This window comes from Ovis aries, chromosome 3 (assembly GCF_016772045.2).
Source record: "Ovis aries strain OAR_USU_Benz2616 breed Rambouillet chromosome 3, ARS-UI_Ramb_v3.0, whole genome shotgun sequence".
Classification (NCBI taxonomy): Eukaryota; Metazoa; Chordata; class Mammalia; order Artiodactyla; family Bovidae; genus Ovis; species Ovis aries.
Genome location: NC_056056.1, coordinates 64825386 through 64969564, shown reverse-complemented (window position 1 = coordinate 64969564; position 144179 = coordinate 64825386).

Here is a 144179-nt window from a genome sequence, read left to right as displayed (position 1 = left end):
AATTCAAGGCTACTGAATTAAGGGAGGTTGTTCCAACATTTCCTCCACTGTACATTATTTGTATTCAAGGTTTTTGAAATGACATTGTAATCTGATGATGCACCAGCCTATTATATTGTCTAGCAGGACAAATATCCTTGCGTTTTCTCTGTAGAACTAACACAATTTTTCCATGTCAGAGGTGCATAATATCCTGGCGGTCATAAGGAATGATGCTATTAATCCTCTTGGGCAATCTCCAGGTCTGATTATTAGGGAAATAAATTTGCATGCTGCATATGAGCTAGGTGAATCACCGAGAGCACAAATTATATTTCCTGACAGCAAGTTAGAGAATGGAGCCGTGTCGCTTTTTTATCTTTCCCCCCCTCTGAAAGCTATAGAATTTCAATTCATTACATGAGATTGGTTAGAATTCAAGTCTCTTTTTAAGTTGATATTAAGTTGAGTCTGTTATCTCTGCGAAGGCTGGTAGGTTTCCCCAGAGTATCCACCTAATCACTACTTAAAAAAATCGAAACGTATAGTTAGTGTCATGATTTAGGTACCACGGCTACTTTATTTATCAGCGCGGAGTGAGATAATTTCAATTTGAGCCTCCATAGCCCTCATGAATTTAACTGACTTGAAAGCTTTTCACACCAACTCCATTCTTCCCTCCCCTTTTGTTGCATATTCTAATAATAGTTATTCTGGGCACCTTCCTTGCTGCCATGCCAAACATTGCACCGGGCTCCTTCCTCTCTCATAGAGACCTGATTCCAGTCAAGCTTGTGCAAACAGCCTCCAGTTTCTCTCTCCACATTTGACTGCCTCCTCTTTGCCAGCAGTACTGCCAGGCATGTCTGCGTTCAATATCCATGATGAATGTATTTTTATTATTTCCAGGGGTTGGCATCTGAGAAACCTTTTTGCATTATTAAATTTGAACAGGGAGAATGATAGCAAATAAGAGCATAATAAATTGCTTTATGTCCTAATGTATTAATTAAGCAGACATTTATTATAATGGTTGTTTTATAGACCTATTGTAAAAATGTATGATTGTGTGGTGATACTCCTAGCTGGAGCCACATATGGTAACTTGGGTAGATGGCTTGTGATGTTTGTCAGGTTGGAAAGGGTTCATTGGGTCTAGTCTGCAAATTCACAAGGAGGCAGAGAACCCAGCTCAGACGTAAGCTTGGGGAGGATAGTTTTGCTATAGCTATGGTATATCAGGGCAACAATCTTTTTATTAATATTGCAGTTGTGTACAAATAAAAATATATGTACCCAGTGCAATAAATACCTTATATAGTACAGTTTCATGGTTTATAAGGTATATTTACAGATGAATGCACCACAAAAGAGATAGCAAGTTATAGAGAGTCCTTCAACTCAAAAATGTATATTATTACTATTGTTTGAAAGAGAAATAAGTGTATATTTCAGAATAGTAAGGATAATGCCAAATCCAAAAAGCAGACAATTTTGGAATATGTAAGAACTAAATATTTTGGATAATATACATTTATTCAGAGCAAACACAGAGCTGCACAGCTCAGGGGTTTGCATCTTGGCCTTTTGATTACTTGAGCCATGGGTAATTGTTATAAAAACAATTCTTTCTTTGTCTTTCTTCTTCACAATGGGATAAGTGATTCATTTAATATTTTGCCAGCTAAGTAAATGAATATATAAAATATTCAAGGAAGTTCTTCTATCACTTTCTTTCCCATGCAGTCAATATGGTTTCAGTGCAGTCATTCTCAAAACAGAAATACCTTTGAATCACAGGTGTGTTCTGCAGGCACATGGCTTGGGATTTTGCATAATCAGGAAATATTCTCTACATTTGAGAAAAGGAAGTAGCAGTTGGAGAGAATGCAGAGGAAGTCCATAAGGAAGGTTACTAGAGTCATCTCAGGGACTGTTACTTGTCCCTCATATGGAGGCCTCTTTTGTCTTTAAATACTAGCTCTTTTCAGCACTGTGGACTTTAATTCCTGCCAAATACCAGACACTGAGGCTGACTATAGAGGTGGTTTGTAACTAGCCCAGAAAAGGACATGAGTTTAGATGCTGAAGATGCCTAAAATCAGTTACTGCAATGAAGCAAACCAAATTAACCCTCAGTGCCATCCTCAGCGCCTATCTGCAAAGCAGGTATCAGAGTTACTAGGGAGAAGGAGAGATGGGGACGGGATGAAGCTGAAACATATTGGTCTCTGAGCACATACACGAGGCTTTCCAACCACGGGAAAGAGATAGAGGGGCCATGCAAGGTGCATCCATGGACCAATAAGCAAGCGGCATGAAATCCAGAAAAATGCTGCCTCCTTCTCTGTGATCTGAAAACTGTCATTCCATTCCTTGAGAATATATTAGTTTGTCAAGAACCTTTATGGTTAGAAGGTGATAAAATCTGAGTGATCTGAGTTTTCCACTCTGGTACCAGTTATTCAAATTATTATGTATACATTAGAGAAAAATAGATGCCATTCCAAATGGCAAGCATCCTGCTAGGCACCTTGTTTATGTCATTTACTGTGGTCTACACCATGTCACCCTACCCTTACATAGAGCCAAGGGGTGTGGCTTTATTTTACATTCGAGGACATTTCACATCAAGGGCACTGAGGTCTAAGCAGTTAAGTGAATGCCCATGCTTACAGCTAGGAGCTGAGAGAGTTGGTATTCAGATACAGTTTTGATGTCTAAAATTTCTTATTATTCTTGGGCCAATCTTTCTGCTAGAAAGAGGGAGACCGATAATGGTAGAGGTAGAGATACAAAGCGGAGAAGGCGATGGCACCCTGCTCCAGCACTCTTGCCTGGAGAAGCCCATGGACGGAGGAGCCTGGTGGGCTTCAGTCCATGGGGGTCGCGAAGAGTCAGACACGATTGAGCGACTTCACTTTCACTTTTCACTTTCATGCATTGGAAAAGGAAATAGCAACCCACTCTAGTGTTCTTGCCTGGAGAATCCCAGGGACGGAGAGCCTGGTGGGCTGCCATCTATGGGGTCACATAGAGTCGGACACGACTGAAGCGACTTAGCAGCAGCAGCCACATCAGAGATACAAAAAAGGACACACAGAGAGAAGCAAACAAAAGGGAGAGGTGTGAAGAAAAGAAAGAGATTGAGAGAAAGAAAGAGCCAAAGGAGAGAGAATTTGAGTCATAATGAAACAAGTGAGAAAGTAAATGTGATCTAAAATATTCCTCTATGTTTTCACAAAGAAAGAAAAAGTGAAGTTGCTCAGTCATGCATGCCCGACTCTTTGAGACTCCATGAACTCTAGCCTACCACGCTGCTCAGTCCATGGGATTTTCCAGGCAAGAGTACTGGAGTGGGTTGTCATTTCCTTCTCCAGGGGATCTTCCTGACCCAGGGATCGAACCTGGATCTCCCGTGTTGTAGGCAGATGCTTTACCATCTGAGGCATGTCACTCCAGATGTGAGACTGGGTGCAGTGACTTTACACCCCTAAGAATCACATGTAAACCATTTATTTGTTCTTGAGAATGAAAGGAAGGATCTTAAAGTTATGTAACTTCTGGTCATTACCTTTCTCAAAAGATTTCTCGTGGTAAACAGTCTGTAAAGTCTCCTGCTTCTGGATTATGCTGTCTGGACCAAGACAGACTTAGATGCAAATTAAATCTTGATCCTTTCCTCGCTGTTACGGCCTAGAAAAAGCCATTTAATCTCTATGAGTGTTTGATTATTGTTATTGTTATTGTTTCTATTAATATTATTATCCTTAATAGACTCCATTGTAAAAGTTCATGAAGCACGGTAAATACTCCCAGGTCTCTGGTCAAAATGCAAATGTGTATAGTCCAGACCATAAACCAGGCAGAATCCAATCCTCCCATGTCATTATCTACCCGGCATAAAAACAGTGCACTGATTGGCTGGGCCCGAGACACTGAGCATAAAACCAGAAGCCGCGAGTGGCCATGATTAGCCTCCTGTACCCTGACTGTGTGCAACTTGACAAGGCATTCCATTATAATTGCAATAATTTCCTCACCTTACATTTGTCCTGGCTTGCGCAGTGAACAAAAATTTTTACTTCAGTGCCTTCCTATGAGCCCCGTAGTTACTCCCAAGAGATAAATGATACTTTTATTGACATCTTCCTGATGTGGAAACTGAGTTTCAGAAATTTGGAATGATCTGCCAATGCCATCAATAACTAATAGATTAGGACTAAGAACTCAGGTTTTCAGCTTATCTTGGTACTCTTTCAGGGACTGAGATTTTGGATTTGGAATCTTAAGCTGAGATGTTTCAAAAAGAGAATGGAATATTTTCTACCGAATTATTCAGCCAGAGAACTTTCCAACTGGCTCAGGGGTAAAGAATCTGCCTGCAATGCAGGAGACATAGGAGACCTGGGTTTGATCCCTGGGTCAGGAAGATCCCTTGGCGGAGGAAATGACAATCCACTCCAGTATTCTTGCCTGAAGAATCCCATGGACAGAGGAGCCTGGAAGGCTATAGTCCAAAGGTTTGCAAATAGCTGGGCATTATGGAGAAACTGAACACATATACACATTTGGCCAGAGTAAGTAGCTGGAGAACACTATGCTTTATATAGGCTCTGAATCCACAACGTAAGCTGACTGATTTTTAATATTCTTAATTTTTAAAATGTTTAACCTTAAACTAAAAATTAATTAATTTAAATTTACAAATCTTTTTAAAATTTGCATGATTAAAACAACATTAATACCACTTACATTTATTACATAGGGTTTGAATTCCAACCATCGCACACTTGTCCTGAAAGCAAAGACTGGCTTCTCAGGATTTTGCCCAGGGCCCTGGCATCCACAGGGAGATGGCAGTCTACTGTTAGCTTCTGCACAGTGACCTATCCTGACAAAAGAGGAATTTCACACCGCCCAAGCAACTGACAAAACAGCTCACCTTTCAGGGAATACGTAATATTTTCTGATAAGCAGCTTATGCTAGTTTTCTTAGCAAATAGCCCGGAAGCATTTCTGTCTGTGGCATTTTGAGACATGATAAGTTGAAGGGAAGCCCTCTGACCATGCCAGAGTCAGGCAGGCCCTTTTTTGTTCAGGGGACAGGTCTTTGGAAAGATGTAAACATGTGGCAATTTGAAAATGATATAAAGTAATTGATCACAGAGACAGCCCAGAGCATGCATTGTTAACAGAAACACATGTCCCTGTTTATGGAGTTGTAAACAGAGGAGTGCGTGTTTATCGTATTTATTGTTGGAGGTGAAGGCCAAAGCCTGGGGCAAGATCAGGTCGAACTCTTGTCACTTTCACACATGGCCATGAATAAAAGCAATATTTTGTACACGTATTGTGCACATATAAAAATATATGTGCACATATTTTTGTAGCAGTATTTTCAATTGGATGTTCAAAGAACAACAAACAAAGGGCTACAGGGTCCCATTCCGGGTTTCAGAGGCTCATCATGGAAACTTAATGAAGGGACGATACTTGTGCCTTTCTGTGATGAGGAACTGAGGATCAGAAAAGCCTAGGTGCTTAGCTTTGCTTATGTCTAGGAGCTAATTAACAGTAAGACTTACGATGTGAACTGAATCCTGACTCCAAAGCAGGGTGTCCACCATGCCACTCTCCTTCCAGAACTGAAAACACAGGTGCATTTAGTAGAGCTGCTTCCCTGAGTGCTTGCTATTGTGAAAACCTAGGGTGATGCTATCAGACCACTCAAAGACAAGGGGTCAATGTCTCTAGTCCCTGATTATGCACCAAAGATAACTTAAGGGGATGCTTTATCTCCCCATGTGCCTGAGCACCAAGGGCTTGGTCAGGTTCTGGTAAAAGATGAAGATAGTCTTTGGGGAGATTTCCAAGTGGCTTTGCATTGCAAAGAACACTAGTGTGCCTACAGAGTTTGCTTTCATAAATTTGGTTGCAGGCTATTTTGAGGGAAAACGCATCCCATCTTCCCTTTCCCTTGCAGGTATTCAGTAGCTATTAGACCACATTTTTTTTTTTTTTAGTTTTTAGTTTCATTCGATTCAATTCACATGATAGTATACATGTTAGAATGTCATTCTCCCAAATCATCCCACCTCTCCTCCTGAGTCCAAAAGTCCGTTATACACATCTGTGTCTCTTTCCTGTCTTGCATACAGGGTCGTCATTGCCATCTTCCTAAATTCCATATATATGTGTTAGTATACTGTATTGGCTTACTTCACTCTGTATAATCGGCTCCAGTTTCATCCATCTCATCAGAACTGATTCAAATGAATTCTTTTTTACAGCTGAGTAATACTCCATTGTGTATATGTACCACAGCTTTCTTATCCATTCATCTGCTGATGGACATCTAGGTTGTTTCCATGTCCTGGCTATTATAAACAGTGCTGCGATGAACATTGGGGTACATGTGTCTCTTTCAATTCTGGTTTCCTCGGTGTGTATGCCCACATTTTAAAATGAATTGTGTGCACTGATGTTAAAGAAGGTTAGACTCTCTGAGCTGCCACCAGTGACATATGACTACAGTGACAGACAGTCAGCGGTATTCAAAATGAATTAATCAGAAAACACAGCTTACTTCAATGTGACGTTTAGAGGGAGGAAGAACAGCTACTTATTTACCAAAGAGATGTCACTGAACCATCTTTCTGTCTGGAGATAGCCTATGGCTACATAATCCTTTCAAACCAGCCCTGGAACGATATACTACACTTGTAGCCAGGTCTTTTAGGCTGGTTCCCTCTTGTTCTCCTCTCTCATTCCTCAAGCTGGCCTTGGTTATTTTATTTAGGGGAAGGTCACGAGATGAAGTGGGGGTTTTGGATAACTTCTACAGGGATATCAGGGGCACAGAGAGCCTTTGGAGATGGAAGCATTTCCTCTGATTGTTCTTAGAAGTGAACATACGTAATGTCTAGCACTCTTGAAGGAAGAAATATGGTAATAATGGAGATAGTGGTACCTTAATTTTATGAATATGTAATGCTAATTATGTTAACAGTTGAGAACTCTGAAAATTCTTCATCATTCATGTCAGACAATGGAAATATTATGCAGTCTAACTCGACATTATACAGTAATAATGTTATTTCACATGGGTTAGTAGACAAGCATGGGCCAATACTGTCTATCAAACAAAACTCTAGTGCCAGGTTGTATCTTGGTGATAAGTAGAAGAAGAGCCACTCAGAGTCTGTTTATATATTAATCAAGGCATCAGACTCAGGCCGCTCATGGAGTTATGTTCTTTACTAAAAATTATGACAATCTTCTGAATACCAGGCGTCTTAGTCAATTCGAGTTGCCATAACAAAATACCCTAGACTGGGTAGCTTAAACAACAGAAACTTATTTCTTCTAATTCTGGAATCTGGAAGCTAGAAGTCTCAGAACAGGCCGCCAGGAGGATCATGCTCTGGTGAGAACTCACTTCCTGGTTTGCAGACAGCCACACTCTTGTTAGGTCCTTACTTGGCAGAGAGAGGGTATGTGAGAGAGCAAGCAATCTGATGTCTCTTCTTATAAAGACACTGATCCCTTCATGAGGACTCTACTCCTGACATCATCTGAATCCATACTCATTTCTTTTAGCTGGATATTTCCTGCTCACACTGCCCCCAACTTCACCACTCCCCTGTTCATGAAATCTTTAAGCTTCAAGTTAATTGTATTATAATGAGTTCTTGGAGTTGGTTCTTTTTTTTTTTTTTCCCCTAAGAGTTTAGGAAATCATCTTACTATGACTCCTCAAACTGTATATTCCCTTCACACTTAGACAAGTGAGGTGGATAGTACGCAAGTGTGTCATAAAGACAAACCAGCTCCTTTGCACCCAGGTACTGCTTCAAAGGCGGCTTGGTTGTAAAGAATCTCTATGCCAAAGCAGAAGATGCAAAAGATGTGGGTTGGATACCTGGAGAAGGAAATGGCAACCCACTCCAGCATTCTTTCCTGGAACATCCCCTGGGACAGAGGAGCCTGGTGGGCTACGGTCCTTGGCATCACATAGAGTTGGGCACGACTGAGTGACTAAGCGTGCGCAGTTAGACTTGGTGAAGACTTGTGAAATGATTATAACACTTGTCCCAAAGACAAGGACTTTGCTTCTATAACATATCCAAAATAACATGCACATTTTCATGAAAATTCACAGGAAATTCCTCCTTTCTACCTACTACTTAACAGACTCATTTTTTTTTTTTAACATTCCACAATACTTATAGTTGTTAAAAAGTATTCAAGTCTCAGTGGCAGAAAGGTCTAGGGTTCCAATTCGAAATTAAACATATAGCAGCAACATCTTTTGCATAACTGGGAGCAGCATCAGTGATTTTCTTCATGGGACTGGGAATATTTCAGATGAGTTGTTGAACTAGAAATGCCTGCAGTTCTTAGGTGAGACATGTCTAGATGGAAATCAAAGGTGAAATTCTTTCTTCTTTTAAGAAGCAGTGAAAAACCTGAGGGGTTTATACCACTGAAGAAAGAGATTATTGAGTAATTACCAGCCAAAACTGACTTGTTAAGAGCTTGGTGAAACTTAGAGGCTGAGTCTACATAACAAAAAGTGAAGAGGATATTTGGTAATTATTATTTAATTTGAGCCATCTTTGCCAAGAGGTCCTTTTACTATTAATTAGTCTTCATTTAAACATAATTTCATAAGTGGACCCCCAAGTATCACCTCAGGAGGGAAACACAGTACCAATAATGTTACTGTATCATGAAATATCATAATGGGATCTCCGACATAGCACAAATAATTATCCATAACCAAACAAAGCAGTTCTTAACGTGCAGAATATCAGTCTTATATTTCTCTCTCCTTCACCCACTGCAGCCCCTCTCTCAAAAGAAAGATAGAAAAATTTCTAAGTCCTATATAGAAAAAGTAACTGAGTAAAGTGTTTCAATTAACATAGATTAATTTTGCTGTGTGACTTGAGCTTAGAAAATGCTGTTGAGGAAACTTCTCAAAGCTTTGTCAAGGAATTTCTTTTGCAGGTTTGTGGTACAAAGAACACCTGGTTTGGAGATGATACCAGATGGGAGCATAATGTATACTCACTTCCTCAGTTCTCTCTTCAGATTTTAATTCTGTTTGGTTCCACTTCAACTACCTGTAAGGTACACATGTAGGCGACACCTATGCTGATGCAGGCACTGTGTTTTCTAGGTAATGAACTTCTACTTTACAAGTAGGAACCAAATCTTAATGGATTTTATATTCCTGGTGCCCAGCAATAATGTTCAAGTGTAAATGTGTGTAGTTTGGGGAACACAGTGTAGACTAGGATTGGACATTAGTGTTAGTGTGATAGGACAGGATACATGATCATGTAGGGTCTTGAATACAGTCAAGAGTCTCAGACAATAATGAACCAGAAACCAGAGTGATCCTGTGAAAAGACTTTAATCCATATGATATCCATGCCACTATGCTGCGCAACTTGTACAGCTGGCAATTTTGTTTCTGAAGGGCGTAAGAGAGTAAATATTTTCTGCTTTGTAGTCTCTGCAGCCCTTGTAGCTAGGAAAGCAGCCACAGACAACATATAAGCAAAAGGACTAGTCTGGATGTAGCCAATGGGCCCTAGTTTGGTGACTTCTGATCTGGTTCAATGCCTGCTATTTTTCAAATCTTCTAACAAAAGAACATTTGGATGAAGTCTTTGGAATGGCAAGAGCAGTCCTTAATGAATAATGGCATTAGTATTTTTGATCACCCATACTATATATGTATCAACAAAAATAAATGACTCTGAATTCACTGCCTGTATTTGTAAATGCTCAAGTGGAATTATAGAGATATGGATTGAGAGATGAGTGAATCCTGCAACAATCCTACTGAAAATAATGTTCAGGCCAAAAAACGGAATGTCAGCGATCCAGTAATTTAAAGTCAAAATATCAAGAAACCAGTCAGTTCTTCTGAAGAGTTCTGCATCTACTTCAGGATGACAACTCAGCATCAAGACAAAGACAAAGTGAGCTCTTGGTCCATGCCAAGTTTCCGCAAACATGAAGACTTGGGTAACATGAGGTGCCTGCTCAGAGTCTAAGCTGAGCCTGCTGGCATCCTTGTTTGGCTACAAAAGAACCTAAACCCTGGACTGTATCCAGCCTCAGAAACAAGCCAATCACTGACAAGAATTTTTCGGAGTGCGGTTGTGGCCCTCAGAGTCAGTTGTAAACGAACATCTGGAACTTCCACCTTTTTCCAAATACCATTACAGGCTTTGTCACATTTGAAAAGACAATGATGATGATAATAAAGACCCAGCAGTTAATTGGCTGTGGCCCTTCAGGTGACAGTTCCTTTGCTTCCTCTCCTGCACTGGCACCCTGAGTATCCCTGCTGCCCAGGCGTGATCTTCCTCCCTGCAGGGGTTTTTGAGTGTTTGAATGGTGGATCACATACCTTTAAGGCTGTTATTTTCAAGTTTTAACAATGTTTTGCAACTCACTTCCTGTTTCTCAGCTGCCAACCTTGCCAAAAGCATTCCCTGTCAGGTACTAATTTGGGTGACGTGACGACCACTTGATCTAAATTTTTGGTGGGTAATTACTGAGTCAGAAGTGAGTAATTTTTTGATATCCAGTGGCAGTCAGAAAGGTGGGTATTTTACTACCCACTCATTAGAGATTCTCCAGTAGTGAAATGCTCTGAATTTTGATCTGTTTGCAGACAGAAGGAAAATCTGACTGCTCAAATGAAAAGTAACTTTCTGCTTATTTTGGCAGCAGTTATAGGATGTATTGAAGTTTTTTATTATAAACTCACTCCAGTGTTTCTTTGTACCTGCAATATTAATTTTGTATTGATCAGAGTTTCATAAAATGACTTTCTTCTTTTTATAAATTACAGAGATCTTACATTTAACTCAGAAAATTGTTGAAAATATCTAAATTATTATGGATTTAAGAAATACCAGAAGTCCTCTGGGGCAAATCCTAGTACTTGAGAATAAAGAGCATTGCTGGAAGTGCCAGTCTCTTTTATGTAATGCTTTGGATGGATACCTTTCAGGTTTGTGCAACTGTTTATTTTATTTTTCTATCAGAAGAAATAAACAATACAGATATTTTTGGTAAGAAATGAAACTGATCATTTAAGCTTGAAATACATTGAAGTACCCATTTATTGGAAGCAGTGAAGCTAAAATTTTTGTTTTGTTTAAAATTTTTGTTTCTACTTTTAGTGGAAGATATCAACACATTTCTTAACTACAAACAGAAAGTTGAACTAACTTTACAGATCTTTTTTCCTTTCGTAATATCCTACGATGAAATTGTAATTTTTTGCTATAGTTAGTTGAATGCATAATATAGAATCACTTTTTTATAATATAGTTTCATTTTATATATATATATATATATATATATATATAGTTTATAATATAGTTTCATTATTCAGGATTCTGTGCCTAAAGGGCAAGTTTAAAAGTGAAAAATTATTATTTAATTGATTCAATGAAATTATTTTTGAAAAATACTGACTTCAATAACTCTGTATTAGTTTCTGGTGGCTGCTGAAACAAATTAACACAATCTGAGTGGGTTAAAGTAATGTAAATTTGTTATATTATAGTTACAGATGCCAAAATCTGTGTTGCTGGACCTAAATCACTATGTCAGTATGGCTATGCTCCCTCTGGAGGCTCTAGGGGAAAATCTCTTCCCTAACTCTTTTCAACTTCTTGTGGTTGCCTGCATTCCTTGGCTTGTGGGTGCATCAATCCGATTTCTGCCTCCCCTGTCATACTGATGTGTGTGTGTGTGTGTGTGTGTGTGTGTGTGTGTTTAATCCCTTCTTACAAGTTTACATGTGACTGCCTCTAGGGTTCACCTGGATAATCCAGAGTAATCTCCCCATTTCATAAAGACCCTTAACTTAAACACATCTGCAAAGCCCACCCCTCCTTACTTGAAGGGTCTACAGCTAAAAATACCAGAGTGGAGTTTCATCATCACACTTTTGTCATACAGTTCTACAGGGCTTGGACTGCAAGTAGTAAAGAAAATGACTCATTTGAAAAACTTTAGTTACTCTCAGTAACTCATGTTATACTTGTACCTTTACCTATTTCTGAAGGGGTTCAAGATAATTAATCAATAAGCATAAGGAAATGTTAGAAGTGAAAATAGCAACTTATATTTTACCATAAACAAATATTTTTCTAAGTACTTTAAACATTGTAACAAAACCAAACCTCTCTGTGTTAGATGCTTGTATATCCATTATTAACATGAAAAAATCTGTTGTACAGAGAGATCAAATAAACACAGATGGAAGATGGCAAAGTAGAGATTCAAATCCAGGAAGTTGGTTTAGAACCCAAGGTTCTAACCCAATGCTACAGTCTACCTGCCAACCTTACTCTCTTCTATAGCTTCTATCCAAATCTTCCATTAGTTAGGATTTTCTCTCTACCCTGCTCCTACTTTTAAATCCATACTCATTTTTGAAGCACGCTTTACATTTCTCTTTCTTTAACAAGCTCTATTATTCTCAGCTGGAAATGAGTTTTATTTTTGCCTAATCCTCGCAAAGATTGTGCTTCAATTAGGATATAGATGATATTCTTTTATAGCATCACTATACAATAAGCATTTGTGATTGGTTAAAAACTGTACCCCTGCCCAGACATCCAAATCTTATTCCCTGGATAATCTGAGTTATCTGGTATGACAAAAAATAAAATAAACTAAATAGGCTTAACGTGACTAGATTCTCAGGGTTTCACTGAGCTCAGATCAAGGTTCAGTTCTCACCTGGAGTTATAGGTCCTCTTCCAAGCTTTCTGACTGTTGGGATAACTAGTTCCATTGAGTTTGTTAGACTGGGACCCACATTTTCATTTCCCTTGCTGGTCACTCTCAGCTCCTAGAGGCACTCTTTGTAGTCATGTACAGAAATGTCTCTGAATTAGGTAGTGAAAAATGATTTCACTCTGTTGAGGAGGCATCAGTCAGTTCAGTTCAGTAGCTCAGTCATGTCTGACTCTTTCTGACCCCATGAATCGCAGCACATGGCCTCCCTGTTCATCACCAACTCCCGGAGTTCACTCAGATTCACGTCCAGCGAGTCAGTGATGCCATCCAGCCATCTCACACTCGGTCGTCCCCTTCTCCTCCTGCCCCCAATCCCTCCCAGCATCAGAGTCTTTTCCAATGAGTCAACTCTTCTCATGAGGTGGCCAAAGTACTGGAGTTTCAGCTTTAGCATCATTCCTTCCAAAGAAATCCCAGGGCTGATCTCCTTCAGAATGGACTGGTTGGATCTCCTTGCAGTCCAAGGGACTCTCAAGAGTCTTCTCCAACACCACAGTTCAAAAGCATCAATTTTTAAATGCTCAGCCTTCTTCACAGTCCAACTCTCACATCCATACGTGACCACTGGAAAAACCATAGCCTTGACTAGACGGACCTTAGTTGGCAAAGTAATGTCTCTGCTTTTCAATATGCTATCTAGGTTGGTCATAACTTTTCTTCCAAAGAGTAAGTGTCTTTTAATTTCATGGATGCAGTCACCATCTGCAGTGATTTTGGAGCCCCCCAAAATAAAGTCTGACACTGTTTCCACTGTTTTCCCATCTATTTCCCATGAAGTGATGGGACTGGATGCCATGATCTTTGTTTTCTGAATGTTGAGCTTGAAGTCAACTTTTTCACTTTCCTCTTTCACTTTCATCAAGAGGCTTTTAGTTCCTCTTCACTTTCTGTCATAAGGGTGGTGTCATCTGCATATCTGAAGTTATTGATATTTCTGCCAGCAATCTTGATTCCAGCTTGTGTTTCTTCCAGTCCAGCGTTTCTCATGATGTACTCTGCATAGAAGTTAAATAAGCAGGGTGACAATATACAGCCTTGATGTACTCCTTTTCCTACTTGGAACCAGTCTGTTGTTCCATGTCCAGTTCTAACTGTTGTTTCCTGACCTGCATACAGATTTCTAAAGAGGCAGGTCAGATGGTCTGGTATTCCCATCTCTCAGAATTTTCCGCAGTTTATTGTGATCCACACAGTCAAAGGCTTTGGCATAGTCAATAAAGTAGAAGTAGATGTTTTTTCTGGAACTCTCTTGCTTTTTCCATGATCCAGCGTATGTTGGCAATTTGATCTCTGGTTCCTCTGCCTTTTCTAAAACCAGCTTGACCATCAGGGAGTTCTTGGTTCATGTATTCCTGAAGCCTGGCTTGGAGAATTTTGAGCAATACTTTACTAGTGTGTGAGATGAGTGCAATTGTGTGGTAATCTGAGCATTCTTCGGCATTGCCTTTCTTTGGGATTGGAATGAAAACTGGCCTTTTCTAGTCCTGTGGCCACTGCTGAGTTTTCCAAATTTGCTGGCATATTGAGTGCAGCACTTTCACAGCATCATCTTTCAGGATTTGAAATAGCTGTACTGGAATTCCATCACCTCCACTAGCTTTGTTCATAATGATGCTTTCTAAGGCCCACTTGACTTCACAGTCCAGGATGTCTGGCTCTAGGTGAGTGATCACACCATTGTGATTATCCGGGTCATAAAGAGCTTTTTTGTACAGTTCTTCTGTGTATTTTTGCCACCTCTTCTTAATATCTTCTGCTTCTGTTAGGTCCAGACCATTTCTGTCCTTTATCGAGCCCATTGTTGAATGAAATGTTCCCTTGGTATCTCTAATTTTCTTGAAGAGACCTCTAGTCTTTCTCATTCTGTTCTTTTTCTCTATTTCTTTGCATTGATCACTAAAGAAGGCTTTCTTATCTCTTATTGCTATTCTTTTGAACTCTGCATTCAGATGCTTATATCTTTCCTTTTCTCCTTTGCTTTTCACTTCTCTTCTTTTCACAGCTATTTGTAAGGCTTCCCCAGACAGCCATTTTGTGTTTTTGCATTTCTTTTCCATGGGGATGGTCTTGATCCCTGTCTCCTGTACAATGTCACGAACCTCATTCCATAGTTCATCAGGCACTCTATCTATCAGATCTAGACCCTTAAATCTATTTCTCACTTCCACTGTATAATCATAAGGGATTTGTTTTAGGTCATACCTGAATGGTCTAGCGGTTTTCCCTAGTTTCTTCAATTTAAGTCTGAATTTGGTAATAAGGAATTCATGATCTGAGCCACAGTCAGCTCCCGGTCTTGTTTTTGTTGACTGTATAGAGCTTCTCCATCTTTGGCTGCAAAGAATATAATCACTGATTTTGGTGTTGACCATCTGGTGATGTCCATGTGTAGAGTCTTCTCTTGTGGTGTTGGAAGAGGGTGTTTGCTATGACCAATGCATTTTCTTGGCAAAACTCTATTAGTCTTTGCCCTGCTTCATTCCGCATTCCAAGGCCAAATTTGCCTGTTACTCCAGGTGTTTCTTGACTTCCTACTTTTGCATTCCAGTCCACTATAATGAAAAGGACATCTTTTTTGGGTGTTAGTTCTGAAAGGTCTTATAGGTCTTCATAGAACCATTCAACTTCAGCTTCTTCAGCGTTACTGGTTGGGGCATAGATTTGGACTACTGTGATATTGAATGGTTTGCCTTGGAGATGAACAGAGGTCAGTCTGTCGTTTTTGAGATTGCATCCAAGTACTGCATTTTGGACTCTTTTGTTGACCATGATGGTACTCCATTTCTTCTGAGGGATTCCTGCCCGCAGTAGTAGATATAATGGTCATCTGAGTTAAATTCACCCATTCCAGTCAATTTTAGTTAGCTGATTCCTAGAATGTCGACGTTCACTCTTGCCATCTCTTGTTTGACCACTTCCAATCTGCCTTGATTCATGGACCTGACATTCCAGGTTCCTATGCAATATCGCTCTTTACAGCATCGAACCTTGCTTCTATCACCAGTCACATCCACAGCTGGGTATTGTTTTTGATTTGGCTCCATCCCTTCGTTCTTTCTAGAGTTATTTCTCCACTGATTTCCAGTAGCATATTGGGCACCTACTGACCTGGGGAGTTCCTCTTTCAGTATCCTATCATTTTGCCTTTTCATACTGTTCATGGTGTTCTCAAGGCAAGAATACGGAAGTGGTTTGCCATTCCCTTCTCCAGTGGACCACATTCTGTCAGACCTCTCCACCATGACCCGCCCATCTTGGGTTGGCCTGCAGGCATGGATTAGTTTCATTGAGTTAGACAAGGCTGTGGTCCTAGCTTGATTAGAATGACTAGTTTTCTGTGAGTATGGTTTCAGTGTGTCTGCCCTCTGATGCCCTCTTGCAACACCTACCATCTTACTTGGGTTTCTCTTACCTTGGGCTTGGGGTATCTCTCCACGGCTGCTCCAGCAAAGTGCAGCCACTGCTCCTTATCTTGGATGAGGGGTATCGTATGTATATTTTAAATCATGACCAGTGCTGCCAAACTGGTCTCCATAAATTTTATTTTTTCTATAACAATTTTAATTCCCAGCTGCAGTGTAGAGGAATCCCCATTTCCATATACCCTCACCAAGACTTGATACTGATCAAAGGCTTTATTTTTTGATTTCTATATGTGAATATGATATCTTGCTATGGTTTAGGAATTGTTCTTTGATAATACTAAAGCTTGAAGAGCTCTACAAATATTTGGACATGAAGTAACTGACAAGGTATTAGACTGCACATTCTTTGTAGTGTGAAAACATGTGGACTTCATATAAAGTGGTTTGATTTTGTGAATAGAATACTAACCTCTTCATTCTTTGTTTAGAACCTAAGAAGGACCCATTTCTCTTGATATTCTTTTTTTTATGTCTTTGGCTCTTCTTTGAAGTTACCAACATCTTGGAAATTCTTAACCAGGAGATAGAAAGAAAGAGAGCAGTAGAGAATGATAAATTAGAAAAATTAATACTAAAATACATCATACTGATCTCTGCCCCCAGATGAATCTGATACTATTAACTATCAGTTGTGGTCATGTGCATATACAAAGGGGCTTTGTAAGCATAGGAGCAAGCCCAGAACCATGGGTTAAAATTCATAGAATGAGAAGAACTCTCTCTTTTTAACATGCATCAGAACCAACATTGTCTGGTCCAGTATGAACACACCTTTTGCTCTCTTCTACTAGTAAAACTCTTTCAGTGAATATGAAATTAATGGGGAAAATATTGATTTTGGTTGTTAATTTACTTTCAAAAATTGAGCTCCTGCAATCTCGGTAGACTAAGTCTAAGACATATCTGTTTATCCATTTATTCCTATTAAAATGGCACTTCTAGAAAATATTATCTGGTATTAATCTGGTGAATAGTGTTATAAATGTCAGAGTTTATGTTTATTATACTTATTAAACTGGTCCTGATATCTCATAAAAATAAAATAAATGGCAGGGTTAGAAATTGAATACTTTGTATAATTCTTCAAATCTTTAATATTCTGTTTATTAAGTTTTTATTGAAATACAATACAAGGAGGACAGAGTGAGTGAGTGGAGTTGCAGAGCTACATAGCAACTGAGCTCCTGCAGTCCTAGGAGAAAAATTATCATGCCTCTGTTTCTTTTATGAAAATCTCTTGGATTTCCAGAGTCTCTTCATTCCTGGAAACTGGCTTTTCAGAGCTAGCAGAGAGAAGTCACCTTTGCCTTTAGAAAGTGCTTTTGTTCAAGGAAAGGGGCAGACTTAGAGAGTTTCCACTCAATCAGGCCTGATTGCATTTTACCATTGTCATCTTCACACAGGGAACTATCCAACCTCAGTAGTGGGAGCAGAAGGAGCAAGGAAACCAGCCACGATGGAGACTTAGAGACACATGTAGTCGGAGATACCCTCTTGGGGAATTCTTGGGGGAAATAGAGATAATGAATTTGTGCTGTTATTTCTTCACCTGATAATCATAGTGGTAAGCATAGGCTAAGCCTCTTGCCATGTATCATCTTGGAGACAATGAGTAGCTACACTGAAATTAGGATTAGGGCCAGAGGAGAAAACTCATGGAAGTTCTCATTCCATGAGAACTCATGTTGAATGGAAGTCCAGACTGTGCATGGGAAATAACAAAGCCGAAGCCTGCTGTTCAAACTTGGGAGTAACTTTCACTGTCAGAGAATCAAGCTCTTCTGTGAATCCCTTAACTTCTTTTTTTTAATTTAATTTAATTTTATTTTATTTTTTTTTGTTTTTTAAATTATTTTTATTTTATTTTATTTTATTTAAATTTTAAAATCTTTAATTCTTACATGCGTTCCCAAACATGAACCCCCCTCCCACCTCCCTCCCCACAACATCTCTCTGGGTCATCCCCATGCACCAGCCCCAAGCATGCTGCACCCTGCGTCAGACATAGACTGGCGATTCAATTCTTACATGATAGTATACATGTTAGAATGCCATTCTCCCAGATCATCCCACCCTCTCCCTCTCCCTCAGAGTCCAAAAGTCCGTTATACACATCTGTGTCTTTTTCCTGTCTTGCATACAGGGTCGTCATTGCCATCTTCCTAAATTCCATATATATGTGTTAGTATACTGTATTGGTGTTTTTCTTTCTGGCTTACTTCACTCTGTATAATTGGCTCCAATTTCATCCATCTCATCAGAACTGATTCAAATGAATTCTTTTAACGGCTGAGTAATACTCCATTGTGTATATGTACCACAGCTTTCTTATCCATTCATCTGCTGATGGACATCTAGGTTGTTTCCATGTCCTGGCTATTATAAACAGTGCTGCAATGAACATTGGGGTACATGTGTCTCTTTCAATTCTGTTTTCCTCGGTGTGTATGCCCAGCAGTGGGATTGCTGGGTCATAAGGTAGTTCTATTTGCAATTTTTAAGGAATCTCCACACTGTTCTCCATAGTGGCTGTACTAGTTTGCATTCCCACCAACAGTGTAGGAGGGTTCCCTTTTCTCCACACCCTCTCCAGCATTTATTGCTTGCAGATTTTTGGATCACAGCCATTCTGACTGGTGTGAAGTGGTACCTCATTGTGGTTTTGATTTGCATTTCTCTGATAATGAGTGATGTTGAGCATCTTTTCATGTGTTTGTTAGCCATCCGTATGTCTTCTTTGGAGAAATGTCTATTTAGTTCTTTGGCCCATTTTTTGATTGGGTCGTTCATTGTTCTGGAATTGAGCTGCAGAAGTTGCTTGTATATTTTTGAGATTAGTTGTTTGTCAGTTGCTTCATTTGCTATTATTTTCTCCCATTCAGAAGGCTGTCTTTTCACCTTGCTTATATTTCCCTTTGTTGTGCAGAAGCTTTTAATTTTAATTAGATCCCATTTGTTTATTTTTGCTTTTATTTCCAGAATTCTGGGAGGTGGATCATAGAGGATCCTGCTGTGATTTATGTCTGAGAGTGTTTTGCCTATGTTCTCCTCTAGGAGTTTTATAGTTTCTGATCTTACATTTAGATCTTTAATCCATTTTGAGTTTCCCTATCAAGCTACCAGCCACATTTTTCACAGAACTAGAACAAATAATTTCAAGATTTGTATGGAAATACAAAAAACCTCGAATAGCCAAAGCAATCTTGAGAAAGAAGAATGGAACTGGAGGAATCAACTTGCCTGACTTCAGGCTCTACTACAAAGCCACAGTCATCAAGACAGTATGGTACTGGCACAAAGACAGACATATAGATCAATGGAACAAAATAGAAAGCCCAGAGATAAACCCACACACATATGGACACCTTATCTTTGACAAAGGAGGCAAGAATATACAATGGAGTAAAGACAATCTCTTTAACAAGTGGTGCTGGGAAAACTGGTCAACCACTTGTAAAAGAATGAAACTAGATCACTTTCTAACACCGCACACAAGAATCCCTTAACTTCTTTGCATCTGCTTTCACAACTGGACAGTGAGACTATCAATGATTTTTAAAGAAAATTTCCTTGGCCAGACTTCTGTGGCGATACAGTGGGTAAGAATCCACCCGCCAATGCAGGGGGAACTGGTTCCATCCCCGGTCTGGGAAGATTCCACCTGCCATGAAGCGACTAAGCCGATGAGCCACAAATACTGATCTCGCATGCCTCAACTGCTGAAGCCCATGCTGCGTCCTGCAACTACTGAAGCCCAGGTACCTAGAGCCTGTGCTGCACAACAGGAGGAGCCACTGCAAGGAGAAGCCCACACGTGGCAAGGAGGAGTAGCCCCTGCTCCCCGCAACTAGAGAAAGCCTGCACAGGGCAACAGAGACTCGGCCAGCCAGAAACAAGTGAACAAATCTAGAAAACTCCCCTTGCCTGCTAACATAAAGAAACTAATTATGATGAGTCACTTTGAGACTTTTCCAAAGTAAACCAAGATATTATTAGGGCAATGCCAAAGTATTTTATATGCACCTCAAATCTGAATGGTCATATTTCATGTTCTGTCTCTAACCTATGTGTCAATTCTGACCTTGACACAGGAATGAAAAGAAGAGTATCTATAGGAGATCATTGCCTCTATAGGACAGATTGAGAAATTGTAGAAATACCTCTTGTGCCTATGACTGGGTATAGAGATCACAGAATCATGTCTACATAAGCAGTAATTGAAACATATAATTTTTTTTTTCTAAGAGAAAGAACACAGAGATGGAGCAGTTAAAGATGGATTGAGAGTCTGAGCAGTCTGCAAACATTTTTGTGCAAAGGGTTGGACAGTGAATATTTTAGGCTTGCCAACCATACACTCTCTGTAGCAAATATACTATTCTGTCTTTGTAGCAAAAAAACAACCATAGACAACACAGAAACAAAGGAGTGTGGTTGTGTTCTAATAAATTTTATTTGGCGAAACAGGTGACAAGCAGGACTTGGCTCGTGGGCACTGCTTTAATGACTGTTGCTCTAGAGCACAAGCCTTTTGAGGACAAGGGCTCTGTTCTCCTCACTGTGTGTCCCCAGTAATCCAGGTGACTGATACAAAGTAGAGGCATAATTAAATTTCATGGAATGAATAGTTTATTATTACTTCGTTCACTCATGCATATTCAATTTTGTGTACAGATTCTGCTTTGATACTTTTCATGTGGATCCCTAAAATGTACCAGGCACTGGGATACCCAACCTGACAGCTGGAACTATTTTCCTTCTTGGCTTGTCGTTTTCTAACTTCAACTTACATATTCTTTCCTAGTTGCTCCTGTGGAGTTGCTTATTTTGGCAATCAGGAATTGGTCAGAAGGGATCAAAAGTGGAATAAGCATAAGTGAGAAAATAAACCAAGGGCGTTTTATGGATTTGTATGTTTGATGAATTTATTTTACTGAAATCACCCTGTAAGTGAGACATGATTCCCTACAGCACATTCTCTATAATATAAAATCTTCAACATGCTCCTTGGAAAATAACATTCCTTTGTCAAAACAGCTTGGGAAACGTATATTCATGCTGTCCATTGGAGAGTTGATCACCAAACGCACCGGGTTCTATGGTAATGAATCAGAGGAGTCAGGGAATGTGTGTTTGACCTGCTCATGCAACAGCAAGCGTGATTTGGGGCCTGTTCCCTTAGAGCCTGGGGAAGATGTGAGAGCATGGCGCTGGGGCCAGACATAGCTGGATGTACTGAGGGACCGTGTTCCTCGACAGACATCTGCTGCTGTGTTGCTCTCCCTTTATATGGAGCAAGCCTGAGAACAGTCTTCAGTGACAAGCACTGGGCTCAGACATCTAGCAGTCTGAACTTGGACACCAGACATTTGGAGGATTGCTGGAAATTCTAGTTGCCTGGTGTCTGGAGACTTAAGGATTGATTTTGGAAACCTGTGTCTCGCTGCAATCCCTGCGGCTGGGAGGAGAAGGAGCTTCTGAACTTATAGGCGGAGTGGTGGCTGCCCCTGTAGAGAGAGTTGGAGCCACTGTCTCTGCGAGCTGATTTCTAAGTACCGCAGGTAAAGGCTGTTTTCCAGTTGTATTTGGCCATGGAGATCCACCCTGCCCCCTTTTGCTATCTGTGCATGTTATCTTGTTTTGCAAACCACCAATTAATAGCATATGGGACCGGTGCTTCATGCAGCATGCTTTGAAAACATTCTATTAACTGTTGTGATAGACTAACTTTTTAAATGGCTACAAATGTTCACAGCTCCCTGTATCCACACCCTTGGTGATGTGAGTCTGTGGTTTCTTCCAGTGAAAGGTGAGGTCTCTTTCCTCTACCTTTGAACTGGGTCTAATGCTGTGAATTGCTTTTGCTGATGGAATTCAGGGCAGGTGACGATACGCCAGCGATGAGGCTAAACCTCAAGAGGACTTGGACTGCCACCCATTCTCTCAGGCCCGTCAATGAACTTGGGCTAGCCTGGGTGCTGACGGGGCACCAGTCACCCCTGTTGTCCTCGTCAAAAAGCAGACAACTACCACACAAATGGTGAGGTTGTCCTAGACAGCCCTCAGCCGACCCCTAAATATATGAGAGATACCAGCTGCGACCAGCAGAACTGACCTCAACCCTCAGCTGGTAAGAGTTGAGGGTTGAGCTGCCCAGTTGAGACCAGAACTACCCAGCTGACCTGTAGATTTGTGGGCAATAATAAGTGCTTCATGTTTCAGGATGCTGAGTTTGGCGTCCTGGTAGCTCTGGTCTCTTTCTCTGACACTGTAATTGCCACTGACAGAGCTACTAATTTGTGGCTTTTTTATATTGCATTTCTCATTCATGAAATCAAGGCCAAGTAGTGACTTTATTGAAAGAGAAAATTGGATTGTATACATTAAAAAAAAAAAGATAATCAATGAAGGATATCCCACCAAGAATATATGTGTTAACAAAGGATGGTTGTAGATGTATTGTTTTCACTCAACAGGGACAACCTTGTATAGTCATAGCCCAATGATATAAAATTGGTCTGTGTGTGTGTGTGTGTGTGTGTGTGTGTGTGTGTGTGTGTGTGTGTAGGGGGAATCTCAGTGTTATAGAAGAACGTATACAGGGAACTCTTTTTCTTCCATACAACCTCCCCTACTGACTGAATCCACCAGGTATCAGATGAAATACACTGGCAATCATAGGATGTTTCTGAAGGTTTCTTCCCATCCTGAATTTTTTGGATAAACTGTTTTTGGTCTGGAAACAATAGTGAGTAATAGTGTGAATTTTTTTTTTTTTTTTTGCTCTTGACTTAAGCTTAGAAGGTGGAGGAAGAATCTTCTCAAACAGCCAGAAAGGTAAAAACAGTAAAATGACACAGAAATACTTCCCTCCCCCCGCTCCAAGTTTCTGTCCAAGGGGAAAATATCAAAGCACAGAGGTCTCTCTCCTCTCAGAAAAGCATTCATGGGTAAACAAATCAGTGCCATCTTCCCTCTGCCCTGAGAAGCTGTGAGCACAGCGTGGGGAGAAGGGATCCATCTTCCCGGGCAACAGAACAACTGCGAAGCTGCTCACAGAAATCAGGGGCTCATTGGACCAGTGGAATTCCCACACCACACACTTGAGGCACTTGACTAGTGCTGTTTGTTGGGATGCAGCCAGCTAATTGAATTTAAATTAATGATGTACATTTCTTTTAGTTTAAGTTGCTAAACTGTATTTTCATGTTTGATAGTCATTTGCTAAATCTTGGGAAAACATTGCATGTATAATAACATGCTTGAATCCCCTGTAGCATTTAAAAAAAAAAAAAAAACCTAACCAGTTACATATGATTTACTCATTTGAAACACATCTGTATTTTAAAGAAACGTTAATATCATCAGGAGAGGGACTAGGCTAATGATTTAAATTCTGATTCTGATGTCATTTAAGAAGACTATGCCAGAATCAGAAGATACACTTCTGTCTTTCTCAAAATGGGGAGACTTTGGCTCACTTTCAAAGAGAAAAATAAGAGATGTTGAGAAGTAATTTTTCATGAAATAATAATTATTTTAAAAAATTTAATAAGACAGAATTATTTTTGCTTTTCTTTAGCTCCCTGAACCCTAAACAGCAAAGGTAAAAAAATAATTTACTCCTAGCTAACTAATTTGAAAAACTAAATATGTAATCTTTTCAAGGCATAAATGACTTGATTCTTTGGACTCTGCTAATTTGGAAAAAATGCATAAGGTTGCAAAAAATTAATGAAGAGCATTTAAAGCAGACTTCTTCAATTTTTTCTCATTATCTGTATCTAAAGTAAGTTTATCACAAAATAAACATAGACAAGATGCTTTAGTTGGGTTTATATTGTCTATGAATATGCTCTTTCTTTACATATAATATTGCAGTGGAAATAACACTGAGACAAGAGTCAGAAGACATAGATTTTGAATCCATCTCAAGAACTCAGGAGTTAGGAAAACTCTAGTTCTTTACCATCTCTATTAGGTGGTTGCCTCATGTATTAAATGGTTATACTAATATTAGGATGAAATATATAATATTGACAGTATTTGGCTGCTTTTGACCAGTGAAAATGACGATTTTGTATGGTTAAAGCTATTACTATTCTGTCTTATATGGTTACAACATGAAATAATGTTTGCTAACATTTTGGAATGTGCCGGTCTCTCAGCTGTGTCCAGCTCTTTGCAACCCCATGGACTGTAGCCCTCCAGGCTCCTCTGTCCATGGGATTCTCCAAGCAAGAATACTGGAGTGGGTTGTCATGCCCTTCTCATTTCTCCTCTACATGGAATAATTTATTTTAACAGTTTGAAATACTATTAAAATATATGTAAATGCAAGATTTCTGTTGTCCTAAGAGGATGAGATGGCTGGATGGCATCACTGACTCAATAGATGTGAGTCTGAGTGAACTCCGGGAGTTGGTGATGGACAGGGAGGCCTGGTGTGCTGCGATTCATGGGGTCGCAAAGAGTCAGACACGACTGAGCGACTGAACTGAACTGAACTTCGGTGTGGATATGTGGAAACACAAGATAACCATTTGGTGCGTAATAATTTATGCAGAGCGACACACATTGATTTGCCCAGGATGCAAAAAGGACTGAAGGAACTGGGTGATATAAACCAACTTTCATGATTGCTCATTTCTTCTCCACTGAGATGTGAAAAATTTGGCCATTAGATTAAAAAAAAAAAAAGTATGAGCTAGAGACTGAATGAAAAGCACAGGAATAATTGCCTGTTCTATCTGCAAATCTTTCTTTACCTATCAGGGACACACTGATGACCAGACTTCTCTGTAGCCATCATCTGATGCATAGCATTCAAAACATTGTCCAAATGTGTCTTTCCTTCAAAGTATTTAAACACTAGATTCTGGCTTTAAAGCAAGCCCTCTTGGGTATTCGCAAGCAACCAAGTTGGAGCCTTATGTCATTCAATCCTCCTTGGGCACAAACATTTTGCCTCCGCTGCTCTTTATTGCACGGCATCTGCTTACAACCCCCATCCCACACCCTCCATCCACAGCCTGTCCTGATGAACAGAGCAGCTTCTCTTCACTGCTTAGCTGTGCTAGTCTCAGTCCAGTCACAGCTAGGTCTTTGAGTTAAGTTCCGGCAGAAGCAGTCAGCCCATCTGCAGAGAAAGGCTCGCGAAGGGGCACCATGAAATACATTTATGGGGTCCAGTTGTCTCAGGAAGAGTGAATGAATTATCTTCCTTTCTTACAATTGTGTTCTCTTGCGAGGCCTAATTTTCTGCCTAACCTAAGGTGCTGTGAACTACTGCACGATCCTCTCATTTTCACTTTAATTTGTCTGTATGGGTTTCTGCCACCTACAAACACGAACTCATGTTTAGGGTACATGCCTGTCCCAGGGACACCACTCTTGAACAGACTTTTGGCTTGTTTATGAGTTGCTAGACACAACCATTTGGATTTCTATCTTTCTATTTTATGTATGTTGCATGAACATACACAGGTTTTTTCTGCAACTTATTTATCAGATTTATAGTCAGTACCTTTTTTTTTCTGTAATCAAAATCAAATTCATGCCAACTTTTAAAAGAAAAAGAAAGGATTTACAATCATCACCATTATTCAAAGGACTGTGCCATTGCACTGGATAGTCTACTTCCAAAGAGGGCTTCCCAGAGCCCCTTAGTAACTGTAGCATTGTTGGAATATTTGCATGGCATCCTATGATGCCTATTTCTGAAGGAGAAGCTCTCAATGGACACAATAAAGAAAAACCCACATTTCTGAGGTGTACCTTGATACTACATGCTTTGTGATCAACATACTATCATATAATTGCAGATGGTATTAACACTTTTTCCACTGTGAACCCCATATCAGTTCTTTTTAATGATGGAGACTGAGAATTGTGACTCTCGGTAGCTTAAAATAAATCAACATAAACATAAAGCAAAAAAAAAAATAATAATAAAGAAAAGTTTTGCCTTCAGTCTAGCTGCTTCCTGATGGTATAAACAGACCAAGAGGCAGCAGTGGATGCTCTTGAATCTGTTTGGACAGAGACTCTTACAGACGTATTTTCTGTTAACTGTGGCATGGATGCCCTTTTGTATTTCATAAGCAAGGGAAGTCCTTATGTCGTAGTCTCATTGAAGGACAAAAGTGACACCGCACTCTAGGAGATATTTCTTGTTTAAACAAGTAACAAGAAGATTATTTGAAAGGTAACAGCCAGGTTATGTACCCCATAAAAGTAGGAATGATTTACAAATATTTAACAAGGAAAAAACTAATTATGCTGCTCCTGTCACGGAGAGGCCAGACTCAGAAATGGTATAATCAATATGGGAATGTTAGCTGTAATACAGTCTGTCAGCTTTTTAACCAACCAAAAAAAATAAAAAAATCAGAAAGTCTATAAACAAAGTTGAGCCCTCTCCTCCAGCCCAGGGAGTTTTATGTATCTGGTTGCATGCCTTTCACGTGTAAGATACCTGAACATCCAGAAGCTATTTCCAGGGCCATTTGGGAGGGCCTGTTTGGCCTGAGTTAAACTGGAATTCTCAGAAAACTGGGTGGCTTCACAGTGGGGTGCTGTGCAGAAAATGTTACATTTTTTCTCTGGGCCCTAGTTAGTATTTCTTAGAACCTCTGTCCTTTTCCACCAAATTAACAGAAATTTGACTTTACTATGGGCTCAGGAAGTTGTTTTCCTAGGAGGCGAGTATGTATGAAGACATTCCCGTTGTTGTATATTTTGCATGGTATCATAGAGCTATATAAATTTATGGATAAAGATGTATTAACGGTATTTCAGGGCCCAGGGAAATTGCCTGGTAGAGAAACTTCACTCTGAAATATTATACCAAAAGTCGTTCTCAAAATAGTGTGAATAAGGGAGGAATCACATAAAAGTCATGAGCGTGGCTGGAGAGTCGACTCTGTGAGTTCCGTTCCCAGCTCTGGCCGGCCACTTCGTAGTTATGACCTTGGCTAAGACTGATGCACTACAGATCTTTCACCTGAGAAACACAGCCAACAATGGGAGTCCTTTTATATGTTTATGGCAAAAAGGAAATAATACATGAAAAGCGCATAAAACATTCTCTGAAAAATTGAAAGCTGTGTCTGATGTTTTGTGACCTTACAGATTGTAGCCCACCAGGCTCCTTTCTCCATGGAATTCTCTAGGCGAGAATACTGGGGTGGGTAGCCATTTTCTCCTCCAGGGGATCTTCCTGAGCCAGGTATCGAAACCAAGTCTCCTGCATTGCAGGCAGATTCTTTATCATCTGAGCCACCAGGGAAGCCCCTTGCACATAGTAAATACTCAATAAATATTAGCTTACTAGTATCACACCAAAGTCTTTACCATTCGAAACTCAGGCCATCTTAGCTTTGCTAAATTCTGGTACAACCAGGCTTACAATCACATTAATGGCTCCAATTTTTCTGAAATTTGCTGAACCTTTGGGACTAAAGGACTCTGCAAGAGATACACACAAGTCCCTCTCGCCCAGCCTTCCATCAATACTTCCTGGCTTTCCTGGGCTGCTTCACACAGGCTCATGAATTGTCTTGTATTGATGTTGGCTTGACTTAAAGCCCCTGATGATAGTTCTTTGCTATTGCATCCAAGATTGATAAGAATTTTGAGGCCAGTGCCAGGGGCCCTGCCTCCCTCCTGCTGCATCCAAAGTTACCCACCTACTCCTCACTATTTGGGAGCCCCCTGGTGAAAATGTGTCTATCTTCTATTCCATGGCACATTTTATTACCAGTTCAGTGAAACAGTCAGTGTGGTAGCCCCTTTCCTTGCAGTTCCTTCAAAAAAACAATATTTCAACTTTTTCTTATAGCACCATCCATAAGGTACAGGTATGCATGGATAAGGTCAAAATAAGGACTAATACCTAACATAAATATGATCCTTTCCTCTCCATCTCAGGCTTTCTCCCAGGCAATGGTACAAAAGAGTACTTCCCCAGCCAATTTTCTCAGAAAATTGGTTCCTAGAGACATTGAACCATATCCCAATTCTGAAGAACTTGTCCAGGCACATCTGAATATCAGCTTAGGCTCAACAAAGCCTCCCTTCTATGTGAAGTTAATGGCATGAAAATTTTCCCTTTCCCAACAGAGCTTTACCCTGTAGTTTAAGGAACATGGTTTGACCTGCAGCAATATGACCCATGTGATGGCTATGAGAGCAAGGCTCTCCGTGCCACTTGTGCAGAGATGGCACTCCGCATAAAGTTCTCAGAGTTGGGCCACCCCTGATTTGTAGCTGTGTTTCAGTAGTTTGGGCTGGTTACCACATTTTACATCGTAGTAACTTTACTTTATTGCTACTGTCACAACAAAGCAAAGCAGCTATTATCTCATAACAAACAAAAGCTACATTTCTAAACCATTGCATCTAACCAAACTACAGCACTGTAACACCTAATTTACAGTTTATTCCAATTGCCTGGACATGAGGAGCATAAAATAAAAATAAAAAAATATACATATATATCCGATTTCATTGGCTCATCTGGGCCAAGTGCTTTGAAGTCTGGGAGGATGGCTATAAAAGAGCTGAGGTTCCGTGTGGCCCACAAGACCTCTATTTAGAGCTGGGCAGCTGAGTACACATTGGAGCTGACTTAAAACTGTCCACATGGTAGGTTGACATCACACTTGGGTTCTCACACCTCAGTCCAGCCAAGCTGGAAGCCTGTGCCTCGAGGTTTATGCAGAGCTGTATTTGCTGAGTTACAATCCTGTGTAAGGGATTCTTAAAGTTCCCTGGAAGGTGAAAGATTCTCATATATAATCCAATTGGTCAACCTGTCAAGGATTTGGAAGGATGATAGGAGAAAGCATAAGTGTAAAGGCAGAAAGACAAGGTAGGTTCCTTATGACCTTATAGAAGCATACTGTTTTATTTCCATTGAAGAGTGTGACTCTGGTTAATGTTATGAATGAACTACCCTAAAAAGGTGATCAAACCAGTCAATCCTAAGGGAAATCAACCCTGAATACTCATTGGAAGGACTGATGCTGAAGCTGAAGCTCCAGTAATTTGGTCATCTGATGCAAACTGCCAACTCATTGGAAAATCTCTGATGCTGGGAAAGACTAAGGGCAAAAAGAGAGGGCGTCCTCATGGGATGAGATGGTTGGATGGCATCACTTAATGCAATGGACATGAACTTGAGCAAACTTTGGGAGATGGTGAGGGCCAGGGAGGCCTGGCATGCTGCAGCCCATAGGGTCACAAAGAATAGGTTATGACTGGGTGACTGAACAACAGCACCCTAAAAATAAGCAAAAGAAAGCTTGATATCTTTTCTCCTCTCATAGATTCTTGTGCAAGGACATACAGATTTCAAAATGGCCTAACCACTCCTCTCTCATCTGACATGAATCTTCCCTTCAAGAGCCAATCTCTTTCAAAAGAAAATGTGTAAGGAGTTCCTGACAAGGGGCTGAATGTGGCTGTTGGTCTCTCCTCTCACCTTCAGTACATCAGCCTACATAGTGTCCATAGTCCATGTATCATAGGGTGGCGTTGCATCATCAATCTGTGTGAAAAGAATCTGGGAAATGGAATAGGTGCAGCATAATATAGTGGCAAGAGAATGGGAGAAACTTTTCTGGTGGTCATGGGTGTGATTTATTAAAGGCCAGGAAACTGGTAGAGACTCGTGAACTCTGAGAGTTCAGTTGGCTACCTTTTTGTATAACCGTTTAACTCTCCTTACCATTCCTCACTTTGCGTTCAGTGCTACCCGTATGTTGCATGCAGCTTAGACTGGTAGTTTCCCCAGGTTAACTGCCAGCAAGCGCAATTACGACCACAGGGGCAGTGCTTCAAGACAGGCCTCAGATTTCAGGCTTTTGAAGCCTTCTCTCTGGTCATCCCCTGACTGCCGTCCTCTGCACAAGGTGAAGGGCATTCCTGGTTACAGGGTGAGCCCAAGCAGAGACTCTGCCCTCACTTCCTGACCGTGCTGTACATTTCTCAAGGGCCAGCACAAAATTCCCAGGATTCCATATTCCTGTGGATGGACTGTGCTGCTGAAATGGCAGGTGTGATCTTCAGAAGTGGTCAATGGAAGCCAAGGGGTGGCTGTTCACAGGGAAGATATGTGAAAAACTTGGCTTTGGGTATGCAGGTGATGATATCCATATAACTGTGGTATGGAACAGTATGAAGCCCATATCTGAAATGAGGCTGTTTGTGAGAAGTGCAGGCTGTGGGGACTGAAAACCCGCTTTCTCTGCATCTTCAAGTTCCATTAAAGTACTCCAAGAAATCCAAAAGTTCTAATTTTAGATGCTGAATTTCCAGATTATTAAAAATCTATATTCACCAAGGTTGGAAAACAGAATATATCTTTCTAATGGTTGTTAGCTCGATATAATGTATTACTTAGACCTATGATATGTATGTTCTTGACCTCAGGTCTGATGGGGGCAGATCTGAGAAGCACTTTATGATCTGAAGGTCCTAAGCTCACCTCCTAGGGGTGGCCATGATGGCTCCCAACTTGAACACTGCAGCGCTCTATCACAGACAGTTGGCAGTTCAGTGGGTCTGAGACGTGGAAAGAGAAATGCCACAGAGTCAGGAAGTTAGACAGCAGCTTTGGAAGAAACTGGTTCTTTTCTCCTAAATTACTCTGATCTCTCAATAACTCAGGCTTAGCCCCACTGTCTTCCAGCTTAATCTATTCTCTCTGATCACATCATGCTAATTTCTCTTCTCTCCTTTGAAAGAATAACATGCCACTATTTGGTTTTGTTTGTCTCACCCCACCCTACCTCCTGGGTGTTGTACTGAATTCCTTTGTATTTTCGTAAAGTGTAATACCCCTCCACATTCTGTCCATCATTTTAAGGGTTAGAATGTTTTCTTTTCTGCAGCTTTCAGTAATGTCTGCATTTCTCAAACTTAAATGATTGCTTTGACTGTTTGCTCTCATTATCTCACCTGCTTTTCCCCACCACTCCTTTTCCTGTCTTCCTGCTCTATTTCCTCATTCATGTATGGCAGAGAGCAAGGCATATGGACATGTCAGAACCACTCGGTGTCATCAAAGTACACGGCGGGGGGCGGGGGGCGGGGGTGGCGGGGATGCCAGAGCCAGAGCATGGAGAAGTAGCTACAAGCTTTAAAGGGAGCTAGTGAGAAACCTACAAAAGCAAGTGAGCTGAGAGCATGAATGTCCACATCCCTGGCTTTAGGAGACTACAAGGCTACTCATGGAGGAAAAGGCAATGTTGTTTGCTGGCAAAGGGAATGAGTAAGAGGTGATATGGAGGTTATGACAAAAGAAAAGGTTAGGGAGTCCGTGAAAGAGAGTAAAGATGTGTGCTAAGTCACTTCGACTGTATCCGACTCTGTGACCCTGTGGACTATAGCCCACCAGGCTCCTCAGTCCAACCTTACAGCTGGGTTTCTGTGGAGATTCACTGAGTGGCAGAATCACTCTTCCTTTTCTGCATGTCTGTTCAGATGTTACGATGAAATGGAAGTGAATGATCATTTCAGGGACAATTCTTTCATTCCATACTTATTGAAAGACATCTTCCTACCCACCTGGTATGTCTACGAATAAGTAGAAGACAATCCCTTCTCTTGAGATGCTTATCAGGTTCCTGGGGCACCGACATTTGCAACATGAGGGCGGCATAAGCTGGAGCTAGCTGTCTTCTCAGAACAGGCAAAGGATAAATCTCAATTTCGTGTCTCACATAGGGCTTGTTGTCATCTGTCCCAAAGGGAGATGGAAGGATATCTCCTCTGCTCAGCCAGGCCAACACACATAAATGTAAGAGCAGTTTTCACTCTGCTGTGGCACCCTAGCCCAGCCACTGCCCTTCCATTTCCCCACCTCTCAGTCCTCTCTGCCTGGGCACTTCCTGAATGAGGATCTCCCGTTCTCTCTGCCAAGCCCAAACTCTTGGTGCTGTTTGTACAAGAGAGTGACAATGTTGTTCTTTCTTTGTTTTGTATAAAGCATTCCACCAATACAACAAGCTGTTTTTCTCCTATTCAACTTGGAAATCCTGATTTTTTTTTTTTTTGACCGAGCCATGAGCCATAGTATCCTTGCCTGGAGAATCCCATGGACAAAGGAGCCTGGTGGGCTACTGTCCATGGGGTCACAAAGAGTTGGACACGACTGAGTGACTAACACACACACACACACACACACACACACACACACACACACACACACACACACGAGCCATAAGCTGTATGTGGTCTGGGCATATTAAGTACTTTTTCTCTGGCTTTAGGAAAATCAAGTCGTAACAAAGTTAAGAACTCTCAAGTTAAGTGAGACCTTGCAGAATTTGTTTCCATCGCTATATCAAATTATTCTTTTGATGAAATATAGGTACTGCTCTGTATTTGGATCATATAATTTAGTCCCCATATAACAATGCAGGGTGGGTCAAGGTTGTTGTCTTTGAAAGGCTGCCTTGTAGGGAAAGCCTAGACTTTCGCAAGTTCAAAACCAGGTCTACTATTTCCAGTTGTATGACCTTAAGTTTATATTTTAACACTTTTCTAATTTTATTGAAATATAGAGGACACATAGCATTGTGTAAGTTTAAGGTACTCAGCTCAGTTCAGTCGCTCAGTCATGTCCGACTCTTTGCGACCCCATGAATTGCAGCACACCAGGCCTCCCTGTCCATCACCAACTCCCGGAGTTCACTCAGACTCATGTCCATCGAGTCAGTGATGCCATCCACTGTCGTCCCCTTCTCCTCCTGCCCCCAATCCCTCCCAGCATCAGAGTCTTTCCCAATGAGTCAACTCTTCTCATGAGGTGGCCAAAGTACTGGAGCTTCAGCTTTAGCATCATTCCTTCCAAAGAAATCCCAGGGCTGATCTCCTTCAGAATGGACTGGTTGGATCTCCTTGCAGTCCAAGGGACTCTCAAGAGCCTTCTCCAACACCACAGTTCAAAAGCATCAATTCTTTGGCACTCAGCCTTCTTCACAGTCCAACTCTCACATCCATACATGACCACAGGAAAAACCATAGCCTTCACTAGATGGACCTTAGTCGGCAAAGTAATGTCTCTGCTTTTGAATATACTATCTAGGTTGGTCATAACTTTCCTTCCAAGTAGTAAGCGTCTTTTAATTTCATGGCTGCAATCACCATCTGCAGTGATTTGGGAGCCCAAAAAAATAAAGTCTGACACTATTTCCACTGTTTCCCCATCTATTTCCCATGAAGTGATGGGACCGGATGCCTTGATCTTCGTTTTCTGAATGTTTAAGTTTAAGGTGTAGAAAGTGTTAATTTGATACATTTATATGCTGCGAAATCATAGCATTGGCTACAACCTCCGTCCTGTCACATAGTTACTATTTCTTGTTTGTGGTGAGAACATTTAAAATCTCCTCTCTTAGCAACATTCAAGTGTATGATGCACTATTATTAGCTACACTCACCATGCTCCACATTACATCCCAAATTTGTTCATCTGATTGTAACCAGAAGTTTGTACCCTTTGACCGACATGTTCCCATTTCCTCAACCCCCACCCCTAGCTTTGGTAACCAGCCTGTATTCTTTGTTGGTCTGAGTTTGTCATTTTTAGATTTTACATATAAATGAAACCATAAAATATTAAATTTTTTTTTTACAGTTCAGCGATTTTTCCCCCCTTAGATTTGTAAAACATTTTTTTCCTGTTGTACCCATACATGTAACTTTTCTTTTTCAAATTCTTTTCCCATTTATGCTGTTACATAAGATCACACAATATCTTTTGCTGCCTGATATTTCGCTTAGCCTAATGCCCTCAAAATTTATCTAAGTTGTCACAAATGGTAGGATTTTCTTCTTTCTCAGAGCTTAATAATATTCTTGTATGTGTGTGTGTGTGTGTGTGTGGTGTATGTATACCACATTGTCTTTTTCCATTCATTCATTGACAGACAGTTAGGTTGTTTCCCTGCCTTGGCTATTGTGAGTAATTACAGAATTTCAGCTTCCAAGGGCTCTGATGTAGGGTGGCATCAGGAAGCTGCTATTAGGACTGGAGGCTGGCCTGGGTTGTGCCTCCCAACTTGAAAAAATCCTCTATTAAGCTAATAGTGCCAGTGAGATGGGTTTGTCCCTTGTCTTACTACCGTACTCCCTACTTGGAGAGAGCTGGGCTGATTTACAGTGTGAAAATTATACAAGGAGTGTCAGGTTGGCATTTTTCCTGATTTACAGCATCCTTTGTAGATTGATCTGCCCCCATGACTACCTGGTCCTCCCTTTGTCTGGCCCTGCCTCCAAGGTAAACCCAAGCACTCACCATAGGCTGAAGTGGTCTCTCCCATCTTTGTGTCTTGGTCACTGACTCTGTTCAGTCTGAGACTGCCTCTTCTTGCTGTGAGCAGCCACAAGTTCCTCAAGTCTTAGGGCCTGCCATTGTAACTTGATTGTCAGCTACATGCCTTTCCCTATTTCTATTTCTCATGGTGCCTAGATAACTAAATATTTGTCAGTTTCATTTTTTGACATAATTTATTTTGGGTACTTTATGTACAAGCACCAGGACTTAAGTTTATGCCTGTGGAGTATTTTGCAATGTGCAAATACATTTTTACAGCACGACTAAAGAGAAACTAAGAATGCCCATATTAGCATAGAGCTGAAATTTAGCCTCAAGGCATGAATGGGTATAATGAAGGATGTTTGCAGTGGTTCTCTCTTTTCTGCTTTTGTTATTTTTTGAGGGAAATAAAGTCCCCATATTTGTTAAAATCAAATTAAGCTGCCTCAATTGCTCTTGTCTCCTGACCAGTTTGCCAGTTCCTGCTTGGCCACTGGCCCTGGGCATGCCGTCTCTGGGCTCGGTCACTCTACTGCCCATCCTGTCTTTTGGCCAGCTCTTATTGCTGGCACTCAGAGGGCAGCAAATTCCCAAAGTCTGGCCCACGGTGAGTGGCTGTAGCTCTCAGAAATTGGATGACAGAGTTGATTTCCTATAACTTTTCATCTTCATTATGCAAACAGATGCAGTTCTAACTGTAGGGTTGCAGCCCATTGGAATCTAGACTAACCTATCAATGTGACTTTCCTAAAAATTAAAATCGCATGGAGATAGGGGGTGGGGATATGCAGAAACACCTCTTGCCCTTTCTGGTTGTGGATAATGTCTGTGGCCAGGGTAACCCACGACCCATCCTCTGTTGGCTTTGCCAGCAGGTTGCAGCACTCTCTGATGGCCTGCCTATCCTTGGATCTGACACACCTTCCATCCATCCCATGCCCGGATGGCTCATCTGCAGCCTCTGCTAAACTAGTGCTACCTAGTCTATTGGCATGGGATACGCTGTCACAGTCCTACTGGATCTCCAGTCGAAGGCCTTCTAAATTCCTCCTGAAGAGGACAAGTCAACTCCTGGGTCTCTTCCACGCCACAGAGCATATGAGCCTGGCCCATGAAAGAGGAGCTGAAGGACTTCTCTCTGCATAACCAGGCTGGGAAGCCAAACTTAACCATCATACAGGTTCATTAGGGATTGGTAAGGTAGGGTTAGGATAGAAGGATGTGGGCGGAAGAGAACTACCAAGGGAAGGTCTGTTCTAGAGCCTCACTTGGAATCTGGACAGAATTCCCTTTTCCTTATGATAATTCCTACACTTTTCTAATATATCTGCCCTCTCCAAACTGCAGCCCCAAAGAAGCCATCAAGACTCATGACATGTAATGACTTTCCTTTCCTCCACATGTCATCTTTCTCTTTCTGCCATTCTCCAGGGGTAGAAGAGGTGGACTCCCTGACCCTGTTTTTGACCCTTTCTTTTCTCTCTGGATTCCTTAATTTAAACCATTAGGTCTGGTTCTTAAATACACCTTTCAATCTCACGTCTTGCTAAAGATGTCAAGAAGTCTCAATTTCATGCCTCGGGGCACTGCACCACAGGGCAGTCTAGAAGAAAAAATAATGTAAAGGAAATGCATTTTCAAGGGGAGAATTAAAATGCATAAATGTATCTACAAAGATACTATTTCAGACTGATTCTAGATCACTTAGCTTGTGCCGTGAGACTGATAGTACCCTGTTTTGGTCCAGACTGGCTCCAGAACGAGTTAGGGTGGAGCCTGCTCATGGAATGCATCCCCACAAAGGCTTGGTATGGTAAAAATGCCAGTATTCACCATCATTGTTTGAAAAAGGCTCAGGATAAGCATTTTGCCTAATTATCTCATTTCATTTTATTACCCCGTGAAGAGGGTTCAATCATTAACTCACATTTTAAAATGCTTTCATTCAGTTATTAATTTTTGGCTTTGCTGGGCCTTTCTTGGTGCCCGAGCTTTTCCCTTGTGGTGCCCGGGCTTCTCTTGTTGCGGATCACAGGCTCCAGGGCACGCAGGCTCCAGTAGTGTGGCTTGTGGACTAATGGTTGTGGCTCTCAGGCTCTGGAGCACAGGCTCAACTGTGGTGCACAGGCTTAGCTGCTCTGTGGCCTGTGGGACAGTCCCAGATCAGGGATCAAACCCACGTCTCCTGCATTGGCAGACAGATTCTTTACCACTGACCCATCAAGGAAGCCCCTTAATTCACATGTTAAAGAGAAGATTAAGTATTTTGTCCAGTCAGGGAAGTTAAGTGATAGAGCATAAACTCCAGTGCCTGTTCACTTAACTATTCCATTTTATTTCTTCTAGAGAATATAAGAAGAGCTCACAGAAAGAGTGGGGAAAGGAAAGAAAACTCATGAAACTGAGTGTGTATGGGCCAAGTCCTACTTAAAAAATCATTTTATAAGACCCTCAGAATCCTAGGAAAAAGGTTTATCTATTAGCCCTCTTTGTTGTTGTTATTATTTAGTTGCTAAGTCATGTCTCTTTGCGACCCCATGGACTGTAGCCTGCCAGGCTTCCCTGTCTATAGACTCTCCCAGGCAAGAATACTGGAGTAGGTGCCCTTTCCTTCTCCAGGAGATCTTCCCAACCCAGGCAGATTCTTTACCACTGAGCCACCTGGGAAATCCTACTAAACTGCTTTACAGACGAGAAAACTAAAGACCAGTGAAATTAAGAAACTTATTCAATATAATATGATTCAGTGATTCTGCTTCTATGTTGGTATCTAAGGGAATTGAAATTAGGATCTCATAGAGTTATCTGCAACCCATGTTCATTGCAGTATTACGCACAATACGGATATCTGGGTACATCTTACCTGATCAAGACTTTACCAAGTAGGAGTAACTAGTGCTATCCAATCACAAATAAAGGAGGAAACTTTGATGTGAAAAGCAATTCCAATGAAACTGAACTGTGATTTCTTTTCTTTTTATCCATGGTGACTACTGGTCTAAGTCTACCCCTGAATAGAAGTTGAATTGAGCTGAGTTGTTAAACAAAAGGCAATGTCTGAAAGTGCAAATACTCAAGACAACTCTAAGACAAAAGAAGTGAATCTCTGACAGGGAGGACTCATCTTGCATGGACTTCCATCTCTAGTATGTGAAATTTGCAGATTTCTCACAGTTTAGTGCTTGTTAGGCTCATTTACCAACCAGAGAATCCCTAATTAATGCTCTGTCTTCTTCAGTAAGCATGTACCCACCCACCTCCAAATCCAGCAACTCGGTTTTCCTGTGCATTTTGGCCAGACTCTTGGCTGGAAATGTGGGGATGAAGAATAGAAACTGTGAAGTCAGACAAGCTTGAGCTTGAATTCTGGCTTCATCCTTTACTGGATGTGAACCTTAGGCAAATTTCCTCCTCCTTCCTAGAAAATCTTCAGTCTCCTCATTTTAAAAATAGGAATCATATCAATGACCACGCAGAAATGCTGTATTGATTGAGATAAAACAATGTAGAATCTACCCCTTGGAAGAACTCAGTGAAAGGCGGCTTTGGTCAGGACTGTTCCAGCTTTGTCTTTCTCATTACAAAACTGGCAAAGAACAGCTATGTCCATTCCTTATGCCACTCTATTTTTTTTTTTTTTTTTAGTTTTTATTTTTAAATTTTAAAATCTTTAATTCTTACATGCATTCCCAAACATGAACCCCCTCCCACCTCCCTCCCCATAACATCTTTCTGGGTCATAGTTTTGAGGATAGCAGGTCTGCCTTTGATACCTTTTCGGAGGGTCATTTTCTTGGTACAGCTTGACATTGTCTGGTCTGATAGTTTGCTGACCTCTTTATCCCAGAAAACTCACCAAAATGTGACTAGAGATGGGTTTTCATGACCTGAGGATAGTTGCCAAGGCAGGAAGTCTACTTTGCACATGTTGACTACACTTAAGAGGTCCATGGTGTGTTTCAACTTTGCCTGCCCATTATGCTTGTCCATCTCACTTCTTTGAATAAAATCTCTTCTTTTAGCTATGAAATTGGTTTGACACAAGCCTCACCATTCACACAACTCCATCTCTTTGGCAGCTGTACTTGGTTCAAGACACAGTCGAATGACCCAAGCTGGACTGGTTGATAACCTGGGAGAAAAATGCTGTTGATTTTGCTGAAGTTATTAAGCTACTTCTTTTTAATGTGGTGCTGCCAGAAGCCATTTCTTTACAAAATGAAGGGAACGTTGCTGTTAGTATTAAGGGCTAGCAACACTTGAAGGCTGACTAGGTGCAAGCATTTTAAGAATGTTCTGAGAATTTAATTTGTATGATCTCAATCCTCAGAATGATGGTGAAATTGGAAGCCGCTTGAAATTGGAAGCCACTTGCTCCTTGGAGGAAAAGCTATGACAAACTTAGAGTATTAAAAATCAGAGATGTTACTTGCCAACCAAGATTCATGTAGTCAAAGCTATGGTTTTTCCAGTAGTCATGTAAGGATGTGAGAGTTGAACCATAAAGATGGCTGAATGCCAAAGAATTGATGCTTTTGAACTGTGACGATGGAGAAGACTCTTGAGAGTCCCTTGGACTGCAAGGAAGTCAAATCAGTCCATCCTAATGGAAATCAGCCCTGAATATTCTTTGGATGTACTGACGCTGAAGCTGAAGCTCTAATACTTTGGCCGCCTGATGCGAAGAGCCAACTCATTTGAAAAGACCCTGATGCTGGGAGAGATTGAAGACAGGGATGAAAGGGGATGACAGAGGACGAGATGGTTGGATGGCATCACCAACACAATGGACATGGGTTTGGGTGGACTCCGGGAGTTGGTGATGGACAGGGAAGCCTGGTGTACTGCAGTTCATGAGGTCGCAAAGAGTCAGATGCGACTGAGCGACTGAAATGAACTGAACAACAACAAATCATCAGAATATCCTTATTTTGTAGATAATGGTATAATCATCATTAGATCGATAAATAAATTCAAGTACAGAGACTGAAATAACTTGCTCAAGTTCACACAGCCAGAAAGTGACAGAATTTGAAACTATGCAGTATATGCTATTAATCTCTAAGCCAGTGGTTCTCAGCTGGTGACAGTGTTTTCCTCCGTAGGATCTTTACCAATGTCTGGAGATGTTTGTGGTTGTCGAACTCAAGCAGAAGGCAATACTGGTACCTATGGCACAGAGGCTGGAGAAGAAGCTGCCAAACATCTTACAATACACAGAACAGTGCCCTCCCCCGCTCCCCCCAATACCAAGGAAAGAATGAGCTGGCCCAAAATGTGAATAGTACCAAGTCTGAGGATCCCGATTTTAGATCATTCAGATGCCCAAGTCCCAGTGGACGGAAGAGAGAAATGCAGAAGCTGTGCCAGTGCTGGTCCCAGCTCACAATATGGAAAGTTCACCTCCGCACCCTGGTAGCTCACATAGTGAAGATTCCACCTGCAATCCGGGAGACGTGGGTTTGATCCCTGGGTAAGGAAGATCCCCTGGAAAAGGGAAAGGCTACCCAATCCAGTGTTCTTCCCTGGAGAATTTCATGGACAGATGAGCCTGGCAGGTTACAGTCCATGGGGTCGCAAGGAGTCAGACACAACTGAGTGACTTTGACTTGTTCATGTCAGCTCCTTCCAGCCACCTCACTAAAGGGGTCTTTTATGCTGAGTAAAGTTTGAGTGAGCTCTTCTTACAGCTTGCAGTCAGGAGACCCCTGACACATACATATACGGATCTCATTTTTAATTCTACTCCAGTCATATAAGTTTGCAAACACATGTGATTTCCATGTGTGCTGTTGACTGTCCACCTCAGACCGTCAGGACTATAGTGACTGTTTTCTCTCAATATATCAAGATGGTTAATTAGCACTTTTGGGAAAACGTGATAATAATGAACCATACCCTCCTGGGTTGGGAAGATCCCCTGGAGGAGGAAATGGCAACCCACTCCAGTATTCTTGCCTGGGCAATCCCATGGACAGAGAGGCCTGACAGACTGCAGTCCCTGGGGTCACAAAGAGTCGGACACGACTGAGCGACTACCACACACACACACAATGAACCATAAGCCATCACATATATCACATGAATCAGGGTGGAAAGGATCCTCAACAGTTTTTTTCTACCTTTAATTTAGAAATTATGATTCACTGAGAGATAGATTCTTAAACACTCAGGCTTAGAGGCAAATGTGTGCTCAATGCATCTGCTCCAAAAACCATCTTTACGTACTAATTTTACTTTCTTTTGTTTGCACTCATGTCGGAACTCTTTCTCATCCTATGTGCATAAGCATTCTAAGAAGACATCAATAATTTTGTGTCTTTTTGCCTGAAGATCAACAAACTAGTTTCTTACTTTAGTAAGAGTCAAATGACTACCAACCCCTAGAAACAACTAGAGAGCTGGGGGAAAAAGTCTACCTGTGACACTTAACACATCTACAAATACAGGAAATGTGGAATAGACCTGAGAAGTAGCCAAGAGGCTCCCATTTCTGTGTATTTCACAGCAACCATAATATATGGGAGGTTAGTATTTATTTAAATCTATCAGACTCATGGAATTCTGCTTTGTGATGGGCATGTCACTTGCTTATACAATGAGGTGCAAATTTTGACACTTAATAAATATCATAGGTAGATCCTTTTGTGATATGTTTGTTTCTTGGCTTTTTACCAAGTCTGTTCCTCCATATAGAGATGCCTTAAATTATTAAATAAATTCTTGAGTAAACCAAATTTTAAATAACTAATTCAATTACATTGAAATTTTTAGACGATCTTAATTATATTCTGTGGAAGCTGTTGCTTTAAAAAATTTTCAGTTGTCCACTAAAGCTAAAATGTATCTTTTTAAAACTATTAAGGATTTTAATCTGATTAAAATAAATCAGCTTTTAGGATCTCTGCTTTATAATGGAGTCAGTGAATAATTCTCAAATAGACTTCTTTCAGGGGGCTGCAGAGAAGACAAAAAGATAAAAATGACTTGACTTTACCCCAATGAGACTAATACAGTTGACATCAAGACATTAAAATCAGAAAGTACTCACCAATGTCAACCATTGGACATTTTCTCAGCATTATATTTTCTCTCTTTGTTTTATTTATACTTCAGTTACATGCAATAATTTTCCACTGTTAAAACAACTTTGAAAAACATGTTGTCGCCCATCTTCTTTAAACTTTACCAGTACAGACTGCATAATTCACTGTCTTATACTGTTTCATGTGAATATATCATTTTGTTCCAATTACATAAATTTGAGGGATTATCTTAAATTTAGCAAAATTCTTTCTATGCGTTCCATAAACATCTGCTGGATAAGTTGAGAGGCAACATGATAGAGTAGAAAAAGTATAGGTAGAGGGTTTAGTCATGTTTATTAGCAGTGTACACCGAAAAAAATAACTATCTGAGTTTCAGTTTCTCCCATCTTTAGTAAAATGCTAATGTTTCTGGCCATGGCAGATTAAGCGGTACCAGACTTACTAGGACTCCAAACAACTGGTAAACTGGGCAAAATACATGAAATAGCTGTTTTCAGATGTTGGATGACAGGCAGTGCCATGGAATTCCCATGGACTTTTCATGGAAATCTGGTCCCATGGTATTTTCCAGGCAAGAATACTCGAGGGGGTAGCCTTTCCCTTCTTCAGGGGATCATCTCAACCCAGGGATTGAACCCGGGTCTTCCCCATTGCAGGTGGATTCGTTACCAGCAGAGCCACAAGTGGAGCCTAATAATACTGAAGTGGGTAGCTTATCCTTTCTCCAGTGGATTTTCTGACCCAGGAATTGAACCAAGGTCTCCTGCATTGCAGGTGGATTTTTTTACCAACTGAGCTATCAGGGAAGCCCTGAAAAAGGAAACCAACAAGGTAAGCCATCCAGTCACCTTGGTTTTCAGTCCAGAGGCATGTAATGGGCCAAAGATGGAAACAGTCATATCACTGATATGAGGAGACAGGTCTTGGAATGCTGGTGGTTAGAATTTGTGATGCAGAGCAATATGAGGAACAATGCAAGAAAGAGCTATCAGGATCTGTTAGAGGTCTTTATGAATCTCTGGTTGAAAAAAGCAGAGGGAAACTTCATAAGGCTCAGCAAAGAAGAAACACTGAGATGCTGCAAGCTGAACAGCCCCCCAAGTTCACAGAGGCCTGGAAGACATTCATGTTTACACATACCTGATTGGAGAGAAAGGAAGCCAACAGAAGGAAAGAAAGTGATGATACCACTGAACATTGTAAATTCATTAAATATATTAATATTAAGACAATATTATAAAAAGCACTAAGCCAATAAAGCTGACAACTTAGATGAAATAAAAAAAGTGGTTTGAAAGACAAAAATTACCAAAACTAACACTAGAATAAATAGAAAATATAAATAGCTATATGTGTTCAACAAATTGAATTGATAATCTAAAATTACTCTCAAAATAAAAATTCCCAGACCACATAGCTTCAACTGGTGAATTCTATCAATCATTTAAGAAAAAGGCGACACCAATTTTACACAAACTCTTTGAGACATTAGAGGAGGAGCTAACATTTTCCAACACAGTTTGTGAAGCTGTTATTACCTGACACCAAAACAAGACAAAGACGTTGTGGGGAGAAAATGTATGGCTCAATAGCCCTCAAGAGTATAGATGCAAAACCAAACAAAATGCCAGCAAATAAAAGCCAGCACTTGTATATGAAATGTGTATACATACACGATGGCCAGGAAGGTTTTATTCCCAAAGTGCAAGACTACTTGAACATTCATGAATCAAGACAAAATCACCATACTGCCAGAATGAATGAGGTAATCTGTGTGTGTGTTTGTGATAATCATAATATGTATAAAAAAAGTTAACCAAATTCAACATCCATTTATGACACAGTCAGTAAACTAGCAATAGAAGGGAATTTCCTCAAACTGAGAAAGGGCACATTTCAGAAAACCTGCATGACTAAGGCTCATTTTCAAGCACTCAGACTTGGATGGACCCACTGACTTACCTCCCAAGATCACCTCCTATTGCTGGATATGTGCACTTACCCAACGTGGGCCCAATTTTTGTGTGAGCAATGACTTTTTGGTCTGCTCAGACTGGCTGTCAGTGAAACTTTGTAGAGTATATCTATGCCATGGATTGTTTTTAAAGTTTCGTGTATTCGTAGTCATTACTCTCACATTGATTTTTCATATTTTCCAATAATCCGTAATTTCTTTGAATGCATGTCACACAACTCCTCTACCTTAATCCCCAAACATTTTATTTATAGAGACTACACATTGAATAAATACTTTGTTGCTGATTATGATCCTATTGTAGCCAACAGCATCACGTAAGTTAGCATTTTTGATAATTGTGGGTAAATATTGCAACACTGTTATATCAACCCTTCCATGGGTTTAAAGTGGGTGCATGTATTCCTATCATGGATGTTTTGAAAAGGACAGCAGTTGAAGTACTTATGGTAAAACTCATCACTTTGATAGTGTGAATTTCAGTAATAGAAACGTCAACCCGTGATGTGTATCAAGGAACAAATATTTCCACTCAGAGATGTTTTCAAGAAAGAAACATGGGTAATTAAGTAATATACAAATTATTAATAATGTGAGCTTGATTCACATTAATGTCTTCTCAGTATTTTCTAAATGTTGCTAACTTTCAATAGTCTCCCCAAATATCTGAAAGCAATCAGTTAAACATGTCCTCTCTAGAAAACAAATACAAGAACAAGTTTCTATTTGGTTTTCATTTTCTTTAGTGTATTGTTGAAAAGTGATATTCTTATCCATTAGACAAAAGTAGCTGGAATTGTAACAGTTATATATAACACATCAACACCTGCTTGCTTCTTCTCATTAAAAATGTGCTATGTACTGAGATCTGGTTGCATTTGAAAGGGTGAAAATGCATATCAAAAGCAAATCAAAGATTTTGTAAAAGAGCAGTGGTGCAAACCTCTGAGAGTATCACATCTTGAGGACGATGTATTGAAACCTGTCCTTTCTTTGAATTTCCATGTGCTGTCTCTTTAACTGGTGAAGTCTCCCTCTCCTAACCTGATGGGATTTTAATGGATGTGATGGTGATAAGGTGTAGGGCTTTCATATATGTGACTTTCCAGTAGAAGGTGAATAATGACAGTATTCAACAAACACCTTCATGACTGCCACATCTTATTCCGCATCACTGCGGAATTTACTTAAAGGACGCTTGGACTGTGTTGGCATCTCAAATTTCTAAAAGACTCAAAACTTTTCTGAGGTTTTCAGGATAGTATAGCTAGAATAAATAAACCTGTTCCAAGAAGCATGAACTTGTTTTCATGATACAAGAGTTTCCGAAGAGTTTAAAAGTCTTGGCTGTCTTTCACATGACACAATGAGACCTGGATTAATGACCAGTGACATAGGTTACTCATGGTGCATTTTCATGCCTGATCTATGTTTCATCATATCAGGAAAAAATTTCATCAATATGAATTGCTTATACGTTGTTTTCTTCAACAGCTCTTTTCCAAACATGATGAAGGCATCTATGACTTGGTTATATTTAATATCATCCTTAGAAGGGTGTTCTTAACTTAGCTACTTATCCTCTCATATTTCTCAATAATGAAAATATTTATTTTTGCTAGTTTACTTCCTCCTGTTTATTAGGCACAAGAAGATAAACCAGCTAAAATTTGCTTCAGAAAGAGAAATGTAAAAAGGACACAAGAAAGATTTTGTATTTGAATAAATTACAGGCTAACTACTGTAACAAACAACCTCAAATCTGAGTGACTTAACACAACAAAGTTGGATTTTGGAAACATAAAAGTGAAAAAAAGTCTGCTTATTCATTCAGGAGCAAGGTTACTTCCACACTGTGGCTTTACCACCTTCTAGATCCTAGGAGACTTCTCTATTCACCTGGTACATAAGGAAAGAGGTAAGATAAGGATCAGAAGGGGAGTTTTCACAGGCTGGAAATTTGCCAGAGATCACTTGTAATGCTTTTGAACTGTGTTGCTGGAGAAGACTCTTGAGAGTCCCTTGGACAGCAAGGAGATCAAACCAGTCAATCCTAAAGGAAACCAACCCTGAATATTCATTGGAAAGACTGATGCTGAAGCTGAATCTCGAATACTTCGGCCAGCAGATGTAAAGAGCTGGCTCATTGGAAAAGACCCTGATGCTGGGAAAGATTGAAGGCAGGAGGAGAAGGGGGAAACAGGATGAGATGATTGGGTGGTATCGTCCATTTAGTAGACATGAGTTTGAGCAAACTCCAGGAGATAGTGAAGGACAGGGAAGCCTGGCCTGTTGCAGTCCATGGGGTCACAAATAGTCTGACAGGACTTAGCAACTGAACAACAAGTTATAACGATGGATCTAGTTTAACTGCAAGAGAAGCAGAGAAAAGCAGTCTAACTGTGTGATCAGAAGGGAGGGAGAAACTGTTTGCTGGACAATTGACAGTCAGTATTACAGGAACTGGCACGTTGGTTTCAGAAATATAACACTAATCTTAAGGACTCAGATAAAAATCCAAAGCTATGATTGGCACCTTTAAAATTATTTTTAGCTGTGCTGGGTCTTTGTTGCTGCATGTGGGCATTCTCTAGTTGCAGCGAGCAGGGACTCGTCTCTAGTTGTGGTGCACAGGCTCTCATGGCAGAAGCTTATCTTGTTGTGGAGCACACAGGCTCAGTAGTTGTGGTGAACAGGCTTAGTTGCCCCATGGCACGTGGAATCTTCCCGGACCTGTGTTACCTGCATAGGCAGGTGGATTCTCAACCACCAGACCACCAGGGAAGTCTTTCTGTGAAGAACTGTTTAGGATGTTTATGCATGAAACCACTTGGCCAGAGAGATGCCATGCGATTTTCTTCGATGAAAGAATCACAAGGTACAAAGGCATATCTTCACTCTCATCATCCACTGTCTCTTCGATTGGCCACTGATTGGCAGCCACCTTTGCAGAGTTCCTGAGCTCCCAGGCTTAAGGCAATATTAGTCTTGAGTGTGAAGTTATATATCTCTTAAGCCAAGATTCCCAGAGGCTTGTCATGTAATTAAAACATTTCCAAAATAACCATCATGTTATATTCATAGTAATAAGTAAGGCTGTACCAGAGGCTATAGAGATGTGGGGGAAAAATAGAGGTCATTCTCCTTTAAATAAAATGTGGCAGATTTCCTACTAAAAATGAATTTTTTTGAAATAATAGGTAAGCTCTCCTTGTTATTCATAAACATCTTATTTATGCATCTTCACTGTTGTGATAAATTAGCTGGGTTTGTTTTATATTTCCCTACAGTTTACTTTAAATAATCCTTCACAGTCGTTCACCACAAGACCACATAAGGTTCTTTTTTTAATACCCAGAATGCTGAAATAGCATTTTGAGCACAGACTGTAATGCATAACAAGTGTATTATTTCTTCTTAGGAATGCCATGCAAAAACTTGTTCTTCTCATATTGTCTGTTTTCGGTTTTATTCTTTAAAGTCGCTCTGTATTTTAAAAGGTAACAGTCTTTGGCCTTAACAACCACAAATTGCCCCAACTTTCCTTTCCCAAACTCCCCATCAGCCACAGTCTAGCATAACCAGACCCTGAATTTCACAGCCATACAGTATAGACCCTTTAAAAGAGAATGGAAATGAAGAACATGGTTCACACTTTCTTTTGTATGACCGTCTCCTTAGTTCTTTCACCACCTGAACTGAACCTATTCCACCTTCCTACTCATTCCACCCACCTGCCTCACCCAGGCCTTGAGTGCTGATGTCAGTGACAAAGTGTGACTTTTAAAATTCCAAAGTCAGAACACTGGTTTCCAAATTCAACATACCATCAACCATCCCAAATGCATCCTATCCACCACCAATATCACTACATATTTGCCCAGCTACAGACCGTTAGCATACATGATACACCTGTTAATGAAGACATATTTGACCTATTTGAAACTCACTTTAGGTGTATCTTGTGTTGCAGACCTGGTTGATATTGAGGAGCATGTCAAATATAAAACTGCTTACTCATCTTTTCAATGATAGATTGTGAAGTTGGAGAGAATTTTATGAAATTATTCATTCAAAAGCATTTTGAGTACCAATTCAGTGGATACAACGAGATGACGAGAATGAAGACCTGACTTGGTGAAGTTCATGGCCAAGTGGTAAGAGATGATCACATTAGAGCTAGAAATGGGGTGTGCTAAATCTAGGAGCATAGGTTCCTCCTTTCTCTGCTCTCCCCTCCAGCACTGATGGCCTTCCACTTTAAATTTTGAAAACTCTACTCAACCCATATTGCATATTTGAACATATTTATTCATTCCTTGCTCTTCCAGAATGAAACAGTACTTCCTTTGTACTAGCAGTAACCTTTCTGTGTTTTCTACATTATGAGTATTATCATGTTATATCGTAATCATTTGTTTACATATTTTTCTTTCCTATGTGAGTCCTTAAGCCTGGGGTCTTTTTTTTTTTCACTCAATTTTATCTCACTGGTATCTAGTATAGTACCTATAAAATAGCATATTTAAATATAAAGTTTTTTGAAGTGAATAAATTCTTTTAGGAAACACCAGGACATATTTATAGATGAAATTATCTTCAAGAAGGAAAGAGAAAGAAATATACCCAAGGCATAAGAACAGTGTGTTCAGAGGCACAAAGACATGGGAAACAGGATTGGGGCAGGGTTAGGGACAAGAACTCAATGTTTCAGTAATTCCGAAGCATGTGGTAGGGGATGGGAAGAAGCTGTGGGAGTATAGAAAATGAGATTGCTGAGGAAAACCAAGAAGATAATAAAGATTTTCATAAAGCAACATTCTGACAAAAATATAATTCAAAGCACTGGTCCCTAAATTTTTTAAGAGACAGTGAAAATAAACACATAGGTTATACTTCCCTAGTGGCTCAGTGGTGAAGAATCTGCCTCTCAATGCAGGAGATGTGGGTTTGATCCCTGGGTGGGGAAGATCTCCTGGGGGAGGAAATGGCAACCCACTCCAGCATTCTTGTTTAGAGAACCCCATGGACAGAGGAGCCTGGTGGTTACAGTCCATGGGGTCGCAGAGTTAGACATGACTTAGCAACTGCGCAACACACATGCATAGATGCTACTACTATTAATGTTCATCCAAGTAACAAAAAAAACAAAAACAGAACCTTGTTTGCTTTACTCTCGCCCCATTGATCCCTCAGAGTCATGGAAAGTCATGATGTCACCTTTGGTTTCAGGGTAAATCTAGCAAACTAGTTTAATATACTCCGATAAAGGAGAAGAGGTCAGACGGAAATCAAGATACCGGTTGCATCCAGGCAGTCACTCAGGATAGAATCCTTCAGTCAATAATTTTCAGAGCCTCCATCATCTTTGGCTTTAGATCTATTATATTGCTATGTTCCTATGATTCTTTTGGTTTCCCTTAGAGGAGGCTCCTTGGCTCAGGTGCCATGCATTTCCCTAGGGATGTTTTCACATTGCCTACTAGTCATCAGTTAATAAATATTTACTTGGTGTTAGGTTGTCATCATTTAATAAATATTTCCTAAAGATATGAGTACAGTGCATCTGAACTAGAAGAAAGGAGACAGATCACACATATTTAATCACTTTTTCAGAAGGTGTGCCTGGGTATGAAAGGAATGGCACTAAAATCAGAAACTTAAGAGTGCTTTCCATTTAAGCCTCACTTCCCTTCACCTCCTGCTGTGTATCTATTTTTTTTTATAACTTTATGTAAACTTTTCCTGAGACCAATAATTGTTTATCCCTGTTCTATGTCTTAGACTGAGATCTTTTATAAGCTAGAAATTTTCTCTGAGGCAAGAATAGTTTTGCAAAAATTAAACAGAATATCATTCCATTCAGGGGTTCCTGGGTATAGAAAATGTGGAATGTTCTTTGCTGAGACTTTTATGTTTTCTTCCAAAAGTTCCTTTCATTATAGAACTCATTATTTTAGAGGTTTTCAAGCAAATTCATTGCAGGTCATGAGACTGAGGAAAGAATACAAGCCAGGTTTCTCATTATGTTGTCTAAATTTTTGTAGAGAGAATTAGTCTCTATACATTACAGAACCACACGATAAATTCATGAATTCAATGAAAAATAATTCAAAACAACGAGTGTATTCATTCAGCAAATCTTTGAATGCCAACTTAATGTTGTAAATATACACATGGTTTGTATTAAATAAATATTTAGTGATTGTGGTTGAGAAATAGGGAAAGTGACAGAGACATTTAGTGGATTTTCCTATAAGAACAGAAAATAATAGATGGGAAAAGGAGAAAGGAAAATGGTTTTGTTTGTGCTGGACTTTGAGTGGTTCTGAATTATACGACTTTTATATGGAACCCTGAGAAAACCTTGAGAAAAAAGACTGACATAGTTAAGTAAAAGGGAGAAATGATCTTCATTCACCCAATTTAGGCTGAAATAAGTGGGAAGAGGGTTTAAATTATGAATTTTGCAGCAAAAAAACTGACTGAGGCAGTTTCTCAAAGCCCCAGAGAAATTATTATGGTTTTCATCTTCAGGTTGACACTGGTTTTGAATACCAGCCTTAGAGTTTCCTCTCTGTACTCCTGTCCCCCCCCTCTAGCCATCCAGTGTTGGAAACCTTTTCATTCCAGAGACCAATTGTGTGTGTCTGCCAAGGAGAAAGTTTTTCACTAGGTTCACTTCTCTATTTTCTTTCTGACGCAGAAAGTTGAAGCCAGAATTCTGGCCAATAGGAGGGCATTGACAAATCCCTACCCTGGCCAGCACGTGAAATATTTATACTCAGAGAGAGCTAGACTAAGTAGTCAATAGAGTATTTTGCAGCACAGAAGCCAAACAGTTTGCTAAAAGAGCAGAGCATGTTCAGAAAAGCTCCTCTTTATAGACCAAAAACCGAACAAACATTTCCATAGCAAAAGATTGCTTACCATGCCTTTGGCTGGCACAGGCCATAGGCCTTCTTAAGTCAGCTTGCTTGATTGGAGTGAAGGACACTTTTTTTTTTAAGTTATTTATTTACTTACTTATTTTTGCCATTATCAAAGACACCCATTTCTAGATGGAAGGGAGAGGTTTCAAATAGGCGAGAATTTCCTTCCTAGAGAATGAAGTCAGAAAGCCCTTGACCCAGATGGTGGCCTCGTGTGGGCGTTTGGAGCACAGCCTCTCGTTTCACCGCCTCGGCTTTATTTGGAATCTTGGAAAGAGGAGACAAGCTTTGATGCTGAAGATGCTCAAAGGAAAGCAAAGGACAAGAGGAAAAGCACAGCAAGCGCAGCACTGCTGACCCCGGACAAGGCTCTGCTGGTCTTCGTGGCCTGGTCTCGTCCATGGCCGCTCCATCAGCAGCGAGGGGGCAGAGAGGCCTGTCCTTTCACTTGAAAGCAGAGGGTGAGCCGAGCAGACGGTTCAGAGGGTCATTAGAAAGCATCAAAGGAGGCAGCCTCATGATGGTAATAAGACGGCTGTGAGGAAATAAAGTGGGCATTGATCTGCACTATCGAGTGTGACATTTTAACCGAAGCTAAAAGCCAAGAGCAAATCTAGCCCTCTTATTCATCTGCCTGCCTGTTTTAGTAAATTGTCTTCCCCCTCCCCCTAAACCACTGGCCTCAGAGGTCACTTCATATTAGCTGGCTTGTTAATACCGAGGCAATCAATACTTAATCAACAAGTAATGGGATTTTGCAGTCATCCTGTATGATCTTTCAATAAAGCCCCGAATCCATCTCGGCCCATTCCAAGCCTGACGAAAGGTGTGCGGTTGCTGCAGACCCTGGATTTGATGGTCTGATGCTCTTCGGCTGATCTGCATCTTATTAAGACACCAGGCAGCCACCGTCCTTCACCCCTTTGTTTCCTGATCCCCACTGAGCACAGCATGGCACAGAATCCGGGCATCTGAGATTTTATATGCATCAGTAAGAAAATTCAGATTTCTTTACTGCATAGGGTTCAGGACTCTTTGGTAGCATTATGCAGTTAAAAAACTGAATGCATGAAGGAGTCGATAGAGGAGAGAAGCAATAAACAGGGGAATTTTTTAAAAAGGAAAAATGGCTGATTTAATATGTGAAATTAGGCCAGGGAGCTGGAATCCCTACATGTCCCAATTATTGAACTCTGGGCTGCCCGAGTTCTTCTCAGAATGGACTCAATGAATGATGAGGGGAAGGGACACATGGGATGTCATTGGCTCTGGATAACCAAGGGGGTTCCAAAAGAGTCACCTGCATCTCAGTGTACAGAGAGAAATTGGTTTTGTGACGTGGGACTTAGTTTTAAATACTCCCTTGGTATCCTGATGAATAGAGCTCTGTCTCCCTGTAATACTGCAATAACTTTCTGTAGATATTTTAAAGGGTCTCACAATAAGAGAGCAGAAGCCTCCCAAAAAAGGCCTTGCTGCAGTCCTCACAGAAACCCTCAAAGCAGGTTTCCTTTGGTAAATTATCCACTTGCCATTGTCTCACCTTTAGACTTTTAGAAAGTGGATCTTGACAGTATACGACTCAGAGTCAATTCATGCTAATAAAGGTCAGTGAGTGTTGAATAAAACTAGAATGCTGATTTATTAATATAACTTTCAAGCAAACAACCTATCAGGCAAATGGGGCAGACACGCAGTCTCACCAGCATAGCCTCTCCTATCAGAAAAGAAGCTGCATTATTAGACAATTGATTGGCAATCACAGAATTAGATAAAAAGGAATTAGGAGATGATATAATGGCACCCACTCCAGTAAACTTGCTTAGAGAACTCCAAGCACAGAGGAGCTTGGCAGACTACGGTCCATAGGGTTTGCAAATAGTTGGACATGACTAAGTGACTACCACTTTCACATTCACTTTTCATAAACATTTAATACAACACTACACTGTGTTTTCGTAAACACTAATACCACACCTAGCACTGTGACACCTGCAAATACACCATCAGCTGTGCCTGCTCCTTGGCATTTATGATCAAACTTACCGTGACTGTGAATGCCCCACCCATTACGCATGTTACACATTATTTCATGACCTCCTAATAAATAGACATTATCAATATTTGCATTGGAGAGATTAATAGAATGAAACTTAGAAAGCGTTCAAATTGTCTGCCTAAGGTCATACAGGTCACACATAGGAGAGCAGAGACCTGAATTCATGCAAGCTACCCCTGGAACTGTGGTGAAAGCCACTAAGCCATATCGCCTTCACTCAAGTCTTCACCAGTTACAGGACTTTGAAAATGGCTCTTAAAATCTTTATGCCTTCTGTTCTCTAACCGTTAAAATGGGAATAATCCCCAGGCCTATCTTCTTGGATTGACAATTAAATGAATTATGCAATTAAAGCCCTTAGCCTAGAGTTTGGTTTACAGAGAGCATTTGCTAATATTGGTTATATTATGATGTCATTGTAGCATTATCATCCTGTGTTGGTTTGCTCTATTGTTTCCCCTCTTCCACTCTGCTTGCATGGACTCTGCCAACATTTCCCATTAGAACTCTTCTTTGTTTTCGGCAAAGGCTGATCACCCACTCCCCCACATGGTGCAGATTTCCTTCAGCTTTGTTTGTGACCTCAGTCACAAAATAGCACATTCTGGAGACACAGGAGTTATTGCATCCTTTTTGGTTAATATCTTATTTCCTGGAGGTAAAACCAATTTCCAGGTACTCTAATGGAAGCTGTGAGTAGCAGGGTGCTTAGCTAGAAATTTTATGGTTTTCCCTTTGTCTTGCTTGGAGCTGCTATGAGGGAGCACAACATCAAAAATCTATTTTCAGGAAAGTCACCAGATTTGCATTAAAAATAATTTTGAGAATCCTAGCAGCTAGGGTAAAAAGAGAAATTAAAATATACTGTTTTAATTAAAATATACTGTATACTGTTTATCTAACTCAATTTAACAGTTTTCAAGACAGAGGAAAATATTGCTTAATACTATACTTTTCTTTTAATAGTTCATTCCATTCAAAAAGTATTTTTCCTTTTAAAATTCAAAATTTACAGAAAGCTCCAAACTAAAAAGACAAAGTTTGAAGTAATATATCTCCTCCGTTAATCTTGACTTTAGCCATTTGTACTTTCCGTCATCCACTTGGTTAGACTGAACTTCTTTAAATATTGTGTTTATCAGGTCACACAACTACTAAATAACTTTCAATAGCTATCCAATCATTACTCCATGAAGCTCAAACCCTTTCTTTTTGTAGCCCACTGCTGTCCCACCCCTACTTTTCCAGCATGCTTTCTACAGCTCCCCTGAGCAAACTTTTGTATAGGTAAAAGTTGTGCTTACCTACTTTGGTACCTGTCTTCCAGGTGATACTAAGAAATGTCACTCTGCCCCTTACTAAACCATACCTAACTTTAAGGTCCTTCCTTCATGAAATGAGTCCTGAAACTTCAGTCATTTTGCTTGTACTCTTCTCTGAACCTCTTTAGCACTTACACTCTAGACTGCATAGTTGGCCTAATTATATTGTCTCATATTTTCTGCTGTTTCCTGCATACGCTTCTTGTCTCCCTTATTAGATCACAATTTTCTTTTGGAAGGTCCTAATCTCAGACTATCAAGTTTGTATGAAAGCATTAAGCGCAGGGTAGGATTTTACTATACACTTGCTGATTTAAAAGATTGTGCTTAGACAATTTGTTATTATGGTTATAATATGAAACCATCATTATTGTTATTATCATTATTAAGCACCATAATAATACACCTTTTATAACTAATATATGTACACGTGCATGCATGCTAAGTTGCTTCAGTCATGTCTGACTTTTTGCAACCCTATGGACTGTAGCCCGCCAAGCTCCACGGTCTATAGGATTCTCTAGGCAATAATAGTGGAGTGAGTTTCCATGCCCTCTTCCAGGGGATCTTCCTAACCCAGGGATAAAACCCACATCTCTTATGTCTCCTACATTGGCAGGTGGGTTCTTTACCTTTAGTTCCACCAAGGAAGCCCATAATACAAATGCATATATATATATATATATATAATCATAATGATTGATAAATTATTTACCAATCCACCTACCTACATACATTTTTTGTTCATTCTTCAAAAAGTGATCTAGGCTCGGCATTTTTACCTTCACTTTAGAGTTCAGAAATCTGAGTTTCTAAAAGCTTAAGCAATTTGACCAAGTTTGCAGAACTGAGAAATGGTGGACTTGGGATTTGAGAGCATATTTACCTGATTCGTATTGATGTGAATAACATCATATGAACCATTCATGAAAATGTTTTCTTTTAAAAATGTTTTTGATCTGTAAATTGCCTCCTGATCTCCAGCTTTGGAACTGACCAAAGGAACTTTCTTTGAATGACAGAAATTCTATCTTTACTCTCACTACACACAATGTTATTGCCCCAGTTGACTTGGGCTCTCTTCCCTCCAGCCAATAGCTTATTTCTTCACCTGAACGACTCTTTCTAAAACTCAAAAAGAATATGTTTCTCTTTCTATTTTCCAGTCTTTCTTTCACTTTATAGAACTGAATATTCAGGTCAAATCCTTAGAAAACTCTTCAGAAGAACAATTCTTGTGCTATCACTCACTCTGGCACCATGACTCACTCTTCTTTTGGGAAGCAGAAGGATCCACAGGATCACAGATAAGCGACTTTGAACCAGATCCCTGAAATTCCTGGAGGGACCTCTCAAAAAGGCGGCAGTTATTTCGGTTCTACTATTCTTGTTCAGAATTGCCGAATGTGTGTGTGTGTGTGTGTGTGTGTGTGTGTGTGTGTGTGTGTGTGTATCTTTTGGGAAAGAGATTCTGGTAAAGAGTTGTCTGGGTTCTATTGAAATATCTCTTAAAAAATTAATAAACCTTATTCTTAGAGCAGTTTTATGTTCATAGCAAAACTGAGAGGAGGGTACAGAGACTTCCCATGTACACCCCACCAGCACATATACACAGCCTCCCCTATTATTGGGACTTCCACGGCAGAGCTAGTGGTAAAGAACCTGCCTGGCAGTGCAGGAGATGCAGGAGATGTGAGTTCGATCCCTGGGTCAGAAAGATCTCCTGGTGGAGGGCATGGCAACCCACTCCAGTATTCTTGCCTGGAGAGTCCCACGGACAGGGGAGCCTGGCATAGGGTCGCAAAGAGTCAGACACGAGTGAAGTGATTTAGCACACCCCCATCATCAGTGTTTCACACCAAAGAAAGCAGCATCTCTGGGCTATATGTTCCTCATTCCAAAACATAACCCCACCCTCCAAGCCTACCTTGATCCACTGTCCACCTCTCTCCACTCTGCTCTGTGCAGGAAAATGAGACATATGAGCTGTTTCCCCATACTCCTTACCTTCTGGCTTACAGTTGCTTCTGGCTAGTGGAGAGCACCAGCAGATATAAAGGCAAAATGAGAGTGGAGTGGGTATTTTTCCCTCCAGCCCCCATTTTGCTGGGTCCCAATACCGGAGACACAGCTCCTGTTAGACAGCCTTCTCCCCAGCTATGGCCAGCCTCTCTGGGTTCCATCACCATTTCCTCCCCTTGACCATTCAGGCTTAGGAGTGGTAATTAATCCCAACCATTGCCAGCCCCAAAGCACTACACAAACCTTTAGATTATCCTTGCTTTTTAAATTTTCCCCTTATTAAACTCTCCTTAATTACCTTCATTTTAGTGAGCTTTCACTTACTTTATCTAATACTATGTATAATATCAAAATAATGAGAAGGAACAAATGTCTAAAGACTCTTAAAATCTAAATAAAACTTAAAATTTGGACAGCTTCCTGAATGAAAAAAAAAAAAGTTGTACTCTATTTTTGATTTACCTTCTAACTTGAGAGAACTCTTTTAAGTGAGCTCTAAGTAGGCTGTATGTTTATATTTTGGAAGGGGATGGTGGTAAACTTAGAAATTAGGATGAACATCATATGTGAAAATAAATGATGCTGTGAATGGCATACTTCTCAAGTGATTATGATAAAGTCCCAACTCTTAATTTGGATAAATTGCTAACAACCCAGCTTAGCACACCCATTTGCAGTAATCATTATTTTGCTGACTTGGCTCTATGTCTGGCTTGCATTTCAATAGTGAATGCAAAGCCTATAAGCATTTTAGGGCTTTCTTGCTAAACATCTCCCTTTTTCCAAGGAACCCAACCCAGAATCAGAATATCCCAATGCCTGCGTTCTGTTTCTAGTTGAACATTTAGGACTTTCAAAGTACGGTTTAACTCTTAAAGGCTATCAAGGGTCTCTTTAATCAGTTGCTGAAGCTGGCTATAAAACTCAAAAGACTTCATTCTGAAAGTAAAACCATTAGCCAACTGCCTTCTTGACATAATGAATCATATTCAGATGGAGCACTTAACCCCAGCCTGCACTCACTCCTTGCTTCGTCACCACGTGCACAAGGCGAGAATGTGAACAAGTGTGTGCATCAGATGAATCTAGTCGGTCATTACCTGAATGTCCTGAATGCTTTGCTAAGGATCAGGCAAATTAGCAAGCTGCATTATCATGATTTTTCCCCTCCATTAGCCACTCTTGTGAGTTAGGAAATTTCACCAGCCATCAGCCACTACGTAGGTCTGTTACTTACCAACCAGCTTCAGAGTTTTTGAACAAGTCTCTGAACCTCTCAGAGCTTCTGTTTCCTTATCTATAAAGTGAAATAAATGTTAAAATTATTTTCCTCACCAAAAACGGTCAAGCCAGACCCCTTCAAATGTTTGTGGGCTCCGTTTCTCCATTTTGATATTATTTCAGTACTTTTTGGATGAGGGTTTGGGGTTTACATGCAGGCTTCCTAGATGGCGCTAGAGATAAGGAACTCACCTACCAATGCAGGAGATGTAAAGACAGAGGTTCAGTCCCTGGGTGGGGAAGATCCCCTGGAGAAAGGTATGGCAACCCACTCCAGTCTTCTTGCCTGGAGAATCCCATGGACAGAGGAGCCTGGTGAACTACAGTCCATAAAGTAGCAGAGAGTCAGGCACACCTGAAACGACTTAGTGTGTACTCACACATATTTACATACCTGGACATCTTCCAGTGGTTGGAAGAAAAGAGTTACGTATTCCAAACATAGATACTCAGTTCCCAAAACACAACAATACCCACCTTTGCTCTCCAGAAACCAAACTCATCTGCTGGCTTAATATCAACTTGACCTTCCGAGTCCATATCCATGTTCCAGACCAGCTTTGACTTTATTTTCAGCTGAGTTGTCTATTTTTCTTTGATGTGACAGTTTATAAAACAAACTTGAAGGGACTCTGAAATTGGTCTGGGCAGTGTTGTTTTAGCAGGGGCCTTGAACTTCAATGGAAGAAGGCCAATCATACATTCTGCATGTATTTCACCAAAGATGACAGTCCGTAGCTAATGCCTCAGAGCCTGCATTCCAGAGACACCTTTTAACTGAGTGCAGCTCAGCTGGAGAGAAGGGCAAGGAGAGGGAAATAAACATCTGGCAAGGCCAAGAGTGTTATGAGTTGTATCCAATACCAGGCATGTCCTGATTAAATCTTTCATGCTTTCCCCAGCCAGACATAACCTAACTATCAGCTGTTCTCTTCAGTAGGGATAAATTCACCTTTATGGCAGGAAATATTAGCATGGGGTTATAGCGGCAAGTTTAAGAAGCTTCATGAAAAGTTTGTTTTTATCTGTTTATGTGATCCACCTCCCCTTTTCTCAGCCCTCCCTCTCCTCTTTTCCTTTCTCTCTCTCTTCCTCACTGTCTCAACCCATCACTGTCTTACAATGACAAGTAGATTTCATCCATAAGGATCAGGCTGAAAATATTTTCTCTCCTTCCAACTCCCAATGTCCACTCCAGACACAGGATGAAGGTAGTTGCAAGTTGGTTCCTTGATCTGGGAACTTCCAGCATTGGCCTGGACCCTGGCTGGACAAAAGACACTTCACTGTGTGTCTGCAACTTTGGCATTTTTTTTTTTTTTTTCTTCTGGAGACTTCTTAACTTTACTACTAGGTGAATAGGCTTCATGGTTGCTCTTTGTTTTGGGTGGATTGCTCATTTTTAATGTATGGTCTTCTTAAACCTATTAGAGCTTTTTTTCCCTTAAATTTTATTTTGTCAGATTATATTGCTATGACCTTCATTTTGGTGACTATTTACCCTGTTTGCCTTCTCTTTCTCCTCTCTGTCTTTAACTTTTCACTGTGACTGATTTGGAAGATCTCTGTCAAGTAACATATAGCTTCATCCATTTAACCCACTTGAAGAATCTGTCTCTCAATGTAGAATTTATGTACTTACTGTGTGTTTACACATAATGTTTGCTTTTAGTGTGATTACTGTATGTTTTGGGTTATTTATACCATCAAATATTGTCCTTGCTATTTATCATCCTTTTCTTATTCACTTCAATCTTCTTTCAAAGTAAAGAAGTTGTTTCCATTCCTCTCCAATCTTTATCATGTACTCTTTTATCCTATGATGATTTGGAATATATGCATTGCATTTCACTTAATGAGTGCCGTTAATTTTTAAACATACTTTCATGACTATAATTTTAAAAATACATCTACAGCAAGTCAATTTTTAAAATTCTTGCCCTAAATACTGAAATAATTTTAGCACAATTTAGCTACCCATTAAATATCCCCCTTGTCTTGGTTTCATTATCTAGAGTCATAATTTTACTTACATTAACCTAAAAATGAGAGTTTAAGAAAGTAATCAATATGTACGTGTGTATGTATTTAGTTCCTCAGTTGTGTCCAACTCTTTGCAACCCCATGGACTGTAGGCCACCAGGCTTCTCTGTCCATGGAATTCTCCAGGCAAAAATACTGCAGTGGGTTGCCATTCCCTTCTCTGGAGGATCTTCCCAACCCAGGGATAGAACCCAGGTCTCCTGCATTACAGGACTTATATTATCATGTTACTTCAATTAATCTTTGTACTTTTCACAGTTTATTTTCCCCCTAAAACCTTTCTTATATTTTATTTTATTTTAGATTTGATTTTATTTTTCCACAAGCATATGTTTAAATGCTCTTTTAATAAAGGCCTATGTGGGAAAAAGCATGTTACTTTTTGAACACCTAAAAATGCATTTATCTATTTTGTTTATTTTTGAATGATAGTATAGCTAAGCATAAAATTCTAGGGTTTAACAGCTAATTTCCGCGAATTGATTGAAAAATAAGAATTCACTGTATTCTGGCCTCAATGGTTGCTAATAAAAACCTACTGCCAAAAATCTGCCATCTCCTCTGGGTAACATGTCTTTCTTTCTGGGAAGTTTAAGATTTGCTTATTTACTTATTTATGCATTTAAAATAGAGGATATAGGTTGAAGCATGAAATCCTGACTCCATCTTGAATGCAAACATCTTTTTAAAAATAAGGTATTATTTTAAAATGCTAATTGTTAAAAATACAGATGAGCAGTTTTTTCTTAAAATTTTTTCTTACAAATGTTAATAAAGTGCTCCAGTTTTTAAGAGATAGCCATCTACATCACAATTTTGAATGAGTTCATAGAACCAACATCTAGGCTTTAGCTACAGATACTCACTGAAACTTCAGGGAAATAACACAAACATTTTCCAGCTTCACTCATTATATTCTGGGAAATTCTAAAGAGCATGAGGAAAGAATGATGCTATATTAATCTCATATTTTGAGGAAGTGGACAGTTGGAATATTGAGTAAATAATGAAGTGCTGGGAGCCAGCATGGGAGATCCCACCCATGACAAGGTCATGTGGAGGAGACCTGACTTTATTTTCAAAAGGAGCTTTTATACCATGATCTTGTCATGGGTGAGATCTCCCGTGCTGGCTCCTGACAATGAAGGACTGAATGTACAAATATATGAGTAAATGAATGGTTGGTCATATGAGCAAGAAGATTGTTACAAGTTGCTCCCTACCCTTCATCCACTCATCTCCCCATCATGTATTTGGAAGCAAGGTTGCTCTTAAGATCCTTAAGGCTTCCAATCATCAACATGTCCTAGCGTAGTGCCAAAGGATAAAACTAAAGTATTTGAAGCATCCTATTTTATAAAGAGTAGCTCTATTGCTGCCTCTCAGATTTCTCTCAGGTCCTGAAATCATTTAGAGGATTATCAAAATGCAGTGGCACCCCACTCCAGTACTCTTGCCTGGAAAATCCCAAGGACGGAGGAGCCTGGTGGGCTACAGTCCATGGGGTCGCTAAGAGTCGGACATGACTGAGCAACTTCACTTTCAGTTTTCACTTTGATGCATTGGAGAAGGAAATGGCAACTCACTTCAGTGTTCTTGCCTGGAGAATCCCAGGGACGGGGGAGCCTGGTGGGCTGCCGTCTATGGGGTTGCACGGAGTTGGACACGACTGAAGCGACTTGGGAGCAGCAGCAGCAGATTTTAAGAATAAGTAATTTTGTATTTTTTCTGGATAGAAGAGTGAGTCCTCTCACATATTTGTTTACACATATTAGAAAGGTGTGGGTGGGGTATGGGAGTGTTTGCACACACACATATGCACACATCAAGCATGTTATTCAGACTAACTTCAAGAATCTCTGCATGAAGTTCATGCATGGCTGAGGCACAGGAAATCTGTCCCTTGCTGGCAGTCAGTAATGGGCACCAGGGTCAATATTCCTGATGAGGGACTGGTATACCATGTTCTGAAGTTGTAACATGAAATGAGTTAAAATCTTGCTTAGGTTTATTAGATCTTCAATGGAAAAGACCTTCTTTCTTGACTAGAAAATACACCCTTATATCTAGCCATGCTATTTGTAACTAAAAAGACCAGGAAATAGATTATATATCATTTGAGACTCATCTTTCATACCAGAAAATAATTCTATGCTCATCATCCACTGATGGTTGGTCGGTAAAGGCCAACACACGTTTTGAAAATCATCGTTAAGATAAAACAGTCAAATTTAATTTCTATCTATTAGAAATGTCTAATAAGTAGTGATAAATCTTAAATTGAGAGAACTCTCAACAGAATATTTCACTGTGTCTCCTAGTCATGCAGGTAAAATGTTATCATTCTCTATTTCAACTATCATTATTTAATAACACTGTGTTTCAGGCATTGTGCTAGGCTCTGGAGCACAGAACACAAACCCGCCTTCCTTGCAACTTTAGGTTCAACATTTTACAGATGAGGAATCTGATACGCCTCATGTGTTGAAAAGAATCTTGCCCAAACACAGATAGCCGCTCTATGATGGAGAAAATGTTAGAACTGATGCTTCTTGCAAATAAGCAGCCTACAACCTCTTCATGCCTGTGTGCTCAGTCACTTCAGTCGTGTCCGACTCTTTGCAGCCCCATGGACTGCAGCCAGCCAGGCTCCTCTGTCCATGGGGTTCTCCAGACAAGAAGACTGGAGTGGGTGGCCATGCCCTCCTCCAGGGCATCTTCCTGATCCAGGATACGAATCTGTGTCTCCTGTATTGTAGGCAGATTCTTTAATGCTGAGCCACCAGGGAAGCTTCATAACTGCCTTATGTTGCTGCTGCTGCTGCTAAGTCGCTTCAGTCTTGTAGGACTCTGTGCGACCCCATAGACGGCAGCCCACAGGCTCCTCTGTCAAACAAAATAATATTCATATTAACTGACATTGGCATAAGAAAGTTTTTAAATGGAGCTTTAAGACATTAAAATAAAAGTAATCTAAATGTTCACCTTCAGTATCATTTATTGGAACAACAATAGTTTTTAACATTGAAATAGCCCTGCTTATGTCCCAGATATGTTCTTACTTCCTTATATTTATTAAATAACTTGCTTCTCATAGCAACCTGATGTAATAGGCTTATTAAACCCATTTTAAGGAGGAAAAAACCCTAAAGCACTAAGTTTATAAGTAATTTGTCCCAAATAAAAGATCTCATCATTGGCAGAAGGGTATCTAATATCCTGGCAATTAACGACTCTGCTGTCTAGATGCAAGAAGGTGATCACTGATGGTACAAAGTCAGAAAGTATTTTAAGATCATAAATGCAAAATAAAACTCTTCTTTGCTACATGCTCCCTGTTTTCAAGAATTGTTTGGGAAATCTGTTTTAAGTTCCTACTAATTAGAAGACCTTGTCTCTTGACTATATCTCCTGAAAAATGTTATATTTGAGTGTAGTAGTTCCCATTTCTCTTTGGAAATGGATACCTTTTTAAACATTTAATGTTCTTACATTCCATTTCTGTATTTAGTTATTCATACATTTCTTGTTGAACTTATAGATTTCTAAGTACTTTATAATACTACATAATCCTCCAGATCGTAACATTAGATTACCTCTGGATTAAAAGCATTTTAAAAACAGAGGCGTATTATTTGTTCTATATTTTAAAAATATCTGTGTCTTAGTATTTATTTACCCATATTATGTTTCTCTGAAATAAAATTAATAATTTTCACCTTGTTTTTCCATACTTTGTAATGATTCCACGAGGAAAGGGATGGGCTCATAAATCTATAATAAAATAGAAACATTTCACCAGGGAAATATTTTATTTCCTTTTTTATCTCCTATAGTCATATCTCTCATGAAAATGAACTTCACACTTCCACCTGCCTATCCCCTGCAACTCCTGTAACAAAGAAAGGGAAGGAGAGAAAGGAAAAAAGAAGGGAGGGTGAAAGGCAGGGAGTGAGGGAGAAAGGTAGGAAGAAAGATGGAAGGAAAGAGGAAAGGAAAGGTGAGAGGAAGAAGGAAGAAATTCTTTGGGAGATATGTAAGCTCTAGATTGTGCTTTTGGTCCTGAAATCTGAAATTTATAATAGCATATTCTCTCTGTGGTTGCAGTTTAAAAATAGAAACATATTTTCAATTTCTCAAAGAATGTAGATTCTTTCTGACAATTCAGTAACACAGGCATTTAGATCCTATATAACACAGTGCCCAGTACATAGTAAGAAGTCAATATTCTCTGGCTGGTTTGCTTGGTATACTACCATTGGCAATAAGCCATTATGCAGAAGAGCTAATATTTACTCTTAGCCTATGGATATCACTGCAGCATTAGCAGCATCAAGAATCTCGGTCTTCAGTCTCTAGTTATGCTTAAGGTTGGCTTTGAGACATTATCAGCTCATATATTCTATCTGAATAGTTAAACCATTGTGTATATAGAAAGAAACAGCTATATATCCTACTGCAACATGAAAGGTAACACTCAAATTTTTATTTAAAAATGATTAGCTTTATATACAAAATTTGGGAAATACATGTATCAAAAAGCAAGCATTTGTGCCTCGTTACGAAGAACTTAGTGGTAAATTTCTTTGGAAAATTGAGTATGATACAAAATTAAAAGTGTGTTCTTTAGGAAAAACACGAATGTAGGGAAGGCCACTGTGGACAGAGGCTACTAGTCATCCCTCAGTAAGCAGGCTCCCCTTTTCTTATCCTTAAAAGTTCAAATTTGTTTCCATCTGGTGTGGCCGAATAAACTTCTACTAGCTGACCTTCTCACAGATAACAACTGTAAACTACCGACAAAATAGACAATGACTCAAAGGCACTGGAGATTGAACAAAGCAGGTGGATGCTGAAGGGAGACGCATTACGAAAAGAGAATGGCAGGTTGATTTGCCAATTTTTATGGCTCTTAGAGTGAGGGCAAGCCACAGCTGCACTGAGTAAAGCACTTAAAACTCTAATAGGAAGCCTACAGGCTTTCTGCCATAAAGGGACAGAGGGAAGAGTTTGAGGCAAATGCAGTGACTGAAAAGTAGGAGTCCCTCTGAGAAAAGAGGGAGGCAAAGAGGATAAACTTCAATTTCTGTGCATAAACTCTGCCCAAACCTCTGGCTCTACTCTGAACCATGCATGGGCAGAATAGAATCCAGCAAAATATTAAAGAACTGAAGTTGGATTTGACCTATAACTCAAGAGACAACATTTTTGGTTTGAATCCCACCAACTTAATTGTCTCCAAAAGAAACAAAAAAATCGTCTCTCTGGAGGAATATAAGGGAGTCCAGTGTCTTCATAACAAAATCCTTCAATGTTCAGAAATATTTACAAATACTTCAAAATTCTTTGACATCCAAAGATCCAGGAAAATGACACCCCCTCTTAAGATAAAAGACAGTCCATGAAAACCAACCTTTTGATGGCCAGGGTGCTGGAACAGACAATAACAATTATGCATAATGAGTTAGAGAACAATACGCTTATAATTAATGAAAAGATAGAGTAGCTCAGCAGAGATATAAAAACTTAAAAAAGAACCATATAGAAGTTGTAGAGCTAAAAAACTATGGTATATAAAATAAAAATGTAACCCATGGGCTTAATAGAAGAATGGAGACAACCAAGGAGAGCTGAATGTGCAGACAGGTCAACAGAAATTATTGAACCTGAGAAACAAAGAGAATACAAAATTTAGGAAGTAACCAGACTCAGGGGCAGGTAATGTAATAACAAAAGGTCAAATATATATGCATTTGAGTCCTAGGAGGAAAGAATGGGCTAGAAAAACTATTTGTAGAAATAATGGGTGAAAAGTTCCAAAGTTGGGCAAAAGACAGAAACTTTCGAACTCAAAACCTTAGGGAATCCCAAACAGAATAAGTATGAAAAAAAAAAATAACTGTGCATGGGTACATCAAAATCAAACTATGGGAAACCAAAGATAAGTCATCTTGGACTGTGAACAAGGTTAACATCCTTAATATGGCAAAGTGGCACCAGCGTAAAGAATCTGCCTGCTACGAAGGAGACATAAGAGATGTGGATTTGATCCTTGGGTCAGAAAGATTCCCTGGAGGAGGAAATAGCAACCCAGTCCAGAATTCTTGCCTAGGAAATCCCATGGTCAGAGGAGACTGGCAGGCTACACTCCATGGGTTTGCAAAGAGCTGGACACAACTGTGAGCGTGTACACACACACCGCAAGGTGACAGCTGGAAAGGAACATGGAGTTTCTTCTATTTTTTTGTAAAAATACATCTTTTAATAAACATCAAGAAGTACAGTGCAGTTTTATTGAAGTTTTACACTGCAATTTACAACAAACATATTATCTATTATAGTGTATATTTATTTACAAGTAAAGTAAACTCAGGCGTTTTTCCCTCCCATGGTTGGATAAACCAAAACTGGAGCATTATACTACATTTAAGGTCTTCCAACTTAAGCACAGAGTACTATTCTGGCTTCCAGAATGGTACTTGCAATGGTATGTAAGATGACCTTATGGAATTCCAGCCTCAGAATCCTCTATGGGACAGAAATGGATTTATATCTTTTTAGCTTGAAAAAAATGAAACTTTAATCTGTTGCTTTTGATCTTCTGATCATGCAACTAAGCCTGTATCAACATCAATACAGTTTGTTTCTACCTTAAAACATCTTGGATCAGTGTCAGGGCATACAACACACAAGGCAGAAAGCAAAATATAAACTCAGAAGTCTGATAAAGGAGTAATTAGATTTTTTTAAAAAATTCAACTTTTAATAAGCTAAGAGTTTATTAGTGGAATCAAAGTGCTCTTTGGTTTGGTGTTTTTCACAAGCTTAATGTGAGCAATGCTTTGTTCATAGCTCAGAGAAGTTTTCAATCAATCTGCTTCAAAAAACAGAGAAAGAAATTCATAAACATTGTTCAAGAGGCCTACCAATATTTTCCATTTTCCTCCCATCCGGTATCGTTATACTTTAAAGCCAGTGCTCATTCACCATTTCTCACCTGTTCTCATCTAACTTCTTTTCAAGGTCTGGCTTGCCCTGCAATTTCCTTGGGCCTCTGTCTCTTTTGACTAGATAAGAAAGTCTCCATTATGTCAGCATGTACGGGATGAGGCTTGATTCTCTGCTCTGTGTTGGTGCAGAGCTGTCAGTCCCTCATAGGACAGTAAATAATCGCACGTTCTTCTGCATGTCTAAGTGGACTGTCCCCATCCTCACAAAGTTTTCAGCTCTGCTCCGAACTCTCTCTGGGGTTGAGATAGTTCCCATTTAATGATATTGCCCGGGGTGGGGTGGATCAGGTACCTCTTGTGTACGTTTTCAGTACATGTTTTTTTAGGAATATAAATGACCTAATATTTTTCTAAACATTCACAAAGACACCTTTATGTATCTGAATCTATAGTTTGTCTACACACCATCTAATTTATAGATGTATATATAGTTCTATTTCTATGTTAGACAAAGTGTTTAGAAAACAAACTATTCATTTAAAGCAGGACCTTAAAGTAGAACACTTCATTAAGCTGCTGCAGTTGGCTGACTATCTATTGGTGAATGTTTCTCCAGGTTTATCATTCTTGTTAGCTGCCTCTATTAAGGATGGCCCACCAGCTCTCACATGGCTCTCACACGGCTTCTTTGCCAGCAGCTTTCAATGCTCTAATGATCAATACTTTAGAGCTAAACGCCAGGCCAATTTGGTACCCGGGTTTTCCCACTAAACAGTGCTGCCCAACCAATACCTCCTGTGAACACGTGTGTGAGGAAGCAGACTTTTTCTCTCTGAGTCTATTTAGCACTTGATTCCAATTTAAATTAAACACAAACAAGAAGATGGAAGCCACCCGGCTTCCTTCATTTCCTTACTTGTATTGTGAGCAAGCAGGGATATTTGGGCACTTTGCAAGCTGTAGCATCTTCTCTCCTGTGTCACCTCTGTGATATCACTATGACCCAGTTTCTGTGGTCTCCTCAAACTCAGAGCTCTGGCTGACCTCAAGAGTCATCACATTTGTTTTAATGCACTCTACTTTTCAACCCATGCTTATTATTTTAGTCGAAAGTAGCACTACGTTTAAAAGATCAATCACTTTTTAAAAAGTGAATATCGAGTTAACTTAATGTATTTTGGACAAGAATAGGTCTTTATCCTTATATCCTTTATCCTTCCCTATATAGCACAGGCAATTCTACTCAATACTCTGTAATAGCCTATATGGGAAAACAATCTAAAAATGAGTGGATACATGTATATGCATAACTGATTCATTTTTCTGTACACCTGAAAGTAATACAATATTGCAAGTCAAATATATGCCAATAAAAAGTAAATAAAAAGAACGGGTCTTCATCAATAGGTGACTAATCTCATGAGATTTTTGTTCTGGAAATTTCTTAGGCCATTTCGTAGAACAAGCTTGTAACCTGGTTACTGAAGATGCATGACTGAAAATTAAAAGCAGAGGCTAAACTGCTAAAGAGAAATACAGAATATGCAAGAGTCTTCTGATAGGAGGCTCTGGTAAAATAAGAAGTCAAGGTACAAGGTACCTGGGTTGTTCCAAGTGTAGGGCAGAACCCAGTACAGAAGAATTTATCAGAAAAAAATGCTGTTCTAAAATCTAAGAGCAGAGCAAATAAGGTGGTATCAGGAAAGTACTTTAGCAGTAGCTAGGAGTGGCCATTTGGATCATGTAAGAAGAAAGGTTTACAGGGGCCATACACAACTTTGTTCCTAAGACTACGTCCACCACTGAGGAGTCACCACAGTTGGGGGTTTCAGATGACCAGTGCTTAGAAATATGATGATTACCTATCAGAACAAAGTCAGAGTTAATACAAGAGAGACTTGATGTCGAGTCCCAGAAAACAGAATGGATGCTTCTTGACAACTTCCTTCCTATAGCGTGGACTCGACCAAGCACTTGGTAATAGTGAGGCTACCATCTGAATCCAAGGTGCCGCCTGGAGGAACAAGATGTCTACAAACAAAGTTTGATGGATGTCTTCACAAAAATCTTGGTCAGAAAATTTCTGAAGGCCATTATGTATGCACAGTAGATAGGAAGGATGAAAATTTGTTCTCATTAGCCTTATGCGAAACTTGTGATGACTTTGCTTCTGATCTTTTCTTCAAATATTTATTGTAAAGAGAAGTAGTTACTAAGTTTTTACTACTCTATGCAATGAAGTGTTTTAAGAGCTGAGGATGATACAACTATATACAGCATTCTCCTCTAGTTAAAGGTATAAAATACATATGAAATAAAGACAATTAACCACATCACGTGCATGTCCAACTCTTTGTGACCCTATGGACTGTAGCTTGCCAGGCTCCTCTGACTTGGGATTATCCAGGAAAGAATACAGGGGTGGGTTGCTGTGCCCTCCTTCAGGGGAATCTTCCCGACCCAGGGATTGAAGCTGCATCTCCTGCATTACAGGTGGATCCATTACCCCTGAGCCACCGGGGAAGCCTATTAACCACACTGTGAGGTTTAAAAGTAAGTTTCAAATAAGATATCCAGATGAGTCCTATTAGAATTTCAAAGAAAAAAGCTTTTTTGAGCCCAGGTGGACATGGGCAGAGATGGCTTAAGAAGTAACTTGTGTCTCAAAGGAGCAGCAGGAACTTTGAAGTTGAAGAAGATTAGGAGAGATGTTTCCTTAAAGGCAAGGGATGCAATTGTTTACTGTTACAGGTTGAATTGTTCCCCACCCCCAATAAAATTCATTCATTTAAGTCCTAACTCCCAATTCCTCAGAATGTGACTTTATTTGGAAATAAAGTTGTGAGAGGGGCAATTGGTTTAGATGAAGTCATATTGGAGTAGAATGGACACCTAATCCAATATGGCTGATGCCATATTATAAAATGGGCAGTTTGCCTACAGACATACACCCATAGAAAACATACCATGTAAAAATTGGAACCAGGCTGTTACAAGACAAGGATGCAAGGAGAGAGTCCTGCAACAGATCCTTTCCCAGTGCTTTCGAAGAGAGCCTGGCCCTGCCAACATCTTCTCAGATGTTTAGGCTCCAGAATTGTGAGACAATAAACTTATGTTGTTTATGCCACTCAGTGTGTGGACAGCAGCCATAGGAAACTGATACAATGATCAGAATCACAGAGGAAAGAAGGTACAGAGTGGATTCTGGGAAACGCTAAGTCAACAGACACTACTTTTAAAGAGATGGGACTACCAGGCCACCTTCCTTGTCTCCTGAGAGTATGCCAAGGATGTATATTGTCCCCCTGCTTATTTAACTTCTATGCAGAGTACATCATGTAACATGCCAGGCTGGGTGAATCAAAAGCTGGAATCAAGATTTCCAGGAGAAATATCAATAACCTCAGATATACAGATAATACCACTCAAATGGCACACAGTGAAAAGGAACTAAAGAGCCTCTTGATGAGGATGAAAGAAGTGAAAAAATTGGCTTAAAACTGAATATTCAAAAAGCTAAGATCATGGCATATGGTTCCATCACTTCATGGCGCATAAAAGGGGAAAATGTAGAAGCAGTGACATTTTATTTTCTTGGGCTCCAAAATCAATGCAGATGATGACTGCAGCCATGAAACTGAAAGATGCTTGCTCCTTGGAAGGAAAGCTATTACAAACCTAGACAGAGTACTAAAACGGAGAGACATTACTTTGCCAACAAAGGTCCATATAGTCAAAGCTATGGTTTTTCCAGTAGCCATGTATGGATGTGAGAGTTGGACCACATAAAAGGCTGAGTGCAAAAGAATTGATGCTTTTAAATTATGATGCTGGAGAAGATGCTTGACAGTCTCTTGGACTGCAAGGAGATCAAACCAGTCAATCCTAAAAGTAGTTAATGCTGAATATTCATTGGAAGGACTGATGCTTAAGCTGAAGCTCCAATACTTTAGCTACCTGATGTGAAGAGCTGACTCACTGGAAAAGACCCTGATGCTGGGAAAGACTGAAGGCAACAGGAGAAGGGACAGCAGAGGATGAGCTGGTTAGATAGCATCAGTGACTCAATGGACAAGAATTTGAGCGAACTGTGGGAGATAGTGGAGGACAGAGTAGCCTGGCATGCTGCAGTCCATGGGGTCATAAAGAACTGGACACGACTTAGAGACTGAACAATAACAACATAGATACTACTAACATCTAACATTTTCAGAATGCTTATCCTTGCTTCACGTGCACTTTCCATTTGCTCTTCACACCCACTCTATAAGGTAAGCTCTACTATCATCCTGTTTTATGGATAGGAGACAAAATTTTAGACTGGTTAAGGATTGTCAAAGGCCACATGGCCAGAAAAACAGAGGGCTTACTAAGGGAGATGTTTAAAGAGATGAGGAGCTGAAGTGGGACAGAGTGTTATGCATCTCTCAATCTTTGTCATTGATACATTTCTCTGTACCAGACACAAATCACAGACTAGCAAAAATACCTGCTGAGGTAAATACAGCAAGCATGTTTTATATGTAGAAAAGACCAATAAAATGGTGCTAAAATTCTCTCATCTTAGCAATGAGAACTAACATCCACAAGAAATTACAAAATTTGTACCAGGGCAAATCAATAGTGTGGAGTTATCACTAGGGACCATGCCTGTGACCCTCAGCCTGGTATCTCTTCATGCCATCACTTACCTGTATAAACAGTGGTGACCAAGGAGGCCTCTGAGCCATGTGCCCAGTTTCCTCTGGCTTTCCTTTTAAGGGAGATCAGCAGAGTTACCACTGGCTAGAACTGTCCCCTCCACCCCAGCAGGTCCAGATAGGAGATTTGCAATCAGTGGTGCCCTACTGTGGATTTTATACCCACTCTGTGTTTGGACAGAAAGAAAAATGATGCTTCTCTGAATTGACACATCATTCTTTCCCAAGCATGCAAAGTGTTCTTGCCAGCCCCTCTTGGTAAATATTTACCTCAAATCATCACAGGCCTGAAACATCAGCTATCCAGAGAAAACAGGATGGTGATTTTGGACATTTGGAATCTGGAACCTGTGGTGAATAGAAATACAACCTTGTATGCTGTCAGAGGCTCTGGCCTGCCAAGGGAAAATGTACTTTATACAGCCACAAGCTTGACCTCTGAGAGCCTTAAAAGGCCTCACATACTCAAAGGTGCATTACTGGCCCTTACACTAATTCATCATGATAGCTAAAGTGGTCTGTGTAAACCACAGGAGATCTGAGTCCCCTGGGCATCCAGGAGTCAGCATTAATTGCTTCAAGTTTAGCATAGGGAATCATAAGTGAACCTATGGTAAAGACTATTTGCATATTGCTTGCAATAAAGCTTAGAAATGGTTCCAGATGTCCAGCTAAAACCTTCTCCCCAAAAGTTTATCCCAGTCTGGGAGCCAGCCCAGGCCAATCTAATAGAAGTTCTACTCAGCCTCTCTCTTCCGAGTTTTGAGTCAGAGTTTGCAGGTTGCAATGAAAATCCTCAAGGCAGATTTTTATTCTGAGCAGGCTGAATATAATTTATTAATTCACTTTTGAAATAACAATTGCAGTTGGAGGGATCAGCTGAAAGCCTTAATTACATTAGAAAATATGCCTCACTGTCGTCTGCCCCCACCCAGGGTACAGAACACATAATTATCATAATTTTCAAATTGTATCATTATTATTTGAAAAATCTGACGGACAGCAGACTCTATCGACTTAGCTACTTTGAAGCAGTGGCTGAGACACATTTGAACCTTCGAATAAGATGATTCCCTCACTTGCTTATTAAGGCCCTGAAATGGTTGAGCATCTACCGACTGTTTCCAGTCTCAGATGCTGTTTGTCCAACAGAACTGGCTTCCCAGCCCCTCTCCCCTTTGTGCCAAGAGGGAAATGCTCAGGTGTGCTGTTGCCAGAGTGATTAGGCCAGCCGGGAAGTCTCCTTGGACGGGAGGTTGGAAAGCCTCTGGGATCATGGCCTCTCATCCTTGTTAAATGACTGTGAGTGCGTGTGTGTCTGTGTGCATGCTGCCACATGCACACCTGCCTAGAGGGAAGATGTTTGTTTTCATTTTTAAAGGCCCAGAGTGTTTTTAAAGAGAAAGTAGAACATTTCCGGAAATGGAGTTGGGGGTCTGTGTCAAGCAGCCAGGGTGCCAGGCGGACAGCCTAACTCTGATCCTTGGCTTTGTTATCAACTCCCCGCATCTTTAGAGTGCCTCTGTCTTCGGGTTTCTATCTGTCACCCCAGGCCACGCAGACCATCCCTCTGCTTCTTTGGGTGGCTGTGATGCTTATCAGACTAATGAGTTCAGTTCTCAGGTCAGCGCTAAAGTGGCGAGTGTAGCCGCCCTCTGCCCTGGGTTTTTCCTCTACCTATGGATTATCTGCCTTCTGTTTGCCAAGCCTCCTCATTCCAAGTTTCTTTGATCCTTAGATATTAAGGAGACTAGAGGTTGAGTTAAACACTTTTGAATAATTCAGACTCTCTGTTCAAGTGAATCCCTCTCGAAAAAACAAAACAACATTAAAAAAAAATAAAAAGCAACAAAAAGGAATAGGAAAGATTGGTTTCGTTTAAAGATAAATCATCATTTTCTTGAAAACTCTTCTATCCCGGAAAGGTAACCAATGATTTTCTGAATTGAGGGCAGGAGAAGAGAAGCACACTAGGTCTGAACCAAGCGACCTGGAGCCAAGTCCTGGTGCAGCCAGCCTCTGGGGCCAAGACCTGGTGACCTGGCTTCCATCTCCTCACAGGTAAAGTCAGAGGCATATGGTACTGGGTCCTTTTACTCAAAGGACTTCTCTGAGGATACTATAATACATGTCATGTTGGTGTTGCTTAAGATCATCTGAAGTGCTTTGAAAATTCAAGAATGCATTATCAGAACTGACTCAGAGCCTTGAACACACTAGGAACCAAATAAACACTTCTTGAAATGAGTAGCCTCCCTATTTTCCATTTGAGAATAAGAAACAACATGGATGCTTCACTGTCCCCTGAAATGACCCAGTTCCTGCCTACATATTCCCTGAGTGCCTGCACTCAGGTTTTCTTAGTGAAAAGAATTTTAAAGGCAAATCTATCCCAATCTCTCTGAGAAAGAAAGCATTTTATTCTCACCCAAGGACATAGACAAAACGTGTTTATGTGGAGCAAATGATGACATTTTAGAGTCAGGAAGTCTAAGAATGAAGGAGCCTAAGAGAAATTAATGTTCAGCTTTATTCTCCCCACTTCATTTTCAGAAAAAGAAATCAAAGTTTCAGTGACTTTCTTGAATTGTTTGGCTTTGTCAAGCAGCCAAGGAAGGTCTCTGATTCCCTGCTGGTTTCCGTGCCCCCCTTTCACTAAGCATCAGGTACGACTGCCCCTCTGTAAAGTGTAACTTCAGAAAACTGCCCTTTTCTAAACCCCTTGCTTTACAGAGGAGGGGGACTCCTAGGTGGCGCTAGTGGTAAAGAGCCCACCCACCTGCCAATGCGGGAGAGGCAAAATTTAATCCCTGGGTGGGGAAGATCCCCTGGAAGAGAAAATGGCAACCACTCCAGTATTCTTGTGTGGGAAATCCCATGGACAGAGGAGCCTGGTGGAGGAAACAGTTAGACCGAGAAACTGAGCGTGCGTGCACGTGTGCGTGTGCGCATGTGCGCACCCACCCACCCACACACACACACACATACACACACACACACCCCACACACACACACCACACACACACCACACACACACCACACACACACACACACACCACACACACACCACACATACACACACACACACACCACACACACACCACACACACACCACACACACACACACCACACATACACACCACACCACACCACACACACACACACACACCACACATACACACACACCACACACACACACACACACACACACACACACCACACACACACCACACACACACACAGCAGGAGCATGAAGTCCACATGGCCCTCTGCTGAGTCTGAATGAGGAGTAGCTACAGTTGCCTGGAAACACAGAGGAGAGCTCTTTTCTCCAGGCTCCAGCAACTCCCTGGTGACCCGTGGCGGACAGCTGTTTTTTTGAGAAGCAGCTGTATAAAACTTTGCTTCATAGCTGCTCTATTCATTTCTAAGGCTGTATTTGTCAAAGTGCTCGCTACTTCAGTGGTCTCTGGTAGAGATGACCAGAGGCAAAGATGCTGGGTTCAGAAAAAAAATGCTCCTGCCCAACCTCTCCTCATTGGGAGCATCCACTCCTCTTTTCTGGCGACAGGCAAATATCGTTGTGTGCCTGCTGCTCCTCCCAGCATTCACTTTGGTTTCCTTCACCCAAGTGGATAAGTCAGTCCTCTCCTCAGGTTAAGAAGGAGAAAAGGTTCCTTTCTTTGGTTTTCTTGGTTGGGAGGTACGAGATCTGACAAGGAAGCATACAGACCAAGGAAAGGAGTTTAAGAGCCAAAGCATCTTTAGATCTTCCTCAACAAAAGTGAAGCTCCCCTGTAAACGAGCAAAGACTGTGTGAAGCTGGAGCATTCCTCCTTTCTACCCAGTGCTTTATTGACTCAGCTCTCTGATACCTATGGAAAAACAGACTAAAGTGTTCCCTGAAAAACATGTTACCTCCAAACACTATTATTGCAGAAGTCAGAGCCTATCCACTTGGACAAACATCCTGGATGCCTAAAAGGAAAAGGGAAAAATGGGCCACGTAGCCCCAGGAGTAGAAGCAATAAAATGACATAGTATCCTAAATCTGAACATACTATGGTCTACTATTGGTTTTAAGAATTAAAGAGTATCCACCTAGCACTTACACTATTTGCTAGCACTTCAATATGTGCGGAGATACCTGTTCACAGTTCCCTCGATGGGGAGAGTGTCAAGAGGAGAGCTGGAAAAGGCTGTTTCAGCTTTTCCCATAAACACTTCCTCCTCCTCCTCCACTCTACTTCCAAACTTCTCTAGGACAATTGTCCTATTCTTTAACCCATCTAAATGGTGTTACTGGTAGTGAAAACATCTTGATTATCAATTCCAGAAAAATAAATGACCCAATAAAAAAAATGGGCCAAAGAACTAAATAGACATTTCTCCAGAGAAGACATACAGATGGCTAACAAACACATGAAAAGATGCTCAACATCACTCATTATTAGAGAAATGCAAATCAAGACCACAATGAGGTACCACTTCACACCAGTCAGAATGGCTGTGATCCAAGTCTGCAAGCATTAAATGCTGGAGAGGGTGTGGAGAAAAGGGAACTCTCTTACACTGTTGGTGGGAATGCAAACTAGTACAGCCACTATGGAGAACAGTGTGGAGATTCCTTAAAAAACTGGAAATAGAACTGCCTTATGACCCAGCAATCCCACTGCTGGGCATACACACCGAGGAAACCAGAATTGAAAGAGACACATGTACCCCAATGTTCATTGCAGCACTGTTTATAATAGCCAGGACATGGAAACAACTTAGATGTCCATCAGCAGATGAATGGATAAGAAAGCTGTGGTACATATACACAATGGAGTATTACTCAGCCATTAAAAAGAATACATTTGAAGTAGTTCTAATGAGGTGGATGAAACTGGAACCGATTATACAGAGTGAAGTAAGCCAGAAAGAAAAACACCAAAACAGTACACTAACACATATATATGGAATTTAGAAAGATGGCAATGACGACCCTGTATGCGAGATAGCAAAAGAGACACAGATGTGTAGAGCGGACTTTTGGACTCAGAGGGAGAGGGAGAGGGTGGGATGATTTGGGAGAATGGCATTGAAACATGTATACTATCATGTAAGAAACGAATTGCCAGCCTACGTTCGATGCAGGATACAGGATGCTTGGGGCTGGTGCATGGGGATGATCCAGAGAGATGATATGGGGTAGGAGGTGGGAGGGGGGTTCATGTTTGGGAACTCATGTACACCCGTGGTGGATTCATGTCAATGTATGGCAAAACCAATACAGTATTGTAAAGTAAAATAAAGTAAAAATAAGAATTTAAATAAAAAATTTAAAAAAATAAACACTACTTCAAATTATATTAAAAAAGAAAAGAAAAGAAAAATTGGAGCACATTGAAATGAGCCCCACTGTTTGGAATGTAACATAAGAAGAAAGCCCATTCTTCCTGGGGAGTGCTGAAATCAGCCCGAGAGGCTTGCATATCCTCTGGTCTTGCAGTCTAGTTTCCTCTGTCTCCACCACTGTAGGATTTCTGTCTTTCCAATAAACACATCCCTTTGGCCCCTCTCCCCTTTAGATCTTATTGTAGATATTGGTTTCAAATTGATTTTGTCTGTTGGAGATTGAGTGGAACATCACAGTGCCTTGAGTGAATTCTTAGGTCAACACAGAGGACGGCAGAAATGACCCCATAAGGTATATAGAAACAGTGGAAGATAAGAAAGACCTCAGTGAAGTAGCCAGAGAACATGCCAAGGTGATTCAGTCAAGCAGGAGATTGAGCGATGCCACCCCTGGCAGCTTTTGGGGCAGTGGTGAACAGGACACAAGGTCAGCAGAGGCTCAGTACTTGGCAAGACCAGCAGTGCTCACTCCCTGCAGCTTATCCTGAAACTGAAGAGTTGCCGTTTTGCTCATTTGCTTTTAAAAATTCTTCCCCTCCCTTGTCTTCAATGTTTACTGTCAACAGCCCTCCTCCTCCTCCCACTCTTCTCCCAACTTTGGAAAGGTGTAAAAGAGGTACCATATGTGAACTCCCTCTGCTGACATGTTTCAAAAAGACCTTGTCAACTGGCACTAATTGTTGTGACTGCAAACTTTCATTCATCCTGGGTGCTGCTGCAGACTTCCTTTGCTTTCACATTCTGGGCCAATCCTACATTCCCATGTTGTTTCATCGCCATTAAGGAGACTTCAGCTTCCAGAGCCTTCTCCTTCACCATCACAACAGCCTTTCTATCCATCTTTCAGCATATAGCCCTCAATTTGTAGACCTCAGTGTAACTTTAGCTCAGGCTATGTGCAACCCGTTTGCCCCCTCTGCCAGGAGAGCCCAGGCATCACCTTAACTCCTTTATTCACGGTAGAAGCTGTTGAGCAGCATATTCATTTTGGGTGGGCTGTGTTTAGGAACTCAGGACACATCATTCACAAGTTATCTCTGTTGATATGCGCATTGTTGACCCTCACCTCACAAGGCCACCAATCAAGCCTACAACTTTCTTTCTCCAACAAAACCCCTGTGATCTGATGGACTCACTGGGCAATATTAAAACCTGAGGAGGGGAATCGAAAGGGAGGCTTTATGAAAGCGACTTCAGAACACTATCCAATTATTAGTATGCTTTTTCATAATACTGACGGTTTCACATTTTATTGAGAGAGAGAATTTTTCCCTGGCTCTCTTGGGAATGATTTTATTGAAAGCATCAGAATGAAGAAGATGGCTGCATCATTTCTGCAGTGCCAGGGGTCAGAATCTTTGACTGGTTTGGTGTAATGTGCACATATAAAATTTCACTCAGTGCTTATTTATTGCCTTTTATTTAATATATAATCTGGCTAGATCTAGTTTTGTTTCTTTACATTTACTGCTTTCCTCCATTTTATTCTTCCTTTGGCTGATTTAATATGCATATATTAAATTATGCATGTATATATATGTATATATATATACATATATTTTCTATTTTCTTTGATCAGAAGTCTTACATGAAAGAACACTCTGCTTTTGCTCTTTTGCATAGTAAGTCCAGTGGCAGAGGTAGAAATGTGAACCTAGCCATAGGAGAGCACTTTATTGGTGATAGCCATTTATTTTAGAGCACTGTTGTTCCTTCAAAAGTAAATGCTTGCTCCCTTCCTTACCTCCCTTTCATTTCTCTGTATTCCATCCTCATCCAACTAAAAATCATTCTCACTCCACAGTCACCGGAAAGTACTTTAAAATACAATAGATTTTTTTTTGCATTGAATTACTAAAATTCACAAAACCAAATCCAAGAGCTAAGTTTCTAAGCAAAGCTTTCTGACTAAAAGCTTCTAATCAAAGGGATGTGACCCAGAGAGACAAATGGAAAATGATCATTTATGAGGGTCCAATAACTTTCAAAATATGGGACATCTTGATAAAGCTGGCTTAGAGGATGATGTCACAATCTGGACCAAAATGGTTGCTTCTTATATCTCCCCTATGAAATAATGCTTAACTGACTCATGTTGAAGGATTGACCTACAGGTTGCTAATCTGTTCAGCAGCCTATTATAGAAAAATCAAAAACCATTGCCTAAATAAAACAGAAATGTATTTATCTCCCAGGTGGCTCAGATGGTAAAGCGTCTGTTTACAATGCAGGAGACCTGAGTTCGATCCCTGGGTTGGGAAGATCCCCTGGAGAAGGAAATGGCAATCCACTCCAGGACTATTGCCTGGAAAACCCCATGGACAGAGGAGCCTGGTAGGCTACAGCCCATGGGGTTGCAAAGAGTTGGACACGACTGAGAGACTTCACTTCACTTCAAAGAACTCTAAAAGGAGGCAATCTAGGGCTCCTAGGGTAACTCTACCAAGTCATGAAGGACCTAGATTGCCCCTAGGTTGTGACTTTTCATTACCAATATGATGAGCCTATATCTACCTGTGATGCAACAAAGTGTACCCCCTCACTCCTTAAAGAGATTTTTCAAATATTCCATGTAACACTCTCATTTCCATCTCCGCGGCCAAAATTTATACAATGGCTATACTGACCTGTGAAGGAAGCTAGGTCACTAATCTTTTAATATTGGACCCAATAAGCATGAGGATTCTGATTTCTAAAGAATGGTAGGAAGAACATTAGAGGTACCTAGCAGTCACAACAAAACTTGGTTGTGAAAGGATTATTTCTACAATCTAAATCTAATCTTGTCTTCTTTCTGTTTTATCCCCATCACCTATAATATAAAAGCCAGTCTTAGAATCATGATGTATAAGTAGAATGACCATATAATTTGTCACCTAAAATACGATATCCTTGAGAGTGAAAAGTATACCAGGACCACAGGAGTACAACTAACTGTCCCAGGCAAATGGGGATGAATGAACTGAGTCCAAACCACCTTTCAGAGCTCATCTCCTTCTACTTCTCCAATTGTATTTCATTCTGTATCTATAAAAATAATTAAAATTTCCCCAAACACAACATGATTCTCTGTACATCGTGACTCTGGTCCTGAATTCCCATGCCAATTTTATACCTCCCACCTCCTACCCCAGATCAGCTGTTATCCTGAGAAATCTCCCCAAATCAATCTCTCTCAATTTTCTGAAACTTGATCACTTTCTTTTCTGTGTTTTTGTCCATTGACTTCACTGGCAGAATGGGCAACAACCAGAGTCATCAACATTTATTTATTGCTCACACTTTATGACCAACTCCAGTTGGCTGAAAGGCTCTGTTCTTGGTAGTTTATTGTAAGTTGACTGATGGTACAGTGAATTTGAAGGTAGTATCCAAATATCTGTGTCTGAAAGGACCAGGCAAGCCAGAAATAAAAAGGTGGGAAGTGAGCTACAAGAAAGAGATTGGGATCATCATCCTATTTCTCAACCCTGATATACAGTATAGGTCAATATTTCAGGGCTTATAGGATAAATGATCATAGATTAGAGATCAAAGTTGGCTGAATTCTGCACTGGCATCTAACACTCTGCCAGGAACATGAAGACAAGGTTTGGTAGATAAGCACTGAGCAAAGAAAGAGAAGGAGAGTGAAAGTGAGAGAGAGAGAGAGAAGACATCCTTGAAAGGCCTTCAGATGGAGGGTTGTTGTTGTTCAGTCGGTCCGTTTTGTCTGACTCTTTGAAACCCCATGGGTTGCAGGATGCCAGTCTTCCCCATCCTTCATTAAGATGGTAGGAGCAAATGAGATACCTAATCTAACAGGAGGCGCATGCATGCTTGCATGCTAAGTCGCTTCCATTATATCTGACTCTTTGTGATCCCATGGACTGTAGCCTGCTAGATTCCTCTGTCCATGGGGTTCTCCAGGCAAGTATACTGAAGTGGGTTGCCATACCCTCCTCTAGGGATCTTCCCGATCCAGGGATCAAACCTGTATCTCTTATGTCTCCTGCCTTGGCAGGCAGGTTCTTTACCACCAGTGCCCCCTGGGAAGCGCAGGAGTCATCCTGCCCATAACTGAGGAATGGTTGGTTAGTGTCAATAAAACTAAGTCCATCCTTCCTACCCATGTTTTCATGCAGGCTTACCACATCATTTTTTACCTGAGTCATCAGAGATGCAGTTACCACCTGCTGAAAAGCTGAGTAAGTAAATGAGAATTGAGTGCCCTTTTCACAGCAAGCTGAGAAGGATATCACATCTAATAGTGTACCCTTGCATGACTAGGTCTGGGTCAGTAAGCAAGCTATCTTCTTAACAGTTAATAAAGTATGATAGGGAGGCCTTTCGTAGGAAAACATTCTGCAAAGCAGAGCCATTCTAATTAAAACCCATTGTGGTGCATGTCACCCTCAGGGAATGGCAACTATTAATAACAATGGCCATAACATACAAAATCCTTTACAGTATATGAGCTAGGGGCCACCATATGCTTTTCAATGGCTTCTCATCACACCACCCAAAATGTTGTTTGGGGCCAAATATATAAAACGTTTGGCTCAAGGGGTGTAGAAAGTGTTCACAGGCCAGCCATGGCCGAGGCCTACAGGGCAAGATGGCCCCAGCCACATGGCAAAGAGACGGAGTGAGAAGCAAGAAACAAGAAAAAGGACATGGAAGCAAAGACCTTGAAAGAAAATAACACTGGGCTCCACTCCAAACCTGAATTTATGAAAACACTAGACCAGCACAAAATAAAATGGCAGTGTCGTTACTTGTAGGAGCCTCACTGTCCAGCACTATTATTCCAATTTCTAACACTTGAATGAAATGTGGTATAATTGAGTTTCCGAGCCTTCACATCAGGCAACACCAGTTGCCATTTTGGGAAATGATGGTGGTGGGGAAGGAGATTCATTTTTCTTTCAATGTTTTGAAGTTGCCACACTCTCTGTGCTACCTGTACATGAGAAGGGCCCTGGGACTTCTGGGAGGGTCTAAAGTGCAAGTGGCTGAGCCCATGGAGAGAGACGGTGAGCTGATGACGGAGGTGCCAGTGAGGCAGAGGAGGCAGGATGATAGTGGCTCCTCTGACATGCCTTTCTAAGTCTCTCTTTTCATGCTGTTTTTCTTCCCCATTAAAGAGTGGGGTCCCCCCTTGCTCTGACTTTCCTTCCCTCCATTTTGCATAGAGTGACTGGGATCTTGCCCAGCTTTGGTACTTTTTTCTTCCCTTGCACTTAATAACATGACATCTATGTTTGTGAGTCAGAAAAACTGCTGTCTAGAAAACAAAGCCTATTCCTTAAAAAACAAGTAACTCCTCCCCTAGCGTGTCACTGTGGATACACATGCTTTTGTGTGTGGTGTTTGCCTCAATTCTCTTTCCAGTTTGTGGGTGCAGGCAGAGTAAAGAGAGAAATTTGGGGAATTTTTAAGCATCATTGTATTTTTCAGTTATGCCGATACAAAGGAAGCAAAGTTGTGCTTTTTTTCCCTTAATGTTTGTGTGTGTGTGTGTGTGTGTGCATGCGCGTGCGCGTACTTAGTCACTCAGTCATGTCCAACTCTTTGCAACACCATGGACCATAGCCTACCAGGCTCCTCTGTCCTTGGGATTCTCCAGTCAAGAGTACTGGAGTGGATAACCTTTCCCTTTTCCAGGGAATCTTCTCAACCCAGGGATTGAACCTGGGTCTCCTGCATTGCAGGTGGATTCTTTACCATCTGAGTTACCAGGGAAGCCCCAATGTGTGTGTCTATATGTTTGAAAATTGTCTTTAAAGCAAAAAACAATCTGAGTTTTAGACTCTCCTCCAAGCAGTGCAAGGAGCTGGAAAAGTGAGGAGCAGAGCAATGTTCAGAACACAATTCCCTGTGGTCTAAAATACTTTCCTTCCCCATCACTGAGTGTCTCCTTCCCTCAATTAGTCTTAATGGAAGAAAATAAATACAATTTGCAATGTAATCTAGAATCTTTGCTCCAAAAGTCCCTATGCCAAGTGAAAACTGGCAAATACGGTTTAAGCAAATGTTTTCCAAAAATAGTTCTTATATCATCAGGTTTTTTCACGCCCAGATGAGGAATCAGAGACTCCTTCTATATGACATTATATCATCATATGAAACTAAAGCAAATACGCAACTGTTCTGTTATGGCCTTCTTTACAAAACTGTAATATTTGTCCCTAAGCATATAGTCAAGTGGGAAATAATAAGAGATTGGTACTGGTTCTAAAAAAAAAAAAAAGGAAATGCTTTTTTTTCACCCAACTCCATGTGTCACATTATCAAGTGTGGGGAAATCTTAGAGTGTTGCTAACTGAAGCACTGTGGTTTGTAAGAGAATAGTTAAGTGACCTCATTTTTATTTCATATAAAATGTTGAGTTGATTAATGTGGTGGTCTTGGGAGATCCACTTCCTCTCCCTCACTTCTCGTCTGTAAGATGGGCTAATAAATTCTTCTCTCCATACCCACCAATGTCCTGAGAAGAAACTCACAGTAGAATCACTAACTCATCACACATTCATTATTCGATACACGGAAGTGTACTAGGCACTCTCTAAGGGGCCAGTTATGTATGGGAAAGCATCACCAGTCTTGACATTGCAAAGACTCCCCTTCCTCACAGTGATTTCTCTACCAGCACCCTTGACTGCATTTGTTCTTTCAGCTATGAAGGGCGGGAACACCAGATTGTCCCAGCCTCCAACTCCTGAGGGTACAGGAGACAGACACAGACTGCCTCCCACCTCTTTCTGTGCGGATAACGGCCTTGGATGCAGTAGATACTGGGCTGACGCGTAGAACCAGACGGTCATTTCTGACAATGTGTTTCTGTCTTTGTAACTAACTACTGGAGAAACAGGCCCCAGGCTGTTCAAGGGGCTGCTGTGAATTCCTTTTGCCTTCTGTGAGGCCAGCCCACAGAGGCAATAGGGACTGTGAGAATGTTATTGTAACTTCTTAATTCAAAACATCACTAGAAAGAGACTTCCTGGGATGAGGCTAGAGGAAACCGGGCTGCTCAGCTGGGATGAATTACTAGAAGTGCCAGGTTGGTTTTGCCCCTAGTGGTTATGGGCTTAGGGACCCCCATGAGCTAAATGGTTTTCAGCATCAGGATACTCACCCTTGAGTGAAGGAGGCAGTTGGGTGGGGCAGAAGGACATCACGTGGAATCAGCACATGGTCTGACCTCAGCTCTCGTGACCCCAGTCCCGACACTTGCAAACTGAAAAGGATGGACTAGATCACAAAGAATTCCTTCTTTCGCTTTTTTTTTTTAATGTATTTTTTTTTTTATTGAAGGATAATTGCTTTACAGAATTTTGTTGTTTTTGGTCAAACCTCAACATGAATCAGCCATAGGTATAGATATATCCCCTCCCTTTGGAACCTCCCTCCAATCTCCGTCCTCATCCCACCCCTCTAGGTTGATACAAGCCCCTGGTTGAGTTTCCTGAGCCATACAGCAAATTCCTGTTGGCTATCTATTTTACATATGGTAACGTAAGTTTCCATGTTACTCTATCCACACCTCTCACCCTCTCCTCCCCTCTCCCCATGTCCATAACTGTATTCTCTATGTCTGTTTCTCCACTGGTGCCCTGTAAATAACTTCTTCAATACCGTTTTTCTAGATTCCATATATGTGCATTAGAACACGATATTTATCTCTTTCTAATTCACTGCACTCTGTATAATAGGTTCTAGGTTCATCCGCCTCATCAGAACTGACTTAAATGCATTCCTCTTTATGGCTGAATAATATTCCATTCTGTATATGCACCACAACTCCTTTATCCATTCATTTGTCAATGGACATCCAGGTTGCTCCCATGTTCTACCTATTGTAAACAGTGCTGCAATGAACAATGGGCTACAAGGGTCTTTTTCAGCCCTGGTTTCCTCAGGGTATAGATAGCCTAGAAGTGAGATTGCTGGGTCATATGGTGGTTTTATTCCCAGTTTTTAAGGAATCTCCATATGATCTTCCATAGTAGTGGTATCAATTTACAGTCCCACCAACAGTACAAGAGCATTCCCTTTTCTCCACACTCTCTCCAACATTTGTTGTTTGTAGACTTTTTGATGAGGGTCATTCTGACTGATGTGAGGTGATAATTCATTGTGGTTTTGATTTGCATTTCTCTAATAATGAGAGATGTTGAGCACCTTTTCATGTGTTTGTTAGCCATCTGTATGTCTTCTTCAGAGAAATATCTGTTTAGGTCTTTTTCTCACTTTTTGATTAAGCTGTTTGTTTTTCTAGCATTGAGTTGTATGAGCTGCTTGTATATTTTGGAAATTAATCCTTTGTCAGTTTCATTTGCTATTATTTTCTCTCATTCTGAGGTTGTCTGTTCACTTTGCTTATAGTTTACTTAGCTGTGCAAAAGCTTTTAAGTTTAATCAGGTCCTACTTGTTTACTTTTGTTTTTATTTCCATTACTCTAGAAGGTGGGTCATAGAGGATGTGGCTTTGATTTACATCATCCAGTGTTCTGCCTATGTTTTCCTCTAAGAGTTTTATAGTTTCTGATCTTACAGTTAGGTCTTTAATCCATTTTGAATTTATCTTTGTGTATGGTGTTAGGAAGTGTTCTAATTTCATTCCTTTACATGTAGCTGTCCAGTTTCCCAGCACCATTTATTGAAGAGGCTGTCTTTGTCCCATTGAATATTCTTGTCTCCTTTGTCAAAAATAAGGTACCCATAGGTGCATGGGTTTATTTCTGGGCTTTCCATCTTGTTCCATTGGTCTATATTTCTGTTTTTTGTGCCAGTGCCGTACTGTCTTGATGACTGTAGCTTTGTAGTATAATCTGAAGTCAAGAAGATTGATTCCTCCAGCTCCATTCTTCTTTCTCCAGATGGCTTTGGCTATTCAGGGTATTTTGTGTTTTCATATGAATTGTGAAATTTTTTTGTTCTAGTTCTGTGAAATATGCCATTCATAATTTGATAGGGATTGCATTGAATCTGTAGATTGCATTTGGTCATTTTCACAACTTCGATTCTTCCTACCCAGGAACATGGAATATCTCTCCATTGTTTATGTCATCTTTGATTTCTTTCATCAGTGTCTTGTAATTTTCTGTGTACAGTACTTTTGTCTCCTTAGGTAAGTTTATTCCTAGATATTTAATTCTTTTAGCTGCAGTGGTGAATGGGATTGAGTCCTTAATTTCTCTTTCTGTTTTTTCATTGTTTGTTAGTATATAGAAATGCAAGTGATTTCTGTGTATTGCATTTATACCCTGCAACTTTGCTAAATTCCCTGATTAGCTCTTGTAATTTTCTGATACTATCTTTAGGGTTTTCTATGTACAGTATCATGTCATCTGCAAACTGTGAGAGCTTTACTTCTTCTTTTCTGATCTGGATTCTTTTATTTCTTTTTCTTCTCTGATTGCTACAGGTATGACTTCCAGAGCTATGTTAAATAATAATGGTGAAAGTGGACACCCATGTCTTATTCGTGATCTTAGGGGGAATGCTTTCAGTTTTTCAACATTGAGAATAATGTTTGCTATTGGCTTATCATACATGGCCTTTACTATGTTGAGGTAGGTTCCATCTATGCCCATTTTTTGAAGAGTTTTAATCATAAATGGGTGCTTAATTTTGTCAAAGGCTTTTTCTGCATCTATTGAGATGATGATATATTGTTTTATCTTTCAATTTGTTAATGTGGTGTATCACATTGATTTGTATATATTGAAGAATCCTTGAATTCCTGGAATAAACCCAACTTGATAATGGTGCATGAGTTTTTTAATGTGTTGATGAATTCTGTTTGATAAAAATTTTGTTGAGGGTTTTTGCATCTGTGTTCATCAGTGATATTGGCCTATAGTATTTTGTGTGTGTGTTGTCTTTGTCTAGTTTTGATATCAGGGTGATCATGGATGAGTTTGAAAGTGTTCCTTCCTCTGCAATTTTTGGAAAGAGTTTTAGAATAATAGGCATGAGCTTTTCCCTACATGTTTGATAGAATTCTCCTGTGAAGCCATCTGGTTCTGGGCTTTTGTTTCTTGGGAGTTTTTTTTTTTAATCACAGCTTCGACTTCAGTGCTTGTAATTGGGCTGTTCATAATTTCTATTTCTTCCTATTTCAGTCTTGGAAAATTGAACTTTTCTCAGAACCTATCCATTTCTTCCAGATTATCCATTTTATTGCCATATAGTTGTTCATAATATTCTCTTATAATCCTTTGTATTTCTACATTGTCTGTGGTAACCTCTCCTTTTTCATTTCTAATTTTGTTGATTTGATTCTACTCTTTCTCTTTCTTGATGAGTCTGTCTAAAGGTTTGTCAATTCTGTTTATCTTCTCAAAGAACCACATTTTAGTTTTATTAATCTTTACTATTGTTTCTTTCATTTCTTTTTCAATTATTTCTGCTCAGATCTTTATGATTTATTTTCGTCTACTAATTTTTTTTTGTTCTTCTTTTTCCAGTTTTTTACATGTAAAGTTAGGTTGTCTATTTGATGTTTTTATTGTTTCTTGAGGTAGGATTGTGTTGCTATAAACTTCCCTCATAGGGCTGCTTTTGCTGCATCCCATAGCTTTTGAGTTGTTGTTTTTTCATTGTCATTTGTTTCTAGAAAATTTTTTTTTTCCCTTCTGATTTATTCAGTAACCTATTGGTTATTTAGAAACATATTGTTTACTCTCCATGTGTTTGTGTTTCTTAGTTTTTTTTCTTGTAACTGATATCTAGTCTCATAGCATTGTGGTTGCAGAAGATGCTTGATATGATTTTAATTTTTTAAAATATGCTGAGGTTTGATTCGAGACCCAAGGTGTGGTCTATCCTGGAGAATGTTCCATGTGCACTTGAGAAGAAGGTGTATTCTTCTGCATTTGGATGGAATGTCCTGAAGACATCAATGAGATCCATCTCTTCTAATGTATCATTTAAGACTTGTGTTTCCTTATTAATATTCTGTTTTGATGCTCTGTCAATTGGTGTGAGTGGGGTGTTAAAGTCTACTACTATTATTGTATTACTGTCAATTTCTCCTTTTATGTCTGCTATTGTTTGCCTTATGTATTGAGGTGCTCCTACGTTGGGTGCATAGATATTTACAATTGTTATGTCTTCCTCTCAGATTGATCCTTTGATCATTATGTAGTGTCCTTCCTTATCTCTTACAATCTTCTTTATTATAAGGTCTATTTTGTCTGATATGAGGATTGCTACTCCAGCTTTGTTTTGCTTCCCATTTGCATGGAATATATTTTTCCATCCTCTCACTTTCAGTCTATATGTATCCTTAAGTCTGAAGTGGGTTTCTTGTAGACAGCATATTTATGGGTCTTGTTTTTGTATCCATTCAGCCAGTCTGTGTCTTTTGGTTGGAGCATTTAATCCATTTACATTTAATTATTGATATATATGTTCCTATTGCCATTTTCTTAATTGTTTGGGGTTGATTTTGTAGATCTTTTTTTCTTCTCTTGTATTTCTTGACTATATAAGTCCATCTAACATTTGTTATAAAGCTGGTCTGGTGGTCCTGAATTCTCTGAACTTTTGCCTGTCTGAAAATCTTTTGATTTCTCCATCAATTTTGAATGAGATCCTTGCTGGATACAGTAATTTTGGTTGTAGATTTTTCCCTGTCAGTACTTTAAATGTATACTGCCATTCCTTTCTGGCCTGAAGAGTTTCTGCTGAAAACTCAGCTGTTAGGCATATGGGGTTTCCCTTGTATGTTACTTGTTGCTTCTCCATTGCTGCTTTTAATATTTTTTCTTTGTGTTTAGTCTTTGTTAGTTTGATTAGTATGTGTCTTGGCGTGTTTCTCCTTGGGTTTATCCTGTATGGGACTCTTTGTGTCACTTGGAATTTATTGACTATTTTCTTTTCCATGTTGGGGAAATTTTCAACTATAACCTCTTCAAAAATTTTCTCATACCCTTTCTTTTTCTCTTCTTCTTCTGGGACTCCTATAATTCGAATGTTGGTTGTTTGATATTGCCCCAGATGTCTCTGAGACTATCCTCAGTTCTTTGCATGCTTTTTACCTTATTCTGCTCTTTAGAAGTTATTTCTACCATTTCATCTTCCAGCTCACTGCTTCATTCTTCTGCTTCAGATATTCTGCTATTGATTCCTTGTAGAGTATTTTTAATTTCAGTAATTGTGTTGTTTGTATATTTATTCTTTAATTCTTCTAGGTCGTTGTTAATTGATTCTTGCATTTTCTCCATCTTGCTTTCAAAGTTTTTGATCATCTTTGCTATCATTATTCTAAATCCTTTTTCTGGTAATTTGCTTATTTCCTCTTCATTCATTTGGACTCTGTGTTTCTAGATTTTTCCTTCATTTGTGCAGTATTTCTCCCCCTTGTCATTTTTTTTTTTTAACTTTTGTGTTTCAGGTCTCTTTTTCCCAGGCTTCAGGGTTGAATTCTTTCTACCTTTTGGGTTCTGCCCTCCTAAGTTTGGTCCAGTGGTTTGTGTAAGCTTCCTATAGGGTGAGGTTTGTGCTGAGTTTTTGTCTTTTTGTTTTTCCTCTGACTGGCAACAGAGTGAGGTGGTAATCCTGTCTGATGATGATTGGGTTTGTATTTTTGTTTTGTTTGTTGTTTAGATGAGGCATCCTGCATAGGGTGCTATTGGTGGTTGGGTGATGCCAGGTCTTGTATTCCAGTGGTTTCCTTTGTGTGAGTTCTCACTATTTGACACTCCCCTAGGGTTAGTTCTCTGGTAGTCTAGGGTCTTGGGGTCAGTGCTCCCACTCCAAAGGCTCAGGGCTTGATCTCTGGTCAGGAACAAAGATTCTACAAGTGGTTTGTTATGGCATTAAGTGAGATTAAAACAAATATGCAAAAACAAGAAACCAGAGATGAACCCCAGACAAATGGCAGTTACAAAATCAGGCAAACAGTAATTAAAATAATGGAATATACACATACACATATACACTCATGAGCAAAGTCAAAACAGTCCAACAAAAATAAAGGACCATAGACTGACCTGGCGAACAAAGGAAATCAAAAATTATATTTACCAGTTAAGAACAAAAGTAACAAAAGCACAAACTGGAAAACAAAACTAAAGCAAGGTCCCAAGTGGGGAATAAAGCAATGAAAACAAAACTAACACATATGTTGAGAGGAAAGGAAAGAAAGAAAAGAAAGAATAGGTATGCAAAGTTAAACAGAGATAGATGAGGCAGATTCATGCACATTAAAGATTAACTGCAAGGGAAGGAGCAGTAGGAAAGGCAAACAAAGCAATAAATATAGAAAAACATAATAGGTTTAAAATTTTTTAAATTAAAATTATGAAAAAGAGGGGGAGAAAAAGAAGAAGAAAGGGAAAAGGAAAAAAAAAGGAAAACTCCACAGAACTGCAAAGGCCCAATGTAGAGGCAAAGGTTTATAGCAACAACAAAAAGTGTGACTGAATATACACACATACATACATATACACCCACAAGCAAAATCAAAACAGTCCAACAAAAATAATGTATAATAGATAGACCCAGCAAACAAAGGGAACCAAAACTTACGTCTACCAGAAGAAAACTGACTAAAGCACAAACTGGAAAACAAAACTAAAGCAAGGTGCCAACTGGGGAATAAAACAATGAAAATAAAACTAACAAATATTTTGAGACTAAAGGAATGAAAGAAAAGAAAGAATAGATATGCAAAGTTTTAAAGGCAGATAAAGAAGATTTATTCATATTAAATATTAACTATAAGGGGAAAAGAACAGTAAGAAAAGCAAACCAAGGAATAAATGTAGAAAAAAATAATAATAGTTTTTAAAAAATTAAAAAAAGAGAAAAGAAAAAAATGCTCCCCAGAATTGCAAAAGCCCAACGGAAGTTTATAACAACAATAAAAAAATGTGACTGAGAAAAAAAAAGAAAAGAAAAAGAAAAGCTCAAAAGCTGAATTAGATTTCACAGTGCCAATGAAATCGACAGCTACAACAGAGTGGGGAAAAATTCAAAATAATCTGCAGAACAAGTCAAAACATAAGAATAATAAATGTTTTTCATGAGTCACTGCTGTCAGAGTCCTTTCCCTTGCTGGGAGTCACAGTCCACTTCACCTCCCTAAGATGTCCTCTAACACTTTGCTGATCTCTGGACCTGCTGTGGGGGCAGCTCAGATTCTAATCTGGTCCTACTCCTTTCTGTTCTTGCCTCCAATATCCACAGCTATCAGAACTAGTGTGTTTTCTTTTGTGGGAGCTCCCAATGACCTTTTATATATTTCATAGACACAGAGTCTGCCTAGCTGATTGTGCGGATTTAATCTGCAACTTGTATAGCTGGTGGGAGGGTTTTGATTCTTCTTCCTTAGTCACACTGCCCCTGGGTTTCAATTGTGGTCTTATTTCCACCTCTGCATGTGGGTCATCCACTGGGGTTTGCTCCTGAGGCTGCCCTGGAGGACTTGGGTTTGCCCCTGTGAGGGTCAGGAGTGGAGGTGGTGCAGCTGCTTGGGTTGCAGGCGTTCTGGCAGCACCAGGTACTCCGGAGAGTTGGCAGCTAGGGCAGCAGGAAATATAGTACTCTAGAAGGGTATGGTGTTGGAGAAGACTCTTGAGAGTCCCTTGAACTGCAAGGAGATCCAACCAGTCCATTCTGAAGGAGATGAGCCCTGGGATTTCTTTGGAAGGAATGATGCTAAAGCTGAAACTCCAGTACTTTGGCCACCTCATGCAAAGAGTTGACTCATTGGAAAAGTCTTTGATGCTGGGAGGGATTGGGGGCAAGAGGAGAAGGGGATGACAGAGGATGAGATGGCTGGATGGCATCACTGACTCGATGGCCATGAGTGTGAGTGAACTCCGGGAGTTGGTGATGGACAGGGAGGCCTGGCGTGCTGCGATTCATGGGGTCACAAAGAGATGGACACAAGTGAGCGACTGAACTGAACTGAGAAGGGTGTGGCAACCAGTATAGACCAAAATGCTCTAGTACTCTTGGCTGGAGAAGCCCCCTCCCTGACAGACAAGCCTGGCAGGCCACAGACTACAGGGTTGCACAGAATAGGGCATTACCAAAGTGCCCCTCGGAGAAGGCAATGGCACCCCACTCCAGTACTCATGCCTGGAAAATCCCATGGGCGGAGGAGCCTGGTAGGCTGCAGTCGATGGGGTCGCTAAGAGTCGGACATGACTGAGCGACTTCACTTTCACTTTTCACTTTCATGCATCGGAGAAGGAAATGGCAACCCACTCCTGTGTTCTTGACTGGAGAATCCCAGGGATGGGGAGCCTGGTGGGCTACCGCCTATGGGTCGCACAGAGTTGGACACAACTGAAGCAACTTTGCAGCAGCAGCAGCAAAGTACCTCTATGCACATAGGTGCAAGACTTTTTTTGCCTGTGTCAGCTCTGCCCTAGTGAGAGTTGAGCATGAAGGTGGTATAGCTGCCTGGCTTGCAGGGACCCTGGCAGTATTAAGTGTCCAGGGACATGGACTGCTTCCGCTGCAGGAGTTATGGCCCTATCAGAGTCTTTTTTCAAGCCTCTTGTAGCTGGCAATTAGAAGACCTCTTTAGCCAGTCTTTCTCCGTAGCTCCACCTGTTCAGGCACATTGAGGGCTTCCTTGCCTGGGGTCCTTCTCTGTTGTTCTGCACATCAGGCACATAGAGTGGCCCCCCAGTCGGGATCCTACTCTATAGTTCAGCGCATCAGTCACTTAAACGAGCACCCTGGGTGGGGACCTACTCTGTAGTTCAGTGTGTCTGGCTTTTTTATGGGCCAGCCTCTCTATTTTTCAGCTGCCAATGCTGGCATGTGGGGAGAGAGAGGCTATGGTGATGGCTGCACCCCCTTACACATGACTCAGCACTATCGCCTTGCTTCCATGGCTGCTTGGCTTTCCTCCACAGGCATTTCCCACCACAATCTCCTCCCTCACATCCCCTCGATTCGTCTCTCTGCAGTCAACAACAACTCTCGCCCAGGGATTGCTCCACAATCCTTGAACTCCAGCTCCCAGCCACTGCACTGTCTGGGGGTTATATGGCTGCAGCAAGACTCTCTGATTCTCATTCCATTTAGGCTGCCACAGATTAGCTGTTTCACTCTCAGCCTTAAATATTTCTCCTCTGACTTAAACAATTGCCCCGATAAGGGGATTTGACCCCTGTGTCAGTTCCCCCACCTGCCAAGGGCAGGTCCAGTTCTACTAATAATCCTGTTTTCCCCCCTAGTTTCTTCATCTTGCCGAGTTTTTCGTAGGTCTATAGATTCTTTTCTGCTAGTCGGGTACTCTTCTCCTCTCTCAGCTGGTGTTCTGCATGCACTTCTGTGTCTGAAGGTGTATTCCAGGTTTATCTGTGGAGAGAGATGCTCCCCGTCCACCTACTCTTCTGCCGCCTTTTCTTCCTCCCTTTCTTTCACTTCTATTAATAGATGACTCCAGTAACATAACCTGTGGCACCATGGTTCCCGTCATATGTTTCCTGAGGGCAATAGAGGCAGAGTGTCAGGTACTAGTGGTTTCTCATCTAGGGGCCAGTAATATCTATGTGGTAGGCTTCCCAGGTAACGCTAACAGTAAAGAACCTGCCTGCCAAAGCAGGAGATATAAGAGACACAGGTTCGATCCTGGGCTCAGAGATTCCCTGGAGGAGGGCCTGGCAACCCACTCCAGTATTCTTGCCTGGCAAATCCCATGGACAGAGGAGCCTAGTGGGCTATAGTCCATAGAGTCACAAAGAGACAGGACGAAAGTGACTTAGCATGCATGCATACAATATTAAGTGAGAGAAAAGTAGAGCGCTTATTCCTCAAGGCATTTGGGATAAAGGCAGGCCAGAGAATGAACCTGTGGTGACTTTGGAAACAAAATTTCTTTCTTTCATGGACACTCTTGGTGCCTCCTCTACCTTAAAAGCAAGCAAGGAGGAGAAACAGCAGGGCACCAATCTATTTCTAGGACCCCAGTGAAATTAACTTAGAGATGATACCAAATTCACATGAACTGGAAGCTGTGCCCCATTGAACTTGTCCTGTCTCACCTCCCAGTAGTATATAGATGGGGAATTATAGAAAAGGACCCACTCTAACCCAGAAAAGGGTAAGACCACCCCCAACTGCCACAACACAGGGGCAGGAAGAGGTCAACTTTTATGTTTATGGAGTTAGATATAAAATAATTGCTTTAAATTGCTGCACTGTTGACCATGGTATCCAGTCCCATCACTTCATGACAAATAGATGAGGAAACAATGGAAACTGTGACAGACTTTATTTTCTTGGGCTCCAAAATCACTGCAGATGGTGACTGCAGCCATGATATTAGAAGACGTTTGCTCCTTGGAAGAGATGCTGTGACCAACCTAGACAGCATGTTCAAAAGCAGAGACATTACTTTGCCGACAAAGGTTGATCTAGTGAAAGTTATGATTTTCCCAGTAGTTGTGTATGGATGTGAGAGGTGGAGTATAAGGAAAGCTGAGCACTGAAGAATTGATGCTTTTGAACTGTGGTGTTGGAGAAGGCTCTTGGGAGTCCCTTAGACTGCAAGGAGATCAAACTAGTCAATCCTAAAGGAAATCAGTCCTGAATATTCATTGGAAAGACTGATGCTGAAGCTGAAGCTCTAATACTTTGGCCACCTGATGCAAAGAACTGACTCTTTGGAAAAGACCCTGATGCTGGGAAAGATTGAAGGCAGGAGGAGAAGGGGTCGATAGAGATGGTTGGATGGCATCACCAACTTGATGGACAACAGTTTGAGCAAGCAAGCTCTGGGAGTCATGGACAGGGAAGCCTGGGATGCTGTAGTCCGTGGGATCACAAGAGTCAGACACTACTGAGCTACTGAACTGAACTGACCTTCTAATCTCTGTGTGAGAATGAAATCCCCTCAATTTGTGCAGCTTGCTCACTGAATCTCACAATGCTGCAAAATATGTGAACATCCTTTTTATTTTTTTCTTCCTGTGTCAACTTTTTAGGCTTTCTGATGCATTCCACTACAGTAGAGGAATAATTTTCCATAGCATCTGTACAATTTAAAGGTCAAGCAGCAGACATGCATTTTTCTGGCTAGTGTTTCCAACTCAGTAACTCCTTACCATTTCTTCTTATCATCTGGCCTAAAGAGAAATATATGGTGTGCTCTTTTCTGGTGCTATACCAGGTTTTCATGAAACTAAAGGTATCATTTCATCAATGCCAGTCAGATTGAGAGGATGAAATGGATTTGGGGTACATTATTCAAAAGAGGGTTAGAGTTAATTTTTTAGGCCAGGAAAGTGACTCTGGGCCACAGAAAAATTTCAGAAAACTAGAAAAAAATGGATTACACAGTTCAGTTAGAAGTGGCAGGACAAAAATAAACCCATAAACTCCTTTAATAAAACCTGTTTGTCTGGCTAGAGTGAAAATGGAGACAATTAAATCATTTTCAGCAAATTATTGGTGCGATATATGTATTTTTTTCCTTTCAAGAAAAGGAAACTAAAGGATGGTTGTGGCCTTTTGTTGTAGATAGCTTTTCAGAGCAGTGTAACATAAACAGATTATCTGCAGTGTTTATTCAGTGTGAAAAAACAGTTCCAAGAGCCCCAGGTGCTTGCCAAGATCATAATTGTACCTTCTTAAATACTTTCATTACTTGGAAGTACAATAAGCGAGGCTAGGACACATGCTTTCCATTTTCTTGTCAACAAAACACCTCCAAGAAATTAAGCTCTATTTTCTCCAGAAAATTTCTCTAGAACTGTTCAGGGTATATGAAAAGGAAAGGGATATAGGGCTTTGGTTTAGTTTCTTTATGACCTTGAAAAGAAGCAAAGTTAAATCTCCGTTCCAAAAAGAAAAGAATAAAGGTGGTGGCTCAAATGTGCAGTAAAAGTTTGCCACAAAACTAGACTATTTCTTCTAAGATGGTTTCTGGTGGGCTCAGCGTGGATGCAAGAGTGTAGAGTGTTCAGGAAACATGACTGGATTCACACAAGGTAGATTGGAAGGAGCTGAGCCACCCTAGGGGGGTTCGGGGCACAAGGAAACCACAGGACAAAGTCTAGAGTATATAATATCTGGGAAAGCTCAGTGAACAGGGCCCCCTTCCATAGGAGCTTGCCTGGTCATAACGTGAAAGGGGATCCTACTCTGCTGGCGCGTTTTCGTTACTGACTTGTTTTTAATTTGTTAAAATTTTAAAAAATCTTTATTGAATTTTTTACACTATTGTTTTATGTTTTAATTTTTGACCCTGAGGCATGTGGGATCTCAGCTCCCTGACCAGGGATCAAACCTGCATCCCTTGCAATTGGAAGGCAAAGTCTTAAACACTAGACAGCCAGGGAAGTCCCATGCTGGTGGAGTTTACTAACTTTGGGATAATCAATAAACTGTCCACGTACCCAGTCTCAGGGGAAAATGTCCAACTGGCCTCTGTGCCCCCAACCTCAGAGGAGGCTTCATTCATAAAAGCTTCTCTCTGCCCTCCTCCTAACCTGTCCTTTCCCCTTCCATCTTCAGTCTCTATATTTTCACCAGCTTCCTCGTCCTGCTTCAGTCCTCTGACAGTTGCTTGACTATAGGTAAACATTTACCCTCACGGAGCCCCTGCTGCATTTTTATTAGCTTGATTGTCACGTGATGGTGTTGAAAGTCCTCCTAGTTCTGAAGGAAACTGAAAAGATACAGAAATCGGAAATAAGGCAAGTCAAAAATTCAACAAATTTTCCATATCTCTGTTCCTCTCTTTGATCAGATGCACCTCAAAACCACTGTTTGGAGGGATATGCTGGCTTCAAGAGATTGCGAGAAAGAGACAGAGGGAGGGAGAGAGAGTCTGTGTGTGCCTGTGTAGGAACTGAATTAACTGGAACTTGTCTAATTAAAATGGTCAATTAATTAGAATTTTTCTGCACCTGAATTTTAGGAAAAATGAAAAGGAAGTAGAGAAATCACAATATTAAACTCCTCTGCCAGTCTCTTGCAGGCATTATTTGGGTTAGTCTTCACATTTACCCTGCCACATAGGTTTTTCTAAGCCCACTTTACCAACAAGGAAACTGAAGCTCAAAGAATTTAAAACAGAGGCCAGCAAATAATGGTTCACAGCCAAACCTGCTCCATACCTGCTTTTGTAAGAAACATGTATTAGAACTCAGTGCTATACTATTTACAGTCACCAGGACATGTCCATCAACAGATGAAGGGATAAAGAAGTTACACAATAGAATATTACTCACCCATAAAAAGGAATGAATCTGAATCCGTTGAACTGAGATGGATGAAACTAGAGCCTGTTATACAGAGTGAAGAAAGTCAGATAGAGAAAAACAAATATTGTATATTAATGCATATACATGGAATCTAGAAAAAATGGTACTGATAAACCTATTTGCAGGGAAGGAATAGAGACACAAACACAGAGAACAGACTTGTGGACATGGCGAGGGGAGGAGAGGATGGAACCAATTGAGAGAGTAACACTGTATGTATGTAGGCATTACTGTATGTAGACTAGATAATTGGAGGGAAGTTGCTGTGCAACAGAAAGAGCTCAACCTGGTGCTCTGTGACAACCTTAGAGGGGTGGGATCGGGGGTGGGGCAGAGGTTCATGATGGAGGGGACATGTGTATACTTGTGGCTGATTCATGTTGTTGTATGGCAGAACCAAACACAACACTGTAAAGCAATTATCTTCCAATTAAGAAAAAGAACTCAATGCTACTTGCAAATTTGGGTACCTCCTTCACTCTACCACAGCATAGTTGAGTAGTTGCTCCAGAGATGGACTGGCCTAGAAAGCCATAGTGATGATCTGGAGTTTTACTGAACAAGTTTTGTCAAGCTCTTGTTTCAATAGAATCACTGTCACCAAATAATGTGTGATGTAGAGGATTTGACCTTTAACTTTACCTTTCTTGTTCCAGACCCCAGTGAATTTTGAGACGAGGCAAGAAAATACAGTGATGTCAGGATTCCTTATTGATGAATCATAGTTGCAAATAACTATTTGACTTATAAAAAAGAAAAACTACATTGGAATGTTCTGGGGTCAATTTTAGAATTAATGCAATCTCTTCAATTCCTAAGTCTGTCCTGGAATTCAGGGATGACAGAGAAGAACTACACAATCTCCACAATTGTACACACATCCCTATTCTGATGAAGGCAAAAATTGGGTCAGGACAGTGCTTTTCAGACTTTAATGTGCACACCAACTACCGAGAGTTTCTTGTTAAAATGCAGATTTTGATTCAGTGGTTCTGGGCTGGTGCTGAGAACTTGCATTCATAACAATTTCTCAGCTAAAGATTAAGCCGCTGGTCCTGACATCACACCCTGAATGGAAAGGGTTAATATACGAATGTCAAAATTCTCAACCAGAAGGTTTTTTGGGTCAAACCTAAATGACTCAGAAAAATCAAATAACCTCTACATTTCCCCATAATCATCGGCTTAGTAGTCATTTGATGAAAAGTGACAGATTCGGGTTAGTCGACGTCACTGGTTCTCAACGTGTGGTCCCAGGGTAGAGCAGCATCAGCAACCTTTAGACACACCTGTGTCCTATGTTCTGACAGCCCTTCCAGGTGAGTCTGTTATACCAACCCCTTCTGGTGATTCTGATGTGTGCTAAAGCTTGGGAACCACTGGTTTATGCTATGGATAATTAATCAGGGTTTGTTTGTTGGTTTATTCTCTGAACATCCTGTAAATCTATTTAATATGTTCAATCTTTGTTTATATAGAGCACATCAGCAGAGGAGATAGGAAAATATTGAAGTGGGGAGAAACACATTCTGACATGATTGCATGCCTCCTCCTGGTGAAGGCTACAGATATTCCCTAGGATGGTTATTTTTTGATATCAGTTGACATTCCCATATCAAAGGTTCTTATTTGGTAAGTAGTCTGCTATGTTTGCCTGTCCCACATTCATCTAAGATGAAATGTGGCCCTGATGCATCTCAGGAAAAGACCTGGGAGGGCAGGGGAAGGTGCTGTTGATCTTTTGGACTTCTTGTTCAGTGTTTTACTGTTCCTTCTTCTAGTACCATGGTGCTGTCTTTTAGATAACTCTCTGAGGATTTTTATCTTTGTCAGACATGGACTGGCGATTCAATTCTTACATGATAGTATACATGTTAGAATTCCCATTCTCCCAAATCATCCCACCCTCTCCCTCTCCCTCTGAGTCCAAAAGTCCGTTATACACATCTGTGTCCTTTTTCCTGACTTGCATACAGGGTCGTCATTGCCATCTTCCTAAATTCCATATATATGTGTTAGTATACTGTATTGGTGTTTTTCTTTCTGGCTTACTTCACTCTGTATAATTGGCTCCAGTTTCATCCATCTCATCAGAACTGATTCAAATGAATTCTTTTAACGGCTGAGTAATACTCCATTGTGTATAGCATTTATTGCTTGCAGATTTTTTGGATCGCAGCCATTCTGACTGGTGTGAAGTGGTACCTCATTGTGGTTTTGATTTGCATTTCTCTAATAATGAGTGATGTTGAGCATCTTTTCATGTGTTTGTTAGCCATCCATATGTCTTCTTTGGAGAAATGTCTATTTAGTTCTTTGGCCCATTTTTTGATTGGGTCGTTTATTTTCTGGAGTTGAGCTGCATAAGTTGCTTGTATATTTTTGAGATGAGTTGTTTGTCAGTTGCTTCATTTGCTATTATTTTCTCCCATTCAGAAGGCTGTCTTTTCACCTTGCTTATAGTTTCCTTTGTTGTGCAGAAGCTTTTAATTTTAATTAGATCCCATTTGTTTATTTTTGCTTTTATTTCCAGAATTCTGGGAGGTGGATCATAGAGGATCCTGCTGTGATTTATTTCTGAGAGTGTTTTGCCTATATTCTGCTCTAGGAGTTTTATAGTTTCTGATCTGAAGAAGTAAAACTATCACTGTTTGCAGATGACATGATCCTCTACATGGAAAACCCTAAAGACTCCACCAGAAAATTACTAGAGATCATCAATGAATATAGTAAAGTTGCAGGATATAAAATCAACACACAGAAATCCCTTGCATTCCTATACATGAATAATGAGAAAGTAGAAAAGAAATTAAGGAAACAATTCCATTTACCATTGCAATGAAAAGAATAAAATACTTAGGAATATATCTACCTAAAGAAACTAAAGACCTATATATAGAAAACTATAAAACACTGATGAAAGAAATCAAAGAGGACACTAATAGATGGAGAAATATACCATGTTCATGGATCGGAAGAATCAATATAGTGAAAATGAGTATACTACCCAAAGCAATTTACAAATTCAATGCAATTCCTGTCAAGCTACCAGCCACATTTTCACAGAACTAGAACAAATAATTTCAAGATTTGTATGGAAATACAAAAACCTCGAATAGCCAAAGCAATCTTGAGAAAGAAGAATGGAACTGGAGGAATCAACTTGCCTGACTTCAGGCTCTACTACAAAGCCACAGTCATCAAGACAGTATGGTACTGGCACAAAGACAGACATATAGATCAATGGAACAAAATAGAAAGCCCAGAGATAAATCCACACACATATGGACACCTTATTTTTGACAAAGGAGGCAAGAATATACAATGGAGTAAAGACAATCTCTTTAACAAGTGGTGCTGGGAAAACTGGTCAACCACTTGTAAAAGAATGAAACTAGATCACTTTCTAACACCGTACACAAAATAAACTCAAAATGGATTAAAGATCTAAATGTAAGATCAGAATCTCTGAGGATTTTAAAAAATGATCGTTTCATGGAATTAGGAGAAAAGCCTTATCATACGAGTCAGACACTCAGGCACACACCACATGTGCCACCTGAGGTGACCTCAGATCACTGGTGAAGTTTTCGGCTACACAGTTACCACTTTGGGAATCAACAGGTCTGTTTGCATCCTCCCCTTGCCGTGGCTTTTTCCTGTGTTAATTTCAGTGTGAGTGATGCGACAGGGCCACTGAGCACTCGTGTGCACGGCCACAGCGTGTGGGGAATCTAATGCCCCGTGGAATGAGCCTTTGACCAACAGTATAGGCAGACGCCGGCAGATAAGTCTACATGCACTCTAATCAAGTGCTGTGAGACACAGTGTCACACAGGGTCCTTTAAGGTCCTTTAAGGGTCAAGCGGATGACATGGACATGAGGCCAGCAGCAGCGAGCTCAGCAGTGCACCCTCTTTCCCCTCTCTTGCCCTCTTTTCCCTCACTTTGCTTTCCTGGATTTTCAGTTTCTAAGCAAACCAAAACACATCACCATTGCCTAGTGTCTGCTTCCTCTGAAACTCAGGTGAAGGTGCATATTATACAAGGACAGAGATCAGAAATTGCTTTCTTGACTCATCTCACACCATCATCAGTGGAAATTCTAGCTTGTGGAGGACATTTGAAAGAATGGCCTGGAAGCTTCTGTTCAGTTCAGTTCAGTTCAGTCGCTCAGTCGTGTCCAACTTTTTGCAACCCCACGAATTGCAGCATGCCAGGCCTCCCTGTCTATCACCAACTCCCAGAGTTCACTCAGACTCACAGCCATCGAGTCAGTGATGCCATCCAGCCATCTCATCCTCTGTCATCCCCTTCTCCTCCTGCCCCCAATCCCTCCCAGCATCAGAGTCTTTTCCAATAAGTCAACTCTTCGCATGAGGTGGCCAAAGTACTGGAGTTTCAGCTTCAGCATCATTCTTTCCAAAGAACACCCAAGGATGATTTCCTTTAGAATGGACTGGTTGGATCTCCTTGCAGTCCAAGGGACTCTCAAGAGTCTTCTCCAACCCCACAGTTCAAAAGCATAGCCTGGAAGCATAGGTGATGGCAATCAGATTACTTAGGGTGGATGCAAAGAGCTCTGTAGGCATGGAGGGTAAGTAGGGTTGTGGCAAAGTACAGAAGTTACTCAAACAGCATCACTGTGTGAGGGCGAAAGTCCACACTACTGCTTGAGCTTCAGAAACACCTTCAGAGGAAGGCCCCAACCCCTGCCCAGAATCTCCTGGAGTGGCTATTAAATGTTGACTGTATTTTACAGCTCCAAGTAGTATTCTGATGGGCAAGTGGGGCTGCAAATCATTTTGCATAAAAATACACATTGGAGTGAACAGATGTTGTTCTGAATATATGGCTATTTTCCTTAATTGTCTCAATTGACCTTGGATAAGTGACTTACATTTTGTGAACATCAGTTTCCTCATCACTAAAATGGGGATGATGGTAACACCAATGTCAAAGAATTGTGATGCTTCAATTAGGTCATCAAGCACGTGGCACAAAGTATGTGCTCAACAATGGTCATTTCCTGGCCCCACTCCCTCCTTTCTTTTCAATGTTCCCACACCGAGCGCATACTGAGTCCTCTCTAGCCATGCTCCACCACCTGAACCCCTGTGGCTCATATCTGGCTCCTCATCTTACATCCTTCCTTCCTTGCTGCCTCTCACTGCCTGGAATTCCCATTCTCCAGGCCTACCGGGATTATGGGTTTCCCTGGTGGCTCAGCAGTAAAGAATTTGCCTGCAATGCAGGAGACACCAGTTCGATCCCAGGGTAGGGAAGATACCCTCGAGAAGGAAATGGCAACCCACCCCAGCATTCTTGTCTGGAGAACCCCATACTCAGAGGAGCCTGGTGGGCTACAGTCCTAGGGGTCACAAAGACTCAGAGCCATTGAATAGCAACAACAACCTAGATTGTACTTCTGGGCGATCCACCTACATCCGGCCCTATCAATAAAGCTTTCTTCACCACTTAATTTTGCAGTTCTCTCTCGACTGCTGAACTTTCTGGTACTCATTGTCTTGTCCACTAAACTTTGATTCCTTTGCCTCCTTGTTGTAACTTTGCATATCCTGAGTTATCATCTGAGGAGATCATGCTGCTTGGAGGAAAGCACCATGACCCAGACTTCCCAAGACACTTCAGAGGCCAGGTTGGCACTGCTCGCTTGGCTTACTAGTTTTGGTTGGAGTGGCTATTTTTCTTTTCCTGGAGAAAATTGAGTGAGTATGAGAAAAAGGCTACCACTTACCTACTCCCAGCCTCCCATCCTGAATCCAGCCAAACTGTTTAACAACAGGAAAGTGTCTGTTTTTCCCAGTTTGGTTTAATGATTTTCCTGTAGATCCACATCTCTTTCCATCACAAAGAAATCACTTTATCCTGCTGGGTAATTAATACAAATGTACAGTATGGCAAACACATTCCTGTAGACTGCTTATTTTGCTGGTAAATTACAGGAAATCCTATACAGTACACCTGGGACACCCTGCAGTTTGAAATTAGAATATAAAGTGCCTCCCCATTCCTCCTACTTGGCCAGGATACTGGTCTGATTGTGAAAATCTTTCTAGTTAGACATGTAATAAACTGGGATGATGGCAAATTCATTTACTTCCCTTTAGCTGAAAATTAATAAAGATTTTAATTCAAAGCATAAAAAAAACCTCACCACCCTGTTTACAGCCCCCTGAGTTACAAGAGGGGATGTGATATGGTGTTGGCTCCCAGTTGTGAATTCATTCAGAAAACATATGCCACATACAAATTTGTAACCAAATCCTTAGAGTTGAAGGTATTTGCCAGTAAAACTCTTTGGCCAAGCTTTAGTTCTGCGTGATGTCACTTCTATATGAGCCCTGTGATAGCATTAAACTGGTCACAGCTGTTTCTGATTGAAGCGCTAAAGCCCTCTTACAGGCAGGCTGTACCTCCTCCCCGCCCCTTCCCTCCTTCGTCCAGAGTGGCTTTCTTTAACAAAAGGACTCCTTTATGAACATGGTCAGTGGGCTTTAGCTGGTTATTCTCACAGCAAGTTTGTAGTGACTTGGATTGGCCTTGGAATGGTTTTATATACCCACATGCGGGGAGCGTGCGAGTCATGCGCATGCGCGCGCGCACGGTCCAGAAAGGCTTTCTTCTTGATAATTGATGTGTAAATCTTCCCTAGGCCTGTGTATTAAAGTACAAAGCAAACACCTTGGCATCTTCCTTTCTAGAAAGAACAGTCCAGGTCAGGGCAAACAGTCTTCAAGAAATACCGAACTTCATCTCTTCTTGGAAGAAGAGGGGGTGCCATCCAGGTGGGTGATGTACACTTAACTGAAATTTACTCCACCTTTCTGCTACTTAGTATATCCTAGTTCAAGAGGGGTCCATAGAGTGTTTCTTAAAGGGCCAGATAATAAATAGGCTAGGCTTCAGGCCACATACTCTGTCATAACTACACACTTCTGCCATGGGAGTGGGAAGAATCTGCCATGGATAATTCATAAGTGTCTAACAAAGACTTATTTACAAAAATGGTGCATTTGGCCCATTGGCCTAGTTAGTCTTCTGGCCCTGCTCTGCTCAGAGTGTGGTGGCTGGGTGCCAGTTCAAAACTGTTCAGAAGTGTTCTGTGACACGATAAGTGCAGAAACTGGAGGGGATGCTTAGCCACTTCTAAAGCAACTTGATGCTGCCACAGCAGTTGAGTGCATGCGCAGTGCCTTTCTTTCCCTGAAGGAGCAGACCAGTTTTGAGGCTGTTGACCTTATGTTGGAGTTACTACAGTTGGTGAAGCCATGTGCCAGTAGGACACATAGAAGACCATGATGGATATAAAAAGAAAAGCCAATGAAAGTGATGGATGGGTTGCTTCCTGCAGAAAGAGAGGCTGTTCTCACAGGCACCAAGAAGGATTCAATGTTCCAATCCCACCATCTTGCTCCACTAGCTTCTCCTGGGAAGGGAAGAGAAGGGAGAAGAGTAGGGAGTCTCTGCCTGCTGGAGACCATGCCACACAGAATCTCCATCTGCCTTGGAGGTCTTTTAGAAACAAGGATGCTGTGCTTCTGTCTCTGGGAAGGGAGCCCAGTTGCATCAGTTTCTGATGTATCATGGGGAAGATTAGATTTTTTTTTTCTATTTTGGTCTTGTGGGGGAAATTATTGGTTAGCGCAGATGCACAGGGAATGGTGAAGGATGTGCGAATGGATGAACCTGGAGAAAAAGAGCGTCTTGCTGCTTGAAACCACCCTGTGTTCTGTTTTGTCTCTCTTCTGGCTCTCCATCCAACTTCCGTCCAGTAAAGCCACCTTGCCAGCCAGGCCTCTTTTATAGGGTGCTATTCACAGGGTTGGCCTCGCAGTTTGTAAACACATAGAAACTTATCTGGGATCTACGGTTGAAGTCTTCAAAATCCAAAGAAAACTTTGGAAACTTACGGTTGTTAAGGAAAAGTATCAAATGCCAATTTTTGATGGGTTGAGAGCATTTTAAGATACTAGTGCCACTGGACTCCAACCCTTAAAAGCCATGATGTCACTATAGAGGAATATGATGTCAGGCTATAAAAAGATCAGAGAGCTTTTGAAAAATTCCTAGGCCATGTTGGGAAGTTTATATGCAATGCTGAACAGAAAATACAGTGTTCTTTTTCTTCTTCCATTCACCTCCTTCACAAGTACCCCTGCCAAGAGCATGAAGGTGAGGCAAGCACTGCCCGGGAATATAGCTGGCTTTTATTATGAGAACTTGTTCGTTCTTCAAGAGTTGCAGTAAAACTTTTTTAAAAAGTTCCTTGACTTAACTACTACACAAAGTATTAAATGGTCAGCATACCTTTTAGAAATAACACTTATGTTTACTTTCTATGAAGTGAGAAAGCTAATTTTCCTTGTTTTGGCTCATAGTTCTGTATAACATGACAATTATTTGCATATTTTCACTTAAGACTCTGGAATTCTTGTCCTAGCTCTCATTACAGACATTGTGCTTCTCTCTGCCTCTCTCTCCAAGGACTCAGTACTAATAATGTTTTAAAAATAATTTATATTGATACACTTTCAAAGACAATGATCTCACATTCTGATGGTAAACTATTGGGTAAATCATCTGTCAAGAATGATTAAGGGCCCTGATAAACTGATTTATGAGGAAAGATTAAAAGAATTAATATGTAGAGCTTGGCTCAGCAGAGACCAGAGGGAAGCTGATAGGCATCTGCTAAAATCAGAAAGGCATGGGACTGGAGGAGAGGGGAAAATTAGCTCACCTGAACCTGGGCTCTAACTGAGAGTGATGAGAAGAAATTCAGAAGAGGAGGATGTGAGTGGGGTATCATGGAAGTCTTTCCAACATCAAGATCCATTAGATGGTGGGCTCAGCTCTCTGGAGAATTGGGGAAGGTCTCTCCCTTCCTCTCAAATATGAACAGTTGGCTGGGGAGCAGCTCTCTTTTGTTCATTTCTTGTTTCAGAGGGTGGTCATTCTGATGCCTCGAATCTTCACAAAATAACAAATAACAATAGCAAAGAAAACAAATAAGGAAGTTGAGTTGCTGATGAGCCTGGGGCCCATACCTATTGATTCTCCCAGTCCTCTTATTAGTAGATTATCCCCTTTCCAAGTATCCCAAAGCCTAGTAGATACACAGTGAGTTAAGTTACAGAATTAAATAATAAAAATAAAGGCAAAGGGAGAAAATACCCACTTTTCATACTGATTTGGGAGACATAAAGTACTCTGAACATTATTAGTGAAAGAAATCCCACTGACAAAAATTAAACAATGGTAACAAGTCACTGTATATCATTTTGTACTATCATTTATGCATTTAATTGGAAAACACCCTGATGCTGGGAAAGATTGAAGGCAAAAGGAGAAGAGAGCAGCACAGGATGAAATGGTTGGATAGCATCACCGATTCAACGGACATGAACTTGGGCAAGCTCTAGGAGACAGTGAGGGACAGGGAGACCTGGCATGATGCAGTCCATCGGGTTGCAAAGACTCAGACATGGCTTAGCGACTGAACAACAGCAATGCATTCAATAATTTTTATTACTCTTGTTTTAAATTACTTTAAGTTTGGGGCCCTTTTATTGGGTTGGGCAAAAAATTCATTTGGGATTTCCCATAAGATGTTGCAGAAAAATATGAACAAATATTCTGGCCAACCAATGCTTTCTACCACATTGCATGTTTGATCCGGAGAATGTGATGGCACCTCACTCCAGCACTCTTGCCTGGAAAACCCCATGGACAGAGGAGCCTGGTAGGCTGCAGTCCATGGGGTCTCGAAGAGTCGGACACGACTGAGAGACTTCACTTTCACTTTTCACTTGCATGCATTGGAGAAGGAAATGGCAACCCATTCCAGCGTTCTTGCCTGGAGAATCCCAGGGATGGGGGAGCCTGGTGGGCTGCCGTCTATGAGGTCGCGTAGAGTCGGACACGACTGAAGCGACTTAGCAGAAGCAGCAGCAGCAGCATGTTTGATCACTCCAAGCACAAGCAGAGTGTGATGCTAAGGCTCAGGTGGTTTCGTTCCCCCAACTAAGCAGAGCTCTTGGTAAATGGTGGGATTGTAACTGACCCACTGTGTAAATCTGGGCCAGATTCTGTTTACCTTATTTGCATATAAGAGAGGTGAAGCTGCAAGATTTAAAAATAACATTTCTGTGATATTTATTATTTTCTTCTTTTTTTCTGCCCACTGAGTACAAATAGGGAATTATAAAGGGCAGATGGGGCTATGAAAGTGAGAGATTAAAAGAGAATGATAGTGAAGGGGAAAAAAAAGAACAGAGAGAGGAAATAAAACTGATTTCAAGGGATTTACAATCTGGTTAATAATCCTCTCAAATCCCTAAGTTTCATATGTATTTTCCCTCTGAAACACAGTATCAGCATAAGGCTAATATTAATTTGAATGTCTCTTAGCAGCAGATAAAATATCCTAAAATTGTGATGTTATTTAAACAAGGTCAAGAGAGAGAAGGGCTCATAGTGATATGACAAGTCACTTTGAGAAAAATAAGATTATGTGGGTGAGAAAAGATCATATCCTGTTAGGAAAGAAACTAAATTTTCTGAATTTTGTATTGCTGCCCATGCAAATAAAAAGCTCAGAGAACACCTTGGTGAGGGCTAATACCTGGCAGATTTCACCTGACCTATATATGAAAACAAACACATTTTCTGATATACTGATTTTTTTCAGCATGTATTCAAACCTCTGTTATTACAAATGAAACTAGTTGTTCTCCTTTAAAGTCATTATGTGAATTTCAGTAACCAGATATTTAAGTATATTGTTGAAATGTTAAACTTTCAAAGAAAACCTTGGTGTCATGAAGACATAACCTAAAGTTCTTTGTTAGACCTCCATAAAATGTTGGAAACAGTATCTAAATGGAAAATGTTATGTTCTTTAACCCAATATATTATCCCCTCATGTTGTATGGAATACGTAATCGGTCATCAAAGAGAGAATGCCAAGCTGTACTTCATTTTTGTGTGTTAATACTAAAAGAAATGGAGAAACTAGCCCTGCTCTCTTCCCTCGTCAGCTCCAGCTGACTTTTTTGCATCTCTCCTCCACGTATACATGCATGTAATAAAAGAAAACCAAAAATAGATTTGAATCGTGTCTCTAGTTTTTCTGGGTTTTCAATTTTGTTTTCCTCTGCTGTTTGTCACTTTTGTGGATGTTTTGTGGGTAAGAATGTGTGTATGTGGTTTAATTATACGAAAATTATACTGGGGGTTCAGTAACCAGTGGCTTGAAAATTAACTGAATTATGAAAGCTGAAATGTTGCTCATAGCATCAGTTAATGACAAGGTCGCCGCCACTGTCATATTCAAAAGAAATGTCACACTTGAATGGGGCTGAGACGGCTGTGTTGTCCCAGGGTCCCAGGTAGAGACAATGAAACAAGGGCTCCTAGCATACTGTTTCATCCCATATTTGAATCTAATGCATTCTTCTTTCAGTTCATTTTGGTTCTGCTGGGTTCCCATAACATATGGAGTCCCAAGGTATTCTGCTCTAACATGGAAGCTTTTGGGGCTGGGAATAACAGATCATGAATAGACTGGAAATTCTCTCTAAATGCCCCCTTGGGTGGTTGATGTAAAGGCTCATTGTGTATTGCTTCTATCTTTTACAAAAATCAAATATGTCTAGAATTATTTGAGTCCAACAGGCTCTATTAGGGATCTGAATGCCAGCATACCCCATACACTACCACAAAAATGATGACAGATGTATGCCCCTAGTATCTCCTCCTATCTCCCCAGCTCTGGGCAACTGTAGTTAATTGAAAAAGAGGAAAGAGGAAATGGAGTTTGGGATGGAGTCAGTTGGAGATGAAGGGAAAATCTAAATAAAATACTTTGATGTTAAGCCTGTCCCAAACCAGTTGGCAGAGTTGACATAAGTGTTACGTGGGGGCTGAAAGAGCAGTGATTCTGCAGAGCAGGGAGCCAGAGAAGGAACATGACTGATAGGTGGCTTGACCCCCAAGGAGATGAAGTGCATCTCAGCTTCTTTGGACTCCGGTGAACCCCCAAGAATCAGAATGGGGTTTCAGCACAGCAGGATGCAGGTGGCTGTCCTGTCACCCCAAATATTACAACCTCCTCCTCATCCAGCAGAAAAACACTGAAGCCGCTATCGTACATACGTTGTTTGTTTTCTCTCCCTTTCTCTCAGAAGAGTTACCTAAGACATAAGCCTAGAATACATAAACATGACTATACTTTTCTTCTTTCAGTTTCTCTCTTTCCCACCTGGAGTCCAGATTCAATACATCACTTTAAGGGTCTTCAAAGGAAAACAAAAAAAAGAGAGAGAAGACTAACAGCTACTGTTATCCTGTCACTGTGTTAAGTCCTTTACTTATAACATCTAATTTAATCTTCACAATAGCCCAGTGAGGTTAATAACACCCGGATTTTAGAGATGAGAAAATCAAAACTTGGTGAGGAGAAGGAAGTAGCCAAAGGCCAGCCAGTTAGGAAGCAGCTCAACCTGATATGGTCACAAGTCTGTCAGAAGCCAGATTGTGTACATGAGCCCACTTGCAAGCCACTTCTAGGCAAAAGGGGTCCATAGCTAGCATAACCTCAATCGCTGCTCTGCCCAGGACAGAGCTACTTCATACTTGTGTCCCAGTTTCCCACTCACTTGACATCTGCCCTGGGCAAGAGTTTCCTTGTTGGCTGATGTGGTCATGCTGCACTGCAAAGACCACAGCTCACAGGTGTATGTGCTTAGTTGCTCGGTTATGTCTGACTCTTTCTGACTCTTTGGACTGTAGCCCAGCAGGCTCCTCTGTCCATGAAATTTTTCAGGCAAGAATACCCGAATGGGTCGCCATTTCCTTTTCCAGGGATCTTCCCAACCCAGGGATTGAACCCGCATCTCCTGTGTCTCCTGTATTGCAGATGGATTCTTTACCCACTGAGCCATTAGGGGAGAGCCTCACTGGTATACTGACCAGGCTTATTGCACTGTGGTTCCAGTAAGCTGGAAGAGAGCTTCAGCTGTCCCCCCCAGGTGTCCAGGGCGGTGACAGTGGCAGTCAGGAAGGTGGGATACCTGTCCCGGGCTGAGTGCCGAGTGCCCTCAAGACAACAGGAGGTGTGTAACATCTTTCTCTTCTCCCTGTGTTTATTAGCTCGACTTCTCTAGAAATCAGAGCAGGTAAAAGAAGGGAGCAGGGAACCTTTAGTTGAAAATTAATCAATAATTCTGTCTAATTAGATAACTAAATAGTGCACTGCAATTTTCTTTGATTATTCACCCTGAAACGATAACAAGCTGGGGAAGGATATTACTCAATGTTTGTAGTTAGCAGAATGAGAGAAGTTGCAAGGAACATTTTGCAACTCAATCTAAGAGAGAAAAATGTATAGACCACTAAAGAAGATCTGTCTTAACCTTTGGGCATGAAATAAGAAAAGCATGGGATATACATATTGCTGAAGAAATGTAGCTCCAGGAAAGAGAGGAATAAAATATTGACCAGAAATTCCATAAGTCTAATCCTGATGATCCCAGTGTCACGGTAATCCTGCAAATATGAGTGACCCTTTAGGACAATCATCCTGTGTGTGCTGTCCCAGAGACATAGGAGGCTTTGATCTAGTGGTCCCACTCCTCAACAAAAGACCTCCTCCAAATTTACCATTTTATGGAGTGAGAGAAAGGCAAGGCTGCCCACTGACTCAGCATGGAAGTGAAATGCGTCACTTCCTCTCGCAGTTCATTGGTCAAAAATTAGTCATGTGGTCTTGTCTAATAGCCAGAGTGCTGAGAACTAGTCTTCCATGTGCTATTAGTAAGCCTACTTAATACCTATTACACATTCTAAAAGTCAGCTAGTATTGTTATCTTTGATTTTATTGCAGATGAGGAAACTGAGGCTTAAAAAATAAGTAAAGTAACTTGCCCAAGACCACACAACATTGTTGTTGTTCAGCCACTAAGTCATGGGTTACTCTTTGTGACCCCATAGACTGCAGCACACCAGGCTTCCCTGTCCCTCACTATCTCACAAAGTTTGCTCAAACTCACGTCCGTTGAGTCAGTGATGCCATCCAACCATCTCATTCTCTGTCATCCCCTTCTGCACTCAATCTTTCCCAGCGTCAGGGTATTTTCCAGTGAGTCAGTTCTTCACATCAGGTGGCCAAAGTATTGCACACACACAACATAGCCAAGCTTTTAATCCAGACTCTCCACCCCTCTATTTCTTGGTATCACCAGATCTCATTTTTACCATGGGATCTGTGTAACAAGCTCCTTTATACCCATCCCCATTTCCCGCCCCCTCCCCCACCCATGAAGAAACTGTTTAGAGAAGAGACCAAAAAATCTCATAGAAGGAATAGTTTCTACAATCTTTTTCCTCCTTTGTAGGCTGTGCCCCCTTTACTTTTCACCAACACTTAATGCACATTGACCTTAAAAGAGAGAAGAAAAATATCTACTCCCCTGCAACCCAGCCCACAACAAGCACAGACTAGTGATGCCCTTCTGCTGTTTTGCAGAATAGAGAAAACAATGGGTCTCTGTATAGAGAGTTCTAAGTCTTTTATCTTTCTACAGATTCAACCACAGTATTGATTCTTTATTGACCTAAACTGTCCTAAGCATGGCTGTGGTTTTTTCTCATATAGTGTATGGGAGAGTTAAGGCAGATACTACTTTAATATTGATTTTTGTGAAAAAGGTGCAGGAAAGAGGGCAATTTGTGTCTGCAGTAGCTCTTCACTATAAAAGATACCATTGTTAGGAGCTTATAGCATTATATCAAGGGTCTTAATCTGTAGCAATCTTTTTTTACAACTTAGAAATAGGCTTGGGCAAATGTGTTATTGGTGTTAATGATATTTTGAAGTGAAGCAAATTTGTCAGCCTTTCTAAGTAAACTGCTCAACTTAACTATTTGAGGACTTGACAGGTTGACTCTGAGTGTGGAGAAATCCTACAATTTATTTATTTATTTGAAAGTCCTTTGGAAAGAACATTTTATGATATAAACAATGACAACAATGTTGTTCAGTGAGTCTTTGAGAAATGAGAATTATTGTCTAGGGTTGAAATAAGCTACACATCTCTCTCTCTATGAGAACAGATCTTCTTATTTTAAAAATCACAGTGTTCTGGGTTCTAGAGTTTAGTGTTTGAGGAGAGAGGAGGGGAAAACAAATCACTCACGAGAAGGCAATTTTATTGGCCAGAGTAGAATAACCATTGGACTTGTGGGTAGAGTTTTCAATATTTCTGAATGAATAAGTATTTTTAGAAACAGATTCTGTTGTATGATACAAAAGCTTCTGAAAATGTTTCAAAAATGCCCCAAAAGATGATGGCTTTTCTGAATCTGACCAGCTTAATTTGTTTTATTTTTAGCAAGTGCACTAATTCAGCCACTACAATGTGGTTTTATTGAGGTTATTTTCTTCCTGTCACATGGGAACAGCCAAAACATCAGTGAGGAATATTTATTACGTGTCTCCTGAGGACACTGGCCATAGAAGAATACGAGACAGTGACGATTTAGAGCCATGACCCCAGGTGATGATGACCAGTGACCGGTATTTTATTCCAAGGCACTAAGCTCTTGGCGGGTGTGGCAAGACTCCTGTTAACTTATTTTTTAAATCTTAAAGGGTGGGGTCCTCCCTCAGCCATTGGGTAAATGTTATATGACAGCTCCCAAGGTTAGAAAGATATAGTACTTCTCAAGTTGCTGCAAACTACCATCCTATAGGAGTCTATACACTGTTTAATGATATTAAAATGATGACTCCCGTTGATGAATGCTGTATAAAGGAGCTTTAGCACTCTTGCTACTGAGGAAAATTCATCTCTTGGGTCTGATTCTTGCAGGCAGATGCCAAGATGTATCAAATATTCAAATTATCACTTCCTTGTAACACCTGGTTTGTGTTTAAAACCCCAAGAAATTCCAAAATAACACCTGCTCTTCAGATCATTAGTTGATATTTTAAGCATTTTTCTTTTATCTAATGCTGTTGTTTAGAAATTTATAGTATTGGTACTCCAGTGGGCTGCCTTATATATATTAAAATATCATAGTGCCTCTATAGGTTATATAAGAAGTCCAGAACAGGGACCATTCCAGAAGAAATAGAAGGACTGGTGATTTGATAACCCCCTTATCATCTTTTCTTTCTTCCATTTCATTTTAAATCCCATATTGAGTTACCTGACAAAATTTTTAAATGTGCAAAAAAAAAAAAGTCCCATATTGATTGATCTTTGACAAAAGAGTAAATTATACTTCCAGTTCATAAATATATTGCATAGCAAACACATGCACAGATACCACAGATACATACACACACTTAGATACACATCCCCTCACACATTATGTCGCTTGAAAGCTGAACAGCCTTGAAAATAAACATAGGTTCATTGGGCCAGGCTCTTAAATCAGACACTAAGATACAGCAAGTTTTTATATCCTTTTCTGCTATCCACAATTCTCTTTTTAAAAAGCATTTACTAAAATTCCTACTTTGGGGAAACTTGGACTGTCAAATTGAGGAAAGTAGAAGCCAAACCTTATGGCTTCAATGCTAAGGTGAACTGGAAGCACTGAAGGGCCAGCTGGGGAGATCTCCATCTTTGTTGAGTTTCTGAGGTTAGGAAGTGAGTGGAAGGCTGATGGAACAAATACAAATTTTTGGTATGTCTTGTTCAAATGAAGTCTAACTGTGATCTCAGTGAATAAATGGTGTGCCTTTCCTTCCAAAAGTTTGGACAGTAGTGGAATAATTGGAGCCTGAGAATCAGTGACAGGAGGCTATCACCAGGATCCAAAAACATCATAAAATTTGGAACTCAGGGATATTCAGGCCTGCAAGTTTCCCTTAAAAAATCCATGTTCCTCCACTGCACATATTCTTGTTTTAGAAATAAATATTTAATAGCAGCATCATGATATTAAATAGAAGTACCTTCTTTTATTTTTTTTGCAAATATCTGCATTTGATTTTAAGAAAGTTATTTAAATGAAGAAAAGAACACTGTTCTGAGAGCCAAAGATATTTTTAAAAAGAGAAAGTTTATACCAAACACATTTATGAATTTAGATGAATAAATAAACTATTTGTAAAACAGAGTACACCATTACCATGTGAGATTTATTCTAAAAATGCAGGGATATTTCAGGTTTTTTCAGTGTACTATATTTTATCACATTAATAGAAAAATCAGAATCATCATAATAGATGACAGTAAGACATTCAGTAAAATTTAAAATTCACTCACTGCATACATTCTTAACAATACCCATCGAGGGAATGGGGGCAAGAGATGAAGAATAGTCTTGCCTCTTACAGGACATTTGGAAATCTTAGGAAGCATTATTGGTTATCACAATGATCTTGGCCAAGGCTTCTAGGTAATGCAAAATAAACTCCCCTCTCTCCTACAAAACTTTAAAATTCCCTACAACAACTGCCTGTAAGTCTGCAACTAATCCCACCTAGAATAAATTCTACTTTAACACTTACATATTTGGCACAATTTCAACATACAATGGCTTTTTCCAGAGTGTTACCACTCTGTAAGTCAAAGGAGAGCATACTTTGTTTCACTGGGAGTGATGCCAGGGAATTGTTTACCATTTTGGACAGTCACATCACTGACAGTCTATGGTGTTGGATTCACAACTTAATCCACATGTACTTTTCTGTCTGCATTTATAGCAATCTGACATACACAGTGACTCTATATAATTTCAAACATTTGATTGCCCTATGATAACATATAACAAAATATGTTTTAGGAAAGAATTATTGAGTCTGATCGCATTGGGAACTACTGAAAATACATACATACATATATTAAAAGAGTTCAGCTTATCCGTATACTATTTTAGTTCTGAATAGTTACCTATAATCTTTTCCCTCATACTTGATCACTTCTAATTTCTGACTTGACTCTCTTTTTCATTCTTTAAACTAGGTGCTCAACACCCTTTTCCTGGCCACAACCTGGCTACGGTGCCCTAGTCAACCTTACATAAACTTCTTTCTCAAATGAACCCGACTGTGGTACCAACATCTGTTTGTCTCCACCCTAGAGCTAGAGGAAACGGTGATGCTAGGATTCAACTTGCTCATTTGAAGACAGTTAAACTCAGAGAGTTTGTTTAAGACTTGTCAAAGTTTGTACTATTTTCATAGAGAACACGAGGCAAATAAAATCGTGCCCTGAGAACTAATTCTTCCAATTTCCACATAAGGACTGGAACCCTGTTCAGCAAAGTTGCCTTCAAGAGACTTAATGGCTCCTAGGCTTATAAGGCTGTACTGTGATATGATTGACATCTTCTTTTTTCAGAAATGCTAATAAGCATAATCGAAAGCTTTGTAGAAGAAATGTTGACAGTAATCTTCCAAGTTCCATCTAGGACTGAGGAAGTATAGGCTGTTAGGCTTTGAATGTTCAAGTCCTATGAGCAAGATTATCTCTATTAGAGACGGATAAGTCTAGCTAAGCCTCATGCTTCTAACCTCTAGTTCACCTCATTAACTTCCTTGCTCTGAGTCCATGCTTACCATGGTTAGATTTGGTTCTCTAAGGAGGAAATAGGATGGTTACATGGGCAACATCTAGGTTGTCTCATCATTTTTATTGTAAATAAATACACTGGCAATCTTTAAATTAAAAAAAAGAAAAATTCTGCTTGTGGTCTGGCTTTTCCAGGTAGCTTGACTGCAGTCTACAGAGAGGGAATGTACTAAGCATACTGGTGCAATGGCTTCTCTTCCAAGCAACCAGTATTTTCCACCACATTAACATTCTGGTTTTACTCACCAGTTTCTCTGGGGTCAACTTATGTGTAGTTGGTTGGCCAAAAAGGTCGCTTGAGTTTTCCATACCAACTTATGGAAAATTCTGACCCAATATGGGTACTTGTTAGTTAGGCTTCTGATCCTGCAGATCTGAGACAGGTGATATGAGCAGAAATTTCCCCCCAGGATGTAAACTCCATGTGGGCAGGGATTATTGTTTGTTTTATTCACTGCATTCTTCCCAGTGCCTAAGAACGTAGGCATATATTTTGCATGGATGCATATTTCTCTGGAGGAGAGAAATGTCTAGCTATTCCTCAGGGGGATACTCCATCCCCACCCCCACACACAGTGTCACCACTGGGGTCAGTCACATCTATTTCCCCACCGCTGTTAACACACCTTGAACTAGGTGTCCTGACTTTGTCTTCCTTCCCTTTATGAGACTATAGCATCAGCAGGAAAGGGAGTGAATATCCCCATGCAGACTTGTTCAGATTCAGAAATGACAAACAAAGATAGGGCTGAAATGAGTTGTTTTTGTGTGTATGATTTGTCTTCTGGCAGAACTGAAGAATAAGAGGAAAGGGAAGAAAAACAAAGACACTAACAGAAGTTTACTTTTTTACTCATAGTACTTCTATTACCTTTCATGTTGTATTTAGCAGGTAAAAACATGAATCATTTAGGCTGAACTTTATGAAATTAAAATTTAGGAAGGAAGATAAAAGGTGCCAGTTTGATTTGGTAATATATCATCCTCAACAAAATGGTGGGGACCTGGAATAATGACTATGGCTTGAGGAAGGAATGAGAGGATAGATCATTTTTCCTGGAAAATTGAGTCTGAAGGAAAGGGGAGAAGGCTTCCCAGGTCGTGCTAGTGGTAAAGAACCCACTTGCCAATACAGAAGACATAAGAGACAGGATCCAGGGTTCGATCCCTGGATCAGGAAGATCCCGTGGAGGAAGACATGGCAACCCACTCCAGTATTCTTGGCTGGAGAATCCCATGGACAGAGGATCCTGGAGGGCTACAGTCCATAGGGTAGCAAAGAGCCGGACATGACTAAAGCGACTTTAGCATGCCCATAGGTAGAGGAAAGCTTATAGTCAAAAGAGGCATACATTTGTTTTTAAGATAGGACATACTTGAGTACATTTGAGCCTCTAGTCTAGACAAAGAACCATTAGAGGGTTTCGAAGTGACCACACCACAGAAAGGGGCTAATAGATGAATTAAGATTCTGAATGGGATGGCAGAGAACATCCAGAATGAAGGCTCTTCCCAAAGAACTGAGAGGTGGTTTCTGAAGACACTTGCAGCTTCTGTTATTAAATTAGAAATCTCACAAGAACTCTCTTGAAAATAGAGATCTTTGACAATATTGCTAAGAAGTTCATACTAGAGCTCTGAAGATACCTAGAGTTCAATCTAAAGTTATTACATAACTTCTCCCAGATACACAGCTGACTCCTACTTGAATTAGTTCATGATATCTAGAGAACTAATAGAGGCAAAATGATACTGTTCTTACTTCTTTAGAACAACCTTATAAGCAGAATTGTTTTATAATAAGTTACTCTCTTGACATCAGTCCATTGCACCATGGTGCTTCTGTTTGCTGCAGTCTGGTGAAAAGAAAGTCCTTAGACTTGGTTGAAAAAGGGTACGAGCATCATAAGAGATGAACCTCTGCATGCAGAATAATCAGAGATCCCACACAAAACTAACAGGAATCAGAAATGACATCCAGGTAAGTCTCTCAGGTAAGTCCTTACCAGTTTGAGTATATAACCACTTAAATTCTTCTTCTTTATTTAATGACAGATTCTCAATACTTGTATGTCAAGGATGGGATGAAGGAAGAGTTCAAACATGTCTGCTCAGTGAACATCTCCAATCTGAATATAAATATACAAATACAGGGATGCAGATGTCAATCATCACATAGAAAACTCTCATCAATTCACTCCAGCCAGCTTTTCTGTAAACAAGTTCTCTAACACAGCATCAAAACAAACATCAGCAGGCCTTTAGTTTATGGAGACAGTTATAGCAATAGTCCTCATCCTCAGCATACGTGCCTTTCCGTTAATAGAAATCTACAGAAGACTCACTTTGAAAAATCACTTGCCTTCATTCTTTAATGATATAATTGCTAGCACAAGCATGGACATTTCTTCCCACAAAATATATTTCACTCACCTAAAAGGATAATATTTTTAAAAATTTGAGTAAAAATAGCTTGCTAAAAGTAGGTGATTTTACCTTTATTTTTTTAATATAAAAATTTTTAATTTTAATTGGAGGTTAATTACTTTACAATATTGTATTGTTTTTGCAATACATCAGCATGAATCCACCACAGGTATACATGTGTTCCCCATCCTGAACCCCCCTCCCACTTCCCTCCCTGTAATAAAAATAGAGTAAATCTAGGGAAAGAAAAACACCCATAATCCTAACACTCAGAGGCCTAAGATATCTCATTTCCTTCCAGTTTCTTTTCCATGAATTTTGTACATTGTTAATATTATGTTACGTAGCAATTTAGTGTTCTGATTTTCTCATATAACATGACAGCATTTCTCTTATTATTCCAATTTTTTCAGAAACATATTTAACAAATGTGAAAGAACCCATTGCGTATATTAGACTGAATTATACAAAACTGCTTGTCATTTAACCTTTTTATTTTTAGACCTCTTTAATTGGCAATTCATAGAGTTCAGCTTATGTATAAAAGAATTTACCTATCATTTCTCTATTAATGTGATGGATGATTTGGTTGTTTCTTGTTTATTTTTCATTATTAAAAACATGAAATAAGTATCTTTTTGCATACATCTTTATTAATATATCTGGCAATTTCCATAGATTAGATTCCTAGTAGTGATGTCATTTAGATGAGAATAAACATCTTTATGGTATTTTAACTTCTGTTAGAAAAGTCCTTTCTGAAATATTGAGCAAAATTAACTCCAATCAACAAAATATGAGAAAACCTGTTTATCTACATGCTATCAACACTGAACTTTTTATTCCTTCATTTTATTGGTAAAATGTAATAGAAATACAAACAAAAACCAGAACCAAATAAAAGCCTAGCAACTTGCTTACATTTACCTTTCTTCTGTAATAGTCAAATAAAATGTTTCTCCATGTTTGTTAGTCATTTGAATTTCCCCTTTGGGGAATTGCCTTCCTCTTGACTTTGCTTATTTTGTTTCGATGGCTTAGAATTTCCTCTCAAGTTTGTTGTATTTGCAGCCTTTGTTTGCCTTTGTTTTTTTTTTTTTTAATTTGACATAACAAAGAGTTTTATATCTTTTGGTTGACACAAAAATGGTATTTCAAATCAATTTTCGGAAGTTATATATGCATAGTTCCAAGTTCCATTTAAAACAAAACTATGGATGTATCTTTATAGCCACAATGTTGGATTGCAATAATAACACTGTCATATAGCATAATGGAAAAGCTGAAGCTCTGATACTTTGGCCACCTGATGTGAAGAACTGACTCATTGGAAAAGACCCTGATGCTGGGAAAGATTGAAGGCAGGAAGAGGAGATGACAGAGGATGAGATGGTTGGATGGCATCACCAACTCAATGGACATGAGTTTGAGCAAGCTCCGGGAGTTGGTGATGGACAGGGAAGCCTGGCGTTCTGCAGTTGCAAAAAGTTGAACACAACTGAACGACTGAACTGAATGGAACTGAAGAGCATAATAGGCAATAGCATGGGTTTGGATAAAAACAAAGGAAAACACAGATTCAACTTAGTCATTCATTAGCTGGTTGACAGTGGACAAATTGCTTAATCTCACTAAATCTCAATTTCCAAATCTATAAAATGAATGATAAAACAATATGTAATTTGATGGAATGTTAGGACTTCCCTGGCTTTCCAGTGTTTAAAACTCAGAGCTTCCACTGCAGGGGGCACAGGTTCAGTCCCTGGTCAGAGAACTAAGATCTTGCATGCTGCATGGTACAAAAAAATTAAAAAAATATCATGAGGGTTAAGATGATACATGCAGAACACATACCTCAGTGTCCAGTGTATAGTAACCATTCAGTGATTGACTTACATTTTTTAAAAGTATATATTTTATGAGCCTTATTCTTCTCATATGACTTATCTGGATCCTTCAGGAATTATATCTCTCTATATAATGAAGGAACCAATACAAGATTTTCTAAACCTTAACTTTCATTGAACAGTAGATTATTATTTTGGATAGAGTAGGCAAATAGGTAAGACCAGTATCCCTCAATATCATATCATTACCATCTTGTGGAAATAAGTAATACACCTGACAAAAAGGTTAAAAAGTAAATTAATTTATTATGTAATCTTTTGTGTTCTCTTTTTCATAATACCACACTACCTTATTTCTGCTTCACTGTAATTTAGTTAGGAACAGCTGCACAATTGTAGTAACATTAACAGATTATTGATTTCTAAATACTGTGTATGCCAGTTGCTGTTTTAACACTTTACATGTATGACCTCCTTGAAACCTCATAACAATCCCATGAGGTAGATAACTATGACCCCTGTTTTATTAAAGAGGAAATATTCATGGAAAGCATCACACTGGCAACCTATAGTAGTTTACTATGGCTACTGTAACAAGGTTTCACAGACTGGGTGACTTAGACAACAGAAATTTATTTATTCACAGTTCTAGAGGGTAGAAGTCCGAGATCAAGGTACCAACAATGTTGATTTCTGTTACACTCTCTCCTTGCTTGTAGATGGTTGCCTTCTCCCTGTCTTCACATGACCTTCTTTCTGCATGCATCTCTGTCCAAATATCCTCTTCCTGTAAGGACACCATTACTATTGGATTAGAGCCCACACTTATGACCTCATTTAATTTATTTCTCTAAAGACTCCATCTCCAAATGGGAGACATTTGGAGGGACTGGAGTTGGGACCTCAACAAATGATTTAGAGGGGATACAACCCAGCCCATAACACTACCCAAAGTAGCTACTTCATAGCCAGGAGTCAAACATGGACACTCAGGCTCTACACCCATATACTCTTCTTTTTAAACTTTTTATTTTGAAAAATTTCAGATTTATAAGAAAGTTACAAAAATTGTACAAAGACTTTCCATATATTCTTTCCACAGAGTCTCCTATGTTAACATTTCACCGCATTTATCATTTTCTGTAAATGTTACCATATAATTTATCAAAATTAAGAAATTATCATTAACACAATATGGTTAATCTACCACTTAGACCTAAAGGCAATTTTATCAATTGTCCCACTATTCTCCTGTATAAAGAAAGAGAAGTCAAGTTTTTTTATGGTCCAAGACTCAGTGTTTTATTTGTTGTTGTTGTTTTTCATAACCCTAACATTTTCAATAGTACAGGCCTAATATTCTCTAAAATGTTCCTTAATTTAAATTTGCTAATATTTCTTGGTAATTAGATTAAGGTCATGCATTTTGACAGGAATTCCATGAAGAAATATCATCTCATTCTCATGCATCTTATTAGAAGACACATGGTATTGATTTGTTTCCTTACTTATACGAACTTTGATCATTTGTTAAGATACTATCTGCTAGGTCTTCATCTACTATAAATCACTATTTTCCACTTCCAAAATTACTAACTGTTTTGTCAGGAGATAATTTAAGACAATACAGATATCCTGTTTCTCACCACAATTTTACCTAATAATTTAGCATCTACTGATATTTTTGCCTAAAATAGTTATTACACTGATTTTTTAAAAAAATATGTAATTTCTTCTTTATCTGTGAATCACAGTTCTACTGTTTAGAAGAAATTTCCCCCACCTCATTTATTTATTAACTTACTTATACCATTTTATGCTCATAGATTCTTTTTTTATTCAATGGGGAATAATCTCTTACTGCCATTATTTACTTTGTTGTTCAAATCGTTCTGGGGTGGTTAGTAATGGCCACTTCAAGTTGCTTCTATATCCTTTTGACAGGTCCCTATTGTTCCTTGAGCATTTTCTTAATTGTAGCACAAAAGATGTTCCAGGATCATCTTATATTCAGTTTCAGTCCTAGAGTTATCTGTCAATCAAGGAGTCAGGTTTTCATTTTCTGGAGAACAGGATCTGGGTTCTAGGTGTGCTCACTGTTTCTGAAATGTAATCGGTTCTAAGCCCACTTGACAGAGAACTAGAAAATATGTGTTCATGTTCATGTTTTGATACTGATTACCTATTATCTTTCTATCTATTTCGGTTCAGTCGCTCAGTCATGTCCGACTCTTTGCGACCCCAAGAATTGCAGCATGCCAGGCTTCCCTGTCCATCACCAACACCTGGAGTTCACTCACATCCATCGAGTCAGTGATGCCATCCAGCCATCTCATCCTCTGTCATCCCCTTCTCCTCCTGCCCCCAATCCCTCCCATTATCAGAGTCTTTTCCAATGAGTCAACTCTTCACATGAGGTGGCCAAAGTACTGGAGTTTCAGCTTCAGAATCATTCCTTCCAAAGTAATCCCAGGGCTGATCTCCGTCAGAATGGACTGGTTGGATCTGCTTGCAGTCCAAGGGACTCTCAAAAGTCTTCTCCAACACCACAGTTCAAAAGCATCAATTCTTCTTCGCTCTGCCTTCTTCACAGTCCAACTCTCACGTCCATACATGACCACTGGAAAAACCATAGCCTTGACTAGGCGGACCTTAGTCGGCAAAGTAATGTCTCTGCTTTTGAATATGCTATCTAGGTTGGTCATAACTTTTCTTCCAAGGAGTAAGCTTTACCTATCTCTAAATTGATTCTATACATTTAAACATGTTAATACCTTTGTTTGAAGTAGCAGAAATGGTCCTGACTTTACAGTCCTTCAAAATCTAGGTTTAAGATTTAGCCTCCTTTGGTTGAAACTGCTCAACTTTAATTTCCAGGTGGCTCAACATACCCATCTGATTCTTGACTCTGGAGGTTAATACTATATAGTGATATTACAAGTCTAAGATTAGGAGTACAAGAAAGTTAAGTAATATTCCAAATAAACCAAATAGAAAATAATCAGAAAACCTACAGAGAGAATTATGACCTTTTTACTTTGTAGGTTTATAAAGTACCTTAATCAAACCTTAAGGTTTCAGAATTACTGATTCCCTAGAGGCATAGATAGCTGAAGGATAGTTTCAGGAATATTGAATTTTGTCATAGATCTGACATCCATAGAGCTCTGTGCACTGATTAGGGGGCTATATCCATTCATTTTTATTTTGTCTAAGGCTGCTTTTCCACTACAATGGCAGATATGAGTAGCTGTTACAGACTCTAGAGCTTTCAGAGCTTAGAATATTTACTCTCTGGTCCTTTACTTGAAAAGGTTAGCCCATTCCTAGATTGTTTTGACCCTGATGTTGATAATTTCTTGCCATATATATGTACATATGTATATGTGTACACACACACACCACTGTAAGACAATACTATTAAGAGATATTTTATATATGAGTGCTGGCTGAGGGGGAAAAGTCTTGCCAATGGTTGACACCATAGAACATTGATGTAATTGCATTGGCATGAAGGCCTCTTCCTAAATTTCAAAGTATGCTATACCAGACAGTTCATCAAATTAATCTGCCTATCCATTCTGTATGGCATGCAACCTCTTTGATAACTGTGCAAATAAATGTAACCTCCACTTTTGGCAGCTTGTGTCAATTTTGTATGACTTGTCAGTTTGGCTTTTGTTCATATTTTTAGAAATATGTCTGCATTTCTCATTAATTGTTTTGAGGTCTATAAAGAAAGGGAGACATTCTTTGGAAAGACTATGGCTACAATACCAAGTTAAAAGCCATGTGGAATGGTGTGATGTCTGCTGGTAGTGCCAAATTACCGCATGGTTGATCCACTGGCCAAAGTCAATAAGACTGCTAAAGCAATCCAAATCTTCCCTCATTCCACCCCTAATCAGACATGTAGAGATATGGATACCAGCAATACGCGCTGAACCCTGGGTTCATCTTATTTTGGCTAATCAAAGAAGAAACTCTTGATTGTTGACTTGTTTTTGTTTACAGTCTCTGAGCTTCTCTGACTCCAGTGTGTGGAGGGCCTTCTGAACATGCTATGGGTGCCATTAAATTGTTTGTCTGGAATCAAAATACTCTGAGTCAGAATCTTTCCGTCTTTGTTTTCTGATGACTCAGGCTGCTACTCATTTTGTGCCACTATCAAGTGTATTGTGTTTTTATATCCACTTCTACCTGCCATAAAGCACTATCAAGGGGCTGTTCGCTAAGCCTTTTGTCTAGAGATGGTAAGAAGGACACACACAAACACAGATACCAGTGTTAACTCTTAGATTGTTCGAAAGCACTTCCTCTAGGCATGCCTGAGATTCACGTTTAGAAACTGACTAAAGTTTACTTTTACAATGTAAGAGTTTTTACTCTGTCTTTTGATCATTTCCCAAGATTCATGAGTTTCTGAGGTGAACCTTCTTTTCCTCGTATTGTAAAATGATTAATGCTGTAGGACTGCAGCTTTTTAAAAGAGGTAATTATTTTATTTTAATTTTTATGGGAGTATGGTTGACTTAAAATGTCAGGTTAGTTTCAAGTGTATTGCAAAGTGAATCAGATATATATATACACGCATATATATGTGTGTGTGTATATACACATACACAAACATATATCCATTATTTTTTTAGATTCATTTCCCAAATAGGTCATACAGAGTACTGAGGAGAGCTTCTGTGCTATATCGTAGGTCCTTGTTAGTTATCTATTTCATATGTAGTAGTGTGTATTTGTCAATCCCAGTCTCCCAATGTATCCCCCTCTCCCACCTTTCCCTACTGGTAATCATAGCTTTTAAAGAACTGAAAGTAAACGTTGCAGGACACTTGAAAGTAAGAATGTTATTTTTCTTATAGAATAACATAAGCAGTATTTCAAATCTATTTTAACATTTAGCTCTCATTTTAATATCAATGATATTGCTGTTTGCCCATGCACAATTTGAGGCCCATGAGCCTCAATACAAAATGCACATCATTCATGTTATGCATCTGTCTCTATCTGAAAACTCCTGCAGTGCTGAGTGGCACTTAGCACTCACGGCCCTCCCATTCCCATATTATACTTATACCCTTAATCACATTCAATAATGAAATCTCTTTTAAAAAGTGTTCTTTTATCTCAGCGTTGTGACATCTTTGCTCCACTAAATCTAATCCAAAACTCTTGGGGCCAGATATTTTTCAGGATTCAGAGTATTTTGGAGTATAGAGAGATGTATAGTGAACATTACACCACCACCAGTGGGATCTGGGCCAACTCCCTTTAATAAAGCATATCAGCATTTCTTCCATGAATCATACAAATATTCCCAGTGGGGTAGATAAAAGCTATAAATAGGCTCAGATCAATTCAGCTAAGGTTGCACCATGGGTACCAAACCAGTTCAAGTTTTGCTGCCAAAGTATTTTTAAAATTTTTAGATTTGACACATTGCAAATGGAGGAGTGTTGATCTACAGGAAGGGTGAGCAAAATTTTTCCATGAAAAGCCAGATGGTAAATAATTTAGGCTTTTCAGGCTATACTGCCTCTGTCTCAACTACCACTCTCAGCCATTTGGCCCTTAGAAATTACACACCTGGATATGGCTGTGTTCTCATAAAATGATTTACAAAATAGATTAATGCCCAGATTCGGCCTGTGGGTCAGAGTGTGCCAACCTCTGATCTATAGTCTTCCTTGTTTTAAATTCTCTACCCTGAGTGTTGAATCTACCGAATAGTTTGCAATAATTTCTTTGAGTGAGCATTTTGAGAATGGGAAAACTTTAAGGAGAAGAGATCTCTGCTACTTGTCCACCCATGTTGTTACCTCCTCTTAATTTCGCAACCCCAAAGTGTATACAAAAATAGTACTTAGACCAAAAATAGTACTTAGTACTGCGATCTGTGTGAGCTCTGGAATTTCACCAGCCACTGACTTTGTTGTTTCTCAGATGTTAACATTTGAAAACAAGGAGTGGCTAGAACCTAGAGGTGCCAGTGATGGTCCTGTTAGTGATTTTAAGGAAAAAAAAAAAACAACATAGTTTATTCAGGCTCAACTTTAACTTCTGCTATTCTGTGACTGAAAATATAGATTGAACATTTGTTCTTTGGAGCTTTCTTGCTTAGTTTTGTATTTATTTAATTATAAATGAGGGAAAAGTGAATGGCTGGAATAAAACAGATGACGTTTACTATGTGCAAGTTGTTTATGGAAGTTTTAGTGTCTCTCTGCTCAACATGGAGCCAGACTTTGATGGGTCAGATTTGAAGGGCATCTTTGAATGGGCTTGTTCTTTTAGTGGGTGTTGTTTGTATTTCTGACCAAGGGAGAAAATAGAGACCAGAGAAGTATCTCCTATGGATGCTGAGAAATTACGAGTTTTCAGTAAATTACTGATGGATTATGTGAATGAGATTCAGTTTAAGAGATGTGACAATACCTTTAGAAAATAGGAAGAAATTTTTGTAATGAATTTTCTGCCATAAAGACCTGATTTTTAGCCTGACTGTATGAAACAGATAATTGAAATGATCAAAAATGACCCTGACATTTTTGCCAATTATCAGCTAGGCTGAGTAGGGACCCAGGCTAGACATGTCACATGTTTAGGCATCATTTCCTAGCTTGTTGTATCTGCTTTCTTGATAATTCCTCAGCTCCTACTGAGGAACTGCCTCCATAATTGGTTTTAGGATTATCTGGCCCAGCTTTATGTGGTTTGAGGGGCACTGACCTTTTTCTCTTTGTAGTTAAAACCTTTCCAGACCTGACCTTAAGTCTTTAGGGTGCTGTTCTTCAGAATTTTCTTGTATACCTTGAAGATATTTTTTCACACTGCTTCTTACATGGCTTCATATGCTGGTGTTGCTGCTAGATGATGGAATCCTGGAAAGAGGGAATAAGATTACTGAATGTCTGTAATCTCAGCATCTTCACTCATACCTGATGTATGAGACACTAGGCTTTGGATTGAATAAACAAATTTTCATAAATATGTGAACATATTGTAATGGCTGTTGAGTTGAAAGTTACTGTAGATCAAGGCAATGAGAAACAATATTGGCATTTCTATTGGAAGCAGTAGTAGAAAAAAGAAGAGTAGATTGGATGGACAAACTTTGTTGCTTTAAACAGATTTAACTTGATCAACTGTAAGGGCATCTACAAAAAGAAAAAATGCTAATGGTAATAGTATCTGCTTAACTTCCCCTGGATTTAACTTGGTCATTAACTGATTTCGTTGTCTTAAAAGACAATGAATTGCATCATCCATTTCTTTTTAAGGGCTTTTATTTAGCTAATAAAGAAAGAAATTGAGATTAGAAATTACTTTCTCAGGCCTGAAGAGAAGGTTGGTTTAGGATGACCAAGCACAAATAAAGACAGACATCTTAAATTTGTGCTATCATTGGTTGAAAGAGTATTGTCTATGAAGATCCTATAGATATATATTGCATATATACCATTTCTCTTCTAATCTGAATGTGTTATAGAAACAATCCCCGCCTCCTTTCCATCCCATCTAGAAATGAGCACCATGGAATAAGCAGACAGTGACACCAACCCAGCTGCCAGGATTGTGCAATGAATGAAGCAGTCCCTCAGAAAAACTCTGAATGGATTGCCAATTTTTATTCTATTTAAGGCAGGCAGTAATTTCGGTTTTCAATTCCACTAAGTAATAATAGTTATTAATTAGTAAATTAGGCCACTGGGTTCTGAAGGTGAGTTAACAGGATGATTAAAAAGGAGAAAGTGAAAATTCACAGATAATGCTCAGGTTTCGTAGAAGCCTGCCACGATAGAGAGTTTATGTTTGTATATCTCTTCAGAATGGATTGCTGCACTTAAGAGCAACTTGCACTGCCTACAGTGCTGTCTGCTCAGTAATTGCAGCAAAGTGAGGTGCCGCACCATACATTGTCATAAAGATGTCAAGAAATGAAAGGAGATGGTCGAGGGCTGAGTTTCTCATACTTACATTTTAAATCCGGGGCATTAAAGCCAGGGAGAATTCCTGAGGTTTTTCCTCCTGTACACCGACAAAGAGATTCGATGTTTCTTGAGTAAAGGCTCTGACATCATCCCTAGGAGGCTTTCTGGACTCCAGCTAGGTCTAATTCATTTTAGAGTCTAATTTTTTGAGCTTCATATTTCAAACATGATAGCCTACATGGATGTTTGTGGATTGTGTTTAAAAGTGCTTTCCATAGTTGTATCTGGATAATAACAAAATCTCTGAAATATCATTGAAACTCCTTAAGGACTTGAAAGGCTAAAACTAAAGTTTATTTTGCAAGGTTCTAGATGGCAAAAATGCAGGTAATGTATCTTAAGGCTGTTGGAGTATATTTCTAGTACTAAAAGAAATGGTTGAAAGTGGAAATATCAATCAAACTTATCCTTAAGATTGAACTTCTAGCTTTTTGTTGATGTTTAATGTGATTTGTAAAAAAAAATGAATGGAGGCAAACCAGATCTATGTATAAATATAGACTATACCTATAATGGCAAATGAATCAAATCATTAAAACAGATCACAGACTCCATTTAAGAAAAATAGCATATCTGTTTTTCTATTAAAATTAGCTGTAGCATATATTTTGTTTAGATGAAATATTGATACAGTTTACTTTTCTTATGTAGAAATAAACATTACTTGAGACTTTAAGAGAAATTCTCCAATCCAATTTTTCTTTCCATCTGAACACACTCTCCCTGCTTTATTGGTATTCTTGTTCCCTCCATAGCAATTCATGTTTCAAGGTTTTTACTCTCAATTTTTTGTTTTTTTCTACTTTTCTTTTTGCATTTTCTTAATATTTACCTTTAAAGTCACCATGAAGTACAAGAAAGAGTAGTTTTTAGTTTGATAAACAGTAGGGCCAATCCTTAACTCCACTACTCACTAGTTATTTTTACCTTGAGAAAATTGATCAACCTCTCTGAGCTTCTGTTTCCTCATCTGTAATGTGGGGAATTATATTAATATAATGCCTACCTTGCATAGTGGTTTCAAGTTTGCTGTCATGCAAAAATGCTCGTTCTTTGACTAAAGAAAGGAAAATAACCTTAGAACTGGTTAGTTGGCATATAGACAAAATCTTTTGTACTTTTGTTACACTAGATTAATTAAGACATAATCATTTAAGAGGTAATACACAGTACAACAGACTTAGTACCTATATAGTACTAAGTATGACTGAGATTGAGTATTTAACTGTGATAGTTGTACATTATATATGAAAATTCCTTTCCCACGTTCCTGACCCTATTGTCATCTCTATCTCTAGTTTCCATCTATCTATCTCTAGCTTCCAAAGAACAGTGTAAATTTCTATATTATATCATGTGGCCCCATTTCATTGTTTTCTTTTTAACTTTATTAGGAAATCTCATCTGCCACAGGAATGAATGTCAGGCCAATCCACTGGGTTTTGTTATTAGAAGCCCTCATTTAATTTTGAGTCTATAATAGAAAAGTGTATACCTCTTAACTTCTATTGGTGGAAGATTAAGCATATTTTTAGAAAAATGTTAAAAACACACTGGAAAGAGAGGAAGAAAGGATTGATAGTGTTAAACAGACACAGAGTTTCAAATAAGGTTTGAAATAAGATCAAGTTCATCAATGTTCATTGTAAAAAGTCAACCTAATCACCTCAAATAACCCACCAACCAACCAATAAAATAAACAAAACCCAGAATGATCTGTGAGGGTGATCAAGAGATTAGGCCTAATGTTTGAAATATCAACACATTTTTCATCAATTGACAAAGAAGGACAAATGTATCTGTCTATGTCTAAGGAGGTGACATGTAAGTTCCTAGAGAGCTCATCCAAGGCTGAAAGGGAAGTTCAGCAAAGAAGCAGACTAGATTGGAAAAGCATTTGAAAGTTAAGATGCTCTCCAGGAACTTCTGCTTCAGTCATTGCTATCACTGAACTTTTCTGCCTTTAAGGGTTTGTAATATCTAAATTCAAATTATTCCATATCTAAGGCTACTCAGTGATTTTTTTTTTCAACCACCAGCACAATGCAGTTTTCTTTTTCCTGTCACCTTAAATCATCACCTATGACACAGCACTGCACAGGGAGCACAAGCCTGGAGCTCTCATTCAAGGTCACCTCAAACCCTCCATGGTGAGACGTTTGAATGACTTAGAATTATTTTAACTAGATACGTTTGTAACTGTCAGACTCCAATCCACATGGTTCATGGAGGCTCAATTTCTTTTCTGTATTAATAGCTTATTGAGCAAACATACTATGCCAGACTACACACACACATGTATTTTTTCTTTTTTTCAGTGAACTCAGTTATCTTGAAAGCCCAATGAAAAATGTTTCTATTATCTTTGCCTGTTTGCATTTCAAAAACTGTAAGAATTCATTGATTTTTGAGACAATTATTGGGGCTTATAGAACTTATCCTCCTGCTTGGATATGTCTTTTAGAATTAAAGGGTTCATTAGATGTCCCAAGGGAAGTTTTCATATTCCAGGACAGAAAAGAGATACCATGGGTTATGGAAATGGCTCTGTCAAATGTGATGTAAAATACTGGTGAAAACTGACAATTGCAGTCAAACATTTGAAGGTGTGACCTGTGTGAGATTATCCATAAAACATTCAGGAAGCCTATTAAGCTACACTTTTTTCAAAATTTCTTTACATATCATGGCTTATATTTGGTACTTAATTGTATATCAATTAAGCTATTGCACCAAGTAGAATATGTACTCAACCGCTCCCAGGAACAGTGGGCAAAACAAAGACATTCTGAGGCATTGAGCTTGTAACTGAGAAAATAAGCCTTACATAGAAGAAACAATTAGAAAATTGTTGAACCACACAGTGAGTGACTAATCAGCATTGGAAGAGATAGATCAGTGTGGGATGTTAATAGTAGATGATGACTTCTTGGAGAAGAAAAAAATTTAAGAGTTGGTATCTAAACGAGAGAAAAGGGGGGTTGGGTACATTTCACTGTGGGAAAATAGCATAAACAGAAGTCTAGAGATAAAAATGGACAGTGCAAGCCAACTTAATTAAGAAGGAGGTGAGAATTGAGAAAGAGTAAGAATACTTTGTCCATGGGGGTCACAAAAAGTCAGACACAACTGATTGACTGAGCCTGCATGCACACACACAAGAATAATTTGAACCAAGTTAAAAAAAAAAAAAAACAATTTCTAGATGGAGAAGGCAATGGCACCCCACTCTAGTACTCTTGCCTGGAAAATCCCATAGGTAGAGGAGCCTGGTGGGCTGCAGTCCAGGGGGTTGCAAAGAGTCTGACACAGCTGAGCGACTTCACTTTCACTTTTCACTTTCATGCATTGGAGAAGGAAATGGCAACCCACTCCAGCGTTCTTGCCTGGAGAATCCCAGGGACGGGGGAGCCTGGTGGGCTGCCGTCTATGGGGTCGCACAGAGTCGGACACGACTGAAGCGACTTAGCAGCAGCAGCAGCAGAAGTTCTTATAATCTGGCAATGAAATTTGAGACTGATACAATGGATAATAAAAATCTTGTCAAAACTGCTTTTAAGAGTGATGTAGCATATATGACAATGGTGGTTTTGTAATGTTATTACACTATGATAGCATATGCCAATGGCATTGGGGTTCTCAGGTGTCTGGTTTTGAGTAATTATACAGAAATTCAGAGAAAACATACGTAAAAGATTGTGGAATTCTCGTTATCCTTTGGGAAATTTTGTGAAAAATGGGAATGGTACAAGAAAATAAGAAATAGCTGAATGTTCAGAGGACAAAAAATTAGGAAATGTGCATTATCGAAACATGTCAGCATCATATCTGTATCTTAGACGTTTCAGAATTAATTTTTAAATTCACATCTTGTGAAAAATAATTTTTAAGAAAGTTATCAGTATTGAAGCCTTCACTGGTTCACTAAAAGTAAGTGATGACAGGTAGGAGATATTTTAATTTTTTTATAGCAATTCTGTGCCACTAGGTGTTAACCTTGTGTTGTAGGAAAGGGTCTGATACAAGCTTAATAAATGAATGTTGTGCCATGGCTTAATTATATAAGTCAGAGGAACAGATTTTTTTCAAGTCTAAATTTTTCAAGGTTTCTGATTATATTCTATGGGGTAAAGACAAAGACAGTTTCATAGTTAGGTTGGCCCATTCCTTGTTGACTAGCCATAGTATTTTTGTGATTATATCAATTACAATTGGGAATGTTACATTCAGTGCCAAGAAAAAGGCTGTGTTCTTGGTCCTGTCTCCCCAACATTTCTATTAAGGCTTTCCATGTTGCAAAAAATGGAATGCATATTACATTTGTATGGGTGACACCAAGTTGAAAGGTTGACAGATTCAGGATAAAAAAAAAAAAAAAGATTTAAACAGGCTAGAGTAATACCCACCCCCCAAATAGTTACCTCCATAACTTGAATCAAGGAGTGTGACTGGACTGCAAGAACAAAGTGAAAAAAGAACAGAGAGAATGTTAGCGGAGGCATGAAGAACAGCACAGGAATTTGCCCCTCAAGACAGGGACGAGACCAAGAGACATGTCTGGGTTCACACAAAAAGAGGACAGCCTCTGGGGAATAGAGGTCTCAGTAAATTACATCACAACTTCTCTCTCTTTCTGGAAGTGAAGGTGGAGAACCCACAGTTGGCCTTTATTAAACTGGCACTGTGACTTGTTGCCATGATGTCCCTTTTAGTCCCTGTTCATTTATTAAGTGGAGTTACTCTCCACTCAGAGTTGATTACTATATAAATAATTGAAGCTCCCCCAATGTGATGATTAAGAGAAGGCAGCTCTAACAGGGACCCCTTCCCATTAGCCACAGGAAGGCAGAAGACATGCACTGATTGAATACAAATGTGAACAGTTTGCAGCCACTCTTTTTCTGTCCCTCTCTGGACAAGGATTGGTTCCAGGCCACCCTTCAGCAGGAGAATGTCTGGTCTAAGGAAACTTGTCTTTCTATGGCGGGGGAGTGTAGGCTTATCCTCAGTCGTTAAGTTCCTGACTGATATGCCATACTTACCTTAAGAGGCAGGTAGTTGATTCGAATACTTATGATTCTCCTGTAGTAGCCCTTCTTGTCATTTTGGGGATTTTCCCCCAAAACCTACTTTTCTTCTACTTCCTTTTAGATGTTCTGAGTCATATAGTATTATGACCCATCTATACCTGTCCTTGAGAAACATCTCAGGCCTCTGCTCAGGTATTCATTCATTTATACCAAGTATATCCATCTTCTCTCTCTACTTCTCTCTTTGAGTTTTATGAGGTAGATAGTTATCTAATGAAAAGAAATGAATCAGTGAAATTCACCACTCCCCTTCCCCACACCCACCTATGCCATCATTCTCTGCTTCAGGGGACAAATGATGTATCTCTGTGTGACAGGACCCTTCTTTACATGGCCTTAAAGGGGATGGCCTTGATACTCTAGCACCTTAACAAACTATGTGGTGGGGTGGAGGGTAGGTGTGGCAGCTTCTAGAACAAGTCTGGCACATGGTGAGCACTCAACAAATATTTATGAAATAATTGAATAGCGATTCCCATTCCATTTCATCTCTGTAGCCATATGAAATGTATTTTTTTTAATAAAAACAAAGCTGTCTCATAAGAGAGTTAACAGGATTTTTATCCTGCCAATGTTGAAACAATGATGTAGAAATAATTTTTCTAAAAATATTTGACTATTTTCTAAGCAGAACTGGAATTTCAAGAGCTATAAGACACTCTTGCCCCTAAAAGACTGGGTGTTAAGGCTTCCAAATGAATCCACCGGTCCAATAGGAGAAGTCATTTACAAGGCTTGATTATGTGCCAGTTACCTCACAAGGTGCTTTACATACACTATTGATTTCATCTTTAAAATAATCCAATTAGGTAGCTATTATTTTAATCTTGAAGATGAGAAAACAGGTTCATAAATATTGTGTCCCAAGTCACAAGGCTGGGTAAGCAACAGAGCAGAGGTTACAAACAAGTGGTCTGACATTTTGATCTTTCCAGCAGAGCAGTGGATCTGAGCCAGGGTGTCTGGATTCAGTCCTGGCTCCACCACTTACCATCTGTGAATGTAGTCAGTTCAAATAACCCCACTGCACTTCAATTTCACCATGAGAAAAAATGTGGAAGGTAATGTATTTATTCACAGGGTTATCCTAGGATTCAATTACTTAGTTCATGTAAAATATTTAGACTAATGCTTGGAACATAGTAAGCACTTAATATATCTTAAAGATTATTATTCAAATTTATGTGGAACTAGCACTCAGGATCTTGTAATTTAGCAATTAATAGTTTAATAATTCTTTGTTTTATTCTCTGTGGTGTTATATCAGGAATTAGATGACTTCATGAAGGAGTCACTTAATAAATTGTAAACTCCTTAAGGACTGAGTCCTTTGTGCACTTTCAAAAACTAGAGGATTACTCAGTGAATATTAGACACACAATTAATACTTCTGAATAGGGATTTAAGAACTTGAATGATTCAATCTACCATCCTCCTCAAACAATGCCTTTCTTACATTCGGTTAGAATTTTTAGTTTACCACTTGATTCTCAGACTTAAAAAGAAGAATTCCCACAACCACAACTACAAAGTATATACTTGTATTCCCCACATCACAGATAGGAAAGTTAAGCTTCAGGATGGCCACCAGATTATACAAGCTGAGATCTGCTTTTCTTTCATAGGCTTCCCTGAAGGCTCAGCAGCTGAAGAATCCACTAGCAATGTAGTAGACATAGAAGACATAGGGTTTGTCTCTGGGTTGGAAAGATCATGTGGAGAAGGAAATTGCAACTCACTCAGGTATTCTTGCCCCCCAAAAATTATGGCCACAAAGAGTTGGCTATAACTGAGCATGCATGAACATAATAAGAAATGCAGAGCTTAGGGACAACTGGCATTGTCTTCGTGACCTGACAAAGTTAGATTAGTCTTTGCTGTCATTTCCTTGACTTTTCCTTCATGGTCACAATGTCACAGCTCTTCTTCTGTCTGGGATCTGAACATTTAAGGCAGTAGAATGGGAAAGTTTATATAAGCAATGTATGGCAAAACCAATACAGTATTATAAAGTTAAATAAAGTAAAAATAAAAAGTTAAAAAAAAAGCCTCATTGTTTACTGTCTTTTTATATAAAGGAAGAAAAGTTTCTCTAGGGGCTTCCTATCTTTCTAGAAAATTCTCTTCATGTGTCATGGGCAGCCCCTCATTGCAGGGAAGATGGTGGTAGGAAAACTATGGCTTTCTCAACTTTTGAGTGAGCAGTAGCATGGAAAAGCTTCCAGTAGCTTCTGGTAGTTTCTGCCAGTAATCATTTTTAATACTATTACTGCCACCTCTACTATTCCTACTTCTAATGTTACTACTGAAGATTTTACCCTAACAGATGCTGTAGATTCATTTGCTGTCCCTTTCAGTTCATCAAAAAATGAGAAGATGTTTTCCAGCACTGAGGAAGGTAAATTGGTATTTGAAGGTGAAAATAAGCATCCTCAACCCCAGTTGGACAGAAGACATGAATAACTGACATCCAGGGCCTTGAAAACACTTCCCTCCTAAGTCTGTTTTCAGTCAGGAGCCAAGTGAGTCATAGCTTCTATGGTTATGAACTCCTGGTAATGTGGTCATTGCAATCAGCCCCAGTTTGAAATAAGCAGCTCAGATGAAGTTTGTGAGAATTTCTAAAAGATTTAAGTCGACCTTGAAGAGTGCTTAAGAGGGAGAAGTCTCCTCAGGTGGTGCTAATGGTGAAGAACCTTCCTCCCGAAGCAGGAGACATAGGAGACCTCTGGCTCAGGAAAACCCCCTGGAGGAGGGCATGGCAACCCATCTCCAGTGTTCTTGACTGGAGAATCCTGTGGACAGAGGAGCCTGGCAGGTTCCTAGGGTTGCAAAGAGATGGGCATGACTGAAGGGATTGAGCGCCCATGCAGGTGGGCCTTGAACAGTGCTTCAGAGGGGAAAGATGGAATGAATATGAACACATGTGAGGCATTACCCAGTCACACATCTTTCACTCTGAAGTGGCTTCTGGGAAAGTTAGCAGGGCCTCTGGGGCCATTCTCATGAAATATAAATGCATTCCCAACTTCAACCCTGGAGGCAGGACCCTACAAGTACAGAGGATGGAAATGAATGAAAATCTTTGTGTTTCACAAATAAAACAAACTTACATGGATGAATTGGGTCAAACTGCATTAGCATTTATTCAAAGGATGGACTTGAGATCCCTTTTCTCATCCATCGGCCATTTTCCCTCACAAAGCCTTCTTGCCCCTCTCATATTTCCAGAAAGATGATGACATGGATGTGGTATGTTTGTGGAAGTAAAGAATCCAGGACACAGGAAAACTCTGGAGGTTGAGGCAGAGAGGGTCCGATGGAATTGAATCGACTCTGGTTCCTATCCGAGATGGCACAAGCAGGCAGCTCCAATTACTTTGAATCTAATGTCCCCTAGGAATTCTGCAGCAACTCTAGCATTTGTGCTCCAACTCTTCTGCAGTTTGGGGTATTAGATATTAAGATGCATATTAAAAATTGACAAGTAAAGGTAACATCTATTTACTGACTATTTGGGAATGGGAAGAAGGGAAGGAAACACACGCAGTCACCCTGTCATTTGGAAAGTTAGACAGCCACTGGTGGGTGTGCTTGCTTCACAGTCTAGTGCTAGCGCATCTAGCTGAGCTGGATTCACTAGATTTCACTTACTTCTGAAAGTATTTGCAAATATTTGGCACTACAGGAAATGACTTCTGGCCAATTACATTTTTTCTTTAACATAAAATGAGAGAAAGAGAAGAAGGTAAAAGAGGAAGAAGAAAGGAAGCAAAGAAAGAAAGGTTTTTAAATCAGAGGTAGGTGAAAGCGAACTTAACTTCATCTCTCTGCTTCATAGACACTTAACTCATCACAATGGGTTAGCAAGCTTCTGTGGACATGCCTTCTTCCCAGAGAGCAGGCCTGCTGTGACAGGATGATGGTTCAGGATATTGGTCCCAAAGCTAAGATTCACAAAGTTTGGCTGAAGGCATAAACCTCTTCTCTTCTGCTCATCATCTAGCAGTTACACCGCATGCAGTCAGCCATTTAGCTGCCTCCAAACACCTTGCACGGCCATCTTATAAATGCTGCTGCTTTGTTGAAACACCTGCAGAGTTTCCTGGCTTATGAACACCATTGGATCACACAACAGGAGTATGGAGGTTCATCTGCTGCTTGGCAAAACAGGTGAGGATGCACTGAGCGCTGGATTGCCCTTCCCTGAGTGTGGCGATCCTCTGGGTGAGGGTGCCTCCCTGCCCTGGACATAAGGAAGTGAGAACTGGCAACTTGAAGCATGAAGTCTATCACACAGCTATAGAGTCTATCACTAGTAGACTAGTTACTAGTTTTACTAGTCTTCCCCTTAATCTTGTTGACACCATCTCTAGACATTTTCTTCTTCCTCCTTGATTTTCTTCCTCAGAATACTTACTATTCATTCCAGAACAATTCAATTCTAAGTCAGAAGTAGCTCTGTGACTTTAGCAGAGGTAAAGGGGAGAAAGGGCTTCCCCAGTGGCTCAGCTGGTAAAGAATTCACCTGCCAATGTAGGAGACTTACGAGATGTGGGTTCAGTCCTTGGGTCCAGAAGATTCCCTGGAGGAGGAAATGGCAACCCACTCCAGTATTCTCGCCTGGAAATTCCATGGACAGAAGAGCCTGGTGGGCTACAATCCAAGGGGTGGCAAAGAGTTGGACACTACTGAGCAAAGCATGCACACACACACACAAAGGTAATAAAACATAACGATGGAAATAAACATGGTGCTTGTGTCCTTAAAAGACATTGCCAGGGGCAGTGGTTATTAAGCTTTTTGGTCTCAGGATTCTTTTACATTCTTAAAAATTGCTTGAACTTCCCTGGTAGTCCAGCTGCTAAAACTCCATACTCCCAATGCAGGAGACTTGGGTTGGATCCCTGGTTAGGGAACTAGATTCCACATGCTTCAGCTAAAGATCCCATGAACTGCAATCCCAGAACCTGGTGAAGCCAAACAGATGAATACATTAATTGAACAAAAAAAAAAATAAAAAGGCAAATTCTTAAGAGGAGATGCCTTTAAAAATAAGCACTGAGGACTTCACAGAACTTTTATTTGTTGCTTTACACACGCATGCTTAGTTTTTCAGTCATGTCCAACTCTGCAACCCCATGGATTGCAGGCCTCCAGGTTCCTCTGTCCACAGGATTCTTCAGGCGAGAATACTGGAGTTGGTCGCCATTCCTTTCTCCAGGAGATCTTCCCAACCCAGGGATCAAACCCAGGTCTCCTGCATTGCAGGTGGATTTTTTATTGTCTGAGCCACCAGGGAAGCCCTAATTTACATATATATGCATATATATGTATATGTAGGCATGTATATATCTGTGTACTCATTGCTGTATCTATGTATCTTTTTCAATATTTATCAGTAAGTAGAATGGGAAAATTTAAGCATGTATTATTACAAAATAAGACCACAAAATATTAAAAATCCCTTGTGTTTTCAGATGATGAGAGAGATATTTCCAAAGAAAGTTAATTTTTGGGTTTCAAAATAATGATTTCTTGAATTATATTAAGGCTCACCAATGCTATAGCTAGGCTAAACAAAGATGGTTAGTAAGAGCACAGACATAGTGAGAAAAAAAAAAACTGAGTTAATCTCTGAAAACTCACATTTTTAAAATAGATTTTATTTTTTAGATCAGTTTCAGACTCCAGAAAAATTAAAGGAAGGAAAAGAGATTTCCTATACACCCCTGGTTCTTACATGTTCATAGTCTCTCTCATTATAAATGTCTCCCATCCGAGTGATACATTTGTTATAATTAATAAATTTAAATTGACATGTGTAAGTTATAGTTAATCAGCATAATAGATGTAAAAATGTTTGTCAAAATTAATGTAAGCAGCAGTAAGATATATGGATTGGCTGGAAACAAGCTACAGTATGTTTGCCCTTTCACGAACAGGGTATAGAGAGTAACCTCAGCCTAGAGGATCTAAGGCCTTCAACCACGGTAATGGGGTGCTACCACATCCATACAATAGTCTCTGCAGGAGGATTTTTGTTGTCTCCCTTCAGCTAGTATCTGCCTCCAATGTGAGAGACCTAGGTTCAATCAATCCCTGGGTTGGGAAGATCCCCTGGAGAAGGGAAAGGCTACCCATTCCAGTATTCTGACCTGGAGAATTCCATGGACTGTACAGTTCATGGAGTCACAAAGAGTGGGACACGACTGAGTGACTTTCACTTTCACTTTTCAGCTAGAAATATAACTGGATCCTGCTAACCAACAGATGCTTCACCTGCACCTAGTCATCCTTTTCAGTAACAATATAAAGGGGACCATAGTCCTTCAATTTATAACACACTGAGTGACTGAATTCCTGTGCCTACTTGCTGATATTAATAAATGTTCAACTGGTTTGTGACTGGCTTTCACTGTAACACACCATCTGTATCATACCACCCTGGAGGATGAAGAAAGTATCAGTTTTCTAGGGCTGTCAAAACAAAATACCACAGACTGGGTGGCTTAAATAACAGAACTCTATTTCCCCACAGGTTTGGAGGCTAGAAGTCCAAGATGAAGGTGTTGGCAGGGCTATTTTCTCCTGCGGCCTCTCTTCTTGGCTTGAAGGCGGGTGCTATCTTGCTATGTCCTCACATGATCTTTACTCTTTGTACGCATGCTCCTGGTTTCCGGAGAGGAGCTACCCGGGTGCCCCTTCAAGGAAGGACTTACCTCCCACTGCAGAGAGCACAGTGAGCAGACTGCCTCCAGCTGTGAGCTCCTTAAGCACTGGCTCAACTGATAAGACCAACTTCCTAGATGTCCTGCCTCTCTGGTGGCAGCTCACATCAGTGGCTGAAGGAGTTGGGGGCCGTTTTGGTCCAGCATGGATACACTGATGGACTTCCCATGTGGCTCAGTGGTAAAGAATCTGCTGCAGTGCATGAGACACAGGAGATGTGGGTCGGATCCCTGGATCAGGGAGATCCCCCGCAGGAGGAAATGACAACCCACTCCAGTTTTCTCGCCTGGGAAATCCCAGGGACAGAGGAGCCTGGTGGGCTACAGTCATGGGGTCGCAAAGAGTTGGACTCGACTGAATGACTAGGCACACACGCACAGGGACATAGACGTTTCTCTCCAGAGCTCCTTCCTGCGGGGCCAGGGATTTGTTGGATTTATAGAGCAGTTAGACTTCTTTCTTTGCCCGGTTCTGCTTCCACCCTATTCTTTGATCCCTAGCAAACATCTTACACTCTACCTTTCTTTGTTCAAGGTCTGCTTTTGGAGACCATTACCTGTGGCATCCTCTCTTTCTATTTGATCATCTTATTTATCTTTCCCACATTCGCTGAAGCACTGGAGAGAGACCCTCTGGTTTTGTTCTTCTTGTTTAGCTGTGATCATGTCTCACTCTTTGTGACCCCATGGACTGTAACCCGCCAGGCTTCTCTGTCCATGGGATTCTCCAGGTAAGAATACTGAAGTGGATTGCCATGCCCTCCTCCAGGGAATCTTAATGACCTAGGGATGGAACCTGTGTCTCCTGCAGCTCTTGCATTGCAGGCAGATTCTTTACCACTGAGTCACCAGGGAAGCTCAGCCATCAAATTGATATCTAGTTTGCATTAAATTTTTTTAATGTACATGACTTTCACATGTAATGTTCTTTTTCATATTTCTTCCATCAACAAACACAGAGGAGTGAGGTACGTTTCCTGTTGACAGATAGCCAATGTTCTTTGATAGGCCAGTGACACCTGACTCAAGGGCACGAGGGACGTTGTATGGATTCTGAAGGATTTTACCCAAGACATGAAAGGGCACGATCTAAGCTAGAGTCTGCCTCCTGTTTCTGAATCATGGTCAAAGAAGAACAAAATTCTGAGACAGTTGTAAGGTAAGATAGGAAGCAAGTTGAGGGGAATGCGACAGATCATTTTTTTCCTCCACTTTCCCAGGAGAAAAGGAGCTAGGACATTCAAGCAACAGGAGACTTGTTTACGATGACAAAGTAGCCTCTGAAGAAAAGGGCCAGTATGTTTATTTAAGCAAAAGAACTATTTTCTCTCCATGGAGATTTATTCCTATGTTGTTCACCTACTGCAAGACTCCCGTCTGTTTTCAACACATTGTCACCCTTCAATGTTACCACATGTATGAACCTCGCATGCATGTGGGCTGAATCCATTTTGAGGCCAGGGCAATCTGACACATATGAGGAAGTAACATGCGTTTTACATGAGGCTTAAATTCCTATGAAGGATTGAATGGCTTTGTCCTTGATCTGCTCACTGAACTCTTTTTAATATTAATGTGCTACTTAAAAATGCATCATTTGCCTCCAAAGCGGCTCTGTGGGCGGCATTAGAGCCCATGGGCAGGCTACAGGGCCTAGAGTGAAGCTGCTGATTGCTATTTATCACACCCGACTGCTGACTCCCAAGGATGAAAACTTTAAACACAACTTGGCAGGGAAGAGAGGTTTCCATCTATTCCCTGGCGTTGAAACTCTTAAGATTAGCGTGACCTAAGCCACCTCATTCTTGGAAAGATTCTAATATAATAACACTTTTTTTAAAGGTCGAAACTTCAGATTCCTTTCATTAGCTGCATTGCATGTATCTCCAAGTAGAATACAACTTTGTGGTTTCTTTTCAAACCATCATAACTGTGTTTTGTAGCAGGCTCAAAAGACTCTTTTTGTTTCTACAGAGGCAACATACTGAAAGACACGATTCCAGCCAAATTTACAGACTACTTCTATTCCCACCTTCCTTCTTTGCTGCTGGAAAATATAGGATTAGGCGAGAGCCAGACAGATGCTGTAACTACTGTTGGAAAGAAATATAGATTTTAGGTGGGAAGCAATAGGCACTAAGATAGATCCATGAAAATGTGAGCTCAGTGGCTGAGCTTTAACTCAGCAGAAATATTTGTTCTATTTAGTGTTTGTTATCCTCATATGGTAAATCTTAGAGAAAACAGTGCTAGCGAAAGTGAAACCAGAGGTTTGTTATGAAAATGAGCGTTTTAAGACTGATGATGTGTTACGAGTCCCATATAATTGCCTGACGGAGGCAGAGCTAATCTGTTGCAGCATCAGGCTGAGGCTAGATGCTGGGTTCAACACAATTTGATCTGTTATTTTCCCCCGAATATTCTCGTAGTTATGTTTGGAGTGTTTCCATCTTATTCTAACATAAAGAGTGGCCAAGAAATCATGTTGTCTTATTAAGAGAAACTTTTCTGGAAGAAACAGGCAAAATCAGTTTAGGAATAGAATATGCTTATCCTTTCTTGTGTTCATAGACTAAAGTAAGCAGCATTTTTCCTGTCAAAATTAGCAAGATGGTCCAGCCTACTTCAGAGTAGGGCTGTTGTTCATTCATTCATTTAGTCATTCATTCGTGGATAAAAGTCAAAAGTCAAAGTCAAAGTGAAGTCGCTCAGTCATGTCCGACTCTTTGCGACTCCATGGATTATAGTCTACCAGGCTTCTCCATCCATGGGATTTTCCAGGCAAGAGTACTGGAGTGGGTTGCCATTTCCTTCTCCAGGAGATCTTCCCGACCCAGGGATCGAACCCAGGTCTTCCACAAACCAAGCAGATGTGTTACCCTCTGAGCCACCAGGGGTGTGGATAAAGCATTTACTAAACCTGAATTACAGAATCCGAGATTTTAACACTGAGATTTAACATTGAGATCCTTAAAGTGTCTCGTGGCCTGCGTAAAACATCCGGAGGTTGATTAATTACTCCATTATTTACTCCTGCCTAAACCCATGACCTTTCTATATGACCTTAGTCTTCGACACTCACTGAGTCCATCCTTGTGGTTTCTTTTGGCCAAGGGATAAGCATAAATATAAAACAAACAGAGGTTTGAGAGGGCTAGTGGGATTAGACTTGCTCATTCTTTTTTCCCCCAATTTTATTGAGGAAAATTTGACAAATTATACTTGTATATATTTAAATTATGCTACATGTTGGTTTGTTATGCATATACATTATAGAATGATCAAGATAATCAAGACATCCATCATTTTACATAGTGAACTCATGTGTGAGATAAGAATGCTTAAGACCTACTCTCAGCAACTTCCAAGTATACAAACCATATTACTAACTATAGCCAACATGCTGCACATTAGACAGACAGAACTTACTCTTCTCACACTGAAAGTCTGTGCTCTTTGATTTTCTCTTTCCCCTAGCTTCCGACAACCATCATCCTATCTCTGTTTTTATGAAATCACCTTTAATATATTTTTTTAGATTCCACAATATGAGTGATAGCATGTAGTATTTGTCTTTCTCTGTATGGCTCATTTCATTTATCATAATACCCTCCAGGTTCATTTGCCTTGCTTCAAATGGCAGGATTTTCTTCTTTCTTGTGTTTTTATAATATTCCATTATATATTCTTAGCTATTGTGAATAATGGAAGTGCATCTATCTCTCTGATATCCTTTTCCCCCACTTTGGACATATATCAGGAAGGGGATTGCTGGACCATGAGGTAGTTCTGTTTTTAATTTTATGAGAAACTTCATACTCTTTTTCATAATAGTTGTACCAATTTACACTACCACCCACAGTAAATAAGGGTTTTCCTTTCACCATATCCTCATCAAAGTTTGTTATCTCTTGTCTTTTTGATAATAGCTATCCTAACAGGTCTGAGGTGATTTTGGTTTTAATTTGCATTTCTATAATGGTTAATGATGTTGAGGACCCTTTATGTATTTACTGGCCATTTGTATGTCTTCTTTGAAAAAATTTCTATTCAGGTTCTTTGTCTGTTTTTAATTTAATCATTTGCTTTTTTCCTTATTGAGTTGTAGAAGACCATTCTATGCCTTGGATATTAGCTTCTTAGCAGATATATGGTTTGCAGATTTTTGTTCCCATTTTGTAGGTTGCATTTCCAGTTTACTAGTTGTTTCTTTTGCTTAATGTAGTCACGTGTTTATTTCAGCTGTTGTTGCTGTGCTTCTGCTGTCTTCTCCAAGAAATCAAAATTTAACCAAGGAGGTGAACAACCTGAAAACTGAAAACTCTAAGATGTTGATAAAGGAAATTGAAAAATATGCAAATAAATGTAAGAACAACCCACATTCTTTGGTTGGAAGAATTAAGATTATGAAAAATGTACTACCCAAAGTGATATACAGATCAAAGTCAAAGCAATCTCTATTAAAACTCCAAGGGAATGTTCATATAAGCACAACAAAACTATCCTAGTATTTGTATGAAACTACACAAGGTTCTAAATAGCCAAAGTACTTTTGAGGAAAAAGAACAAATCTGGAGGCATCACATTTTCTGATTTCAAATTATATTACAAAGCGATGGTAATTAAAACAGTATGGTACTAGAATTTTTAAAAGCCACATAGAATAGAGAACCTAAAAATAAACCTGTGCATATATGATCAATTGATTTTATACAGGACTCCAAGAATACACAAAGGGGAAAGGATAGTCTTTTCAATAAATTGTGTTGGGAAAATGGATACCCACATTGCAAACTAATGAAACTGGACTCTTTTCTTACACCACTCACAAAAATTAACTTGAAATGAATTAAAGACTTGAATTTAAGTCCTGAAACCATAAAACTCCTAGAAAAAAATATAGGAAAAAGTCTTCTTGACATGGGACTTGA